The 123,047-nt window shown below is 52.1% G+C and overlaps 8 protein-coding genes, 1 long non-coding RNA gene and 1 other non-coding gene across 10 annotated transcripts in view; 6 read left to right on the top strand and 4 right to left on the bottom strand.

Moving 5' to 3' along the window:
* Positions 1–842, bottom strand: part of MSRB1 (methionine sulfoxide reductase B1) — a 9,757-nt gene extending 8,915 nt beyond the window's left edge. Inside the window, exon 1 of the mRNA XM_044452535.1 lies at positions 743–842. Within this exon, the coding sequence (XP_044308470.1) occupies positions 743–842 (100 nt within the window). The remainder of the gene's footprint in view (positions 1–742) is intronic.
* Positions 843–12,299: 11,457 nt separating this feature from the next.
* LOC123034836 (testis-expressed protein 2-like) lies at positions 12,300–31,787 on the top strand. The gene is made up of 13 exons (XM_044452534.1): positions 12,300–13,628; positions 15,426–15,626; positions 16,390–16,678; positions 17,455–17,526; positions 18,962–19,063; positions 19,200–19,435; positions 19,577–19,723; positions 22,047–22,146; positions 24,036–24,168; positions 28,461–28,598; positions 29,352–29,564; positions 30,598–30,718; positions 31,662–31,787. Exons 1-13 carry the CDS (start codon positions 12,300–12,302, stop codon positions 31,785–31,787), a joined length of 3,207 nt encoding a protein of 1,068 aa, XP_044308469.1.
* A 2,574-nt stretch (positions 31,788–34,361) lies between these two features.
* Positions 34,362–43,928, bottom strand: RPL3L (ribosomal protein L3 like). The gene is made up of 10 exons (XM_044452518.1): positions 43,703–43,928; positions 41,031–41,223; positions 39,418–39,586; positions 38,519–38,654; positions 37,676–37,862; positions 37,167–37,327; positions 36,625–36,726; positions 36,191–36,286; positions 35,397–35,516; positions 34,362–34,518 (listed from the first exon to the last, which is right to left on the bottom strand). Exons 1-10 carry the CDS (start codon positions 43,703–43,705, stop codon positions 34,462–34,464), a joined length of 1,224 nt encoding a protein of 407 aa, XP_044308453.1. The 5' UTR covers positions 43,706–43,928; the 3' UTR covers positions 34,362–34,461.
* Positions 43,929–45,397: 1,469 nt separating this feature from the next.
* NDUFB10 (NADH:ubiquinone oxidoreductase subunit B10) lies at positions 45,398–50,507 on the top strand. The gene is made up of 4 exons (XM_044452520.1): positions 45,398–45,625; positions 46,430–46,568; positions 48,792–48,931; positions 50,234–50,507. The coding sequence occupies exons 1-4, from the start codon at positions 45,478–45,480 to the stop codon at positions 50,338–50,340; spliced, it is 534 nt and encodes a 177-aa protein (XP_044308455.1). The 5' UTR covers positions 45,398–45,477; the 3' UTR covers positions 50,341–50,507.
* Positions 50,508–51,269: 762 nt separating this feature from the next.
* On the bottom strand, positions 51,270–73,857 carry RPS2 (ribosomal protein S2). The gene is made up of 8 exons (XM_044452519.1): positions 73,853–73,857; positions 55,663–55,839; positions 54,547–54,636; positions 53,865–53,972; positions 53,328–53,501; positions 53,077–53,236; positions 51,725–51,816; positions 51,270–51,389 (listed from the first exon to the last, which is right to left on the bottom strand). The coding sequence occupies exons 2-8, from the start codon at positions 55,834–55,836 to the stop codon at positions 51,306–51,308; spliced, it is 882 nt and encodes a 293-aa protein (XP_044308454.1). The 5' UTR covers positions 55,837–55,839; positions 73,853–73,857; the 3' UTR covers positions 51,270–51,305.
* LOC123034825 lies at positions 56,666–58,556 on the top strand. The gene is made up of 2 exons (XR_006416850.1): positions 56,666–56,846; positions 58,255–58,556. It is a non-coding gene; the product is annotated as an uncharacterized LOC123034825 (long non-coding RNA).
* LOC123034894 lies at positions 58,016–58,145 on the top strand. Its single transcript, XR_006416859.1, has one exon. It is a non-coding gene; the product is annotated as a small nucleolar RNA ACA64 (small nucleolar RNA).
* Positions 59,875–88,554, top strand: TBL3 (transducin beta like 3). Its single transcript, XM_044452522.1, has 23 exons — positions 59,875–59,999; positions 61,030–61,081; positions 61,188–61,283; positions 61,792–61,839; positions 62,791–62,932; positions 63,142–63,226; positions 64,142–64,312; positions 65,100–65,175; positions 65,345–65,441; positions 66,405–66,616; positions 66,862–67,003; positions 68,079–68,137; positions 69,053–69,156; positions 71,946–72,040; positions 72,422–72,474; positions 77,689–77,919; positions 79,656–79,726; positions 80,861–81,017; positions 83,296–83,354; positions 84,360–84,463; positions 85,174–85,245; positions 86,859–87,017; positions 88,324–88,554. The coding sequence occupies exons 1-23, from the start codon at positions 59,962–59,964 to the stop codon at positions 88,437–88,439; spliced, it is 2,439 nt and encodes an 812-aa protein (XP_044308457.1). The 5' UTR covers positions 59,875–59,961; the 3' UTR covers positions 88,440–88,554.
* Positions 88,555–90,454: 1,900 nt separating this feature from the next.
* On the bottom strand, positions 90,455–99,233 carry NOXO1 (NADPH oxidase organizer 1). The gene is made up of 8 exons (XM_044452533.1): positions 99,168–99,233; positions 96,999–97,079; positions 96,817–96,892; positions 95,723–95,903; positions 94,058–94,254; positions 93,258–93,362; positions 91,938–92,055; positions 90,455–91,064 (listed from the first exon to the last, which is right to left on the bottom strand). The coding sequence occupies exons 1-8, from the start codon at positions 99,231–99,233 to the stop codon at positions 90,455–90,457; spliced, it is 1,434 nt and encodes a 477-aa protein (XP_044308468.1).
* A 9,899-nt stretch (positions 99,234–109,132) lies between these two features.
* Positions 109,133–116,142, top strand: GFER (growth factor, augmenter of liver regeneration). The gene is made up of 3 exons (XM_044452623.1): positions 109,133–109,340; positions 111,397–111,605; positions 113,653–116,142. The coding sequence occupies exons 1-3, from the start codon at positions 109,143–109,145 to the stop codon at positions 113,813–113,815; spliced, it is 570 nt and encodes a 189-aa protein (XP_044308558.1). The 5' UTR covers positions 109,133–109,142; the 3' UTR covers positions 113,816–116,142.
* Positions 116,143–123,047: the final 6,905 nt, after the last annotated feature.

Here is a 123,047-nt window from a genome sequence, read left to right as displayed (position 1 = left end):
GGGCGGCGCAGGGGGCGCTCCGAAGCCGCGTTCCGCGGGGCAGAGCGCTTTCCCGCGGCCGCACGGGGCGGCCGGGCGGGCCCTCCTGCCTTCCCCCGGGGCGTACCGCGCCCGGGCCTTGAGGCTTGTTCTCTTTTACTTCCCACGCAGCGCGGTTAATGTGGCACCTGGAAAGCCGTTCCCATCTTGGTATCTGCTAGAAAAGAGGCGGTTCCACTTTCGCAATTGCAGAGGGAAACGTTAAATACTTAACTGAGAAGGTTCGGAATTTTTTTTTCTGATTTATATCCTGCCTTTTCCTACAAAGGGCTCAAGGCAGCTTACATCATTCTCCTCCTGCATCTTATCCCCACAACAACAACCCTGTGAGGTAGGCTGGGCTGAGCGTCTGTGACTGGCCCAGAGTCAGCCAGCTGGCTCCGTGGCCCAGCGGGGACTCGAACCCAGGTCGCCACCCAGGTCACCTGAGTCCAGTCCCAGCTCTTCACCACTGCGCCACACTGGCTCTGAATTAATAGTTGTCACTAAATCTAGCCATCTTGAATTTCAAAAATCCTTTTATTTTGGCCATCATATGACTATGGGGTCTTGTGAAGGAAGGAAGGAAGAAAGGTGTATCTCCCTTTATTTATAACAAGGCTTCTCTCCCCTGTGGCATCACAACCTCCAGGGACTTGTTACGCTATAAACTGTTTGAATTGGGCTAACTCAAAGAAATGAATGTGTCTCGATCTGACCTCACGTTCCACTCTGAGTAGCTGAAGCAGCCTTGCAAAGCCAAAAGCCTTGTGATGAATAGATACGGGGAACTTCAGCTGGACTGAGGTTTGGATATGTTCCATTGTCATTTAAATTTTCTGATTCTTTTACGTTCTTGCTGTTTTCTTTCTTGACAGCTGCCTTGGATGCTCCATTTATTGGAACCATAGAGGTAACAAATCTGATCTCTTCTTCTACTGGTGGTTTAGTTACTGGGTGGGTTTGCACGTAACACCAACCCACCCTAGCAATAAGCCAAGGTGGGTTGGCTGTCGTGTGTGAACAATCCAGAGTGAGCCCAACAGGTGACCAGGCTCATGTTGGTTGCTGGCCCCCTCCCCACTGGTCTTCCCATGGAGGTCGCAGAAGACCCCCTGGGCGAGTCTTGTCCCACGCTCAGCCACCTTCACAAGCCATATCAGGTCATTGTGGCTTTCTTCTTGTAAACAGTTTACTCTGGAGGTTGACAAAGATGCCGTCTGGGGCCACCCACCACTTTTTAAAAAGCATACAATGTTGTGCATGAAATTTCTAATTTTCTGTGAGCATAATTGTGCTTTCAAATTAACAACACATTGCACAATTCCAATCTTTCGCAGCAGTACAACTGCAGGGATCTAACACCTCCACTTGGTCAATGCGCCAGGGGATGGGTCTGCTAAGGGGTACCCACCCCACACATTGTCTCAGCTGAGGCAGGTCCTAATCCATTCTCCATCCTTAGGTTCTTCCTAACAACTTGCAGAAGACAGCTGCCAAGAGAAGCGAGAGGCATGAGGGCTCCTTTGCTGAAAGGGCCAAGAAGACCATTGGGTCCAAGTCACACCGTTCCACTCAGAGGCTGTCCAGTCTCTTTTTGAATGCCTCCAGTGCGGGAGAGCCCCCCACCTCTCCAGGCAGCTGGTTCCACTGCCGTATTGCTCTGACAGGGAGGAAGCTCTTCCTGATGTCCAGCCTGAATCTGGGTTGTTGCAACTTGACTTGATTATTCCGTGTCCTGCACTCTGGCATCAGCAAGAAGAGACCTTGACCTTCCTCTTTGGGACAGCCTTGGAGGTACTTATAGAGAGGTACCATGCCCCCCTCACTCTTCTCTTCTCAAGGCTGAACATGCCCACTCCTCTCAGTCTCTCCTCACAGGGCAGTATTTCCAATCCCTGGATCATCCTTGTTGCCCTCCTCTGCACCCTTTCTAATTTTCCTGCATCTTTCTCAAATCTGGGTGCCCAGAACTGGACACAGGATTCCAGATGAGGTCTAATAGCATCAAAATGTGGATCACAAAAAGTGGTTTTTGCAATCTCCACCAAAGAAAATGCATTCATAAATGGGAAAAAGGCTCCAGAACAGTTTGTGCAGCTTGCACATTTTAGGGTAGCCCCATGGATCCTCCTGTTATGGGGCTGACTGATTCCCCCTGGGTAAAACAACCCCTAGAACAACCCATGGGCTGTTGGAGTAGCACAAACTGGCTTGGGAAAATTGGTGCAGGATTGCACAATAGAGCAACCTCCACGGAGATCAGTGCATTATGGCTGATCATGCCAGGCAGACCTGGTTTCTATATACTTAATGTAAATCCAGGCCCATAAAAACATCAGCAGGAAACAGGGTTCACATGTCAGCAACCCGAGATATTTCTCAGGACCAGCTAGTGCAAGAGCAAGAGATGCAGGTTACCCAAGAGCACTCCCCCTGAAAGAAAATTCAATATTTTAATTTAATTTAATAAATCATTTCTAACCCGTCCTTTACAACAGCGTCTCAGGATGGCTTAGAAACATAAAATCCACAACAATGATAAAACAATTCATAATATCCTAACAATAATAAATAATTAGCAATAATAAATTCAATCAATAAAATAAGAATACAGTAAAATATTTTTTTTTAAAGCGACTGTTAACTCTAAAATCCCTTATTCTTAAAATGATGTTCAAATAAAAAGGTTTTCACCTGGCGCCGAAAAGAGTACAGACTTGGCGCCAGGCGAACCTCTGTGGGGTGCGCATTCCACAATCCGGCCGCCACTGCAGAGAAGGCCCTACTCCAAGCAGACGTCCTCTTTCAGGAGTAAAATACTTTAAAAGAAGAAGAAGAAACATCGGAATGTGATGAATGACAGCAGGTTTTCTCTCCCTGGACCAAAATGGGATTGCAAAATACGGAAGAGAAGCCCAGAGAAATAATTCACTTTTTCTTTTTTTCCCATTCCTAGAAGAGCAGGGACACAAACTGAAGCCCTTGGAATGGATCTCGATCGATCGATCGATCGATCGTCGCTTGGGCCGCCTGTTTGTTTGTTTTCCTGCTTAACCTCAAGGTAATCTGTCCTGAGCTGACCCTCGCAGCCCGTGGAGGAATGGGAGGGGGGAGGGGAGACACGCCCCTCTGCTGTGATTGGCCAGCTCTGCCTTCTGGCATGCCGGTATGCATGCATGCATTGCGGGGGGGGGATGGGAGGCGTATGGGGGAGGGGTGGTTTGGAGATCGATGGGGTGGAAGAGAGTCTATTTTTATAGCCTTTGATATATTCTGTATGGATCTGTGGGTTAATACTTTGTTCTGCTCATGGAAACACGCAAAGAAGCCGTTAATTGTTATCCCCGCAGCACTGGTGTGTGTGCGTGCGTGCGCATGTGCGTGCGCATCACACCGTGCTTCCCCCTCTTGTCCTAGGGATTACAAGTCGCTTGGGCAGGAATGGCCCTATGTCAAGCGGATTTGTCACCCTTGCTCCCGTCCTGCTGGGCACAGCGTTCCGCCTAGGCCCCCCCCCCCCCCCCCCCCCCCCCCCCCCCCCCCCCCGCGATTGAGCCCGTGCTGCAGCATCAGCACCAGAATGAGCCAAGGATGCAGCTCTCGCAGCATCCCTGGCACTCCGCTCCGTACGCCTGGCCTGGGCTCTCTCCCCTGCATTTCGGAGCCTGCTTTGGCCAGGGTGGGAATGGCTGTAGCAATGGCAGCCGCCACCGCATTTCTGCTTAAATCTCCATCAGATCAGGTAGCGCTGCGAGCAGATGGCGACGCAAGCGGCAACGTTCCTGTCCGGACTGGCAGATAATCCTGCGGTCAGCAGCTGCTGGGCCCATGTGATGCCAGGGGGCAGCAGGAAGACCCAGTCCAGCACCTGAAGGAACACGGAGGGCGGAGGCAGAACGCTTGGTGAGCTGGGTGGAGCGGGTGGCAGTTTTTGTGTGTCTTTTTGTGTGTTTGATTTGTTTCTCCAGCACTACAAGCACAACTTGTGCGATAGGGCATGCATTTTGGGGGCTCAGGAAACAGAATACAGCAGGGGCTAACTTTTCCTGGACTGACTGCTGTGAAGGAAAGAATGGAGAAGGCTGCATAGCTGGAGATGTGAAATTAGACAGAGCTATTCAGTAGATAGGCAGATAGGTTAAGTAACCACATTTCTTTTATACAAAGGTATTTCTCTGAAATAAAGAAGAGGAGTCTGATTTAGATAGCTAAATAAGCAATGCTTTCTTTGTTAGGAAGGCTGACACCGTACTTGTTCCACAGAATGACAGGTGTGGACCATGAAAGACGGAGAGGCAGAACAAGTCTCACTTTCCTGTCAAGCAGCTTGAGGCAGAGATGCCCCCAGCACCCTTCCCCCCCAGCTCTCAGTTCTGCCTGGAAGAGCCACTCAGGGCTGCTCCTCTTCTGACTCGGGAGCAGGAGTGCGTCCCACCCTGGCTTTGGCTTGCGGTCATTGCTTTCCACCCTCATGAGGTTTTCTGCACTGCGTGCTGCAGAAGGGTCTTGACGCGTCAATTCCATCTGGAGCAGAGAAGTCAGGTGAGGCGAAGGGACACCTTTGTCTCTCTCGTGAGCCCAGCTGGGCTCTTCCGCACTGGTCCTGGAGTGCAGAAGCGGGACGGGCGTCCGTGGCGATGCCGTGCTTGGAGAGCCGTGCACCGAAGCCTCGGGAGATGCAGGACAGATACAGCACGGCTGTCGAACCGAGCCGTGGGGACAAAGTTGGGCAAAAGGCCTGAGGGGTCCTGCGGATCAGGCCTGACTGAAGGCTAAGCTCACCCTTGCTAAGCCTAGACCTGTTGCACACATGTACAGTAAGCCCCATGAGGTACTCTGAGCCCAGTTGGACAGAAGCCATCTTCTTCAGGAAGGAACGCTTTGTGACTGTTACTTATGAAGAGAGAGGGGTGTGGAGAGAGGGCTGGGGCATCGGAATGCAGTACCAAAATCTGAGACAAACATGACTTCCTTACTAGGAAGTGTTTTAGCACTTACAGTGAACTGCAGAATCATAGAATAGTAGCGCTGGAAGGAGCCAGAGGGTGCAACCCCCTGCTCAGGGCAGGATTCCCACTTAAGTCCATCCCTCTCAGAGGGCTGCCCAGCTGCATCCTGAATGCCTCCGGTGCAGGAGAGCCCACCGCCGCCCGAGGTCCTGGGCTCTGTTGTCACATGTCCCTAACAGGCAGGAGATTCCTGCTGGTGTTCAGCTGGAATAATTTCCTGTAACTTGAGCCCATTATTCCAAATCCTTTATTCTAGGATAATTGAGAAGAGGTCCTGCCAGTCCTCTGTGTATGAGCTTCAAAGAAGTTGAAGAGCACTATCGTATCTCCCCGCAGTCTTCTCTTCAAAATAGGCATGAGCATGTTTGCAGCATCTCACAGGGAAAAAGAGCATCTTTGCTGCCCTTCTCTAAGCCCTTTCTAGCATGTGTGCATCTTTCCCAAACTGTGGTGCCCAGACCTAGACACAATGCTCCAGATGAGGCCTGAGCAGTATGAGTATATGAGAAGAAGTACTTCATGGGATCTGGAAGTCATGCTGCCATTAATGCAGCCTAAAATGGCATTTGCCCTTCTTGCAGCCACATCACATGGCTGACTCATCTTCAGCTTGCGATCTCCAACAATGCCAAGATCCTTCTCATTCGCAGTCCTGCTGAGCCAAGTGTCCCCGTCTTGTAATGATTGCAGCATCCAGGTAGTTTGCAGTGAGAGAGGCTTTCCGTCAGGTATTGTGGGCCAATGCCATGCAGGAATTGATAAATCAAGCCAGCACCCTGAACTGGGCTCAGAGGCATAGAGGAAGCCAGTGCTGGGAGGTCAGAATCGGGCCACATATTCAGACCTTCTGGCCCATTACTAACCTGTCTGCCGCCTCTTGTGCAGGCTGCAGCTTCTCAAGGGCAGCCCCATGTACAGGGCACAGGATTGGTCCCCCACCGTTTTTCAGTTGTGGGCCCCCTGGCAGCCCATTCCGTAAGTCATATCCTTCACATTAGCAAAATGTTTGTAATTAACACTGCAAGCTGCACTTTATGCATTTGAAATTAACATGGGGTGGGAGAAGACGTGCTGGCACACCCTGTATTTTTAGCTTTGGCAAGCAGTGAACAGTTCAGCTCTCAGAGGCAAGAGACGTGTGACCAACACCTTCCAAAAATGTTGAGGGACCTGGCTCATTCTAATGCAAAGGAGGGAAGTTTGCGTCAGGCTAGGCATGCTGAGCTGCAGGTTGTTGTTGAAATGTGGGGTGGGTTCGGACTCGTGCTGCACAAAGCGCCACAGAATCCGCCTGGCATTTGTGGACTTCCTCTTGCGCTTGGCCCAGTCTCGGAAAGTGAGCTCAGGATTCCCTGCATTCCCTGGGGAGCGGAGGGGAAACTATGCCAGTTCTGGCCTGCATCAAAGGAGCAGTAAGAAGAGTTTTTCTATGGGAGAGTTAATAACAGCAGCAATTCATCTTCAGAAGGATACAAGTTGGAGGGAATTAGAGGAGGGAATTCCTGACCGTTTCAGCTGTGATTCCATTCCTAAGCCACTTTAAAGCAAAAGAAAACCCCGTGTCTGCTGCAGCCAAGGAGGCCAAAAAGCAGGAAGAAGCCCAGGAGACACCAAATGGCCAGTTTTTGATGAGGCATCTCATTTAAAAAAGCAAATAGCAGAAGAATTTCCAGTGACCTACTGAGGAATAAAGGTCTGTTGTAAGAAACACAATCAGAAAGAGTCCGAAGCAGATTATTTGGCATCTTGCGCTGAATGTTCAGCCCGGGAACAGGTGTGGTAGCCAAAGCGCTTCCTTCTAAAAGCTGCCTTGGGTCACTGCCTAGCTGGGCAGCTACAAAGGGTCCCTCTCCACCATCTTGCTCTCCACCTTCGCAGCCTGCTTGGGCATCGGCTTCTCCTGCTCACCCAGACCACAGAGGTGGCAAGAAGGAGCAGAAGCAGGCTTCCTCCTCCCAGGAAAGCAAGTCGGAGCACCATGAAAAGGTGGAGGAGCAAGAGCAGCTGGCGACCGTGGCAACGAGGTCCCCTCACGGGGAAGGTGCCTTGGGGGTGTTGTGCCGGAAGGTCCTCAGGAACATGGAACTGACTCAGATGGCTGCTCCATGGAGGACTCGGGCCCTGGCACAACTGGGCCAGCTTCGCCAGGCGGTCAAAGGGCAGGATGGTTTCCTCCCACCTCCCCGTTACAGGCTCTCCAGTCGTGCTTCTCTCCGCCCCAGCGTCAGTCACTGCATTTGGTTCCCGGCACAAATGGACGGAGGTTGCCAGTAGCCCTTGCTCTGGTGCACTGCGGGCATGACCGCGAGCTGTGATGCTGGATGGGCAGAGAGCTTCCTGCCCATTTATGGTGGCGATGGGCCAGAAGTAATGAAAAGAGAGGACAGGAAGGCAGGAAAAATCTGTTGTTGAACAGGCGCTCAGCTATTGCATGCACCCCAAGCCTGCTGGCTCGCTGGGCATTTGCAGCTGTGAAGTGTGTTTGCTAATGATCCTAACTGCTGAACTTCAGCAATTACAGTGCTTTTTTATTTGTGCTGCTTGGGTATTTTGAGCATTCAGAATAAATTCAGGAACTGAGAATTGGTAATTCTTGGATCAAACTGCATCCTGCATTAATTAGGTATATTGTAAATTTTGTGTACTTGAAGTACAAGAAGCTCCAACCAGAGTAGGATGGATATGGAATGGAGAAAGGCTCAAGATTTTCAGGACTTAATGTGCTACCAACCAGGTTAAACTAAGGAAACTTTGAACAGCAAAATCATGGCCTGAGATCTACAAAACCATCAGTATGAGCAACCTACAGCAGCCTTCCCCAACTTTGTGCCTTCTGGACACATTTGGACTGCAACACCCAGAATTCCCAGCCAATGGCCCTGCTGGGTGGGAATTCTGGGAGTTGTGGTCCAAAAGCCTCTGAAGGCCTCCAGAAGATTGGTGGGTGGGTCAGGTGACCTCCACTTACTGGTTTCTCTCTCCTGTCACCATAATACCAGATGGTTATTGACATTGCTCTGCTGGAGTGTTTCTCAGCGGTTCCTGCAAATTGCTATGCAAGCACCTGGGCAGGAGGAGTGTTCAGACTCTGGACCATCTTTTTGGATTGACTGGACTTTCGGTGAGCTAATCACCGCTCAGGAGGTGGAGGCGGCTCTTTGCGTACTTGGAAACCACACCATGCAGTTCAACAGTGATTGACAGGCGAAAGAAGTGCTGTGTGCAGAAACAGTGTAGTCTGGAGAGAGTCTTGTGCTTCTTTTCTTTTCTTTTTGAAGAGAGCTGAGAGGTGATAGGGTAGCTGTCTGAAAACTGAGAGATAGGAGACCTTACCAGACCATGTTCAGAACCCCTGCCATCTTTGATCTGGGGGAAAGAGAAAGCCTTTCCAAATATTCCTCCCCAAGGAATTTTATAGAGCATCCATCTTCAAGCTGGTGCCTCTGAGGCACATTAGAACATTGCTCCCATCATTTCCAGCCTCAGGACCATACCAGCGGTAATTATGGGAGCTGGCATTCAATACTTATTTATTTATTTAGAACATTTTTATGCCGCCCCATTTGCAAAAAGCCTCGGGGCGGCTTACAGAAGAAACACTCATACAATTACCTAAAAAATCCAGAGACATCTAGGCACAGATATAAAATCAATAAATACAATTAACAATTAAAATAACGTTTAAATAAAAAGGTCTTGGCCTGGCACCGAAAAACAAATGACGGCAGCGCCAGGCGGACCTCTCTGGGGAGCACATTCCATAGGTGGGGCGCCACCGCAGAGAAGGCCCTCCTCCGGGTACTCGCCCTCCTAATATCTTTCACGGGGGGTTCCCGGAGAAGGGCCTCTGCCACCCATCTCAAGGGGCAGGAGGGCATATACTTCAAAGAGGTGGACCCCAGGTGGGGAGTGGCTGATAGCAGTGTCCTTCAGGCCGCAGGGAGCCAATCCTTGCTCTCATCTCAGACCTATCTGCATGGTCCACATCATGGGTGAGTACTGTATCTGATTGAACTTGGTGGGGTTCACATTGTGAATAGGACTGCACCACTGGAATATTTTTGTTATTGTTGCTAGTCGCGAAGTCGTGTCCGACCCATTGCGAAGGCATGGACAACATTCCTCCAGGCCTTCCTGTCCTCCACCATCTCCTGGAGTCCACCTACGCTCACGCCGACTGCTTCCTGCTTCAGTGACCCCATCCAGCCACCTCATTCTCTGCCGTCCCCTTCCTCTTTCGCCCTCAATTGTTCCCAGCATCAGGCTCTTCTCCAGGGAGTCCTTCCTTCTCATTAGGTGGCCAAAGTATTTGAGTTCCATCTTCAGTATTTTTAGAAGGACTTAAAAGGCTTAATAGGGCAGGCACATGATCATGAAAAAGAAATATGGACACAGGGCTTCTCTCCATTAGGGTTTTAAACCTGTATTAACCTGGCAGTTTACTGAGGCTTTTGCTTTCAGATACTTTGCGGGATTAAGATGGGTGCCTGTATGTTTTTTCCCCAGGGTTTTCTTTCTCTGCCTTATCAGATGTTCCATTACATGACCATAAGGTGGTCTGTCAATATAGTAGAGCTGCAAAAATATATGGCAATCCTGTAGTTTTTTCTGGTGTGATGCTCTTTAAATGGCTTGTTCTCATTGTTCTTTGAAAACTGATGTGCTGTGGAAAGGCTTAGAAGGAGGTTCTGGAGAAGGGCATGCAGAGAACCTTCCAATTATGCGGGGGGGGGGGGGTAGGAATCCGGGAGCTGGGGGAACACCCCCTGGGCAACAGCAGTCACCACACCTCCGTCCCCAGTACCCACCAGCTGGTGGCATCTTCTTACTTGTGCAGTGATTGCTTATTCTTGCCCCTTATTCTAGTATATTTCTTCTGAAAGCAATAGAAGACTTAACAAAGCGACTTCAAAGGAAGCCAAAAGCAAAGTGCACTTCATCGGGGGCCTCACCCTGAAGCCCCAAACAGGCCGGGGTCGCGGGTTTCCTCGGGGACCATTTTGCTCAGGAAGACGTGAGGAATGTGGCTGCCATGAAGCACGCAGGCCCAGCAGCGCCACAGCCCCGATGCAGGCCTGCCCGTGAGGTGCCTGGCCGAGGGAGCCGGGAAAAGGGGGGCGCGGTGTCCCCGTTCCCACAGCTGCCCAAAGCCGCGGCTGCACCCGGGCGCCGAGGAGTCTCCCGCCGCTTGCTAGGGCCGGACTGGGGCCCTGGCCTGCGGCGGGGCAGGCGGAGCACTGAGCCTCGGGCCGGCGGCCTGCCCACCCCGGCAGTGCTGCTCGCGGGGGAGCGTTCCCACTGGCGCTGCCAGCCTCGCTGCAAAAGGCCTTGGCGCGCGCGGGCCGGCGGCTTTGGCGTTTGTTGCTCCGGTCCCGGGAACGGGGTCGGGCTGTGCGGGGCCCCGGAGCCCCCCGGGCCGGAGCGGCCCGCTTGCTTGAAGTCGCAGGAGGCGGCGCTTCCAGGGGGGCTGCCTGCTCCAACCGGAGCCTCCTTCCGTGCCGTGTTCGGGAGCCACGCGCCCGCAGGAACGCGCGATGCAGCGTTTTAAAATTAGCAGCAGACGCATGGCAGAGCGTGCCTCCGGCCTGCGCCACGACCATTTTTAGCTCGTTGCATTTCTAAACACCTCCAGGGATCTAAAATTAATGTGCCAATACCCGCGTCATGCTTGCTTAAAGCGGAAGGCCATTAAAAACACAAGTCTGCCAAGCAAACAAAAGGTGCAATGAACGGGAACTCAAAAAGCTGAGCTCTAGAAATGAATTTGTATTCAAGAAACCTAGAAGTTTGTGATCTAAAATGTTGTTGTGAAGATTAATGAAATATTCCGTGTTTTATTTTTAGCATTGATGATTTGGAGGTGGTGGGATTAAGTACAGTGTTGATGCAGATGTAAACAGGAAGGAAAAAATGGAGGGGTGGTTGAGCTGGGTGCTTCCAGACAGAGGCACTACAAATAATCAAAAAGCAATGTGTGATGAGCCCATCATTTCAGCTGCAAAGATAGAAAAAAGATATAAGCATTCAGAAAATGTGGGAGGGCTACAGATTGAACACAGTCTTATTCCCCCCTCCCATCCCTTTGCAAAATTTTATGACAGCACACCAAAAACTGGGTCCCAAAGCACTCACAGCGAATGTTATTGATTTCTAGAATGCAGTGTTTGGGTTCAGCATTTCAAAGAGCGAAGAGTATCATGGGACTGTCTGCACCAGCGCTTTAAACTGGTCTGGCCACTGGTTTCGGCATGGAGCCCTGGATACAGGTGCTGGGTGATGAAGCAAGGGAAGTCCTCAGCATCCTTCCCATACTGCGATTCCTGTTTCTGGGCTGGGACGAGAGTGACCATAAATGGTATAAAACAGGTATAAGTGTGTAGAATTGTGGAGCTGGAATCTCGAAGGTCCTGCTGTTGAGGTCCCTGCTAGCCAGGTGACTTACAGACCCACTAAACCAAGTGCCAATGAGGTTCAGTCAGGCGGAGATTCGTTCAGTTTTCTTTATTCAGCTGAGCAAAGCAACCGAGTGTCCGCTCCCCACATGCAGGCAGGAAGCGACACACACACACACATTCCTCCAACTGACTCTTCTAACACTTTTTACCGTCTTTCACTCAATCCCGCCCCATTGCTCCTTCACCCAACCCCCTCTCAGGGTCTGCCTGACCCTCCACCCAACCCCCTTGCGGGGTCTGCATGCCCACTGCATGCCTGGCCTCGTGCCGGCGCTTATCTAGGTCCCATCCCCTCACAGGGGGAGCGTGATCACTGGGTGCCAGACCTTGCGTGGGGGTCTTCTCTCACCCACCGCCTCTTTGTCTCACCTTATCAACATTCTTGTGCCTTCCCTTTTTCCTCTCCAAAGCAAGAAGTTTTACAAGAAGCAAATGGCGTTTGTTAGGCTAATCAGGCTCCTTCCCTGCAGCCCAAGCGGGTCTCTTTGCTGGCAAAGGAGGCCCCGTGTGGTTCCGTGGTTAGAGTGGGGAACGGGGGACCTGGGAGAGCAGGGTCGAGCCGCCACTCAGCCATGAGACTCCCTGGGTGACTCTGCATCACTCATTCTCAGCCTAGCCAACCTCGCAAGGCTGTTGTTGTGAGGATAAAAACGGAGCTGTGTGTGTAGGTGAGATTTTCAGGGCTTTTGGAGTCCTGTGAGTTCTTCTGTGAGGTTTGTTCAGGGCAGAGGCATCTTCGGTGTGGAGGTCCGTGCCATTCCGAGTCACCATCTTTCTCTTTCTTCCATAGACTCAGCAACACAGGATGTGAAAGATGGCGGATCACTCTCGAATTGCTTCAGGTCCTTCTCTGCCAAGGTCTTCTCCACAACTTTACTCTCGTCAGGGAAACTCATCTTCTTGTTCCCAGACATTAGCCAGTTACTTAGCTGATTCTGGAAAAGAAGAGGACTGGGAAGGTGTCCATGGGAATGAACTGATCTTTGCCTTAGATGATGAAGAAGCGGCAACTCCTGATGCAGAAAATCCATTTTCTCTGTGTGGAGATACTGGGAAACATGAAGTCCCCCAAGCAGAGCCCATCTTCCACGTGCCACCTCCTTTCCCAGTATCACCTGAAACGGATTTCTTGCCTCCTCTTCCCGTTTCTAGCTCACCCAACTTCTCACCTCAAAAATCTGCTGGCCTTGTAAACACTCAAGGTGCCAAACCGCTGATCAACCTAGTGAAGTCCCTCTCAACCGAAATTGAGTTGCGTGAAGCCTCTCCCCTCACGCCCCAGCCTTTGTTAAGCTTGGTCAAATCCATTTCCACCGAGATCTCCCGCCTGGAACCTGAGGTGACGCAGTCGAAATCCGATTCGAAACTCAATGTCCACCGGTGGCGGCAGATCACCCACCCGAAATGCAAAAATGGGGACTCCAGGACCGCTCCCTCCTCTCCCAACATTTCTCCTTCCGAGAGCAAGGGCAGCTTCTTCAAGGCGCAAGAAGCCAAGTTTGAGGACACCAAGAGGCGGTTTTCCGAAGCCATGCAGGAACCCCTGAGCAGGCTCAGCAAAATCATGGGGGACGAGAACAGCGCCGCACCAAAGCCCAAAGCCCCGCTGCCTGGCAGCCACGCCTGCGATGTCCTTGCCGGCCACAGCGGGGAGTCCACCCTCCTGGAGGCCAGGGATGGATGCCCCGGTCGGGGGACTGACCGGCCCGGCCCGCCATCCGGGAGGGAGCCTGGGGAGCTGTGCTTTTCCGCGGAGCAGAAGTGGGCGCCCTGCATGAGCTGCCGGTATGAGATTTGCTCCGAGGGCGACGTCATCCGGGTGGTGGAGGTGGCTCAGGACAAGGCCGGCGGCACGGGCGGAGGAAGGGCCCTTGGGCCCCTGGGTGTCCCCCGCCCCACCAAGCCTTGCGGCAGAGTGCCCTGCAAAGCCCTCGCCTGCATCGCCATCCTGGCCTACAACTACTTCGTGCTGCCTTTGCCTCCTTACGTCTCGGGCCTTTTCCTCGGCGCGCTATGCGGGTTCATGCTGGGCTTCCTGGGTATTCTGCTCCTGGTGCCCAAGCACCCGCTGTCTCCACGGAGGATGCGGCCCCCTCGGGGCAAGCTGCCGTCGGGGCAGCTGCAAGAGCTCCACGTGCTTAAGGTAGGAGGTGCGACGGGTTTCCCACGGGAGCCCTCTTTAGCGAAGTGCTGAAATAAAGGTTCCGGAGTCCTAAATGCTTTGCAAATACCTGCATTTAAACTATCCCAGATGAAATCGAGCTGTGGTAGTTCTAATTATACGTGTGGCCAGATTTAGGTAGAGCAGAGAAGCAGGAGCTGTTTCCAGGTGGAGGCACCGAGTGCTGGCAGGCAGGAGGCGGGCGCATCTGGACCAGCGTCTTTCTCTCTGCCAGGTCTGCCGTGCCAGCGAGGAAGAGACTGAGAGCACTGGCTCCCTTGTGGGGCACAGAGCTGTCTCTGCATGCCCAGGGTGTGGGTCTCTGCCTCTGAAGAGAAGAGGGGGCTTCTACATATATTTAACTGTCAGGACCCTCTAGCGATCTGCAAGCAGAAAAAAACCAAACAGGAAACAAGATTAGGGTCGCTGCTTTAAAACAAACCCGATATTGGTGGGGCAAGAGGGGAGGACAGCTGGCGGCAGATCCTGCGGAAGCAGCACCAGCGGCCACAGCTGCCTAGCGCTGCCACACACTGGGCAGTGAAGCCGTGCTTGGGTTGGAGGAGGAGTGCGACTCGGAGGAGCTGCCCGCGCCCGTGTGTGCGTGTCCCGCCTGCACAGGAGCTGCGGCAAGGAAGGCTCTGTCGCCGCGTCTCCCTTTTCTGCCTTCTCCAGCTGTGCAGGGCCTCCGTGAGCACATGGTGCCATTTCACACGCTGTTGTATGTTGAGGGCTCAGTTTGGCACACAAAGCGAAACTGCTGGTGCCGACATGTTGGGAGAGGGCCGCGCATCTGGCTTTGCTTGGAACATGCTGGCAGCCAGAAACATTTCTGGCTTTCACAAATACAATTCCAGTCACTGACCCAGCACCCAAAAAGGCGACTGGTAAACCCGTTCTGATCAATTGGCAACCTCGGGTCGCTGGTGAGGTTGGCTGGGGCAGGGGTGTAGCTTGTCCTTTGCAGAGCCTTTTCAGAGCTGGGCCTCATCCCTTGAAGGTGCAGTGAACGTCGGGACACGGTGGGTGAGTGGAAGCCTTGTTGTTCTCAGAGCCAGACACACACCTGCCATATGTGTAACCTACAAATCAGTAAGCACAGTGTGCGTGCACTTTGCATAAGCACAAGGATGCCAAAAAGCGCCTGCTTTTGGTGCTCAGAAGCTCTGAAACAGCATCTAGAGCAGTAAGAAGAATGCAGGGACCTGATCCCACTGGGGGCTACCACGTGCATTTTCTTGGATGTCCAGCATTTGATGGTGCACACAAAGTGTCACAGAGCCCGCCTCCCTACCCGAAAAGGGATCAGAAAGACCCTTCCCGGTGGTGTGGGTCCTAAACCCTAATCCCACTGAAGGATTACAAAAAGTACCCCTCTGAAAAAGGGCTTTTATCTTTAAGTAGATCGGAAGTGGCACCCCGTTCAGCCCATTCAGTTTTTTGAGAAACCCTTGGGAGATGTCAGGCTATTGGTCCCACAGGCCCGAGTACACCACCCTCTCCGTGTGAAGCAGGGTTTATCGCTGGAGCAGGTTCATTTCCTGTGCACCACCGGAAAATACCGCCTTCTCTCCGACATTCTGACCTTAGTGCTCCGCAGATGCGAGCAGCGGCAAGCAAAAAATGGCAGCTGCAGGAAAAATACGTAGGCTTGCGTCCCCTGTGAAGCCTGCGCAGAGCAGGTTCTGGGAAGAAAGAAGATTTGGGTTGGGCTGGCGTGGCCCTTGGCTGCGCTTTCATACCACACAGGCACAAGAGAACGGAGTTGTTTCCTCCCAGGGGTGGATGAATGAGATGTACTTCTACGACCCTGAGCTCTACCACCCGTCGCTCACCCATTCGGTGTTCGTGACCCTGGAAGGCTCCAACGTGACGCTCTCCTATCCCAAGAGCAACATTCCCCGGCGGGCCACCTTTGAGGAGGAGGTCTTCGACGTGGCTTTTGTGAATCACCGTCATTACGACATGAGTGGCGCGAAGGTAGGGTTGGTTCGTTCGGGCCAGCTAGCGAGTTGCAGCCACACCCGCGGGGGGAAAGGACGGGCGAGGGGTTGCAGGCCATGTGCATGGGACCCCCACGAAGAAGCAGAGAGTCAGCCACAAATCTGAATTCTACCTGCAAATACGAAGCGCTTGAGAAAACCTTGATGCATAGATGTAAAAGGCATTCTAGCCAAACTATTTTGCTTTGCTTGTTTAGAATTGTAACTGTGCCTGTTTATAATTGCTGTATGTGTTTTGTTCAAATTCCTTACCATTTTTGCCATTGCAAAATGATATGGCTTTTCCAGACCATTGTGCCATTTTCGCCCTAACCCTCGTTAATTCTTGATATGATACCCCAAGCAAAATAGCCCAACCAACGTTTTTCAATACGGGAGCCGAGCTGGGCCCCCCTCTGGCCAGGGTCCCGCTGGGGTTCAGCCCAGGGCCAGTTAACACAAGAAAACCATCCACTGCCTGCCTGCCACCCCTTTCGTTTTCCAGCCCTGGGGGCCCTCCTGCTGCAGCCCCTCGGTTGCTGGAAAGGAGGGAAGCCCAGCTGGAATCCTCCAGCCCAGCAAGTTCAGAGCGGGGAGCCGGTGCAAATTCTTCTTTGAACGGGGAGAACAGCTCTGACTCACACGACACAGGCAGCGGAGGGCGCGATCGAAGTCGCCATGCCCGCCCCTTCTGCCTCCACTCCCTCCCGCTCTTCTGTCACTCGCTCCCTGGTGACTTCCATCATCTCCCGCTGTTCCAGGTCTTCCTCTTCCCTCCTGGGCTGGCCCGGAAGAGGATGTGGAACAAGAAGTACCCCGTCTGCATTCTCTTCCCCAACCAAGTGGACCCGAGTGGCAAAGGGCCCTTGGCCTCTCCAGGAGAGAAGCGGCAGGACCCAAGCCCGGAGAGCCCCCCTGCGCATCCCTCCGAGCCCCAGGAAAGAACGCTTTACCTCTTTGGCAGAACGGGGAGGGATAAGGAGGAATGGTTCCAGCATCTCGCGATGGCTTCCCGGGCGGGACGTTGCACAGCACCCAGTACTATCGCAGGTGAGCTCCCCGGAGCATGAGGCCGTTTCCCCTGGGAGCGTTTCACCTTGCACGGCTTCAGGCCTCTCGCATCCCCGCCCATCATGGACCAGCTCTGAAACGGTAGAGGATGGGTGGGAGCCCTGTCTCAACCGGCACCCGGATGGCAGGGCCCTTTGCCCTCTCGGCGGTCCCTGCCCACACTGGGGGCCACACCTGGTGCTTGCATTGGAAGGAGAGCTTCCATTGGCGTGAATGGGAGATGCTCTTCAATTGCTAAAAGCTGGGGCCCCTAACTGAAGCAGATGCAAAGCAGGAGGCAAAGGGCTGAAGCCTTTGTCATCGCCCCACTGGGCCCTCAGTTCGTGCTGGGTCTCCGGCACGCCATTTATATAATTGCCAAGTGAGCAAGCACCGCCGCCTCTAGTGGTCCTGTTTCTGTTTTCGAAATGCCCAGTCCTGGGAGCTCAGCCGCGGTGCAGGAGGTTAGTCTGAATCTGTTCTGCAGCTCATTCCTGGGATCCTTGTGTTAAAATAAATATTCTGCACCAGTACGACCAGGTTTTTGCATCCATGACGCCTTCTTTCCAGTTCAGATAGAAGTTCCGTCCAAACCTCTGTAGAGATTGGCCTTTTTACCTTCTTAGTTCTCACTTGAAAATTTGACAGAGCAGCTGCTATCAGTAAGAGAGAACAGAAACCTGCTCAGTTTTTTTCCTCTTTTGAACCCAATGGCAGTGGGGAGATTGTTACTGTCGCACGCTGGCAAGTTGTCTCCAATTATTGTGACCCTACAGGTGAGAGCCCCCCAAAAAGTCCTGCCACGACAGCCCTGCTCAGCTCTTCCCAGTCCAAAGCTGCGGCTTCCTGTATGGAGTCCCTCCCTGTCATCGCTGGCCTTCCTCCTCTTCTGCCTGCAAGTTTCCCTGGTATTGCCTTCTCCAGTCAGTCTTGCCTTCTCATAATGTGCCCAAAGTTTTGTCATGTTTGCCCCCAGGGAAAGATCTGGCTTGATTTGTCCTAGGCCAGGGGTCGGCAACCTTAAACACTCAAAGAGCCATTTGGACCCATTTCCCACAGAAAAGAAAACACCGGGAGCCACAAAACCCTTTTGACATCTAAAATGAAGATAACACTGCATATATCATTTTTTATCTTTATGCCATGTATTAAAAAACTATAATGTGTTGCATTTATGAAATCAATGAAAGATTATTTTATATAAGCTCCATCTGTGAATGGCTTCCCATGCCTGACTATTTCCTGAGCAGCCACAAGACTAACATATGCAGTTGAATTTACAGGCTTAATCCACTTCTTGAAATGATTTTTGCTCACATCAACCTTCCACATCAGTTCTGAAATGGCTTTTTTTCTCTCATCATCAGCAAAGGCTGTGTGTGAATTCTAGAAATGTCTTGCAACATTCAACCTTTTGTTGTTTGCCAGTTTCTCACCACGTATTAAGCATACTGGTAAACCAGTCTCGTCAGCAGTGAAAGCAGTAAGATGAATCTGCCCACGTACTATTAAAGGTTCTGAAACTTTTCTTTTCTTGGGTTTATCCATGGTTGGCCTACTGGGGGTCGAAAAGCTCAATAAATTGCATGCCGGTGGGTGTCGCACATTGGCGGTTGTGACACATATTTTGAGTGACGGGGAGCCACAGCAGAGGGATGAAAGAGCCACATGCGGCTCCGGAGCCGCAGGTTGCTGACCCCTGATCTAGGAGAAGCCTCTTGTTCATCTTTCTGTCATCCAGGGCATGTGCAAAGCATTCCTCCAGCACCGTGTTTTGAGTGCACCAATTTCCGCCCATCAGCACTCTTCACTGCCCAGCTTCTTAGTGACCAGGATGGTCTTGGCCTTGGTTTCCAGTGAATGCCCTTCCACTCAGCTAACTTTTCTTTTCTATTTCACTGATGCCCTTTCTGGTCTCAGTCTTGCCTGCGGGGTGGGGGTGTTATGGTACAGCTGATTCCCCAGTTCACACGCCCCTCAGAGCTGCTGTGAGCCCCAGAAGGGTGTGGAAAGGCCTGTACAACAAGGAGTGGGCATCACTCCTCCACTCACGGCTGACAGACGCTTGAACTGACAGCACAATTTAATTCAGGGAAGAAAAGGGGTGCATCCTCCCCACTTCACACCACCCCCACAACCCGAGGAGCAACCATGCCCTGACCACTGCACTACACTGCCTGAAAGAAAAAGACATTGCGCGAACTGATTAAGAGTCTCCTCTGACCCGTCCCAATGCTCCTGTGGCCCAGAAATTCTCTGTCCTCTGCGATTGCTTCCTTTTAGGTCATACTGGGAAGGGGCGAGATGCTATGCACACCCCCAAGCTGCTTCGGTCCTCCGGAGACGCCCTGGGCATTTGCCCCTCAGAGCTCTGTCCAGAGTCAGGTGGCTGGGCGCTTGGCGTTTCAAAGGGCCATGCTTCCCAAGGCATCGCCCGCCCGCCCCACTGCTTTCTGCCCTTCCTGCTTCTTTGTACCAGGGAAGATTCCTCAGGCAGCAGCTACCTTTTTCTCTTGGCCAGGTTTAAACCAGCTCAGCCCCCCTGGGAAGGGGCCGTGCAGCAGTGGCAATAGCAGCCGAGAAAGCACGGAAGAGCTCCGCTCTGCCATCAAGCCCAAGGAACTTGCTGTCAACCTCAGAGAGAAGGTCCTGCTGGATTACCACACATACATGTCCCAAATAGTCCCTCCGGGCAATAGTGCCAGCCCGTCGGAGAGCCCATGCGCCAGCACGGCAGGAAGCCCCACACCAAGGAAGGTGAGACCCCCCTGAGCCCACCGTGGCGCTCTGGTGGGGCTGGCGGGGAGCACGGGGGCCAGGCACGCCTGGAGGCAGCACCCTGGCCACGCCTGAGGAGCGCTGGATGTGTGAGTGACCCTTCTTGTCTTTTCCTCTCAGTTCCTTGAGGAAGCAATGAACAGCCGTGAAATCCACATGGCCTGGGTCAACGCAGTGCTCGGCCGAATGTTTTGGGACTTCTTGAGGGAAAAATATTGGGCAGACCACGTTTCAAACAAGATTCAGAAGAAATTGGGCCGAATTAAGGTGAGAAATGGGTCCAACCATTTTCCTCTGTAGCTTTGCTTTTTATTGGCTGCAGCAGCACCAGCTGCCCTCAGGTGCCAGAAGCCGGTCTTGCCCTTTGGCCCCAAAAAGACCCTCATTTGCCCAGGCATCACTGGCACCCGGCTTCCGAAACAAAGCGAGAAAAACGGGTGCACTGCACAGTCCACACCAAACTCTCCCTGGGAGAAAAGACCCTGGAGCAAGCAGTGGAACATCTCTGTGACGCTCGACCCTGGACTGAATTATTGTATGGATGTGGGTAGCAATGTATGTCACTCCAGTTGTGACGCAAGCAAGTAATATTTCTTCCCCCTCCCCATGCTTTGCAACTGCATTTCTGGGACACAGCAACAAAAGCACCGAAAGTGCTTTCCGGCCCTGATACCATTTCCCCGAAAATAAGACCTAACCAGAAAATAAGCCCTAGCTTGGTTTTTCAGGATGCTCGTAATATAAGCCCTACCCCAAAATAAGCCCCAGTTAAGATCGTCAGCCAGATGGACACATTTAGTACATCCGTTGCAACACAATTTGGGGTTTGGATTGTTATGACGATGTTCCTGAAAAAGATGACATGACTGTATTTGAATAAATGTAGACCATTGTACATGAATAAATGGATAAATGTAGATTGTTGTACATGAAAAAATAAGACATCACCTGAAAATAAGCCCCAGTGCATCTTTTGGAGCAAAATTTAATATAAAACCCAGTCTTATTTTTGGGGAAATACGGTAAAAGAAAGACTGCCGTTTCACCTTTTCAGCTCACTGTATCAGAGCGGACCAGCACGTAATGTGCCCTTTGATAGCCATCTGCCCCCCTCGCCCCCGCATGGCTTGCTGCTCCCTGGGTGGCCATTGAGGCACTCCCAGGATAGTGAGGCCCTTGATTAGCAGTGGGAGAGAACATGTGAAAGGCATCTGGAGTGCCCACAAAAACGTTTTATTACAGGCCTGCAGGTTCCAGGAGGGCTGAATCCCTTCCTGGCGGCTGCAGAAAAAATGTAAGCGTACAACGTCCTGGTTACTTGATATAACTTCAAAATACCTTAACATATCTAAATGGAAGCATGAGTGGGTGACGCTCTGATTATTTTGCATTACTGCAAAGCATATGGAAGCAACTTGAAAGAAGGAAAATTATCTATATTTATATAACATATTGCTAATATTGCTTTGAAAACCCTTAAGGTTAACACATATATTAAACATCTGTTGAAATTAACATCTTAAGCATGCTTAAAATCAACATAGGCAAGAATGATGAAGAAAATAGAAATATTCATATTACAGTGGTACCTTGGCTCACAAACTTAATCCGGTCCAGGACTCTGGTTGTGACCCAAATTAGTCGTGAGCCAAGTTAAATTTCCCCATAAGGGTCAACGGAAATAAGGTTAATTTGTTCTGTAACCATTTTTTAAATCAGAAAAATGTGAAGCAGAGTGACAACAACAGAGATCGCGACCATCCCCCCCCCAAAAACAAGCGTGGCCGTCTCCCCCCCCCCCCCCCAGCACGACCGAGACCGCGCCTGTCATCCCTGCATGTGCCTGTCACCCCAGTGCGCTGGGGGTGGCAGGGAGAGACGGGCGTGATCGCGGGCGCACTGGGGGAGGGAGAGATGGGCGCAGACGCTGCGCTGGGGGTGGGGGGATGGCCGCGATCGCCATTCCAGTCGTGCGGGGCAGGCGTGCCTGGTCAGAGGCGGCTCCTGCAGGAAAGACAGGCAGGATCTCGCCGCCTCGCCTGCCCCGCGGCTCTGCGTTGCTGCCCCCGTCTCTCCTGCAGCAGCACGCCTCTGACCAGGCACGCCTGCCCCGCACAAATGGAACCGGGATCGTGGCCCTCTCCCCACCCGGGGGCAGAGGGAGAGGGCTGCGATCTTGGTCGGCACCCGGAGCGGTGTTCGCGACCCAAGTCAACGTTGTCAGCAATGTTTGTTCGTGGCCCAATTTGCTCACGAGCCGAGGTACCGCTGTAGATTTGTACAGGGAGAGAAACGGCGAAACGCCGCTCGCCCGACCCCGAGCCCTTCTGCCGCCAGTCTGTGTCGCCTGCTCTGAGCGGCAGCTGCAGCTCGTGGGCCTGGGGCAGGGCTCGCTCCAGCTTCCCCTGGAGGGCGTGCACAGGAGCGGCGAGGGAGGCTGGGCGGGGGGCGCCCGCCGGGTCTGGCACGCCAGCCCCACGGAATGGTGCCCGTGCCGCCCGTAGCGCTGTCCTGAGGACCAGCCGGCGGTGCTGACGTGCTTTGCCCGTCCTGACCGAGCTGCTTCCCTTTCCCCTCCTCGCTCTGCCAGTTGCCGTACTTCATGAACGAGCTCACGCTGACGGAGCTAGACATGGGCTCCTCCATCCCACGCGTCCTCAGTGCTTCCAGCCCGACCCTCGACAGCCGAGGTAAGCTAAGGCGACGCGCAGGGAGGGCCTGCAGGCCTGCCCTGTGCCGAGCGGTCCCAGTGGCCCTCCAAGCCAAGAGGGAGCCCCCCACGCTCAAAGGGAAGCGCTGCACGGGCGGCAGCCGTCTTCCGCTGCGGGTGCAGCGGTGCAAAGGCACGGAAGAGGGCCGCCGCTCACAGCCGTGCGGCTCTCTTCAGGAACAGCACCCCACGTGACCCGCCCCAGCACCCTCTTTCCACACCATGGGTGGCAGGGAAGCGGGGCGCCTCTTGTGCGGTGCACGGGGCTCGGTTCCTGGAGCACATCTGCAGACCCCGGGGCACCCACCGGGAACGCCGGTCCAGGGCTCTTGCGCCGCGGACTGAATTCTGGGAATCCGATGGACGGTCTCTGCAGAGCAGATTATCTTCATATCCCTCACTGAGCTCGCACTCCTGTGTTCCTGTGCAGAGGGTGCATCCTCAACATAGACTCTGAATCCACCCCCCTTCCTATTCCTTCTGTTCTTCTTGAACGAGGGATCCCTCCAACTGCTGCATTCCAGTCATGGAAGCCGCCCCACCAGGTTTCTGTTCCTGTATTCAGAGGTCAGGTTTGCTTCCCATGGTCCAGACAGTAGCTTTAAAAGGCTGGCTTTCTTCCTAGATTTTTTGGAAGAATATTATTGGGCGCTGTTAGAGCTGCTCTTTCTGCTGCAGTGCATAAACCTTTGTCCCTTGTTCCCCCACACCCACAAGTTTACTTCTCCCTCCCCTGCAGGATTAAATTTAGGCCCTCCTGATGGATTTCTTGATGCAGCCCCTTCCTTGCCAGCGGCCCCCGCCCACTGCCCAGGATGTACAGCCCGTGGCCCCAGAATACTTATTTCTCACCTTCACTTTGAATATTTTTCTTCCGTGGTCAATTCCTCTTGCAAAGGCAACCCTTCAGTCACATCTTGAACCCATCCTCCAGGGAGACAGAGCGCACCTGGCGAGTCCGTGCCCACCCCACGAGGCTGGGGGTCTCCCGCAAGGACCACTCTCCTCTCCGTGCTTCAGGCCGCGGTTTCCCTGCCTCTGCCCGGCTGACCTTCAGCCTCGTGTGTGCTGCAGCCCAGGGTGGTTGCAGCTCTTGCCCTGCTGCTGGAGTGGCCTTTGGGGCCACAGTCCCTCCCTGCGAGGGTTCTGCCGTACCGATGGAGTGGAATCTGCTCTTCCCTGCCCACTGCAACTCTGCTGCCAAGCTCCGGTCAGCTCTGCCTGTTTGTTCGCTCTCCGGGAGCTTGTTTGATCGCTTTTCAGTCCCTGGACCGGAGGGGCAGCTTCCACTGCTCTGCTGAGCTTGGAGTCAGGAGAGGGACTGGGAGTGGGCATGCCCTGCATGTGTGGAGGCAAAACACGGGACTTTCACACATGGTCTAAGAATGAGCCTTGGTTGGCCCTGAGTGTACACCCTACAGGGACTCGCGACCACTTCTGGCTCCCTGGAAGTGTGAGCTTCCGCACCCATGTCTGTGGCATTCGTGGGACTAACACGTCCCATTTATTGTAAGCCGTCCCAAGACGTTGGTAGAGGATGAGGCTGATGAGACCATCCCCTGCCCCATTCCCACTCTGCTGCTGAAGAGTATAAAGGCGCAATCCCAGGACCTTGCGGCTTCCAGTCCTTGCTTGCTTGGCCCTGTAAACTTGTGTCGGGTTGTGCCTGTCATGCATCCGGAGAAGTTTTGCCCGGAGAGGCCTAGCACTGCCCATGGCCGACTGGGCTCGCCGCTAGAGCGGATCTCACCCCTGCCTCCCTCCTCCCGATCTCCCCAGCACCGTCTCCCGGGCAGAGGCTCTCGGGGCCTCACTGGTCGTGCCCCCGTCTGCCAGGAGCCACCTCCTGATCTTGCTCCCACTTCACAGGGCTCTGGCTGGACATGGACATGACCTACAGTGGATCCCTACAGATGAGCCTGGAGACAAAACTGAACTTGTACAAACTGGGCAAAGAAACCCTGGGAGAGGAGACTACGAAAGCGGGCAGCAGCACGGACGGGTAACACCGGCGGGACCCCGTAGAGCAGCAGCCAGGAGCACCGCTCAGCACAGGCACTCCTGGCTGACCTGCTCCTCTTTACGAACGTTGCCACGGTGGCAGTTCAGCCCACCCCGGGAGAGTCCCTCAGCCCTGGGACTCGCCATCTGGAAATGGAATGCATGTTTCCTAGATCACCTTCCAACTGTTTAATTCCTTACCAGTGTATTGTGACTTGACCTGCAGGCTCTGGCAGAGTTCTACAGCTAAGAGTTGTCTGCTCAAAACACACTTTTAGTCATTCCCACTCCCTACTTGTAACATAACTAGAAATCTATATTGGGTGGTTTACATAAATATATGATATACATGTTGTTGTTGTTAGTCGCGAAGTCGCGTCCGACCCATCGCGACCCCATGGACAAATTCCTCCAGGCCTTCCTGTCCTCCACCATCCACTGGAGTCCACTCAAGCTCGCGCCGACTGCTTCAGTGACTCCATCCAGCCACCTCATCCTCTGCCGTCCCCTTCTTCTTTTGCCTTCCATTGTTCCCAGCATCAGGCTCTTCTCCAGGAAGTCCTTCCTTCTCATTAGGTGGCCAAAGTATTTGAGCTTCATCTTCAGTATCTGGCCTTCTAAAGAGCAGTCAGGGTTGATCTCCTCTAGGACTGACTGGTTGGATCGCCTTGCAGTCCAAGGGACTCGCAGGAGTCTCCTCCAGCACTGCAATTCAAAGGCCTCAGTTCTTCGGCGCTCAGCCTTCCTTATGGTCCAGCTTCCACAGCCAGACAATGCCACTGGGAAAACCATAGCCTTGACTACACACACTTTTGTTGGCAGGGTGATGTCTCTGCTTTTTAGTATGCTGTCTAGATTTGCCATAGCTTTCCACCCAAGGAGCAAGTGTCTTTTAATTTCTTGGCTGCAGTCCCTGTCTGCGGTGATCTTGGAGCCCAGGAAAATAAAATCTGTCACTACCTCCATTTCTTCCCCGTCTATTTGCCAGGAAGTGAGAGGACTGGATGCCATGATCTTAGTTTTCTTAATGTTGAGTTTCAGGCCAACTTTTGCACTCTCCTCCTTCACCTGCATCAAGAGGCTCTTTAGTTCCTCTTCACTTTCTGCCATGAGAGTGGTATCATCTGCATATCTGAGGTTGTCGATATTTCTCCCAGCAATCTTAATTCCAACTGGAGATTCATCTAGGCCCACCTTTCTCATGATGTGCTCTGCATATAAGTTAAATAGGCAGGGCAACAGTATAGCCTTGCTGAACTCCTTTCTCTGTTTTGAACCAATCAGTGGTTCTGTGTCCAGTTCTCACTATTGCTTCTTGACTCGCATATAGCTTTCTCAAGAGACAAATAAGATGGTCAGGTACTCCCATCTCTTTAAGAACTTGCAACAATTTGTTGTGATCCACACAATCAAAGGCTTTAGCATAGTCAATGAAGAAGAAGTAGATGTTTTCTGGAACTCCCTAGCTTTCTCCAGGACCCAGTGTATGTTGGCAATTTGATCTCTAGTTCCTCTGCCTCTTTGAAATCCTGCCTGTACTTCTGGTAGTTCTCAGTCCACATACTGCTGGAGCCTAGCTTGTAGGATTTTGAGCATCACTTTGCTAGCATGTGAAGTGAGTGCAATGGTGCGGTAGTTTGAACATTCTTTGGAATTGCCCTTCTTTGGAATTGGAATGTAGACTGACCTTTTCCAATCCTGTGGCCGCTGTTGAGTTTTCCAAATTTGCTGGCATATTGAGTGTAGCACTTTTACTGCATCGTCTTTTAGGATTTTGAATAGCTCAGCTGGAATACTGTCACCTCCACTAGCTTTGTTGTTGCTCAGACTTCCTAAGGCCCATTACATTCCAGGTTCCTATGGAGTACAGATCTTTCCAGCATTGGACTTTCCTTTCACCACCAGATACATCTGCAACTGAGTGTCCTTTCGGCTTTGACCCAGTCGCTTCATTCTTTCTGGCGCTACTAGTACTAGCCCTCCGCTCTTCCCCTTCCCCAGTAGCATATTGGACACCTTCCGACCTGAGGGACTCATCTTCCAGCGTCATATCTTTCTGCCTTTTGGTGCTGTCCATGGGGTTTTCATAGCAAGGATACTGGAGTGGGTTGCCATTTTCTTCTCCAGTGGATCACGTTTTGTCAGAGCTCTCTGCTATGGCCTGTCCGCCTTGGGTGGCCCTGCACGGCAGAGCTCATAGCTTCATTGAGCTACGCAAGCCCCTTTGCCATGACAAGGCAGTGATCCATGAATGAGATGATATATAAATATATTATAATAAATAAGTTGCTTATTTATTATATTTTATTCCCATTGTGGGATGCGAGGCGGCCCCATGTGGTTCCCGGGTGGTCTCCCCTCCAAGCTCAGGCCACCCCAGGCCCGCTTAGCTTCAACAGGGCAGATGCCTTTCCTGCCTTTGGGCCATTCTTTGCGCTAGGCTGCATAAGGCTGACCCGATGCTATGTGAGCTGGTGTATATGGCGAAAAAACTGGGGTATCGGTCTGGACGTTCCTGATTAAAATCTCACTCCTGCTGTAAACATACTGATGGTCACAGACAAGCAGCTTTCTCTCAGCCTCAGTTTCCCCAGCTTCAATATGGGTGGCTTTCTCTTAAGGGGTTACAACTAGACAAAGCAATGCGGGAAGCACCCGAGGGCTTACGAGGGCGGCTATCAGAGGCGCAGCTGTGCAGCTGTTGTTGTCAGTGGTGGGAGGCTCCTCAGCACTGGCGGGACTCAGACAGACGGATGGACGGACTTGCTTCTCCTGGATTTGCTCATTTGCTGCTTCCGGGCATTTGCATGCTGCGCCTCAGCCCAAGATGGCAGCAGAGCAGAGTGCCACCGATCATCAGGCGCAACACAAGGCAAGCGCTTGCCTCAGGCCGGCAATCTGAAGGGACGAGACACACCAGGAGGTCGGACAGGGAGCAGGACAGGGTCTTCCTCGCGGCAGCAGGAAGGAAGTGAGAGCGGTGGTGAGAGTGGGGAAGGAGACCCCATGGGGGTGGTCTCCCAGAGGCTGTGGGAGGACATGCTTCCCACCCAGATGACCGGGCCCCTCCGTGAGCCTCCACCCCACTCCACAGCCGCTGGGCCCATCCTGTGGCAAGGCAGCCATGGCATTGTCTCTGGTGGCTGAAACAGGAGAGCAGCTGCGGAGGCCCCTGATGGACGCCAAGCAGGCAAAGGCCGCTGGGAGCGTTCCTGCCCCAGGTGCTTCCCTGACGCATGGCTCCATCTATCTGCACATGAGGCGTAAAACCAGGAGTGCCTCCCAGTGTTGTAGGATGGGGCCATGGCTGGCCAAGCAGTGTGCCTCCCACATCTCCCCGCCGCAGGGGGAAGAAGCATGGCGGCTGTTCGATGGCGGCAGCAGCTTGCCCAGAGGAGGTAGTGGCAGAGGCGTGGGAGCCGTGGCCCCGCTCCTGCTTCGCCTCGGCCCGTCCACCCTGGGCTCAGCAAGGTGGCCATGGCTTGGCCCGCAGCCTGGGGACATGACTCACATAGTTAAAAATAGATCTTAAAAGTTATATTTTTCTTACCTTCTATCTTTTTTTAGTGTCTTCCTCTCTCTCTCTCTCTCTCCCCACCGCCCTCCTCTCTTCTGTATTCCCACTCCATATTCCCACTCTGTATTCAGAGCCAACGCATGCGTGCAATAGGGGGAAGAGCCAGCACACGCGCAGTTGAAGGGAACTGTTACAATTTGGCACGTGCGCTGGCTCTCTGCTAGTCTCCAAAACTGAAGGAGTTTCAGAGAACACTGGTGCTGGCTCAGAGCTTTCAGACTCGTTTGGCAATCGTTTTCTCTGAATGAGTACGAAAACTCTGAGGCGGGCTGGGCAAATGACCATGGCGGGCCGTATCCTGCCCATGGGCCGTAGTTTGAGGACCCATGTTTTATTTCAATGACCCGGTTTGTGCATAATGGCAATCCCTGGATTGTCTAATGTAGAAAGTGGTAGAAAGATGGGTGCTCTCTCAGTCAGATGCTGCAGCACAGGATGTTTTGGGGGCAGGGATGCCTAAGTCTTCATCCTGGAGCCTCGTGGCCTCAGCCTATGCCCTGTGGAGGCCTTGCTAGCTCTTTCCTCCCCACTGCTGGAAATCCACCTTGATTTTGTTGGAGACATAGGCCACAGCCACCAGGATGCGCCTTCCTAATCTTGGGGAAGAGACCTGAACAGCATGGAAAGTTCTTGGCACACACGGCCCAGTGCAAGCGCAGCTCCTCCGCCGTCCTTGCCTGGGGTCCCCACCCACCTCTCCCTCTCTCCCCTTGCAGCATGAAGCCCCACTGGGTCTTACTGGCCGACAGCGATGCCGAGTCCTCCAGTGCCGGTTCCTCGGATGAGGAAGACGTTCCCACCATGGAGCCCTCCAGGAGCGCAGGAGAGAGGAGCACGCCTCCTGGGGCTGAAGGGTGAAGCCAACGGGAGGCAGCGTGGCGGTTCTCCAAGCCAGCAGTGCTGGCCGGGGTGCAGTTGGTCCGGCGGAGGGACAGCAGGATCTGTGGGATGGTGTTCCCTGTAATGAGTGTCCCTGCCAATTTCCAGTTCACTCGCCAAGTCCTTTGCATTAGCAGCAGAATGATCAGCGCAGGGTCCAAGAGCAGTGCAGGAGGCAGTCTGGTGTCTTAGTCCAGCTGGGCTGGGCACTGACAGCTCGCAGGGCAAGGACGGGGAAGCCGACGGAGGTGGAAGTCAATTGATCTGGGAAGCCGGCTGCAGACTAGCCTCGCTACCATATTCGGGGTCCCCGGGCATCCCCAGGGGCAGCACAAAGTTAGCCTAAAACAGTCCAAGCTGAGCTCTTGGGCGGCCACGTGAAGGCGGAGGCTCGCCAGGGACGCAGCCCGCGAGTGGGGGGTTGGAGCTGGGCCTGCAGGTGCCCCGAGCAGGGAATGCTTTGCCGACGCGGACTCCTCGCCACCACGCGCCTGCTCCAGGATGGCCGGCAGGTGGCTCAGCCGCCCGTGAGCCCTGCCCACCCACCTCAGGCAGGCCGAGCGCCAGGAGACGGCTCTGCTCCAGGGCAGGGGCTGGCTCACAACACACGCCTCGGCCGAGCCGGGCGGAGGCCGCCTCGCTCCGGCATGGCTCTGCCTGGGCAGCTCGCCCCCCCGCACACGCTGCTGAGGGGGCGCGGGCTGACCCATCCTCCCCCCTTCTCTTAGCCACATCAGTGGCAACAGCACCGGCCGGAAGATCCTGCGCTTCGTGGACAAGATTGCCAAGTCCAAGTACTTCCAGAAGGCCACCGAGAACGAGTTCATCAAGAAGAAAATAGAGGAAGTGTCCAACACGCCGTTGCTGCTGACCGTGGAGGTCCAGGAGCTGACAGGAACGTTGGCTGTGAACATCCCCCCGCCCCCGACGGACCGCGTCTGGTGAGGAGGCGGCGCCAAACGGGTGGGCCTGTTCGGGGCGTTCGCAGGATGGCTGGCGGGCGCCGGGCAAGGGCGAAATTCAGCCAGGCCGCTGCTCAGCCACTGGGGTGCTCTTGCCCGCCCCCCCCCCCCCGCACGCCCCAGGGCAGTCCCCAGGCAGACCGGGGTCCAGCCGCGCCCTCCTGTGTGAATATCCAGATGAGGCTTTTTAAGTCTCACCCTCACTCTAGGATTTTATGGAGTGCTCAGGCATCCTCCATGGGATCTTCTGCTCATCATCCCCCGTGCTTTCCCACCACTTCTTTTTTTCCTTACTGTGGAAAACTCATGAAGGAGAAAAGACTGTTGCGGCGCCGTGTCTTCTGAGCACCTGTGCTAGGATCCCTCCCTCCCTGCGCTTGCGCCTCGCAAGCCTGCTGCTGGTCCTTCTGAAGGCCCTTCGGTGCTGACTGGCCTGCGGCGCAAGGGGCTCCGGCGGACGCTCCGCCTGCCACCGACGGTGCCCTCGCCTGCGTGCTCTGGGACGCGTCCTTTCCCCCGCCCCGCAGTGTTCCCGGCCCGAGAGTTATCTTGGGCCTGCGCTTCAGCGTCCTCTGGGGGAGCAGGATCTGGCCGCAGCAGGGCACCGTGTGAGGCAGCGTGACCCCGCGGGGCAGCTGAGAGCAACAACCCTTCCTTTCCCTGCAGGCTGCTGGAGGCTTTGCAGCAAGTGTGTGAAACCCCCACAGGAGGCTGCCGCACTGCTCTCTGCCGTTGTCTTCACATGTTGCGTGGGGGGGGGGGGGGGGGGAGAGTAAAAGGAGCCAGAGCGCAAGATCCCGCAGACTCCGATGCTGCTGCAGTCTGTTGTGCTGGGGAAGCCCTTCCAGATGCCCTCATGAGATCAGAAATGGGGGAAAGCTGGATATTCCCCAGCCGACCGGCGCTTCCCATACCCTGTAGGAAGCGAATCCCTAGAGGTGGGGCGTATCGCAGTGGTTCCTTAGGAAAGAGGAGCCAGAAATGATGCTTTCTCTCGCTTCCCTGGGGTTAGGTACAGCTTCCGGGTCCCACCACAGCTGGATCTGAAGGTCCGGCCAAAGCTAGGAGAACGAGAGGTAACCTTCATTCACATCACCGAATGGATCGAGAAGAAGCTGCAGCATGAATTCCAGGTACCCTCTGCCGGTAGCTGGATTATGGGGTATGAAGGGACAGAGAAGGGACCCAAAGCAGGTCAGGGGCTCAGAGCGGAAATGGCACTTTCCTGATACGATTGTGCACTGCTCCCGGAGGCAGCGCCCCGCTCGCTTCCGCAGCTTCTGAAGGATCGGCAGGGAGGGCTGCACAGCCCACAGCACTTCCAGTGCCCCCTGCAGACCTGCAAAGACCCTGCCCAGAGTTTCTCTTACTGGCATCTGTGCTGCTCAGGAAAACCTGGAGCTTTGCTCCTCTGCAATCAGTCCGAATGTGTGAGACTGGAGAAATCTGCCCCCCCCACAGGAAGTCTGGTCTGTGGTGGCAGAGAAGTACGTGCACCCACCTGTGGCAGTGGGACACGTGGGCTGGGGGCAACATGAGTGTATGTCCGAGTGTGTGAGAAGGGGTGTGCACAGGGGAGCTGCTGACATTCACGCTGCGGTCCTCCTTGCCACCACTCGCTTGCTTGGCGGGCAGGGAGAGCGGGCCAGCAGCAGCATCGGCCGCTCTGCTTCTCACCGCCTCAGGTTTTGGTCCCAAGCAGGAGGCCGCCGGGCCAGCAGACTGCAGAGGTGAAGACGGGGGGGCGCCGCCAAGGCCTCTGGCCGCTGGATCTGGCTGCAGCACGTGGCCGGCCTTGCCTGCCTGGAACCGGCCCCGCTCGTGATCTCACCAGGCCCCTTCCCCAGTGGCGCGGTCAAGGCAGGGCCCGGCCCCGTTCCGCGGCTTGCAAGGATGGGGGCAGCCCGATCCCCCCCTTGATCAGAGGGCAGAGCACCCTGGGGTGTGGCCCGGGACGTGCGGGGATGGGGGGCACTCCTAGAGTGAGCTGCCCCACCCTCGCCCCTGCTTTTCACCCTCACGCATTTTTTGGAATGCCACTTCTAAAATCTGCTTTCCTTTCCCTCCTCTCCCTAGAAAATCCTAGTGATGCCAAATATGGATGACCTCATCTTACCCCTCATGCATTCTGGCCTGGACTCCCAGCTGCCCGCGGAGGGGCCCCAGAAGGAATTCCCAGGAGAGCACGCAGAGCACTGTTAAGGAACGCCAAGGTGATTTGGCAGCGAGGGAACGGGTGCCTGAGAAGCTCACGTGACCCTGACCCCGACTTGCATCGTTGCTTTCCTGTCTACCGGCTCGCGTCTTCAGCTTGTTCATGCACTATTTCAACAGAGGAGTTTTCCCTTTGGATGTTTCACTGCGCAGCAAGGAGACGCTGGCGAGGAGGACATCTTCCTGGTAGTAGAACTCGCCTGTCACTGACAGGCACTCAGTTCCACTGGTGCAAACAAGCGCTGGTGTCAGGCTCTCCCTCGCTGCACACGGGGCAGGGGAAACCCAGGACCCACCGGCCATTTGGCGTTCTCTCCGGGCCCTGCCTTTCCAAAGAGCATCTCTGTTATGCATCACGGAGGTGGCAGAACCGTCAGTAAAACTCGCCACTTTCTGGATGAAGATGGGAAACAACACAGAAAAGTAGGTGTTCTTTCCAGGTAAAACGCAGCTGTTCCAACCTGTCTTGGACTGCGGGGTGGAGACCAGTCGAGAACTGGACCCCGAGTCTCCACGCGGCAGTTATGTGGCTCTCCCTGCAGGATGAATGTGATGCTGTGATCTCCATGAACTGCTGGAGCTCCTGAAGGGGAACAGCAGCTTCGAGCTTGAAAACTGAACCTTCAAATAGGGCTGGGAAACCTTGGGGCCAAGGGCTGGGGGTTCCTCAGATAGCCTCCCCCTTCCCTTGCCCCCAGCCTCTTCTAACCACTGTGTGGTGGGGTCCTTGCTTTTACACAGGTTTCCCCATTCAGAAAAGCCAGAATGCCTCTTCCAAGGCTTTGTGATGGGCAATAAGAGCTTTGAGCCATAACAAGCCGGGGTTTTCTCTGTTTGGGCCCTGCCCTCTCACCCCAGAATGCAGTGCCCAGGAGTCCCCCCAAAACTGAGTTCATTGATCTGCCTCTGATCAACCAGGGACTGTATATAGAAATGATGGGACTGATTTCTTTTAAACTGAGGGCAAATGGTGGCTTTGGGGTGTATCAGCTGCAGGATTGCTGACAGAGAAACAGCAATGGGGGAACAGTTAACCCCCCCAATCTTGTCCAGATTCCCCCCACCCCAAGTTTGAAAAGCAAGCAGCTGTTTGAAAAGGACAGCCAGCCTGAACAGCAGGATCTGAACGTGTGGGGCTTAAAATCAGGTCATGCTTGACCCTTAGGAAGTTTGGGGATGAGGTCCCACTCTCTGACCCTGCAGCCAGAGGCTCTGTCCAGTGGTGGGACCGTTCGGGGGGCTTCCATAAATCCCGCAACCTGCTCTGCATGGGGAGGACGGCCTAGGACTGCTCCATCTTCCACGCAATAAAACATGTTAGCAAAGCAATAGCTTCAGGCAAGCAAACGGCGCACGAACTGGTCGCTTCTCCGCAAAGGGCTCTGCGAACCTTTGCGAGTGAAAGCGAGCCAGGCGCAGTGGAGGGGCCGGGGGGGATGAAGGCCTGCACCCACCGCTGCGGAGCGCTGGCCTTTGCTATCGCTCCCGTCCCAAGGACAGTCTTGCACGTCTCCCCCCGTGTCAGGACAGAGTCAGGCCGCTTCGAAGCCAATTTTGCTGTCACACCTTCCTCCAAGACGAGTCTCCTTGTGCGGCTTCCATATCTGAGATCTCTACAGGGTTAGAGTTCCCAAAATTCTTTCACTGAGCGTCCGGACAGTTAACGTGGGCTTAGAACTAGTCCAAATTGATAGCACACATATTAAGAAGGGCAGTGTAAATGCCAGTTTATGCCTGTTGAAGCTTCCGCATAAACAGCCACCTCCTCTAATAGGCGGACAGCTCTGTCCATCTTCAGATGGGTGCTGCTCCCTGGCAGACAGCTTCTGGCACTTCCGGACAAAATACATTGTGCACTATCCTGTCCTTTCCTCCTTCGTGCGCTTTCTGCAATAAGTAAAAAAGCTCAGGAGACTTACAGGTCAAAGATGATGCTGTTTAGACACCCCTTTTGGCCCCTGTAAAATTCTGTGAATGAGGCAATAAAGCCTTGGCTGCAAGGACCCAGGGCTCATGGCTCAAAAAAGCATAATCAAACTAAAATTCAGGACAGCCTTTATAAAACCCAGTATTTCTGAAAACTCTAATTGTGACATGCTGCTCCCTTCCTGTAGATATTATCATACAGGGACTCCAGAAGATGTGCTGCAATCTGCATTCTCACTGTTTCCATTTTAAAAAAACTTGCGAAAGAGATCTCACTGTGGACATGGAAGATGTGTCCTAATTCCCAGTAATGTTACCTGAAACAACCTCAGAAGAAAACAACTGGATCAAAAGCAATCCATGGGTCTAACACAGCAGGTCGGGTGCAGGTTGGCTGGCTTGCCCTCTTCCTGGAAAGAGCTCATTTTAAATGGGGGAAGATACAGGCTGAAGTCACCATCCAAATTTAGATGGGCAAACTCCCCTCTCCTGTAAAGACCCGAGATTAAAATAGTCCCCTGAGGTTCCCCTGGCCAAATACTGGCCCACTTCCTTTATCAACTTGCTTTAAATGCAAATGCTGCAGAAGTTGAGAGGCTGTTGGCAGCAACTCCATTTCAAGTACAAATCACTGAATTGCAGGTTCATCTTGTTTATTGCTGTTCGCAGAGCAAACAAAGCAGGGACAATTCTGGGCTGAGCGAGAACTTGGAGATGCCCTCCCGGAAGAGGCCCTTTACAACTCCTCCTGGGGTTCCTGCTTGCCCTTCAGCAGATGCTTCTTCTGTGGGCCCTGAAATGGAAGGACAAAGAAGTGGCACAGAAACGGCAGTTCGTGTCGCGCATGCGCACAGGCGGCACAGAAAGGCATGCCTACGCTCTGGGTGTTTGCTCTGTCTCCGCGAGGAATGGGAGGGCTATGAGAGAGACACGGGGTGGCCTCAGACCAGGGGTTCAGGTTCCAGGCAACGTGGCTGCTTCGTGTGGAGAGTCGGCCTGGGAATCCGCAACCCAGAATGCGCAGGGTGCACCTCTTGCGCCGATGAAAGGGCTCGCAGTGCCACAAGCAGCGGGAGGAGAAGACAGAAGTGGAGTGCTGCTACACAGTGCTGAGGCCTTGTGTGCTCAGGCGGCCCTTCCATGGCCCCCCTTCGCCCCCCCTGGAGAAAAGGGCCACGTGATCAGCTCTCTCCCAAGGTGAGGGCAGTCACACCGGCTCTGTGCAGGTGCTGACGACTCGCCTTCTGCCTCATGGTGTACCTGTCCCCACTCCTGTCTCGGAAGAACTGAGGAGGACGGGAGGAGCCCGTGAAGAGCCCAGCCAGGCCGCACAGGCCCAGGAGGGCCCCTCGAGTCTGGCACTGGGAGGCCACGCAGGGGCACGGACATCGCCCTCCGTCCATCTTGCGCCGAGAGGCATCCAGCTCCAGACGCTCCCCCTTCACCACGCCTGAATCACCCGTAACAGGCGCTATCCCCAAGCACACCTGCGGCCATACAGTTCTGGGGAAAAGCGCAAAGTGTTACGTTGTGCGATAAAGGCCAGGGGGTGCGGATGTGGACATTTTGGCTGGGCCTGTTGCTGTACCCCACATGGCCTGCTATGGGTTGTTCCTTCCCAAAGGGATTTTGCCTGCATTGCACTTGACAGCCAATGTGGGGAAAACTCACCATGAACGCTCGCTTTTCTTGGGCAGTTTGGAAATGGCCATGGCCAAACTTGGAGGTCGTGTCAATGAATTTCAGCTCCACCGGCTCCAGGGCCTTCCGGCTCGTGTGCACCAGAAGAGACTGGAGGAGGGGAAAGGGCTGCGTGAGGGAACGAGCGCTGGCGAGATGGCGGTATGTGCAACGAGCCGTCTGCAGAGCACGGGGGCGCATCCGCGGGGCGGGCCGCAGAAGAGCCCTCGCTGCCACCCCTCCAGCTGGGAGTCGCAGCTCTGCAGTGCTCAGGCGGAGAGCAGCTGGGGAACGGCCACAGGCGCTTCTCAACATCCTCGCCAAATTACAGATCCCAGAATCCCCATGAGATGCAGGATGCTTTTCACAAGAAAGGGCAGAACCTCCGCTCCACTCAGCCGCCTTAGCTAGCTCACAGACCCCCGGCCAGGCCAGGAGGACCCAAATTTATCGCTGCCGTCGCCCTTAAAATAAGTGTTATGCCTGCCCTCTGGGCACTCGGGGCACCATGCCAGAGGCACCGGTGCAGCGGCCCGTGGAACCACCCGGTCTTGTTCGGGTCCTGCAAGGTCGGCCGGCACTATTCCTCCTCTGCGGCTCCGGCTGAGCGAGGGCGGCTCGGGCGGCTCGGGCCAGCGGAGGAGTTCATGACGGGAAATTGAGGGTGCGGCAGGCCTGAGCACCCACCGGCTCCCAGGTTCGAGGTGGGCAAGCGGCATCAAGCCAGCCCCTCAGACCAGCAGGCCCTTCCCCTGCATGGCCCCAGCCTCTGCTGAAGGCCTCACCTTCCGAAGGGTGAGCACCCGCCTCTTGGTGCCCACCACACAGCCCTTCACCATCACAAAGTCGTTGTTGACTTCTCCGTAGTGCGGGAATCCGCCCTGTGGGCAGAAAGGCAAGTGAAGGCCGAGAAAGGAGAGCAGGCAGAACGCGACGGTCCTCACCTCGGGGCCGCCACCTGCGCTGGAGTGCAATCCCCATCATCCCCAGCCAGGGACGCCAGTGGCATCCTGAGGGGCACAGCCTGGCACTGCAGCCCCGCTGCTCAGCCTCTGGCCCCCCGATTCCCCAAGCCAAGGCCAGCCGGGCTCCCCTGCAGTCCCTCTCGCAAGGAACGAAAGCCTTGCGGGTGGCGAGGGACAGAGCTCAGGGCAGGCAGCCATGGTGCCGGCGGGCAGCCAGGGGGCCCCACGCCTCCCTCCCGCTCTTGCTCTCTCACCAAGGGGGTGATGGTTTTCTCAGTCGTGTCGTACGTGGTGGATGCATTGTTCTTCACCACTTTGCCGTCCTCTACGTGGACCCCGTGGCCAATGCGGTAAATCTACAGGAAACAGATGAGAGCGAGCTGTGCCCGCAGCGCACTGAAGAGTGCGAGAGTCCCAGCATTAACTCGGGGGCCAAAGCCAGCCCGGGCCATGGCGAGCTCAACCCCGCTCTGGCTGCCAGGGAGCCGCTTCCCGGGAACTGCTCCTGCGTGGGCGCAAAGCCGAGAGAACCCCAACGACTGACAGCCAGCACGGAAGTGGGCACGACCCTGCGCAGAATGGGGGGGTGCCACATCTGGCCGTGGCGTGACCGATGAGCAAGTGCAGATGGGGGAGAGATGGGCCCCAAAGAGCTCGGCCGGCGGCCTCGTCGCGCCCCGCGCTGCTCTGGCGGGCCTGCCCAAGAGCCTCCCCCACCGGCACGCGGCCTCCTTGGGGCCGGGCCCCTTCTGGGGAACGGGGGGGCTCTGCAGAGGGAGAGCGGCAGGCGCCCTACTTTCTTGTTGAGCTCCGTGCGGTGGTGGTAGCCCTTCTGGCCAGCCCGGGCGATGGAGTAGCCCACCCGGGCAGGGTGCCAGGCCCCGATGCAGGCCACCTTGCGCAGCCCCTTGTGTGTTTTTCTCGGGAGCTTCTTGGCGTGCCACCGGCTGGTCACTCCTGCATAAGAAAGGCCCGTGGTAAGCGAGGGAGGGAGGGAGGCAGCCTGTTCTCCAAGCCGAGCCGAGCCGAGGCAGCCGGGATCAGCCTTCCCCGGCCTGGCGCCCTTTGGATGCATTGGCTGCTAGCCAGGAACGTCGGGAGCTGCAGTCCCGTGCGCCCAGCGGACGCCAGGCTGGGGAAGCAGCCTTTCCCAAGGGTGCTGGCCGGCCAGGCTCTCTGCGCCTGACGGTGCCCCTTGAGCCCCTTGGCTCCCATCTTTCCTCCACCCCCACCAGTGGCATGCCAGCTCCGCTCCCACGGCCACCAGCCCAGCGTCTATGCCGGGGGCCACCCTCGCCCTCCTACCTTTCATCCCATGCCCTTTGGTGACCCCGATGACATCGATCATCTCGTTCTGGCTGAAGACGCTGTGCACGGAGACCTGCTTCTCCAGCCGCTCGCGAGCCCAGTCGGCCTTCTCCGCCACGGTGCCGCCGTTCAGCTGGATCTCCATGAGGTGGGCTTTCTTCTGGCGCAGCGGAAGCAGCTTCATCTGCAGCCAAGGGGCGCAGCGTGACCCGGCGCCCAGCCGCTGCACGCTCGGGCCAGCACACGTGCCCCAGCCTGGCCCCAGCCGCTGTGAGAGTGGGGGCCTGGATGTGCCCAAAAGAGCCCCCGCCCTTCCCAGGGACCTCATCCTGCCGGGGGCTGCGGGGCCTGCCAGAAGTGCTGGAGACTCAGGTCAGCCTCTCGGAGACAAAGCGCTGATACAGGTGCGGCGGAGTCCGCCGCCCAGGTGGCACGCTGAGCGGGGGAGCCTGGGTCTAATTAGCCCAGACAAGAACCGGAAGGCCTCGGTGGGCTGTCTGCACCCACCCACGTGCACTGCCCTCCGGCTCCTTCCGCAGGCAGCCACATGTTGGGGCCTGCAGGCCCGCTTGGCAAAAGTGGCCCATTGCTGCGATGCCGGATGCTCCGGAGCTGGTCTTGTCCCCGCACCCTTTCCTCGCAGATCAAGGCAAGAAGCAACTCGCTAGCATCTTTTTACATCGAAACTGGCCAGCCAGGCCGGCTTTGTGAGACAAAACCAGGGCTGTATAGAGTGTAGGGTTTCTTTAACTCCTGCTATTAAGGAGATAAGCTCGCACCAAGATGCTGACCCGGCCGACCCCTTCCCTCCCAGCACGAAGACCGCTGGGCAGCGCTTACCTGGGTGTGCGCAATGACACGAATGATCTTGCAGTACTTCTTCATGGCTGCGAAGTCTTTCTCCAGCTGCTTCTTCCCGGCCTCATCCTGCCATTTCTTGCAGTACTTGGTGAACGCCTTCTTCTTGCTCTTGTGCCTGAAAGAAAGAGGCATTTTCCCTCACGGGCACATTTCCAACATCAGCTGCCCAGTGGGGAAGCAGGAGGCGGCAAAGAACGGAGTGGCCTGCCCCCTGCTGGCAGGAAATGAACGGGAAGCAGGGCTGCCCCACCAGGACCTCCTGGGGCGGATCTGCTTCCTTCCCCGTTCCTTCTTCCTTCTCAAGGGGGAGGGCTTGTCTTGTTTGCTCATTAATAAGCCAAGCAATAAGCTACTTCAGGAACGCTGTTTTATTTTTTGCTGAGGAGTGGCATAAAAATGCTCAAGAAAAATAAGCAAGGAATTAGCAAACAAGTTGCCAGTAAATTGAGGGAAAAAACACAAGTTTCCCCCTTGAAACTCAGCTTGGGACCAGGGACCTAAAGGGCCACGCCTCCCGCACGGGCCTGCCCAGCGGCTCAGGTCAGCTGCAGAAGGCCTTCCTGGCGTCCCCTCGCCATCCGAAGCTGCATCTGCATGGCGCCAACCTCAGACGGAGGGGCTGGCACCGTAACTAGGTCTCTTTGGGACAAATTGGGAAGGAGCCCCAAGCTTTGGGGAACCGTGTGTGCTTTGTGTTTACATAATCCACAGGACCCAATTATTTTATTCAGCTCTGCAAGGCACAAGAAAGCATCTGACGCAGCAAACCTCCAACCAGAGAAGATTTCTCCGATGGACCCTTGGGTGGCAGACTAGGCGTTTTTCCATGCAGGCCAAGCTCTGCTTCGCCCTCAGTCTCTCCCGCGGATCTCGCTCACCAGTTCTTGTAGAAGCGCCTCCTGCACTCGTCACTGATGTGCTCTGCAAAAATGGTCTTGAAGTTCCTCAGCCCCCGTGGTGTCTCAATGTACCCCACCACACCAACAAGCACCAGGGGCGGCGTCTCTATGACGGTGACTGCTTCTACCTCCTCTCTTTTAGAAACCTCTGAAAGTGAAAGGAACGCACCCAAGCACACTTGGCAACACGTTCATCAGCAAAATGGCCAGAGCTGCCCAGGGTTATACAGTGGGGAGCAGAGACGTGCTCCAGCTCCGGGGTCCAGCTGGATTTGGAAAGTTCTAACACTTTTAATAACTATTTGTATGGCTTACAGGAGAGCAGCAGAGACAGTTCAGTTCAGTTCAAGGAAATAACAAACACAAATATATCAGCCAGTTCCAATACAGCATGTGTTTTTGTTAAGAAGCCGTTTGATGTGTCACTACCAAAAGGGCCTTCACAGGTAGATTATTCCATTAGTTTGTTTTTTTGTATGGTAAGACCATGCCAGATCGGACCAAAGGCCCTTCCAGTCTGGCACACACGGTGGCAAGCCAGCTGCCCACGGCTCCCTCCAGCAGGAGGGGTGCAGCACCCCCGCCACGGGGGTCTGCAGGCGCGCCACCCGCCTCTGCTGCAGGAGGGAGCCCACGGCCAGCGAGGCGAGCAGCCCCGGCAGCCCCTCCCTCAAGAATCCGTCCGTCCGGACTGGCGGCCATCACCACTTCCCGCACCAGAGAAGTCCATCGTTTAACCATGTGTTGTGTGACGAAGGGATTCCTCCGTCTGTCCCAGGCCTCCCACCCCTCAGCTTCCTGGGTGACCCCTTTGGGTCCAGGCGTGATGGGAGAGGGAGAGGAATCTCTCCCTGCCCCTTTCTCCTCACCACACGTTATTTTCAGCACCTCCCTCACGCCTCACCTTCCTCGCCTTTTTGCTAAGCTGAACAGTCCCAGTTGATACGGTCCCCTGATCATTTCCATCGGACTTCTCTGCACTTTTCCAAACTCAACTGGATGGGATCCATTTCATATGAACAGAAGAACTTCCCAAGTCCATCTATCACAGAGACCAAATCAGCGCTCTGGGGTTCCCCAGAAAGCCCAGGCCCCATTTCCCTGGCCTCACCTCCTCTTCCCCAATTTGGAAGTTTCCTAGCTCTTGTGCATTTTGTTCCCTTCTCTAAAAAGTCGACAGGCCTCTTCTAAAGGCCCATTGCTGGCAGCTAGAGCTTTAAGCTAAAATTTGCTGGCATTCTGGGAGTTTGGGCCCTGTCCCTTATTCCTTTAGCTGCACCCCCCGCCCCACATATCTTCTCAGAGGTGGAATGCAGCCCCAGGCTGAAAGAGGATCCGCACTTCCATTGCCTAATCATTTCGGCAGCTGCTCTCTGGAATGCCAGGCAGACTTCTTCCACATTACCTTCTGCTGCCTGACCCTTTTAACTGTCAGGTAGCTAATGTGGGAACTTTGGCATGATGAAAAGCAGGCGTCCTTCCAATTCCCACAAACCGAGTATAGTCAAAAGATGGCAAGTTCTTCACTTCCTGCCTGCACCAAAAGGCTCCCCTCTCTTGGGGAAGCACACATCCAAACATTCGCGACGTACTTAGCCCTGGCCTGTGGATTTCCCGCAAGATGTGAGTCATGCCAGCTTTATAACCCAGGAAGGCAGTCAGGTGGACAGGCTTGCTAGGGTCGTCTTTGGGCCACGTCTTCACCTTCCCTCGGTGACGGCGGCTCCTCTTGTGCGGAAGGAAGCCCAGGTGGCCATGCCTGGGGGCAGAAAACTTGCGATGGGACTGGAAGGAGCACAAAAAGAGAGCGCAAGTTACTCCTATGTTCCACTCTCCCAGACTTATATTTACCAAGAGCCTCCTATGCCCCTTATGGGAAGGACATCTTGGTGCTAGAACTTCTTCAGAAGGTCTCAGAGATAAGAAGGATGTGTCTTTGCTTGGGATTTCGGCAAGCAATTGCCAACGCAAACTCCCGCGGCCTGGCTGGATCGGTGTGTTGACTCCACATCAAACTGCTGAATCCTGTCGGCTTACTGGTCCAGCTCAGGGGGAGCTGAGCTGTCGTGGGGATGGGCCACCTGGTTTGATGCCGGAGTGCCTTTTTCATGCAGAAGCTCCCACGTGCGGAGTACTGTGTCCTGCTCGGATCACACAGTGCCTTGCAGGCTTTGGAAGGGAGAAGAAAAGGGCAACAAAAATAATCAAGAGCCTGGAGAAACTCCCCTACAGGGGAATGGCCAGTGTCTGGGGAGGCCTAGCTTAGAAAAAAGGCAAGCAAAAGGCATGGTAGTTGTACAGAATGAAGACGCTGTGAAGAAAGTGGATAGGGAGAACAATCTGCTCTCATACTAGAACCGGCAACCATCCCATGATGTTGAATAGCGGGAGATTCAGGGCTGATTCATAAGGCGCAGACCTACAGTGCGCGGTGCAGGCCGTTGCCTGAGCAGGACTGTGGCGCTCGTGCGCTGCCTGTGGGCTTTGCCCAGGCAGCCGGGTGGCTCCGGCGTGGACAGAGTGCCAGAAATGAGGGACCCTCCTAGCATAGTGGCTGGAAGGGGCCAAGGCAGCCATGGGTCCAGCCCCCTGCTTTTGGGGGCCGCCGGCTCACACCACCCCATTCCAACTCGCACCCTGCACGGGGCCTGGGGCTTCCAGGGGCAGCCGGGAGAAGGAAGCAGGCTGCTCCCAGGCAAGGTTCGTCCTTATTTATTTATTTATTCTTTATTAAAACATTTCTATGCTGCCCCATTCGCCAAAGCCTCGGGGCGACTCAACATTAAGTTAAAATACAAAAAAATAACAATATAAAATAAGTCGCCCTGGCCAGATAAAATCAAATAATATTAACAATTAAAATGACACTTAAATAAAAAGGTCTTCACCTGGCGCCGAAAAACAAATAACGACGGCGCCAGGCGGACCTCTCTGGGGAGCGCATTCCATAACTTAGGCGCCACCACAGAGAAAGCCCTCCTCTGAGTACCCACCCTCCTAATTTCTTTCACGGAGGGTTCCCGGAGAAGGGCCTCTCCCGCAGATCTCAGGGGGCGGGTGGGCATATATGGATGCAAGCGCTCCTTCAGGTAACCAGGACTCTTCCATGGACTCGCTCTGCCCCGTCCCTGGAGTTTTCTGGGGACAGGGTGCCTCAGTGTCACCGCCTTCCTCTCAGGCCATCCCTGTGCTCTCCTACCGCTTCCTCTATCCTTTTTCATACTGCAGGGAATCTGTTACGGAACAAAAGGTGGAGTGGCTGCTCCTCCTCCCTGTCCTGGAGAGGGGAATACCTGGCTGGAGCACTTCCTCTCTGAGCACGTGGTGACAGTGCTGACTTTGTTAGTCTTTTAATGCCACATATCAAAAGCTGCCAGGCAAAGCACCACCTCGCTTTAGAAGCACTATTATGGCCCTGGGACGCTTACAGGCTCCCACTCCAGTATTGTTAGTGTTTACTGCGACATGGGTGATTGCGTGGTGTTTCTCCCCAGTGTATAACGATCCCATTTTTTGCGACAGGCGAGAATTTGGAGAAGCCTTTTAAAATGTTCATTAGTATACTGGAGTTGCCTTCCTTCAGGTTTCAGCTTCTCATGCTTGAGCTCTAGAAGTCTGAATGGACAAGGGAAAGAACGGGGAACCTGCCCCGGGGACCAAGAGGCCGGTGCAGCCAGGCAGGTCCGCTCGAACTGCTGGGGGAGACAAGCAAGCACTGGCATTTTCCGCGCAAGACCCCACCTTGGACAAAGTGATGCCCGCCTGCTGGAGCAACGGTGCATGGGGGTGTTTCTAAGCCCTTCTTCCCCACCAGCCCTGGCGAAAATCAAAAGCAAACGGGCAACGCACACACTGCCCTCGTCATCCCGGGGAAAAGGCTCTGAGCCGCTGGCGTCAGTTGTGATGGGGGAACGGGCCCGAGTGCAAGTCCTGCCTGGACGACGCCCAGCCCCTGTGCCCGGCCCCGGCCAGTCAGCGAAAAGTGCCCCCGAGGCCCACCGCCACTTGCCCCAGCTGCAGGGCCGGCACTCGCAGGGCAGACGGGCAGCGGAGAGGCGTGGCTGACGGCAGGCGGCCATCCTAGCGAGGGTGTTCCGGGCGCCTCTGAGAGCCCCCGTGAACGGCGTGTGGCTCAGCATGTGCTCCGCATGGTAAATTGCCCACACAGAAGTGCCAGGAGGTCGGTGCCCACCATGGATCCCCCGCCGCAAAGCAACCGAGTCGCCCGCCCGCCCGCCCAACCAGTCAGACAGCAAGTCGGTACCATAATCAGACGTCTTCAGCCCAGGCTGGCAGCGAGGAAAGAGGCTCCAGCAAGCACTTCAGTCCCCTAATGCCAAAGATGCTTCTCAGCCCAAGACATAAATTTAGCAGCTGCCTTCACTCTGATGCTATATTCATTTCATGCCCAGGCAAACTGACAGCAGTCGCAGAGCGACGAAAGGTCACTCTCGAGGCCGGAGTCTCAGTTTACTGCAAGCCCCGCCCCTCCCAAAGGCAAGAGTGTGTCCACGGGCGGTCACCATCTCCGCCTGGATCAAGGGAAGGGGCAAACTCTGCCCTCGCTGCCCCGCGGGACCCAGCCCTGTGCTGGGGAAGATCGCCTCCCCGCAGGAACCGCGTTTCCGCACGGGTGGCTCCGGCACCGTTCCACATCTGCGCACACAGGGCAGGACCAGGAGGTCTGGGCGCATCTTTGGGCTTGAGTGAACGCCCCATGGAAGGATTCATGTCTCGTGAAGAAGCCCCACATGTGAACATGCAGCTGTCCCTTCGTGGCATGCGTGGGCAGCCCACAGCAGCAAGAGAACCGGGTCCATGCGTGCCGCCACTCTCCCTCCGTGGGCCCCTCCCAGGCTCTCAGGCCTGCCAGGAGCAAGGGCCCCCCCGGCTGGCTCTCCCTTTCTTCCGCTGCCTCGCGGGCCAGGTGCGCAGTGTGGTGTCTCCCGCCCCACACCCACAACTCCGCTGTGGCTGCCCCCTGCCAGCGGGTGATCCTGCCGGCATGCCAGGCTGGAAGCACATCTGGCCCACAGCCACAGGGCAGCTCCCCTGCTGCACAGGCCGCCCCGTGCGCCTCTCTGCAGCCCTCGTCTGGCTCTCCTGCACCGCCGAACGCAGGAGAAGGCGATCGATCGGGGTGCAGACTGGTGCGCCCTGGGACTGGCATGCGGGCAGTTACAGGGCTTTCTTGTCTAAACCTAAGCGGGATTATGCCTTTACTTGACCTCTCCAGTTGCGCTCTGCCCACAGTGCTTCGCTGTGGTGTGGCACAGAAGCGGCATGGGAGCTTGCGAAATGTAATAAAACTCAAACCGGTCGTCTGATTTGCTCTCGCCGATCCGCATTTCCCTGGCACGCAGTGTCCCCTGCGCCTGTGCTGGGTTGCGCCAGGCACTTCTTCCATCCCAGGAAGCTGGGCACAGCTGAAGGGAGGCGAGCCGGGGAAGCCCAGCGGGCTTCACGCCCCGTGTTCTCGCTCGACGAAGGCGCATCACGCCCCGCACGTTTGCAAAACTGAATGAAGTCCACCCGAGGGAGCCCGGAGCGCGGAGAGCCACGAACAACGATAAACGGCTCGGTGGGGCATTTCTGCCCAGCGGTTTCCAACAGGTCTGGCTGCTGCTAAAACTGTTTTGACCGTCGACGTGCTAGAAAGTTCAGTACTGCACAACTGTACTGCTGTAACGGTGCCCCAGGGCCGCGTTTCCATGAATTGTGGCAAACCGCGCAGGGCGTGCCCTGGAGGAGGGCGCCTGCCACCTGAACTACATCCCCCAGCCTTCCCCGGGAATACATTGAAAAAAGGGAGAGAGAGAGAGAGAGAGAGAGAGAGCGAGAGCGCGCGCGAGCGAGCGAGCAGCACCGCGCGCTCCGCCCTGGAGGCCTTCGTAGCACCCTCGCCTCCCGTCATGCAGCGCGCGCTCCGCCACTTGCTGCGCATGCGCCCTCCATTTTTGTCCCGACCCGGTGCTCTGGTTGCGGGCTGCCATTTTGTCCTGCTGCGCGCTCGCACGGGCTGCTGCTACCCGCGCGGAGATGCCTGAAAAGCCAGACCGCGACGTGTACCGCGAGCCGCCGCAGCGCACGCCGGCGCCGAACCCCCAGACGAGCATCCCCAACCCGCTCGACCTTCTCGATAAGATCTTTTACTACACGGTGGACAAGCCGGTCACGGCCTGGAGGGGTGAGGCGGGGCGAAGCCGTAGGGGGCGGGGCCAAAGGGGCTAAGACGAGAGGCGAGGCTGCTGGCAAGGGCTTCTGGGAGTTGCTGCCCAGCATCTGTTGGACCACCTGTTCCTTTTCCAGCTGAGTGCTGAACGCTCACAGATTGAGTGGCCCCAGATCCTTTGGACTACAAGCTCTTGTCTCTGGCCGTTGCTTATTCTGGGTGAGGCGGATGGTCATTGGAGTGCGCAGTAGCGGCAGGCCACTCCAGACTGGAGTAGGGTTTGATAAATGGGGCAGCGGAGGTAGGTTGGGGAGAGAGGTTGGAAGGGCTGTAGTTCCCTTTTAGAACTCTCTTGCTTCTTATGCAAAGAACTGGTATATTGTGTTGTCTGCTGTTCCAGCAGTCAAAGCGATGGACATTCTTATTACTATACTGCATATCTCTCCTGCCTTTTCCCCTCTGGTGAAGAACCAAGGTGGCTTATGTAGTCCTGCTTTCCGTTTTTATCCTCACAGCAACCATCCTGTGAGGTGGGTCTAGGCTGAGAGCCTGGGGCAGGCCCAAAGCCACCCAAAGGACGACTCAATGGCTGAGTGGGCACTAAAACATAGATCTCTCATGATAGTATTGTTTTTAGGAGATTCGTTTACTTTTCCGGGTAAGTAAAGCAAGCTGTCTGAAGGCTGGAGGGACCATAATTGTCCTTTGCCAAGAATCTTGCATTTTCACATCCAGGTTGAATTTGCCATTTGTTCTTACTGCTTTAAAGTCCTCTCTGCGGTGTATCATAAAAAGTGTCTGAATGTTTCATTTCTGCAGAATGGATCGAACGGCAGCATGAAAAGAACAGAATTTATTATTATCACCAGAATTTCCGCCGTGTGCCAGACCTTACAGAATGCATGGAGGATGATATCTTGTGCATCTATGAGGCAGAGATGCAGTGGGAAAGAGATTAGTATGTCTGTCTTTCTGCACTTGTTTGCTTCCAGCTGATATTTTGTGGAAGGGGTGAGGGGTACTGCCTTGTCCTCCTGTTTAAATGGCTTAGCAGCAGTACACTCTCTCCAGAAGTGGGAATATTACAGCATCATACTGTAGCTACTACTTTACAGTTGCACGTACTCGGTTCTCTGCCCTGCTAAACATATCCAGTGAGACAGGTTGCAGAAAAGCAAGATTCCGTGGTTGCTTTCCCTAGTCATCTTGCTATCTAGTTTTATTTATTTATTACAGGCATTTGTATCCCGTCCTATCGCCAAGCGCTCAGGACGGCTTGCAAAATATAAAAGTACAATATATTGTTGATTCAGTGCTGGAATTGCTACCTGGGTTGGTTTTGCTTTTGTTGATTGTATTGGGTTTTCAGGATAGATCTGCTAGAAAGTTGTTACGACTTGCCAGCTGAAGAGGCAAACTTTGAAACTCCTGCAAGAGCTGCATAGAACAAAGTCCTGTTGGGAGCTTAGAGCTGTGACTTGCTCTTGAGCTGATTGCAGGACCATATTTTGAGCAAGGGAAAAGGAAGAATCCGAGCGGGAGATTCTAGGCTCCTCTCAGTGCTGTATTCGAGTTGTTGCTTTTCCAAAAGGAAGGCTAATGCTTGTGCTTAGAAACATGGAAAAAACATGCAGGCATTATTCTTCCCATCTGATCAGTCAGTCGCCCTGTTCCCATAGGCAAGGATTGACAGGAGGAATCTGAAAGCACTGCAAGGACAGATGCTCCTGTGCGGTTACGGGGGATTATGTGGGCAAGCGGATAGCTCCAGTGCCTTCATGGAAATGGTGAAGCAGAGGGCTACAAGTTCCGGGCATGAGAGAGGTTCTGGGATGCAGTTTCAGGCATTAGGGAAAAAGTGAGTTGGCCCAGGGAACCCGTGAGAAATGGAGATGGAGGAGCCAAGGCACCAGAGGGGATGGGTTAGGATGTAAGAATGGGTAAAGAGAAGCAAGGCTATGGAGGGTTTTAGAAGTAAGGACGAAAAACCTATGCGTGATCCAAGAACAGATGGGAAACCAATGCAGGGATTTGAAGAGGGGTATCAGTAGGGGTGATTGGGTAAAAATAATGACACAATTCTCTAGTTGCGGGTGCACCAGAGTCCTACAGAGTGGCAGTAATGCCTCCCTTGAACTGGGCCTTTTAAGGCTGGAGGAGATTCCGAGAGGATCTGTTGGCGACATACAGGAATGTGAGGGTGTCACACGGAGGTGGGTCAAGGCCTGTTTTCCCCTATGGAGGAGGGCAGGACACATTCCAGTGGAGCAAAGCTCAGGGAGCCAAGGTTCCATTTGGATGCCAGGAAGCACTTCCTGCCAGATAGTACCCCTGCGGCAGTGGTGGTGAACCTATGGCTCACGGGCCACAGCAGGCACGCGGAACCCTATCTGTCGGCACGTGAACCAAGTCGCCCCAGCAGCCGAGCCGAGAACAGTGCACATAGGGGCCGTGCGCATGCTTCAAGAGGAGTAGCGGCGCCAGGTAATGATGCCATGAGCAGCAGCTCATTAGCCACGACTCATGACTGGCTTTTGCGTGGCAGGTCAGTGCACTGCCACATACTTGCTTGGACTGGCTATGAGTTTTAATACACTCATTTTTATTAACACAAGATTTTAGCTTTGAGTTTTCTTATGAAAAAATTGAAATTTAATATCTAAGATTTAGCAAAGAGATGTTCTAATTAAGGGACTGAGATTCTTTTAATGTGCTGTCCCCCGGCATATTTGAATCTGTAGCATCTCAGTACGCAAGTTTTATTGCAGTGTTGGCACTTTGCGATAAATACGTGGGTTTTGGGTTGCAGTTTGGGCACTCAGTCTCTACAAGGTTTGCCATCACTGTTCTAGGGTATGGAATGGGCTTCCCCTGGAGGTGGTGGAGGCCCCATCGGTTGAGGGTGCTCAAGGACAGGCTGGACGTGCACATGGTATAGGCATGTCGTGAGCAGAGCCAGCTGGAGCCGGGGGTCAGACTGGATGGCCCGGGAGGCCCCTTCTGACTCACTGTGTTTCTGTGTTGCTTTGTTTCTAATGACAAACATTAGACTGTGTGCTGCCATGTCTTCCCTTTCTGCTAAACTTCCTCCAGTGCAACATTCCTGTTTGGGGGTGGGCCTAAATAAATATATTGTAGCATAAAGTTTGTGTGTGCCTTCCTCCCACTTTTGTTTCCACAGCAAAGTCGATCAACAAATTGTGAAAATAATCCAGGACAGATTAGAGGCTTGCAAGCAACGGGAAGGGCCTAGCTTCCTGCAGAACTGTGCCGCGGAGCTGCAGCAGTTCAAAGACGTGAGCCAGGCGTACGAGAGCAGATGTGAGTCCAGCTTTGCCCGCCCCCCCCCCGCCCCCCGTTTCTTTGGCTGCAGGGCTGGCCCTGTGGGGCCAACACTGCTCCAGAGTAATGAGGCCAGCTAGTCTCGGGAAGCCCTTCCTTCAGGGCTGGGTGGGTAGCCCTGGATCTCATCATCCCAGAGGAAGCAGGCCCTCCAGTAGAAGCTGCCCCAGTCAGTCTCGAAAGAAAGGCAAGGCAGCAGTTGACCAGTGGGGGTGAAGAGGAAGTTCTGAACGGACGGCAGGATTTCCCGTTTTCCAGTCCTGCAGAAGTAGGTGCATCAAAGGCTAGGTCACATCCCCTGGAGGAGGGAAGAGTGGCTGGTCGGCAAGCTTCCCCCCCAAGCGGGGACTCTCCCCAGAAGGCTCTGTCAGCACGCCCTGGCCTCTGCTTGTCCATGTTGTTGTTGTTGTTGTTGTTGTTGTTGTTGTTATTATTACATTTCTATGCCGCCCCTTGCCGAAACCTCGGGGCGGCTTACAACATGATAAAATACATTGAAATACAATAGTACATAATAAATTACCATTAAATATAAAAATACAAAAAATACATTGATTTACAAATACAAAATTAAAATTATCAGTATAAAATAAAAATATAGGATGAGAAAGAGAAGGAAGAAGTAGTTGCCCAGGCCAGATCATATGTTTTAACAATTGAAATGATGTTTAAATAAAAAGGTCTTTACCTGGCGCCGAAAAACCAGTAACGACGGTGCCAGGCGGACCTCTTTGGGGAGTGAATTCCATAGGTTGGGCCCCACCGCAGAGAAAGCCCTCCTCCGGGTACTTACTCTCCTAATTTCTTTCATGGAGGGTTCCCGGAGAAGGGACTCTCCCGCAGATCTCAAAGGGCGGTCGGGCATATACGGACGTAAGCGCTCGTTCAGGTAGCCCGGACCCAAGCCGTTTAGGGCTTTGTAGGTCATAATCAACACCTTGAATTGGGCCCGGGCTTCAATGGGAAGCCAGTGAAGCTGACGGAGGACTGGACCATATGGTCTCCCAAGTTTAGCACAGCATCAGGCAGCACCTAACCTCTCCCTTCTGGGCAAAAGAGGAATGACTTCCTTAATTTTGTGGAATGAAGTCTCCATAGTGGAATGGAACTGGGTAAAGGCTTAATGCTGCTGAGAGCATTTACTTTTGAGTCCCCAGAAAAAGTGCCAAGCAAAGCACTCCTTCCAGTGAGTTTACCTGCTTGGGCCTTGCAGCTGTTGCAGCAGGTCCCAGCCTTCCTGATGCCTTTGCCAAAGTTGACTCATGGCTTTTTCTGCCTTAGATAGCGAACTGGGTGCCTACAGATCAGCACGCAAGTGTCTCATGAAGCAGAAGCACCGGATGATTGCAGAACACAAGGCCCAGGCAGCAGCCAAAAGCCAGGACTGAGCAGAACTTGCTCATCACAACTTAGGACTGGATTTCAAACAGCTGATGCATGCTTACTGTTTGATAGCACACCCAGTGGCAACACCTATGCTTTTCTCTCAAAATTGTAAAATAACATGGCAAACTTCAGCACCAATGTTGAAAAATAAACTTAAGACTTAAATGTCTTTCATATAGATACATGTGGGAGAACCAGAACCTATAGTGCTTTGGAAGGACCAGTGTTTGGCTATTTGCATAGCAGGCGTTACCTGAAGCTGATTCCCCAGCTATATACCAGCTCGTGGCTATTTGTGTGACATTCAAGGCCGCCTACATCAGTCTGTTAACTGATGATCTGTGGGAAGGAGTTTTCTTTCAGGCAGGCACCCAATATGATAGAAATGGGGGAAGTAGGAATTGTGCACTTTGAGCCTCCGGTTTGTGAAGAGCCGGGGCAGAGCAGGCCACACGCAGGAGAGCCGTGTCATCGTGGCGGAGCTTTGCAAGACCTTAGTTGACCTTTTTTCTTGTAGTAAGTACTACATCCACAAGGACTCAAGTTCTGGAATTAGCAGCTGGTGTGGCTTTTAAAAAGAATTAGACATCACCGGCTGGGTCCAGCAGATACAACAGATATGACAGCAAGGTCTGCAAACTAGTTTTTAATAGACATGTGACCACAAAATGTAGGGACCCAAACATGTCAAGGTTATTGCAATGATCTAGCAGGCCATTATGAAGGAAGCCTACCCTTACTGGCCATTTTGTATGTTCCAACAACAAAAGTTAATTGTTGTATTGATTCTGACGGGCAATTCTAAAAATACTTAAGGCCAACACTCTAGTTTGGGATGAGAATGACTGCCTACTGAGTGAAGATTCGCTTCCTCTTGAGGGGCCAATGCTATTCCTTCTGTTCACTGAGCAAACAATGTTTACCAGGCCTGTGTAAGAATCAAACTTTATTTAGCATACAGAAACATTTAGGTAGTTGCCACAGCAGCTGCCTGAGTTCTCTGTACGGACACTCTGGAAGCATGGGTCTTGGCCAGATGATCGGTGAACTCCTGCAGAAGAAGAAATAACCACTGTAAAGCAGCACATGATTTGTGAGGGATTTCCTTAGCCCAGGTAGTAAGCCCTATAAAAATTTCAACTGTGGTGCTGCTTGCATTATTAAGTATACTCCCTCCTTCCCTCTTCAGAGGGAAAAGAATTGCAAGCTGGTAGAAAAGGGATGCAAAGGCAGGTTGAACTGGCACAGGGAATTGCATTAAGTCAAAATAAACAGCATGTCCCTCCTGCAGCTCTCGGCAGGGACAGACAGAACCCAACAATAAAGCCAGTTCCCAAAGATCATTGTACACACATGCCCCACCCCACAAAGCTACCCTTTCCTTACCTGGTAAGGAGACTTGGTGAACACTGTCTCTTTCCAGAGATCAGGGGTCAGATAACTATAAGTCTTGGAGATGGCATCAAAAGTGGCCTTAGCTGGGGGAAAAGGAAATTATCTCAGATCAAGACATTAAAGAGAAGGTACCAAACCCAACGGTTTCTACTGAGCATTACAGCAATTGGTCGCATTCCATACGCACATGCTCAAATAAACCTATTGGGTCCAATAGAGAACAGTAAGGCCATTTCACCAAGTCTCACCGCCGTGCAAGAATGAACCCATTTGCTGTCCCTCTCCAGTAACGACAGGTGCACCACTGTGGTCAGGTGCAACTGGGCAGAGTGGAGAGGGAACATCCTGAAGGGAGTACTTTAGATATGGCACAGGATACAACCCCAAGCTCAGGGCCATAGTTGACTCTCAGAGCAGGCCCCTTTCCCTGAAGGCACACAGCTTCATTTCCAATTTGAGAACACCACACAGATACCCTTCCTGGACTGCTCCACGATATGCCTATGTGGAATTCTGGATTGCTGAGGCAGAAACCACCCACTTTTAACCTAGCAACGAACTGTTAAAACTGTGGAGATCCAGGATCACACATTGTGTGCCGAGCTCTTTTCAAAACAAGAAAAAAAGCAAAAGCAGAGGCGGCACGCTCACTCCCATGGTTAGTCATTACATGTAAACTCATCTGCTTAGAGAATCCTTGGAATCAATTTAGTGCAGAATGTAAGTAGAATAAATAAACCAGGCCAGCAGTGGATGTGGCATGTGCTCAATCAATGCAGCAAAGGAACAAAGGCAGAATCGCAAGAAGTGAAGATCAGAACTGACTGGTGGTTTTCTGAGATGCCAAAAATGCTTGAGGGAAACCAGACATGGATTTCTGCGCAGGAACTAGGAGCAGGGCCTAATGACATTGCTGGGTGAGCCCCCCAGAGTGACTATTTTAGCGGCAGACCTCCTGTGAATGTAGATTCTGCAAGACTGGTCTCTAATCTTCTTGCCGGCTCCATGGCTTTCGCTCCAGAATGCAGGAGGGTATAACACAAGATTCCAACACCCCATTCATAAAAGCCCTCCTATAAGGCATGCCTCAAGCTCACCTGCCCTCCTCAAAGGACGGAGCTCTACTTTTCTAGTACTGAACAGCTGCCAGCGCTAAGGCGAGAAGGCAGCACAGAGCTCAGGGCTGCACCATAAAGGCCATATCCAGTACCCTGTGCCTTCAAGCATCTCCAGGAGCTTGGCTGGAGTAGGGGACATCACTGCAGGACTCTCATGAGGTCCATGGCACCATACTATCACTCCTCAAGTCAAGGCCAGGTAATCAGAGATGCACAGCAACGTACCAAAATTGCCCAAGGTGGCGGTGCAACCCCTCGCTGAGGTATAACAGTCGTCAATACCAGCCATCATCAGTAGTTTCTTGGGAACTGGGGCAGACACAATTCCAGTACCGCGTGGCGCAGGGATGAGACGCACCAGGACAGACCCACAACGGCCTGTTACCTGAAATAAACCCACAAGCCTGCTGAATAATCTGTACATATACAGTCTGAGTCAAAATCCAAGTACCAGTTCCAGAAAATGTGGCTATTACCTTGCACGGCACAGTGTGGGGCTTGCCAATCTTGTTGCCCCAGTAACCTCGCCTCACAGGGACAATGGACAGTTTTGCCAAGATGATGGCTCCACGAATTGCAGTGGCAACTTCTTTGGAGCATTTGACGCCCAGACCAACATGGCCATTGTAGTCACCAATAGCAACAAAGGCCTAAAAGGAAAACAAAAGTAATGGCCCCATTAACTGTGAAGTTGAATTTGAAAGCACCTCTTTGCCACTGTGCAAAAGCCTTGGCGGTATGTGTTCCTCATAACCATGCTGCTTAAACACATTCAGCGACAGTTCACTAGGTTAGAAGTTAGGCACATTTCTCTAAACATTGTGGCACTCAAAAGCTTCCCACGCATCCCCAGTACCAAACAAAGCTTATTCTGGGGCAGTGATTCCACCACTGGTCACAAAATTGTTCATTAGGTGTGAGAATGAAACTTTCAAGACTCTTGCAAGTCCAATAATCTCAGCTGCCAGAGAAGGCAATTTGTTTTTGGAAGAAACACAGTGACCAATGGTTACCTTGAATCTTGTGCGCTGGCCAGCACGAGTTTGTTTCTGAACAGGCATGATCTTCAGAACCTCATCCTTCAGAGAGGAGCCCAGGAAAAAGTCAATGATTTCAGATTCCTGCAAAGTGAATGTTTCCAAATCAGCCATCGAAGGTGTCAATAAGAAGGCACAAGTTAACATTGGAAGAGTCCTGCTGGACCACAGTATGGAGTCTCTCCAGTCCAGCATGTTGTTCCTTGGTACCAACCAGATGACTTAAGGATGCCCCAAGCAACAACCTTAGCCCACTCTTGCTCCTCAGCTACCACTCTTTAGTTGCATCTACTGCCTCTGAACATGAAGATTCCATGTCCAGAAGTAATAGTTTGGCATGTCCCCTCCTCCTCTTCCATGAAATTGTCCAAACTCCCTTCAATGCCTTCTGAACTCCAAACCACCATAAACCTATGACAAGGGTCTCCATATTTTATATACTGCATGAAGCCTTTCCTTTGGTTTGCCCCCAAATCCACCGCCAATCAGTTTCACTGGGTGTTCCCAGGTTGTCACATTTCAAGAGAAACTTCTATCAATTGCTACCATTTCCCCACTCCCTTAATTGTCTTCGTAATGCTCACTGTAACAACCACAGTAAACCCTAATGGAAAACAGTTCATTCTAAATAAACTCTCCATGCCACCTAGGGAGATACCTTGATTGGAAGAGAGAAAAGGTAGATCTCTTCCAGAGATTTAATTTTCATGTCCTTGACCAGACGACCAAGTTTAGTGACTGGAACCCACTGAAAAAAAAAGAAGCCAACTGTTTCAAGCCATCTAAATATTCTGCAGTACCTTATCTTACACATATGGTAGCAACACCAATTGACCTCTAAATCATAGCCCCCTCCCCTGGAAAACAGTAATAGTAACACAAGTTGCAAACAGTGCATGTTCTTCCATGCTGAAAAACACTGCTATAGGGAACTGCTCTAGTCTGTCTTCCTCTTGGCTGTGTTAGTTTTCTACCTGCAAGAAATTGCTGCCGCTTGTTTTCTAAATGTAGGTTATGTAAATACGGCATTCCCTCACCTGCTTTCTATGCCCCACTTATACAGTATTTCTGCAGAGGCGGATTTAGGTCTTACTTTGCCAGAGGTATTTCAAGTTCCACACCGCCATAAAAACAAGGGTAATGGATTTGTTAATGCAAAAAAAGGCTCTTTTCTGTTCTAGTGGAGCCTTTATTATCTTGTTGTTGTCTAAGGATTTTGGACTGGCTTGAAACCTATGGCTGCCACCCTGCTTCAGTATGTTGTCTGAACTTCACACTCGCCCAGCAAGGCAGCTTCTTTCTGGTTGTGAAGTTGAGCCCAATGTGCCATGGCTAATTGGAGCACTTTGTAGCCACTCCTGGGCACATGGTGTCATCCAAACCCAGGGCTCCTGAGCAGGAAGTCTTTGGGAGCTCCCTGAAGCACCCAAGGAGGAAAAGCTGTATCCTCTACAGAAACCAAGCAGCACACCTTCACTGCCTGCTGTGGTAGCCACCAAGAAGCCACTGTGGCCAGCCCCTGGGGAGGAAGCTCCCACCCGGTTCATACACTTGATGGGAGGTTGAACAAAACACGGGTCCCCTGCAGGGATCACCAGTGGGGAACCTCTGACAGCTATGCCCACCAAGCACCACTTGAACAGGGGTGAGAGTTGCCCAAAAGCATTCACCTCCTTTGTTCCTGCAGTGTTCCTTGGATACCAGCTTCAATAAAACTCTCAAACACCCTGCACTGAAGTCTTAAAGGGAGACAAATTGCAAGAATTCAACTCACTTCCTTGTCTTCAGCCTTGCCTCCACGAGCCCCGCGGCCCCGTCCACGGCCTCTACCACGGCCCCGTCCACGTCCACGTCCGCCACTGCCAAAGCCGCCTCGAAAACCCCCTCTTGCAGCTCCACTGCTGCTGCCACCTCCTGCCCCTCCCGCAGCACCGGCGTCGTCCGCCATTTGCTGGAAAATAAAAGCATTTGCAACAGTTTAGCATGCTGAATTCTCTGAACACATTAGGACAAGGACAGATTCATGCCACAGAAATCTATTAAAACAATGTAACTTTTAACACATGACTTTCCATTCTCAAATGTCAAGTGGCACCATACAATATTTGCATCCTAGATTAACTGAATCAGATTTGGGACCGTTGCCAAGTTATAAACACCAGTCCAGGTCAATGACAGAAAACCATTGGGGCGCCAATGCCAGTCCTCTGTGCACAAGAATTCTTTCAGTTCTTTTAGGATTGCCAAGTCCCGGCTCCTAAATTGCCAGCACTTAATAGTCTCGAGTGCCTACACTTTTGAATTTGAAAAACGGAGGGGTGGAGTGCCAGTCATCACCCTGCCCGGCATCACAAAAGCTAGCTGAGCGCGGCAGCTAACGCAAGCGACGCGCGGGAAGCGCTCGCTCGCCCGCCAGGCGGGCTCCGCTGCCCCGCGCGCGGCATCCCGCGGCCGCGCTCTTTGCGGCGGCGGAGAGAGCTGAGGCTTTCCGGCCGGACTTCGCCGCGCGGATGCAATGGGCCCGCGCCCGGCTTGCCAGGAACGCGGGAGGCAGAGCGGTGCCCCCCCGCCCGGAGAGAGAGCCCGGGCCCGCCCGCCCCAACCCCGATGGCGGCGGATGCCCCGCACCGGCCCGGCCCCACTTACGTGATCTCGACTAGAAGGCCCCGAGCGCGCGGCGGGAGCCTTTTATGCAGCCACGTCTCGCGAGAGCCGCGCGCCTCCCCGCCCCCTTCCGGCAGCGACGCGCAGGCGCGCGGCGTGCGGGAGCCGTTCCTGCGGCAGCCGCCGGCGAGCGGACGCGCAGCCTGCCGTGTCGGTGGCGAAGAGCGCGCCGAGGAGCGGCGTTTCCGGACGAGCGGGTGTTTTCTCAGCGTTGGTGCAGCCTTCGCTCACCCAGTCTCTTCCAGGTCTGAGAACTATAGATCCCATCATCCCCAGTCGACCTGCCTTTGGACGGTAGGAGCTGTAGATCAACACATCTGGAGAACGCCTAGTAGGAGGAAACCATTGCAGTGCATTCCCGAGCTGCCTGTTCCGGCGTGATGTGCTGTTCGGATCGGTCGGACTGGCAGGCAGGCAGGCAGGCAGGGGATGTGGGGGGTTTGGAGTCGCGCCCGTGGAGGTTTCTGTTGTAAGGGGTTTCCGTGTGCTTCCTTGCTGCCCTCTGCGGCTTTACTTTAATTAAACTCTGACGTTTGCTTTTAGGCAACAGTTCATCGGCGTGTATTTGGTGCAGCTTATTTCGTTCTAGATGGCTGTGTAGGGCAGAGGCGGATGTGTTGGCTCGCATCTCTTATCAGCCTGTGCTAATTGTGAGAAGAGAATCAAACACAATGGCACAGAGCTCTGAGGGTGCGTGGATGTGGGGGTTGCTTCAACTGGGGGGGGGGCACCCACGTTCTTGGCCTCATTTCAGAAGGCCTCTCTGGCATGCGCCAGCCTCTTCCTGCCGCACAGGAAAGAAGAGGAAGGGAGGGGAAAGAGCATCAGGAGGAGGAAAGCATGGCCTATTGCCCACTTTTGTTTCTGGTATTTCCGGGGCACGAATCTAGGCAGGCAGCTGGTCCTTAAGTTCTCAGTACGAGCAGCGCAGACTTGGGGTGTGCCTTGCTCTTATTATGTTGCCCCAGAAAATGCTCTCTATTCCTTCCCTGTGTATTTCAGCTTTTTGGTTCTGTTTGTCTAGTACATAAGAGTCATAGAAACAGAGTGAGTCAGAAGGGACCTCTTGGGCCATCTAGTCTGACCCGCTGCTCCAGCCGGCTCCGCTCACGATATGCCCACCACATGCATGTCTAGCCTATCTTTGAACACCCGCACCGATGGGGCCTCAACCACCTCCCGAGGAAGCCCATTCCACACCCTCGGGGTCCCAACGGTCAGGAGGTGCTTCCTGGCATCTAAACTGAACCACCGACATTCTGCTAGGGCCTGGGTCTCTTCATGCTGCCTGTATCATGGCCTCCATGTGAAAGAGTTGCTTGGAATTGGAGCTGTGATGGATCTGGGTAGTTAGTTTCCCATTTTATGAGCAGTTTGGCTCTCAGGTGCCAAAACCTGGGGGGTGGGGTGGTATTTCTGTCACAGGTCTCCCAATTCTGTGGTGTGGCCACACATTTTGGGGCACTGCCTGAAAATCATCACTGGCCTCCTCCATGGCCTTGGGTGAGATAACAGTGCCCACAGCAAAGGGAACACTAAGCTTATTGTCCGTAAGTACAAACTATGGGCAATAAAACCCCTGTTCCTACACGTCACGGAAAGGGAGAGAGTGTGCAGTTCAGTAAGCAGTGGGCTGTGCCACATGGAAAGAGCTGAGTCGGCCAGCCAGAGTTCCAGATACTAACACCTGTTCTTCTTCCAGGATTCTTGAAGAAAGGTACGTCTTGAAAAGTTCAACGCTACCGAATCTTAAAGGACAGTGTACCCATTGCTGTGATCATGAGAGCTAGAGAGAGTAACCCACAATAGCCAGCAGCAGATGCGTTGTGCTCAAGACAATACAGAAGACTGCATCATGCAAAGTACTCTTTGATTTAGCAATGTAGGAAAAAGTGCACTTTCTACATTTCTTCAATACGAAAGATGTAAATGTAACTTTCAGATTATAGCCTGTAGAGCTCTTTGTCACAAAAAATAAATATAATAAAAATGGCTTTCATGTTACGTATGTTTCAGATTTGCTGATCACTTGAAACAACTGAATAAGGATAAGTAGAGTATACTTTATAAATAAATTCTGACACACACAAAATAAATATATTGTAGGAATCTGAGCTGTTACATATAAATGTCCAGCTGTATATTTAAGGGTTTTTTCTTCCAGATTCTACTGGCTGATCTGACATATTAATGTTATGGAAGGTCCACTGATTTTAATGTGCCAGAAGGAGCTTTTTTTTCCTTAATGGTAGGAAGGGGGAATTCTCACTGGGTTGCAGCATGAAGTGAAGGAAGGTTCAGTCCCCAGCTGTGATCTTGACAATTTGCCCCACAACTCCAGTGCAGCTTTAAAAAGCTCTCGTGTCAAATTCTTTTTTTAGGGGTGGGGGTTTCAAGGAAACCCCAGGGGCAGGGAGGAGAGGTGTGCTAGCAGTGGCAGGTTTCCCAGCGGGGCTGCCCTGCCACTGCGGAAAGGGCCAGGCTGCCCCTAAAGAGCAGCAATGCCCATGCCTCCGAAGCAAGGCTCCAGCCTCCTTCGGCAGAGGCCGATGCCAAGCTGAAGCAGGCAGTTGCCCGTGTCACGCCAAGGCCGTTCTTCCCGGAGAAGTCCCACCCACCTCTCCTTTTCAGGGTCATTTTGCACTAGTGTGATCCCCCCACTCCCCGCCCCCGCAAACTGTGCATGTTCTGAAAGCCCTCTCGTAGAGAGCCCACCTTGGATCGCCGCATGGATTTCCCGCATGCCGGGAAAAACGGGAACTGCTCTTCGGAACTACTCCCTGGGCAGGCTCGCGAAGGGAGCGAATTTCCACTCCTGCCATCAGTGTCAGTACAACGGCGAATCAAGCCTCCCACCGTTCCCGACGAAGCCCCGCGCACGCCAGGGCGCCGGCTTCGACGAGCCGCTCCTGCACCTGGGCATCGCCTCGGTTTGCAAGGGTGCAGGCGGGCGCTTGCCTTTGCTCCGTGCAACAGCATCGCAAGGCTCCGACCGGGAACGGATCTTGCCTGCACATCCGTCGCGTGGTGCTGAGGAAACGCGTTGGGGAAATGCATGACGCCTCGTCTGAAGCATCCCATGCGTTGTTTTGAAAAATAGTTCCATAACCCTTCCCCGCAATTTTTCCAATGTTTCAAGAGGGAAAAGGGCTTCGTGAAAATAAAAACCTGAGGTTTTCCTTTTCGTTCCCAGGCCTCTTTTTTAAAAAATTATTCCGTGAGCGACTGGCATTCCCGTCGCGAGAAGGAGAAAGGGGAACCCGGAAGTGACTCTTCGGAGGACCGCTCTCCAGATTATCTCTATGTTCTCTCGCGCCACGATGACACACCGGAAGCAAACTTTCTGCTTGCCGGAAGCACGTGCGGGCGGCCGAAGCGGGGCGCCGAAGAGCTGCGTCGGGGCCGCGGCATGGCGATGTCGAGGTCCTCGACGAGCTTAAAGACCAGGTTAGGGAGGCCGAGGGGACGGGCCGTGCGGAGGGTGCGCGGATCGCTCCCCGTCTCGTAGCGACGGGTCCGGTAGGGGGCGGATTGCGCCGTCGCCATGACGACGGCGGCGCGCGCGAGGTGGGGGCACGGGCACGCCGCCCGCTTGCCCGCTTTTGTGGCGCGTCCGGTGCTTGTGCCGTCATAATCGGAGACGAGGGTGCCTCTGGGCATACAAGTGTCCTTTCGAGCTGCCATCGCTTAGGGCGGGTTGCCAGGGTGCCCCTGGAGAGGTCGCGTTTACTCCCAAAAAGTGACGAAGCTGCGTGGCAGACGATGCGGCTGCCACCTCTCCCTGGCGACGGGTAGTGTTGGGGCTCCCTTCAGCAGGAGTCCAGACTGCCCATCCAAGGCGGGGGAGACCCTGATTCGAATCCCCCACACAACCCGGAAGGTGGACGGGTGCAGCTGGACTGGTCATTTTCAGTGTATCTCGTGGAGTTGCTGTAAGAATAAAGTGGAAAGAAAGAAGAGCCGTGTAGACTACCTGAAGCCTGTAAGAAATACATGTATTAAGTGTGAATAACTAGACTAGATGGCCATCCGTCAGGGTTGCTGCAGCTGCACCTGATGTTGCAGAGCCTGTACTGAGTACAGGGTTGGACTAGATGATCTCCACAGGCCTTCCTGCTCTGTGGTTCTGTCATTAAAATGGTTTTCTGCTTCTCTTATTCACTGAATTCTTTGCCAGTATTTTGCCTAGAACAGTAGGGTAGACATGCTGAAATAAATACAACAAAGATGAGCCGGGCATCCTGACGTGCTACTCCTCAAATGGCCTTCACACATCTGGGGTGAATAATGGATGGGGCATTGTCCACATAGTTCTGAGCCCTGCATGTGCCCTTCCAGTGTTTAACCCTTGGAATCCGGGAGAAAACCTTTCACTGTACCTGTAGAATTGATTTGGAGGCATTACTTTGGCCAATCTGAGGTGAAGTATGTGCTCTGCTCAGTTTACTGTGTTGGTGTTTCTCTGATGCTCTTTCAGCTATTCCGTCTTCCGGACAATTGAGCCTTTCTACAAAGGAGGACCTATTCAGGTAACCCTAAAGAGTCTCTTTCCTTTTAGTGCGGCCTGAATTATCTCTTCATCTGTTGCTATGATGTGCCAAAAAACCTGTCTGCTTTCATGTATTTCTTTCCCAGATAAGCCAAGATGGGGAATATATGTTTTGTGGTTGTGGAAGCAAGGTCAGTATAGTGGACATAGAAAGTGGAGACGTTGTCTACAGTATTGAACAGGTAATGTGGCCAAAAATTCTCTCCCCCTCCCCCGAACATGTGTCCTTGACAAGAATTTCAAGTGACATGTCATCTTTAAGTGTTTTAAAACTTTCCTGTGCTGATCTCCCAAAGAGCTACTCCTGTCCCTGTGTACAGGATATGTGTAAATCAGGAGACCACTGCCTCCCCATTTCAAATTCTGCCTTGGTCATGAACATTGTAGGCTGTTGCCACGTTCTTCACATCACCCTTTTTCTGCAATATACTAAACATAATGCCGGCCTACCTTAAGAGGTTGTTGTAAGCAGTGTGTGTCACTCCTTTGCTTTGTGTTAAGACTGCTAACGTTTGTTCAGTTTCCGGTTTAGTCAGTATTATGGGGTGGGGGCAGATGTATCAGATGGCTTCTCTCTGTGCTGTTGCAGCACCAGTGAGACATTTTCATTAAGGAGTGTGCAAAGCAACCAATGTTATACAAATAATCTAATAACTGTTTCCCTGTCTCATTTTTCTCTTTTCTTCCTAGGATGATGAAGCAGAAATTACAGCATTTGCTCTCAGCAATGATGATGAAGTAGGTTATCGTGATGTTATAAAGGCTGTAGCTTTGCATCATAGGAATCCCAGTGCAAGAAATGGACCAGAAGGTCCTCTGGGGGCAAAATGTGTTGGTGGATGGAACCATGCAGTTTAAAAGCTGCAAATGACTGAACGTAGCATCTAGTTTCACTCGTACCTCCCCATTGAAATTAATGGGGCCCTTACAAAGCCTGTGTCTTTCCCAAGGGAAATTCCTGGTGTGTGAATTGTGCCTGTTTGGTAAGACACGTCGCCCATTTGGTCAGAGCCAGATCAACCTGAGCTCTTCTATCTCTTCCCTTCCATGGTCTCCTTCTCTTGTAATTTGTGGCAGTGCTGCTGAGCTGGTGGCTCAGGAAGAGCTTTAATGACCACCCTGCCCTCCCCCATAGGCCTGCGATTTTCATCAGGGCATGGTTAAATTGTCCACGGGTACGTCATAAAACAGTGTTTATTTTTTAGTAAGGAAAAGAAATGTTTCCCAGTCGAAAGAAATAGTCCTATTCCCTCAGGCAGGATCCTGTACACATTGCGATGGAAGAAGGCCCTGTAGTTCACAGCATGCTGTGAGCTGTAGAACATTTTCCTTTCTAAACATGAATAAGAGTGCAGCCTTAATATTACAAAAGTTATAAGAAATGTGCATGTAATTTGTATAGAATTTGTGCCTAATCCTAACATTCTGTAACTGTAAGATTTACTATTTATTACCTGGCATTAAGTTATTATCGAGCCCGATGGTGCAATTTATGGGGCAAAAGCCTCCAGTCTACTCTGTGAAGAGTAGGGTGACTCCTGTGTAATACAGTTAACTATTCCTGATTTTAGGTTATTTTGGTTTATATGTATTGGCCTGTTAACTTCTCTTACTTTCCTCAAAATCAGTGAGTGTTTTTTTTCTTTAACTGATATATTTATAACATTTTAAAAATAAATGTTTTGTTAGGTCCTTGTGACAGCAAGCCAAGCACTGCTACTTAAGCAGTGGGACTGGCCAGCGAATAAATGCACACGAACATGGAAGGCCTTGCATACGGCACCAGTGGCCAGCATGACCTTTGACTCCTCTTCTACTTTGTTGGCTACAGGTATGGCTTGTTTCTCTCTCTCCGAAATAGTTTGAATCAGAGCATCCTCTTGTCCTCTGGTGCAGGAGGCACTGGACTAAGGAGTGTACGAAGCAAAGAAAGACGTAAGCCCTCTCCGTTGGGTTTTCCTCTGCAGCTGGGGCTTCCCAGTACTTGACTGACTTTATCTGGACAGTTCACTTTTCTTTTCCTTTTCCCTTTCCTTGTAGGTGGCTGCGATAGCACCATAAAGGTCTGGGACATTCCCAGACAGTATTGTACGCACAACCTGAAAGGCTCGTCAGGAGTTGTCCAGTAAGAAAGCATTTCTTTCAGCCCAATTAGCTCTTTCAGTTTGTTGCAGATGACACACTGTAGAGCAGTGGAAAATATGGCTGTGATATACATTAACCTCCAGTTGCTAAAGGGATGCCCCTCCTGAGCTGCTCTTTAAATGAGGCATGTGTGTGTATTCTAGCTTTGCAGTATGAATGTATTTTTAATTTGGAAGTGGTTTTAACTGCTGAAAGGTGGATAAAACTTTTAATAAATGCCATGCACTCAGTATCCAGCCAGAAGTCGCTGGATGTGGGGCTTAATGTCCTTCTGGTTGCCCATGTGGAGCTCGCACACTGCCTAGAATTCATGTAAGCAGGAGAGCATTTAGCTGGCACTGGCAGGGGTGGGCAGGAGGAAGATCTGCAAAAGATTTGGACCGGCTTCCAGACGCCTCGGCCTCTGTGGCGAGTGTTCAGGGCAGGAGGTGCTGAGGAGTAAACCATCCGGAGGTCTGTTTTCTATCCACCCCAAGTTAAGTGAACTGGCATTGAACTCGTAGTTGAAAGGGAAGCTTCACATCTGGATTTAAGGTTGTGCTTTGGAAAGGGAATAGCCTGGCATGACCATTTGGCACTTATGGAGTTACTCAAGCACAAAGCCAAAACCCTTTTCTCCAGCATTCTGGGAGAAAATTCTGGGAGAAATTAGGGTCATGCAGGCTTGGCCCCACTTCCTGCCTTCACGTTCTGGCTACTAAAAGTAGAGCCCCTTCTGGTGGTGCGGATTATGTGAGGGGCATGAGCTGAGTCCTTGCACCTTTCCATGCATCAGGCCCTTTCAGACAGTCCACAGCAGGTACAAGGGTGTGGGGGCTGGCTGTCTGTGCCAGCAGTTCAGAAGAGTACGATGGCGATGCTTTAATCCTTCCGTGCTCCCGGTGTCTCTGCCTAGCCTCGTCCAGTTCCATCCCGACAGCAACCAGCAGCAGCTCTTCTCCTCCTCCATGGACAACAGCATCCGGGTCTGGGATCTGCAGTCCAGCCAGTGTGTTGCCCAGCTTGAAAACCACTTCAGCTCAGTTACATCTTTGGTGTTCTCGCCAGACAGTAAGACACTCATCAGGTGAGAACCTAGGAAAGGTTTCTTGCATGTCCTCTTTCCCTCCTGGAAGTCGGAGCAGGTTCCACTACTGTTGATCACTTCTGGAGCTCTACTTCTGAAAGCATTTCCCACTTTCCAGATGGTTTATGACCTTGTAAGAGCTCTGAAGAAGCTCACTGTTGTGATTTCCATTTTCCAAATGGGGACCAGACTGCATGCGTACACCTGAAAACAAAACAAACTAAATAAATGCTTTCATTTTCCATGTGTTTTAATGTAAAATGAAGATGAATGCTAGAAGTAAATGTGGGTGTTTTAAAAAGTGTCCTTTCCTCAATTCCATCAAATTGGCCTGAAATTTGGCAAGGATGAAGTCAAGTCTGCATTTATTTCATGCCATCAGAGACCCAGGAGCCCCACCAACATTGATGGAAAACTGGACACACATCCTGGCTGGACAGGGGCAATTAAAACAAAGGACAATGAAATGAGGACTCATAGGCAAGAACAGGCACAGCGTTTTTCCCTTTGTGCACTTCTGTGGGCGTGAAGCCAGCGCATGGCTTTGCGCAGCCTCGTGAAGTACGTGAATCCCATTCCCTTGGGCGATAGGCGACTTCACATCAGGGATTGGGCAGGCAGGGAGAAAAGCACCTGCTGTTCTCCAGCTTATTTCCTGTTTCACTGTAGGAGCTCCCAGCCCAAGGGCGATTGCTTTGAAGCTGCGGATAGAAAGGCAGATTGCACCAGAATTTGCGGGGGCGGGGGGTTGGCAGGATGCTCATGGTTCCCCTGTGTTTGATTGTAGCTCCGGCCGTGATAAGATCTGCACGGTGTGGGACCTGAAGAAGAGAGCCCTGAAGAGCACGATCTCTGTCCATGAGGTGAGGCTGCTTTCTGTGCCTTCTGAAGAGGACTGCTGTGAGGAGGAGGAGAGGAGAGGATGGGTTTCCCTCTTCTATCTCTCATAAGGTCCTCCTTTCTTGGAATGAGTCAAGATTCTGGGGACATGAATGGCTGTGTAACTTGCTTAATCCCTTTGCCCCATCTTAGAGTATCGAATCTGTGGTTCTCCTACCTGAAAAGGGGGACTTCTCAAATGTGGGTGTGAAGAAATCAGGCACTCATTTTCTCACTGCGGGCAGCAGAGGTGAGTGAAACGCTTTGTGGGTCCTTCCCAAGCAGGGAGCAGGGAGCAGAGACTTAGGCACGGGTCTCTTCCATCCCCTTGCTGGTAGGAGAGGCACCTGCATGTCTCTGTTGTGGAGTGGAGAGCAGAAGCCATGCATCGTCTTGGCCAAAGAACAGTGGACATGGCATTGAGGAAACGCGGTCTCGCAACCTTCTTACCCACCTGGGTTTGGTAAAGGACAGCCAGGATTCATTCATGGCATCCCAGATTACAGGCTGGCTGGGCTCCTCTGCCCTCGGGCTCATCTGGCCCATCGCGAAACCCCATGGAGGCCCCACACACTGCGCCACAGCTGGGGCTGGGACCCTTTTAAGAACAGCCTCATTGTCAGAGGCTGAGCAAGCAGTCCTGCCAGGACAGCTCCCCTCGCATGTGCGTGTAACAGCCAGTCCTGCCAAAACAGTTGACCTTGCTGTGCTTTGACGGAATGCACATGCACGAGGGTTCTATTCGCATTCCTCCTCCTTCCCTGTAAGAAACTTCGGTAGCTTACCATGTGCCCCCGCGCATCTCCATTTTATCTGCACAACAGTCCTGTGAGGTGGGTCAGGCTGAGAGTCAGCGACTGGCCCAAAGGCACCAGTGAGCTTCATGGCTAAGTGGGGATTAGAACCCAGATCCCAGTTCAGCACTCTCCGCGTCACAGCGCCCTGGCTGCCAGCATGTGATTTTTGCATGGGCATGATGCGCCCAGTAACTTGCTGCAGTGCTCTTCTTTTAGAAGTGAACTGGTTGAGGGCAGATGAGCTTCCTTTATTATGTGGGACTTTGATTCTTTGTTTAAGGGGACAACTTCTGCCAAACCCGCGAAAGAGGGGAGGCCACCAGGAATTTTCTGTTTGAGACGGGTGTGGGGGAGGCAGCCTGTGGTTGCAGCCCTGCACAGGCGCTCTGACGGGCGCCACGTGTGCCACGCTGCAGGGGTCCTCCGGGTGTGGGACGCCTCCTCGGCGCTGTGTGTGCACAGCCAGCTGCAGCCCAGTTTTCCAGTCGCACGGAAAGTGGAGGAGGAGCCTGGCCTTCACAGCCTTGTCCATTGTGCGCTGGTGCCGATGAAAAGCCAGATTGTCGTTGCGAATGCTGAGCGCAACATCTGCCTGTACGATGCACAGACACTGGAGCTCCGAAAGCAGGTATCTCATCTTGCCGTTGGCCCCAGAGGCAGGCAGGGCACGGGAGGAGGGCGCCACGCAGTTGTCCCAGGGTGACCAGTGCCCCCCTAACTCCGCCTGTGCCGGGAATTGTTCCCTGGTCTGCAGCAGTCACAAGGATCAGAGCAGGTCGCTCCCTTCCCACACCCGCCCTCTCTCCCAGAGCGGACTCAGAAAGGACTTTGGCCCATGGGTCCCTTCTCAGCACCCTCCCTCCCTCCACTCAGTTTTCAGGTTACAATGGAGAAGTTTTGGACGTCCGATTCCTGGGCCCAAAGGACTCCCACATTGTTGTGGCCACTAACAGCCCCCAGTTGAAAGTCTTTGAGTTGGCCTCCTCAAATTGCCAAGTCTTGTACGGCCATTCAGGTAAGTTTACCAAAATGGGTATTGTTTAGGGTCTGGGGAGGGATTAATTCACTTGCCATTATTTCTAATGGGGAAAATTGATTCAGACCTTGAATGATTCAGAGTTCAAACGTCCTCCCTAAATGAATTGAGTTCAATGTATGAGGCACCACGGTGCATAGAAACAGGAAATTTTAAAAGATGTATCTTGTGGTGAGATTTGCCTGTTAAGAGCAAACAAGCCTGTAAAATGCAGGATGTGGGGTGAGTTTTCACAGCAAGCTCATAATTGGATGGGCTCCTGAGCTGTAGTGGAAGGTCAGCCCAGGTCATCTGTCAGAGATCCCATGCCGACTGGCATATACAGTGCTGTTAACATGCTGGCAAGTCATCTCCAACTTATGGTGCAGGCTTGCCAGAATGCCCCGTCCACAGCAGCCCTGCTCAGCTCTTGCAATTTCAAGGCTTTGTGGAGTTAATCTGTCTCATAGCTGGCTGCCCGTTTCTTCTTCTCCCTTCAGCTTCCCCTGCCATGCTTGTCTTCTCCAGGGCATCTTGCCATCTCATGATGTGCTCAGAGTAGGACAGCCCCAGTTTTGCCACAAAGCTATGGACCAGTTCCCCTAACCCCAGCTAATGGGACCCACGGGCTTGGGCTCATGTGAATTGGCATGTCAAGGGCCCCCGCTCTTGTCTGAGAGCACCGGTGGAGAACCACCATCCTACCGCACCCCCACAGGAAGAGCAGTCATTTCAGCTCTGTTTGAATATGACTTTGGGGGCTCTCCTTGGCTCACTGACCTGGCTAAGGTGGCCAGTGGCATGCAGAGGAAACACCCCTTAAGGGTGCCGCTTCCCTGGCCAAGTCCTTTTCTCTGTGCAGAGAAAGGCACTGAGCTCTGTTCCCCTCGCTCCATGGGGAAGGTAAAACGGGAGGGGCTGGTTGTCTGCTGGTGGGGCTCAGCCCTGCGTTGCTCTCAGGCCCCCACTCCTGGGCCCAGTTTTCAGACCTGAACATGAAACTGTTGCCATATTCTTCAGCTGACCTTGGATCCGGTGTGGCGGTACTACATTGCCCGTGTCCTCTTTTTTGCAGACATTGTGCTTGCTTTGGATGTCTTCCGAAGAGGGAGGATGTTTGCTAGCAGTGCAAAGGTACTTCCCAGTCGGGATCCGTTTTGCTTTTTAATTCACTTGTAGGGTAAATGGAAGTATAGTCGAAGAATAAGCAAAGAGCCCTGGAAGATCAAATCAAGGGCCTGCTTGGTCCAGCGTTTTGTCCAATCAGTGGCTCGTGGAAACGCACGGACACGACACGAATGCAGTAGCACCTGCCCACCCGTGTTCCCCAGCAACTGGTGTACAGCGGCACCCTGCCTCTGGTACTGGAGGTGGCACATGAGCACCAGTCCTCTCTTAGAGTTGCTCGCCATCGCTCCGTCTTGTGATGATTCCATGGCTTAATGATGCACTGTGTGAAGAAAGGTTTCCTTTGATCTGTCCTAAGGGCAAATATGCTTTTCATATGGGAAGGCCTTCCGAACAGAGGCAAGGTCTTTTTAAGTCGACGTAGTCCTCCCTCAGTTCCCAGTGCTCCCCACCTGAGCCTCTGCCTGAGTGCATTTCCATTTGTATGACGTGAGGGTGGCCACGCGTGCCTGTCAGGGCTGTGTCTTCGGGAGGAGCCTTTTGGGAAGGGTGGTGTTGAGACGCGCTGGCGACTCGCTTCCGCAAGGCCCTGGCATGGAAAGGGGGGCAGCCAGCGGGAGGGGAGCTGGCAGGGGCCTTCAGGGGCTCTGTGGGAAAGGGCTTCTGGCTGGGGAAGGGGAGCACTGATTCTGTGGGGCAAGTGGAGAGGAGGGGGTGAGGCTGTGCTAAACGGCACTGGAGGATGCCGGAGGAGGCAGCCGCAGAGGCTGTTGGGGTCCCGGAGAAGGCTGTGGGGATTGCACCAAGGACTTGGGTTTCCTGTTCCATCTTTCAGGATGGGTTCTGACCCCACCGTGGGGTAACATGGGCCTCCCACGGTGTCCAAAACTCTTGAAAAACAGCTCTCTCCTCTGCCTCCAGGATAAAACCTTCCGTGTCTGGCTGATGGCGGCAGACGGCGACGTCTCCTGCATGGCCCGAGGCTTGGGTCATGTGCAGGCGGTGGGTGCGCTCTCCTGCTCCAGGTAAGGGGCAGCCTGCCTCTGGTAGCCCTTCTTTGCATTTCCTGATGGAAACTAGTCTCCTGGGAAGTAGGACCGGGTCTGTGCCGGGGCCCTTTCTCCAGTCACGGCAGATGCAGTGGGGTGGAGGCACTGGGTGCTCCTGCTTTGCCTCGGGGCATCCCTTGCCCTGCAGGATCTCCCAGCTCTCGTGCCGCCTCCGGGCCCTGAAGCACTCCGCGCGACGCTTATCTGCCCTGCAGACTTCCTCCATCCCTGCGCGCCTGGGCTGGAAGGGCAGCGGGCCTGTCCGGGGCATCCCACGTGCGTTGTGGTGTGCGCTAGCCACGCTGTGCAGGGGGCGGTCCTGGCCTTGCCCTGGCCGCCGCGGGTTCATGCATCCCTTGGCACAGGTTTGCTCCGGGTGGGAGGGAGTTGAGGTGGGAGGGCAGAATCACGGAAACTGAGGCCTTCTGTGAACTGTCCCTTTCACTATTGTGCTGACAGAGCTTTGTAAAAATAGGGTTATGTTTTAAAAATACAGTTTCCATGGGATAAATGTAGAGAAAACTTTCCTTAGAGCACCTCAACATGCCACCGTATGGGAAACGATGAAATATAGCCTAGCCAGTGTGTGAAGAGCTGTGTTTAAATTTAAAATGAGTTAAAGGTATGGGATAAATATAAAGGATTACTAAGTGCTAGCATATTTTCAGTGAAATAAGATCTAGAATTAAACATTAAAGCAGTATTCTTAAATGTGAAAAAGATAGCATTTTCATTAGAAGGACATTAATGGCTGCATTTGCACATCACAACAACCCGCCCTGAGAATAACCCACAACAGGATAGTTTTCATAGCAAAACCTGAGGTGAGCCTGACAGACAGTGAAAGATCATTACAGCAACACAGGGGACAACCTAAAGCGACCAGTTCCAAAATCACACTGTCACAACCTATAATAGCTTCTTAGTGTGACATCCGGATCTGCACCGTTTGGGTTGCTTATGGGTTAAACCAGGGGTCCTCAGGCTACGGCCCACGGGCCAGATACGGCCCGTCGGGATCATTTACCCGGCCCACCTCAGAGCTTTCGGACTCATTCAGAGAAAATGATCTCCGAACAAGTCCGAAAGCTCTGAGCTGGCTCAGGCACACTCTGAAACTCTTTCAGTTTTGGAGACTAGCAGAGAGCCAGCGCACGTGCCAAATTGTGACAGCTCCCTTCAACTGGTGAGCCAGCTTTCTCCGCTAGCTCTGGCTCGCTCCTGCTGCTGTGCTGGTCTTGCCAGCGTGAATTGCGCACACACCGGCTCTTCCCCCATTGCACGCATGCGTTGGCTCTGAATACGGAAGAGAGGAGCAAATATGGAACCAGACATTGACCATCTCATTAGCCAAAAGCAGGCCCACACTTCCCACTGAAATACTAATAAGTTTATGTTGATTAAAATTGTTCTTCATTTTAAATATTGTATTGTTTTTCCTGTTTTTTGCACTACAAATAAGATATGTGCAGTGTGCATAGGAATCCATTCATATTTTTTTCAAACTATAGTCCAGCCCCCCAACAGTCTGAGGGACAATGAACTGGCCCCCTGTTTTAAAAGATTGAGGACCCCTGGGTTAAACAATGCAGATCTGATCTGTGATTTCTTCATGGGTTACTTTTTGGCGATTTAACCTGCATATAACATGAACTGTCTGTGTGTCACTAGTTTTTTCATGCAAAATGTAAACATGTCACACCTGGCCCATAGTGGCACAAATTTGCCACTGAATGCTGCCCTTAGTTGCAAACAGCCCCAGTGTTTTCCCACATCTTTTGTGGGAGAGCTGCGTCTGCGCTGGGTGGTGCCTCCCTCCAGCACGCTGGCATGAGTGCCCTCTGTACCGCCTGCTGTGTCCCCTGCAGCGGACTCAGAAGTTCCTTGGAACTGCAGGGAAAGTGAGGTGCCAGGGCTACATTTGCTGACAGTGAGTGTTATTGGGGAGCTCGAAGAATGTACAACGCTAGCATGTTCTCAGTCAGAAATCCGCCTGCAAGGCTAAATCAGCCGGAACAGAGGCTCAGTGAAGTCTGCTGGGCTGAGCAAGGGGTCCAAACAAAGAGGGTCAGGCCATGCCCGCTTTGCTGCTTGTGCCAGGAAGCCTTGCAAACTCCCTCTAGCAAAATCAACACGAAAGCACCTCACTCCAGCAAGTGCAGCTGCAGGTTACAGGGAGGGCTGGCAAAGCCCGCGAGCGAGGCCCTGGAACGCTCGTTAACTGGTGTTGGTGCTCCGAGGCACACTTTGCGCATCTTCGCTGCTGAGCCAGACAAGGTGGAGGCCTTGCCCACAAATGTAGGACATTATATTCATGTGTGCAGACAGAATGCAGCAGTCATTCTACCGTCCCTTGATCCACTCTGGCCGGAGTTGGATGGGTCTTAAGATGAGGAGGGGCAGGAACTTGCGGTTGGGATAGCAAACATGACCTGTAGAAAACACCGCTCCATTTGCTCTTCCCTCCCTTCTCGGGGTGCCCACCCTTCCTCAGCAGAATGTGTTTTGTGTGGCCATTGATTTTACTCATTGGACTCAACCCTTAGGGTTCCTTCTGAGGTTTTTACCCTACTTCTGCAAAATTCCCTTGATCATGGTGAGTCCTTCTTCAGGGGTTCCACAATTTTGGTTACCTAGCTGAGTGTACCTGAGTTTGCTGTTAGTATAGGTGACGATGAGTTCAAAGTGCTTCATTCTGTACACAGGTGGAACAATAGGTTTTTGCTCTGTGCTTTCTGACCCTTCCTTTAATCTTTTCTGGCCAGAATGAAAGAGAACTTTGTGGTCACAGGCAGTCAAGACCTTACGATCAAAGTGTGGTATCTTCCAGAGACTCTGCTTTTCATGGAAAAGTCAGACGTGGAAAAGCTTGATGCCAGAAAACCAGCCAGTGAAAAGACAGATGCCGGGAAGCCGGACAAAGAAAAGACAGAGGCCGGGAAGCCGGACAAAGAAAAGACAGAGGCCGGGAAGCCGGACAAAGAAAAGACAGATGCCGGGAAGCCGGACAAAGAAAAGAAAGATGCCGGGAAGCCGGACAAAGAAAAGAAAGATGCCGGGAAGCCGGACAAAGAAAAGACAGATGCCGGGAAGCCGGACAAGGAAAAGACAGATGCCGTGAAGCCGGACAAGGAAAAGAAAGATGCCGTGAAGCCGGACAATAAAAAGCCTGATGCTGGAAAGCCAGATGCTCGGGCTGCAGGCACACAAAATCCAGCTGCTGGGCATCCAGGCAATGAAAACACAAAAACTGTAATTCTTCAACCTCATCTGACAGAGAAGGCTCATGACAAGGTAGAGCAGCAATGGAATTTGAGAAGATGTGTTTTGGATCTTGAACACAGGTGTTGTCCACCCAGCAGAGCTTTGGAAATGCACGTCCAGTAGGTCAGACCCACTGGCAAATCCCTGCAGTCCCTGAGCGACTGCTGTGTCTCCTGTGTCCTGGCTGTGGAATCTTCCCCCTCTCGTGTCCTGCCTGGGATCTCCACCTCTGTGGAAGCGGCCTTGTCCATTGAGTTTGCAGGGAGGGGGCAGTCACTGGCCTCCCTCAGCAGCCCAGAGCAGCCTCCCGTTGCTCCCCAGCCGTCCTGTGCAGGACCCCTTGGATGGGGCAAGCTTTGCTCCAGGTCATCTCTCTCTCTGTGTAAATGTGCGTGTGCTGCTCCTGGGCCCTCCGCCAGCACTGGGTGGGCACCACAGGGCCAGACAGACTGGGGACCCTTGAAGTCAATGAGAATTTCTTTAGAAGGGTGTAAATTTCTACTTCGTACAGAAATCTTTGCTAGGGTGGGTGTTCAGAAAAGCAAAGCCAAATATTGTGGTTTTAATTCCTATCTGGATTTATTTATTTTTATTTATTTATTTATCGATTTATATCCTGCCTTTTTCCTCAAAGGGCTCAAGGCAGCTTACATCATTCTCCTCCTCCATCTTATCCCCACAACAACAACCCTGTGAGGTAGGGTGGGCTGAGAGGCTGTGACTGGCCCAAAGTCACCCAGTTGGCTCCATGGCCGAGCGGGGACTCAAACCCGGGTCGCCTGAGTCCCAGTCCCACACTCTTAACCACTGCACCACACTGGCTCTCATCACTGGATGACACCCCACTTTTATCATGTGAATTGGAAGGGAGCAAAGGGCTGGCAGGTCCAGCCCCCTGCTCAGGACAGGACTCCCACTTAAAAAAATCTCAAATGGCTGTCCAGCCGCCTCTTGAATGCCTCTAGCATGGGCATCTCCTTCATGGATCGCTGCCTTGTCGTGGCCACGGGGCTTGCGTAGCTCAATGAAGCTGTGAGCTATGCCATGCAGGGTCATCCAAGACGGACAGGCCAAAGCAGAATGCTCTGGGAAAAGGTGCTCCCCTGGAGAAGGAAATGGCAACCCACTCCAGTATCCTTGCCATGAAAACCCCATGGACAGCACCAAAAGGCAGAAAGATATGATGCTGGAAGATGAGTCCCTCAGGTCGGAAGGTGTCCAATATGCTACTGGGGAAGAGCAGAGGGCTAGTACTAGTAGCGCCAGAAAGAATGAAGCGACTGGGTCAAAGCCGAAAGGACACTCAGTTGCAGATGTATCTGGTGGTGAAAGGAGAGTCCGATGCTGCAAAGATCTATACTCCACAGGAAACTGGAATGTAAGATGCATGAATCAAGGCAAGCTGGACGTGGTCAAACAAGAGGTGACAAGACTGAACATCGACATCTTAGGAATCAGTGAACTAAAATGGACAGGAATGGGTGAATTTAATTCAGATGACCATCAGGTATACTACTGCAGGCAAGAATCCCTCAGAAGAAATGGAGTAACCTTCATAGTCAATAAAAGAGTAGGAAAAGCAGTACTGGGATACAATCTCCAAAATGACAGAATGGTCTCCGTTCGAATCCAAGGCAAACCATTCAGTATCATAATAGTCCAAGTCTGTGCCCCAACCACTGGTGCTGAAGAGGCTGAAGTTGACCGGTTCTGTGAAGCCCTACAACACCTCCTAGCAATAACACCAAAAAATGATGTCCTTATCATCATTGGAATGCTAAAGTAGGAAGCCAAAAGATAACTGGAATAACAGGCAAGTTTGGCCTTGGAGTACAAAATGCAGCAGGGCACAGGCTGGTAGAATTCTGTCAAGAGAATACGATGGTCATAGCAAACACTCTTCCAACAACCCAAGAGACGACTCTACACATGGACATCACCAGGCGGTCAACACAGAAATCAGATTGACTATGTGCTCTGCAGCCAAAGATGGAGAAGCTCTAAACAGTCAGTAAAAACTAGATCAGGAGCTGACTGTGGCTCAGATCATGAGCTTCTTGTTGCAAAATTTAGGCTTAAATTGAAGAAAGTAGGGAAAAGCACTAGGCCACTCAGGTATGACCTAAATCATATTCCTGATGAATATACAATAGAGGTGTCAAATAGATTTAAGGAATTAGACTATGGACAGAGGTTCACAACATTGTACAAGAGGTAGCAACTAAAACCATCCCAAAGAAAAAGAAATGCAAGAAAGCAAAATGGCTGTCTGAGGAAGCTTTACAAATAGCTGAGGAAAGAAGGGAAGTGAAAGGCAAGGGAGAAAGAGAAAGATACACCCAATTGAATGCAGAATTTCAGAGAATAGCTAGAAGAGATAAGAAGGCCTTCTTCAATGAACAGTGCAAAGAAATAGAAGAAAACAATAGAACAGGGAGGACCGGAGATCACTTCAAGAAAATTGGAGATATGAAGGGAACGTTTCATGCAAAGATGGGCATGATAAAGGACCAAAATGGCAGAAGAGATTAAGAAGAGATGGCAAGATTACACAGGAACTATACAAGAAAGAGCTTAACATCCCTGATAACCACGATGGGGTGGTCACTGACCTCGAGCCAGACGTCCTGGAATGTGAAGTCAAATGGGCCTTAGGAAGTCTGAGCAACAACAAAGCTAGTGGAGGTGACAGTATTCCAGCTGAGCTATTCAAAATCTTGAAAGATGATGCAGTAAAAGTGCTATACTCAATATGCCAGCAAATTTGGAAAACTCAACAGTGGCCACAGGATTGGAAAATGTCAGTTTACATTCCCATCCAAAAGAAGGGCAATGCCAAAGAGTGTTCCAACTACTGCACCATTGCATTCATTTCACATGCTAGCAAAGTTATGCTCAAAATCCTACAAGCCAGGCTCCAGCAGTATGTGGACCGAGAACTACCAGAAGTTCAGGCAGGATTTCGAAGAGGCAGAGGAACTAGAGATCACATTGCCAACATACACTGGGTCATGGAGAAAGTTAGGGAGTTCCAGAAAAACATCTACTTCTGCTTCATTGACTATGCTAAAGCCTTTGATTGTGTGGATCACAACAAACTGTGGCAAGGTCTTAAAGAGATGGGAGTACCTGACCATCTTATTTGTCTCTTGAGAAAGCTATATGCGAGTCAAGAAGCAACAGTGAGAACTGGACATGGAACCATTGATTGGTTCAAAATTGAGAAAGGAGTTTGGCAAGGCTGTATACTGTCGGCCTGCCTATTTAACTTATATGCAGAGCACATCATGAGAAAAGTGGGCCTAGATGAATCACCAGTTGGAATTAAGATTGCTGGGAGAAATATCAACAACCTCAGATATGCAGATGATACCACTCTCATGGCAGAAAGTGAGGAGGAACTAAAGAGCCTCTTGATGCAAGTGAAGGAGGAGAGCACAAAAGTTGACTTGAAACTCAACATTAAGAAAACTAAGATCATGGCATCTGGTCCTCTCACTTCCTGGCAAATAGATGGGGAAGAAATGGAGGTAGTGACAGATTTTATTTTCCTGGGCTCCAAGATCACCTCAGACGGGGACTGCAGCCAAGAAATTAAAAGATGCTTGCTCCTTGGGAGGAAAGCTATGGCAAATCTAGACAGCATACTAAAAAGCAGAGACATCATCCTGCCAACAAAAGTGCATATAGTCAAGGCTATAGTTTTCTCAGTTGCAATGTATGGCTGTGAAAGCTGGACCATAAGGAAGGCTGAGCGCAAAAGGATTGAGGCCTTTGAATTGTGGTGCTGGAGGAGACTTCTGCAAGTCCCTTGGACCGCAAGGCGATCAAACCGGTCAGTCCTAGAGGAGATCACCCTGACTGCTCTTTAGAAGGCCAGATCCTGAAGATGAAGCTCAAATACTTTGGCCACCTAATGAGAAGGAAGGACTTCCTGGAGAAGAGCCTGATGCTGGGAACAATGGAAGGCAAAAGGAGAAGGGGACGGCAGAGAATGAGGCGGCTGGATGGAGTCACTGAAGCAGTCGGAGTGAGCTTGAGTGGACTCTGGGGGGTGGTGGAGGACAGGAAGGCCTGGAGGAATGTTGTCCATGGGGTCGTGATGGGTCGGACACGACTTTGCCACTAACAACAAGCATGGAAGAGCGCCCCCCCCATGGTCATGAGTTCCATTGTTGTACAGCTCTAACAGTCAGGAAGTTCTTCCTGATATCTAACTGGAATTTGGCTTCCTGCAAGTTGAGCCTGTTATTCCATATCCTGCACTCTGGGATGATTGAAAAGAGATCCTGTCCTTCCCCTTTGTGACAGCCTTTCAGGTGCTTGTGGAGTGCTATCGTATCCCCGCTCAGTCTTCTCTTCTCGAGGCTAAACAGGCCCACTTCTTTCCATCTCTCCTCATAGGCTTTGTTTCCCGTCCCCAGATCATCCTCGTTGCCCTCCTCTGAACCCTTTCCAGCTTGTCTGCATCTTTCTTCAACTGTGGTGCCCAGAACTGTTCACAGGACTCCCGATGAGGCCTGGTTAGTCCTGAGTGAAGGGAATTAGGACTTCACTTGCTTGGGATGTGATCCTTCTAGTAATGCAGCCAAAGGGAGCATTTGCCCTTTTTGCAGCCACATCAGTTAGATAGTAATAGGCAGCAGGGATTGCTGGTTGTGGAGCAGATGTGTCATTTCCAAACTGGTGGTGATGCTTAGGGGGTCAAGTGCATGGCAGAGACTCACCCCTTCACCTCCCTTCTGCAGCCATGTTAAACCCCTGCTATGGAGAGCTTTGAACCACAGTTTGCACGTTCAGGTCACGGGAGAAAGTTTAAATCTTTCGTAATTTTTAAAATATTTTCAGGTAAAATGTTTATGATGAAAAGAGTACCCTGCTAGAATTGACACGCAGCGTTCACCATGGTTAGCCTTAAAACTGGTATAGCCACGGTGTGCACTATATAGTTCATCAGACAACGACAGAGGTTTCCTCGGTGCAAACCGGTGGCTTTAAGCAGTCATAAGAGGTCTTTATCCCTGTATTACAAAATGTAAAACAGCCCTCCCTGACAGAGGCCCTCCAGTTGTTTGGGACAACAGTTCCAGAGTCCCTGACCATTGGTGGACTGAGGGCCAAAACCTCTGAAGCAGACCAGTTTGGAGAGCCTGGAGTAGACCGACGATTTCTTTCGCTGCTTTCCTCTGCGGTGGCATACAAGAAAATGAAGGCACGTGACCCTTCTTGCCTATCTTTGTTTAGGATATTAACAGCGTAGCCGTTTCTCCGAATGACAAGCTGATCGCAACCGGGTCCCAGGACAGGACAGCCAAGCTGTGGACCTCCAATGGTTGTGTGCTGCTGGGAGTTTTCCAGGGACACAGACGAGGAATTTGGTGTGTGCAGTTCTCACCTGTGGACCAGGTCCTCGCCACGTCTTCAGCAGATGGTACTGTGAAAATATGGGACCTGCAGGATTTCAGCTGCCTGAAGGTAACCTTTGAAGTGATGGTAATGCCCAGTGTTTCCTCCTCGTTGGCCAGAAATCACGTTTGTGCTTTCTGCCCCGTAGTTCGGTTAGTGAATGCTTTGGTTGTGCCTCGGCACTGTTGGAGAGGTAAAGCTTGGCAAATGTATTCCGGGTTAGAAAATTCAGGGGTGGCCTCTAAGAGCACTGGGAGGTGTGCAGAGCAAAAATAGCATGCCAGCCAGAAACACCAGCTCCTCATCTTCTGTTTTTGAGCTTTTATCCGGATCTGTCCACAGGAATTGTCTGTGTTTCCCAGATGTCCCGACTGCTATGTGGTTTATTGTGCTTTTTTAAAAAAGTTAGACTCTTCTATAAGTCTGCAGGATTACATCATTTTAAACTATAAGTATAGGAAGGGTGGTTTTTCTGTATTTTGAGATACTGGCAGTATCCTCTTATAGTGAACTTAGGTGGTTAAGTGGCTGTCGGTTTGGAAGCAAAATGTGTCCTGCCCAAAACAAGGTGGTTGACTGGGAATCCCCTAGATACGTAGCCATATATTTATCTGAGAATTAGAAGGAAGATGCATGTTTTAAAAAACTGCTTAGAATGGCTTGAGAAACATCTCCAGGATACATAAATAGTGAGAGAAAAGTTGAGCAGTGTGAACGGGGATTGAAAATCAATTGTGAGTCTAATAGGTGACAACTCTTAGTTGATGGAAGAAGTGAAGCAGGCAGCAAAGAGTTAACTTCTCTAACATGAAAGGCAGAGCCAAAGTGGGAAGAAATAGCATTTACTGGACATGCTTCTCAGCGTTGCTTGTGGGTAGAACTCTTCTTCAGTTTGCTCTTTGTTTTCCTGCCAACCATTATTTCCAAGGCGGGGACCCCGGGGAGCTTGATGTCTTCATCACCCCAGGGTGCTGGGTCATGACGAGTCCTCTCTAAGCCCCGCTAGCCCTGCAGTGTGCTCTGCCCCTTTCCTTGGTTGCATCCATTGCCTAAAAAAACATAGAAAATAAAAGAAGGGACATGGATGCAAAATGAGTATGTGTGTCTGTATGTATTTATTTAAAAATTTTCCATTCATTAAAAATCTCATGATGGTCAAAAACTCCTTAGTGCCAGTACTTGATACTAAAACAATCAAAATACCAATTAACAGTTTAAAAACAGAGTAAATAAAAAGGTTTTGGCCTGGCGCTGAAATGAGTCAAGTGTTGGCACCAGGCACATCTGTCTGGGGAGTACGTGCCATAATTGGAGCGCTGGAACAGAGAAGCCCCCTCCTCCCCCAACAGCACTCCTAACCTCATTTAAGGAGGTCTCTCAGAGAAGGACTGCTGAGATGAGCTTAAGGTCCACACGGGCTCATGTGGAAGGTGACGTTCCCTTAGATAACCAGGCCCTAAACTGTTCAGGACTTTATATGCCACCATGAGCACCTAAGTGCCTTGGGCTCCACTGCCTGCTGACGGCCACCCCGCCTGTGCAGCTCCTTGTTACCATGCCGGGAGTGGGCCTCCTCCAGTGCCGCTGCCTTTCTGCTGCTCCTGCCAAGCCGTTCTGCGGGGCCTAGGGCTTTGCCCGGACCGGCTGCATTGTCCAAGTTCAGACACCGTGGAAGGCCCAGAGGTGGCTGCAAAGCGTCTTTGTGAACCCGGTTACACATGATCACAGGAAAGCTCACTTTTGCAGTTAGCCACACATCCTTTCCGCCCGTTTATGCTGGCTCCGCCTCTTGCTTCCTTTCCTAGACTTTTGAAGGTCATGATTCCTCTGTGTTGAAGGTTATCTTCGTGAGCCAAGGAGGACAGGTGCTTAGCAGGTATGTCAGAGGTGCAGAGTGATTTTGAGCCTGAGGGCCGAATTCGCTTAAAGCAGTTTATTTACTTACTCAATTTTATTTAAAGCTTTTCTAACCCGCCAACCACCGTCTTCGGATGGCGTACGTCTCCCAGTGACGTCTCTTCCTGGCCATAATTTTGGCAGAGGGATTTGAGGAAAAGCAGCACAGAGGCCAGAGAGCTGCCCAAGGGCCACTGCCGGGGAGCAGGGGGGCCCATGTAAGGCCCCCCATGGCCATCAGCCCTCGGGGCCGTGTGCTGCCTGCCCCGCCGAGGCCTTGGTGTGCCTTGGTGCCCCAGCTGCTGGGAAACACGGGTGGCGGCCCCCCTCGTGGTCCTGCCCTGGCTGCAGGCGTCTCAGGCGATGCATGGGCTGCCGGGTGAGCAGAATGCGGAGAGGTGCCCGCGTCTGATCCAGCAGGGCTTCTCCTTCGAGCGGGGGAGCCATCTAAGGGCTTGGCCTGCAGGCCTGAGGCCAGCACCCCAGAGTATGGTACATTTTGGAGTGGCATTTCCTTGGTGGGCGGCCTAGACATTTATCTCCTGTTGAGAAAAGTGTTATTCGCTAGTCGAAATAGGTGGAGTCTTTCTTAACACCTTACGTAACTTGAAACAGCGGTTTACACTCACTTGGTCTTCTGTAAGGCACAAGGGTGGATTATTTCTGCCTACTGCACCGCCCGCCCAACCGCCTGCCCTGACCATAATGATGGAAAGCAAGTAGCACTTCTTAGACATGTACAGAGCAAATCCGTTTTCTGTGTAATGTGGTCAGGTTTTACTGCCAACGAGGCAAGCTGCTTGGCTCCTGGCAGAGGTCTGTTCTCGGTTGGAGTGTTTGCACTCTGCTGCCCGAGGCGGTGTGTCATCCCGGCTCCAGGAGGCTGCCATGCAGCATCTTTCTTGCGGTCTCCTTGTGCTTGCCAGCATTCCCCACGCTGATGAACTCCAGATGTGTCGGACTACAACTTCGGTTGCGCTGCTGGGGGGCCCCAGGCTGGGGAAGTCTGTTGTAGCCCATCTGGGCATCAGCCATGTATGTGTTCTAGTTATGAATCCAGTGAATTAAATCCCAGGTCATTCTTACCTTGCCTCTTGTTGGCCTTCCCCCACAGTGACTCTGATGGTCTCCTGAAACTCTGGACGATGAAGAACTGTGAATGTGTGAAGACTTTAGACGGCCACTGTGACAAAGTGTGGGGCTTGCACGCCAACAAGAAAGACAACATGCTGGTGACGGGCGCCAGCGATTCCCGTGTCATGCTGTGGAAGGTACAGGACTCACAATTCCCTCTCCTAAAGGTCACATTGATAGCCTGGGGTGCTTGTGTCGTCTTCTTCTTTTTCATTTTTATCCTCTTCATTCTTTTTATCATTGCAAAGTCCTAGCGTGCTTAACAGCAGCGCAGTGCCCTTTCTGAGGACACAAATGGGCTTGGCGTTCCTTTGTCGCGGTAACAATTCTAATCTAATAAAAGGGTGCCATTTCTGAGCAAAGCCAGTCGCTCTTACTTGTCCATTTCTTCAGCAAGCAAAGTCCGTCAGTGGGTCACTTGTACCATCTCAGGCCCCCTTTGACGGCCATGTCATCAGAGTAGGTGCGGGGCATGTTCCCACGTGGCCTTTTTCGGGCCGGGGGTGCTCGAGGGGCTCTCCTGCACGCCCTCGGGGACCTCCTCCCCAGTAATTTAGAGGCCGTGCCACAGAACCAGAATCCAGAAGCAGTGGCTTTGCGCCGTGTCCACCGGAGCAGCACTGCCCCTGCTGGTCAGGGTCTGCAGCAGAGGCAGTCGCTTCCCCGGCCTGATGCCACATGCTTGAACCGGGGGTTCAGCCTTGGGGCCTCCCTGGGCAGGGGCCCTCTGTGCGCCCCTCGCTTGTCACCTGACAGATGAGTCGAGTCCCCAGCCACTTTGGGAAGGACCATGGCAGAGCTGGAATTGTGCCGGGGAAAGTGGCCCTGCAGCCCAGGTGCTTTCCCGTTGATGCAGCCCTTTGCGCCCCGCTGTCGGGATCGCAGGCTTGCCTGCCTTGCATGCTGGCCGTGGCTCCCTGGGCTGCCCTCTCTGCGTTCCTCGGTCGGGAAGACACTGCGCACAGTCCAGCTTCTGGGCGCGGAGGGACTCATGATTGCTTCACGCTGGTCCTGACTCTGGGCCGGCAGAGCCTCGCGTTCCCGCTGGGGGATTGCTAGCTTGGCTCAAGCTGACTTCCCTGAGGCCAAGCCTCTGCTGGGTGGAGCGTGGCTCCACCACTAAGTCGGAGGGAGCAACTCTGCAGAGCCCACCCGCCTGCCACGCGAGCTGCGTCGTGAAGGTCATCAGCATTTAAGCCAGACACGCTGACCTGGAAGGAGTTCGGTCACAGGACACAGTGGGATGTTGCGGACATCCTCCGTTTCCTTCTGGAGGGTTTGGAGGAAGATCCGAGATCGGCCGCGCTCAAGAGGCAAGCAACCGCGTCAGGCACAGCGCTCGCCTAGGCACCCGGCGCCCGCCCCTCCTTTCCTGCGAGTCAGACAGTTCCTGCAGAGCGCGACCAGGGCAGGGCGGTCCGAGAGCAGTCCTGAGGTCACCACTTTGAAACCACTCTGCAGAATCCCTCTGAGCATTCTTACCTGGAAGGTGACCTTCCTCGTAGTCAGGTAGGGTTAGGGTTAGGGTATTCTCTGCACATTTCCTATGCACAGGGTGCTCTGCTCGTTCCTGCAGGCTGAGGGGCTTTTGAGGCCTGACCTAGGTTCATGCTGGCGGTGAGACTAGATTTCACGGTGGCTGTGCCGTCGCCCAGTTTCTGCCCAGATGCTTCTCGTGCAGAGGAAGGGCCTTGGCGCAAGCCAGCCACGCTCAGAGCGCATCGTGACGCACAGAGGCACCTTTTGCTGCTCGGCAGTGGGAGTGGGAAGGCCAAGCCCCGGCAGAGTCTCGGCAGTGTCCGCAGCCTCCAGCTTCTACTGCCAGGGGCTCTGCATCCGTAGCTGCACTGCAGAAAGAGGCACCCGGGGTCTCCACTTCGCTGGCTTTCTCCTTCTGCTATGAAACTGACCTGCTGGTTTCCCACAGGCTTCCTTTGGACGTTAGATCCCGCGACAGGCCTTGTGCTCATGGCCCTCGCTGCCTGCTCTTCTCCTTCATATCTGCCCTACTCCCTTGCCAGCTGGGAGCAGAATGCTGGGCGTGTCTGAAGGGATGCTGTGGGCAATGCGGTGTGTCGTGGGGCGCTGCAGTTCGCTTCGCACACACACATGGGGAAGCTTTTCTTGTAGACGTGGTGTTTGGTCAAATAATGATTCTTCACTCAGCATGAGCTGCAAGATGGGGTGCCAAACGGATGGTGGATTTGCACAGAGCAATATAAGTGCACATCAGTAGCTGTCGGGAGGGGTGGGTGGCACCAGAGGCACGACATGGTGTCCTGGGCCTGGCTGCTGATTGGCTCCACAGGAACAAGCTGGGTCCTAGACAGGCCTGGCGTGGTCCTGTTGCACAGCTGCAGCCCTGCCATGCGGCCGCCCTTCCCTTTGTGCCTCTGTGTTCTTGTACGTTAACAGGACGTCACCAGAACCGAGCTGGAAGAGCAGCAAGCAAAGCAGGAGGAGCAGCTCCTGAGGTGAGTGGCCTCCGTGCACGAACAGGAGAGCCGGTGCAGTGAGTGCCCTTGGTGCGGGATGCTGGCTGGGGCTGATGGGGGTTGCAGTTGAGCACAGCTGCAGGGTACCCACTTGTGGAAGGCTGGGCTTGAGGCCAGGGCTCAGCTCCTAACACAAGCGTGAGGCTCGGTGCGGGCAGCTGCTCAGCCAAGCCTCCTCGTTTCTAGCGATACGCTGCCGCCTTCTGCAAGGTGCCCACGGTGGCTGGCTGGTCCCTCTGCCGTGTCGTCATCACCACAGCCCTGGGCAGTGAGCCTTGTGAGACCAAGAGCCAGTGGCCGGACCAAAGCCGCCCGGTGAACCTTGCGGCAGAGTCTCTTCAGGCCAGTCCGCTGATCATGAGGCCACACTGGTCCCCTCACCTGTCTCCCACATGGGGCGGGGAGGCGGCCCCTTGCACCTTCATGTGCTCCTTGAAAGAAAGGCGGGATTGGCACAACACGTATTTAATATATTTGGATCAGCTGGTTACAGAAACTTTAGTCCATCTATGATACGAGATTAAATTAAAGTTAGATCAGTTTTCATATGGGTAAAATAGGTCTGAAGCAACAACCTTTTTAGATTTACTTGGTCTTGGAAGAGGCATCCATCCTATATATTTCATTTGTTAAACATACATTCCTATGTCTGTGTGCGAAGATTGGAGACGTCCTTACAACTCCTTAGGAGGCGTCCCCCCTCATTAAGTCAGCCGGGCAATCAGTTGGCCAGGCATAGTAGCCACCAGTAAGTGGGAGTGCTGTCAGTGTTGTGGGTGAGTTTCTTGCTGCATAGCTCCTTCCACTGTTTTGCCCACCTGTGACTGGGCCTTGGGCATTGCATCAGCCGGGAGCTCTTCGCCGATGCTCTGCAGCAAGTGACTACATTTGCTGGTTTCATGGTGGCCTGTTCTGCAGTCCCAAGAACCAGAAACTCCTGTTGAATGCCAGTGCCATCTGTTGATGCTCAGTTTGTGTTTTCAGAGAGCAGGAGCTGTCCAACTTGCTGCACGAGAAGCGCTATCTGGAAGCACTGGCCTCAGCCATTTCCTTAGACCGGCCTCACACGGTGCTGACCGTTGTGAAGGGTAAGATCTTGCTGAGAAAGGAGATTCCCTTTAGTCTTCGCTGAGTCTTGAAGAAATCCGTCCCGTCCTGCTCTGTGGCTTGCAACTTTACCCTGCAACAATTATTACACATGAATAAATTCAAAGCGAGCGCCAAGTATCCTTTTGGTGCTAGGCAAAGCTGTTTTATCCTCCCAGGTCTTTAATGTTGGATTTTTGGAAATGCCATTATTTTATTTTGCATTATCTTGTTTTTCTAAACCACCCTGAAAACTTTTCTGAAAAATGATATATAATTTTTTAAAAGAAAGTGATTGTGTGCCTAGAATTGTACCCTCTGTCACAATTAACCATTCGCTGAATGTGCCTGATTTAATTTGGTTGGGTAGAAAAATGGCATTTTTGCAAGTTGACTTGAGCACACGATGCTTCAGAATTCCCCCACCCAGCTCAGTGGTGAGCACCTCTTAGCAGTATTTCCTGCTTTTGGAGAGAAAGATGTAAGCATGTGAGGGAGCGGAAGGCCTGCTTGACCAATTGCAGAATGCTCATGCAGCGGTAACGGCTCCGTGTTCAGCTAGGCTTGCTCCTTCGGGAGCGTGCAGGAGCTCCGCTGCCTTTGGCCAGCCCTGCCCTTGCAGCACGTTTCCCCAAGACTCCAGCATCTTTGACTCCCCTTCATGTTTCCTCCATGAACTTCACATTGACTGGCTGTTTTGTATCTCTCTTAGGCATTCTTAAGGAGACCGGTGGAAAAGAGGACTTGGAAAAGAGCATTAAGAAGCTGAGGAAGGACCAGAAGGGTTAGCTGGCATCTTGAGCAGATAGCCTCTAAAAGTGTGCCAGGGGTTGCATCAGGGGCCCAAACTAGATATGATACCAGGGGCACACGTTGCAGTGGAAAACAGCAGCAGGGGAGCTGCCCATTTGGGCAAAAGGCAGATGAGAGCAGTGGCTTCCAACCCCATCCTGCTCCCATCATGCGGATCACTTCCCTGCCTGTGGGGAGGGGTGCGGGCCACTGGGGGCACCTCTCAGCCCAGCTTTGGGGGGATTATGGACGATTATGATGTGAGACATTTGGAAGCCCTGTTCCCAGGAGAATGCTGCCCTGCGGGTTGTAATCCTTGTTCGTTCCAGTAGCTCAAATACGATGCAAACTGCACCGGGCGCCTTGACAAAAAGGCAGTGTGTGAGTGCAACACACGATGGAATAACTGAGCTGGAAAGAGCCCGAGCGGAGAGTTCATGCCATCAACCCTCTGCTCACGTTGCTTCTGTGCGGATTCTTCCTAATTCTTCCTGGTGTTGCCCAAAGCTTTCCTGTTTCACTTGTGATGCTGGAACTGTGGTTTGTTTAAGGGTTTAGAGTGTTTCTTCCCCACATGGGCATTAGGATGGGATCATGGCAAGCTGCCATTATCCATCCGTATGAAAAAGACTTGTTCTGATTGCCAAGAGGAGTAATGTTGCATCTTGGCCCAGCATTCTGTCTTCCGAAAAGGCTAGCCAGTGCTGTGGAGATGTTTGGAGATGGCGTCCATGGCCTGTACTTTTCTTGTCTACATCTGGAGCTTTCCATAGAAATGTCATAGACCAACTAGATCGCTTACATTTCTGGGTTTTGGGGCCCAGTACTAACAACCTTTTGGCTGCTTTTATCTGTGATGAAAAGCATCCCAGGTTTGCTGGCTCACAAGAAAGGGTCTAATTGAAAAAAAATATTTTCAAAGTTCAGGGTTATACTGGGGTTTTGTAAACGTCTGGATCCTGTTGATCCCTAAAACAATTGGCAAACAAGTAAGAAACAACTCTTTTGGACAAACTGTTGTGTGTTTTCATACTGTATGTTTCTTCCTCAAAAGACATGGATTCAAACAGTTCTGATTTATCTAGAAACTTGAACAGTAACTGAAATATTGAATGGCATTTTGCAGGGTTGCTTTGACTTCCTGGCCTGTTAGGTGCATTTTGAAAGCCTTCTCAGTCATTCAGCTGAGGGCAGAGTTAACCTCGAAAGATGGAGAGTGTTCACAGTGATTTGGGGCTAAATTTGGCAGGTGGGAGAAGACTAGCATGAAAGGTTTAAGGGGTGGTTTGGGTTGTTTAGCACTTCCAGGAATAATGTGATCCTGAATGCCAGCTGAGGGGTTCAAGGGCCACCAGGCTTTTTGTGGGGGGCTGGGGGGGGCTGGCAGGCTGACACAGCTGCCCTAAGGGTTACCAGTGCACCCTGTCTAACCGTGCCGCCTTATCCGGGGCAGCCCAGTGGTTTCCCTTTTCCTTTCCTCGGATGACACAGGCAAGCTGTGTGCCCAAATCTGTCAGGCCTTCCTGGGTGACCATAAGCGCACAGAGAGTTGAGCACTGGCCTGTAACTTGCACTCGTTCACTCCTAGTGTGTCTTCTCCTCTAGAGGCCTTGCTGAGGTTTTCTGTGACTTGGAACACAAACTCACGGAACTGCCATGAGGCTCAGGCAGTTATTGGGACCCTCCTCAGGCATGAAACCCCCGAGTCGCTCTTGGAGTACGAGGGCATCAAAGCAGCTGTGGAGTCCCTCCTGCCTTACACAGGTAGGTGACCTTTTCTGCAACCTTCACAGGGTTCCCCAGCCTCATCCTGCTCATTTTGTGTTTTTTATACTCCATCTTTCTTGCAAGGAACTCCGGGCAGGATTCATGGTTCTTCCTTCCCTCCCTCCCCAATAAAAGCTTGAGAGGGATGGATCCGGGGCGCTCCACAGAGCTTCGCAGCTGAGGGCTCCGGTGTGGGCATGTACAGCCACCATGAGACAGAAATAGGCCGATGCTGCAGCACCCTCTCCTTGAAGGTGAAGATCTAAGGGCTTTCAGTGGACCCCTTTTTACCACTTGGCTGCTCAGGCCAGGGCCTCCTGCCTCCACTGAGGGCAGACTCGTTTGAAGGAAGGGGAATCCTTTCCCCTGGCAGCAGGTCAGGGCCTTTTTCTTGCTGTGCCAGAGGAAGGCGAATCCCCAGACATGGGCAGGAAGAGTAATTGCAAAACTCAGGTCCATGGAAGATCTGAAACTTCCCCCTGCATTGTAATCATTAGGGAATGGCAGTCACTTACTCTCTTGCCTTTGGAAACTAAAGGTTCTCCCCATTACTCCATGCACACCTCTTCATCTGTTTTCTCCCCCTTTACTGCAGCTGTGGTTTTTAACCTACTTGCTTTAGGGAATTACAGAATCATAGAATAGTAGAGCTGGAAGGAGCCATGAAGGTCATTGGGTCCAACCCCCTGCTGTGGCAGGACACCAATTTATACCATCCCACTCAGATGGCCATCCAGCCTCTTTTTGAATGCCTCCAGTATGGGAGAGCCACCACCTCTCTGGGCAGCCGGTTCCACTGCCGAATTGCTCTGACAGTGAGGCAGCTTTTCCTGATGTCCAGCCTGAATCTGGGTTGCCGCAACTTGACTTGATTATTCTGTGTCCTGCACTGTGGCATCAGCAAGAAGAGATCTTGACCTTCCTCTTTGTGACAGCCTTTGAGGTACTTACAGAGGGATCTCATGTCCCCCCTCCGTCTTCTCTTCTCAAGGCTGAACATGCCCAGTTCCCTCAGTCTCTCCTCACAGGGCAGTGTTTCCAAACCCTGGATCATTTTTGTTGCCCTCCTCTGGACTCTTCTATTTTTTCTGCATCTTTCTTAAATCTTGGTGCCCAGAACTGGACACATATTCTAGGTGAGGTCTGACTAGTGAGGAGTAGAGGGGAACTACTGGAGCCGGGGGTCAGACTGGATGCCCTGGAGGCTCCTCCTGACGTGCTCCATTTCTGTGTTTCTAAATAAATAACAAGGCATGCCTCCCTTGCCTGTGGGACTCTCGTTCCTGGGTTTTTCTCTTTGCAGAACGACACTTCCAGAGGCTGGGCCGGTTACTGCAGGCCTCCATGTTCCTTGATTTCATGTGGCAAAGCATGAGGCTTCCTGATGGGTCCAAATGGGAAGAAGAGATGGACACGTGACCGAAGCCAGAAGGCAGGGCTGGGCAAGGTGGAAGAGCACCCCTTTCCACATGAACGCAGGCTGGCGTTCTTGCTAGCAGCATACCTTTAAATAAATGTTTTGATTTTATAAAAATGCACGCTTCTTACCTCGTAGAGAGACGTCTAGCACATGTCCCCCCACTTTTAAGGAGTTGTGATTAGCACAGTTTTCAGGGGGAGCAAATGCCCTTCTGACCTCCAGGCTGGCCTGTGTAAGAGCAAGTGGAAGACATTTATGGCAGCCTTCCCCAACCCGGTACCCTCTGGATGGGTTGGGCTGCAACTTCCAGCATGTTGGCTAGGAATGATGGGATTTGCAGTCCATTTGAAGGGCCTCTGGCTGGGGAAGGCTATCCTGCTTTCTCATTGGGAAACCCGGACCATTTCCAGGGGTTTCCCAAGCAAGCTCTTCTCCAGAAGCTCAGCTCAGGAGGAAGCTCCCTCTGGAAGGATGGGGGAGACCTCTGCCCCGGCCACCACAGGCAGATGAGCAGAGCTCTGCAGCCCCACCGTGACACCCTGGGGGCGGGAGTGCCCAGCCGCGAGGTGGAGCAGGCAACTGACTCAGGAGGAGAGGGCTAGCTGTGACTGAGCTGGTGCTGGCCATGCGTGGGGAGGGGGACGCTCCAGGGAATCTGAAGAGCTGAGGCCATTGGCCTTGTTGAGAGCTGCGGGGGGCTGTGAATGAGGCACCCCCAGCTCTTTGCAAGTCAAGCCAAGCTAGAGGAAGGGTCACCAGGAAGCTCCTGCTCACTGGTGTCCCCTCCCCATTCCTGGGTGGGGAGAGGCAGGTTAGAGGTCTGCACCCCGGGCTTGCTGAACACTGGCAGCCTGTCGGTGCCTCTGGGGCTGACCACAAACTTGAATTTGAGTGAGTGCCCCCCCAAATCTTTTCAACTTCAAACAGTGAATAGAAGTATATTAACTTACATATTTGATATGTCTGTACCGTGGTAACGACAGCATATCTCATTAGGAGAAAAGAGGATCAATCCCAGGATATGGAGGATTTAAAAAATTATTCCATTTGCAAATTGCAAAACAAAAGGTACTGCACAATTCTGTGTACATTCACTTGGGAGGAAACCCTACAGTGCTTAGAAGGTCTTCGATGCAAGTGTTTAAGATTGCAACCTTAGCATAAGGGTAACAGGTGGGTTGGGGGAACGTGGTCTATGAACCTGCAATCCAGGGCAAGAGAATTAACAAATTAGCATGTGTGTGGGTAGCAGTACATGCCTGTGGAGTCTGAGAGATCCTAGAATCAGAACATCATATTGGCAACATGTAAAACTAACCAATAAAAATGAACTCAGTAAAGCCCAAGTAAGAACTTTTCCCTCTCCTCCACGCAAGTTAGTCTCAGCTACTCAAACGCTGAAGAATACCAGCACCCCTGAAGGCGGCGGCAGCTGCTTCAAGAGGAGCAGGAGCTGAGTCAGAAGGGACTGAGCAGCTGCCTTTTTTGGTTCTTACTGTTGTCTCAGCTCTGAGAAGCAGACCCCAGCAAAGGTACACTGCACTGGAGGCACCTGCAAAGCACGGATGTGGCAATTTTCGACACGTTCAGCTGCAGGTGACTAAGGAGTAAGTTCCAGTTGCTGGTGCTCTGATATGGAGGAAACAGTTTTGTCCCGTTTTTGTCCATCTGTTTACTCCACTTCCAAATGCAAGGAGCCCCGCTCCCGGGCTGTCCTGAGGGGGAAGCTGCCCCCTAAAGGAGGACTGTGCTTCCTGCATGAAGCGTCTTCCATATCAAAAACGGAAAGAATCCTCTTTAGAGAGTACCTCCCAGTCCGACCCCCAGAAGAGGCGCTTCTGTGTTGCCGCTGTGATCAGGTCTCCCACCTGGAGACACCTTCCCTCTTGCGTCTGGCTTGGCTCGGCATGTGCATGTGCAGGGGCAGTAAGGCATGTGGTGCTTGTTCCCTGCCAGCTGGAGTTTTCTCTAGCGCTTGGCCAAAGAAGCAGTCTTGCCTGCTTTAGAAGGGCACTTACTGGCAGGCTAGAGAACGAGCCGAGGGGCTGGCCCTTTGCATGGCCCTCCGAGTCATGGTGGTGCACCTCTGAAGGATTTCGCAGCGAGAGGGGCGTGGGGGAACCGCGGGGCGACCAGAGGAGCGGTGTGGACGGTCCAGGCCGCCCCAAGGCTCCTCGCTGAGGCCAGGGCTGCTCCGTTGCTGGGTCTTCGAGGGGAGGGAGGGGCTGTCCGTGCCCGTCCTCAAGGTATGCGCAGGGGCCTCTGTGTGAAGGATGGTTCCTGCCCCACGGTCCTCGGGGTTCTGGGGCCAGTCGGGTTCCTGGTCACTCACATTTGCCGAGCTGTCTGACAGGCGCTCCGTGTCGCTTGCTAGGCCGGGGCTTGCCATGGCCGCAGCAGCTCCCTGGACGAGGTCTGTCTCCTCTCTCGCCCGGGCCCAAGTGTTCTGCCCTTGGCAACCCTTCCGCTGGGCGGGGGGACTCTGGCTCAAGTCACCACGAGCGCCTGAGAGGTCTGTGGTGGAGAGGCGCGTGCTGCCATTGGCAAGGGCCAGGAATTTGCTGTGGGGGTTTTGGTAGGGCTGAAGAAACATGGAGGGGACGTAGCCGGCATTCCCGTTGTACCTGGAGCAGCAGAAACACGAGAGATGCTGCAGTAAAGGGCAACCCCAAATGACGGGAGAAGGCATGGCATGGCCGGGCAGGGCGGCCTGCAGCCATGGTCGCCCTGCTTTCTGGCCAGATCCAGGGCTGCTGCTTCCCACGTGACCCAGCTGTGCTCCCCTTTGTCCTGCTAACTGAATTCTGGAATCAAGCCCTCCCTCCGCATTGGATGGAGCAAAGTTCCAAGCTCCCTCCCAAGGAAAGGACCGCTGCAAACCGTGCAGTCCATAAAGAGGCATTTATCAGGGTGCTCTGGAAAGGGAGCAGTCTTAATGCGTCCCGCCAGGGAGCCTTCCAGGAGGCACGATGGCTCCCTCGAGCTTGAATCCCTCTGTGCTGGAGGTGGGCCGACTCCAGTCTTGCAAGGCTTGCTGAAGGCAGCCCCTGGGCTTCCCCGTGTCCTGAAGCCCAGCAGGACCTCCAGAGGCCTGTGCTGAGGGAGCCCGAGGCTGCAGCGACCGTCCTGCAGCATCAGCCCAAAGTTCGCCAAGTCCAGTGTTTTTGCGAGGCCCTCAGCTGCCAGGCGTGACGTTGCAGTTGTCAGAAATGGGGCATGGGCGAAGAAATTGCCTAAGAAAATGTGTATATTTTAAAAAATTCACACAAAAACTTTAATAAAAATGCTGGTATAAATGGCTGCATGTGAAAGTATGTACAAAAGTGCATATATTTCAAAAGAATGCGCAGAAATTGTATGCGTCTGTATGACCAAAAATACGCAACCCAGTGTGGAGATGGTGTAGAATTACCTTAAACATGCAAGAGTGAGAGCCTTGAGCTGCCAGATCTGCCCCTCCCTCCCCTCAGGCCGGCTCTTCTCCCTCGCTGACTTACCATACCAGCCACCAGCCATTGTCTGACTTCTCCAGCACTTCCACCACAACGCCAGCCTTCACGGAGAGCTCATCCGGCTCCCTGGCCTCATATGCCTGAGTGAGGAAAGACAGCATCCCTGGACAGGACGGGACGGGAAGGGAAGGAGAGGAAAGAGCTGCTCAGCCTAGCCCGACCTCAGGCGTCCTTTGCCAAGAGCACGGGAGGCTAGCGCTAGGTGCGTGGAGGAGGTGCGTGAGGCCGTGGGCTCAGCACTGCACGCTCGGGCTTTCAGAGCCCCTTCCTCTCAAGAGTTGTGCAGCCTGATCGCGGCGGCAGGCCTTGCCAGCGCCTCCTCCCAAGCCGGCCGCGTGCTTGGCTCATGCAGCATTCTGTGCTCCGACCAGCTTTCCTTGGCGTCTTGGACAGAGAGGCCCGTTACGGATCTCTCTTCCACTGGGGATGCCACCGCGCTTGGCCACCGAGCTGCAGCCACCGCCCACGATGGGGATTAGTCAGTTGACGGCGAACGTCCTATCTTGGGGCACTGCAGCCGGACTTTTGCTTCTCCAGTTGCGACATTCTTTCCATGCAATATGTCACTGAGCGTGGGCGTGACAGTCCAGCTCACCAGAAGGTGTGGGGCTTGGGCAGCAGGGGTTCGGGAGTGGGGTGGAGGCTTGCACGGGGTTCGAGGGCCAGAGGCAAGAGATGCGCCCTTGGACTGTCCGAGGTCAAGGCCAGCGAGAGCAGAAGGTGCAGGCAGAAACACAGCCACAGGTCCAGTACCGGACAGGCAGCCCATTCAGGAGTGAGGTGAGGTCAGGGAGGGTGGGCACGGCTGCCTGGCTTGCCAGGGCCAGGGAGGAGCTGGGCAGCAGTCCAGCAGGGAGGCAGAGAGGAACTCGGACTTGAAGAAGGGAACTGGCCCAAGACGAGGCTGACGGCTGCGCAGGAAGCCACTCGTGTGGCTGTGGCTGGGGAGCAATGCAGCGGAGCCTCGGCTAGGCTCCGGGGCCTCCTGCTCGGGATGGCCACACAGCGGCTCCCTGCAAGCACCTGCCGAACGTTCTTGATCCTGCAGGCATGTGCAGGGCCTCTCAGGCACCAGGGTGGGGGAGCCTGCCTCAGAGCAGGGCTGCCTGTCCAGCAGCAGTGGCCCCAACAGAGCCGTCAGGGGCTCCTTCACTCTGTGCCTGACAGCGGGGGTTCTGTTTGCTGAAAGAGCACCTGCCCGACTCGTATCTCTCCACTCTGTGGAGCTAGCGCTGGACAGAAGGGGAGGCAAGCATTGCCAAGAGGCAACCAGAGTCAAGCCAAGGCGGCCATGGCTTGAGGCACCTTCTCCACTGTGCTCCCTGGTGGTGGCGTCCTCCTCTGCCTGCTCCAGGTATGGAGCTGGGAACCAGGCAATTTGCTTCTTGCAGTTTTCCACGAGCCACCATCCTGCGGATAGGAGAACATGCAAAGACCGTGAGGCGGGAAGACAGAACCAAGGGTAGTATCCGTCCCTCGGCTCCAACTTGTGTGAGCGTAAAGGCACCCCCCTGACTGCCGGAACCTTGGCCATGCCTGCTTCGAAGGCGTGTCTGAACCTTCAACACAGGTGAAATTGGCTCTCCTTAAGCCCCACCCTACAGCCGCCACTAGGGCCTGCCTAAGGAGAGGTGGCAAGAGTAAGCAGAACGCCTGCAGGAGGGTGCGCTTGAAGGGCTGTGCATTCCCCGTCTCCCAGAAGCAGAGCTGCTGTTGCCACCATCTTGCGGCTTGCTTAGGGGCGTCCAACAAGCCCAGGCAGGGGGAGGTCTGAACCAGGGATGTCCCCCACTGCTGCCTCAGTGAAGCATCTGTTAGCCCTGCAACCAAGTCCTCTTGGATAAGCTCGGCAGCTAGAGTATTTGACGGATCCTGTCCTTCCAACAACCCCACGAGGTGGTGAGCATTTTTATTCCATGATGCAGATGGAAGACAGAGGCTGGAACAAGCTGGCTTATCTAAGGGTAGCCAGTGAGTCCACAGTGCAAGTTAGATTCTTGCCAAGGACGTCTCAGTTTCAAACTCAAATCCCCTCCTGCCTCTCCCAGCATTCTGCACCAGAAGGGAAGGATTGCTGATGGAAGCCACACGGCTGTGCTCCGTACCTGTTTTGTCCTTCATGAGTACTTCCAGCGTTTCCCCTTTGAGGGCTTTGAAGGGCCTGCCCTTGGTGTCATCTGTGTCGAAGGCTTCCAGGCATCTGTAAACCTGTGCAATGACTGGCTGCGTGATGCCTAGGCTGGCTGGCCTGGGCGGCGCTTCTGCCTTCCTGGCTCCCATTTCAGAAGGCAAAACAAGGATGCTGCAGCGTGGAGAGACACCAGGGTGGGATTTCGCTATAGAGATCATTCCCATCCATGCCAAAAGCCGCACTTCAATAAGGTATTCCTCTTGCTACCGCTTAAATCTAGTTAATTTGTCAGTCTCAGTCACCAAAAAACCTCTCCTGGCTAGCATGTCCTGGTTGCAATACATCATGTTTATTTTGAAGCAAGCCTGCATAGTCTAAAGAGGATTCAGTCTGAACTTATTCCTGTTTGTAATTAAAAGTAATGCTTAACATTTTGCCACCATCCCTGGTTCAAAGGGCACTTCTACACTCTGGAAGTGGAAGCGATGGGGCATCATCCATCTATTAACAGCTTTCAAACCAGTTAGTCCTGAGGGAAATCAACCGTGCACTCTTTGACTGATGGTGCACAGAGCTCTTGTCTGGAAGCACCCGCATGTTTGCGAGGCTTTGGGGAAATCTGACGGTGAAGGGGGTGGGGCAGGCTTGCAGGGGAAAGTGGCTGCCTCCTCTTCTGCACCGCTCAACGGGGCTCGGGTCGAAGAATCCCTTGTAAAAATGTTCTCGTGTGAGTTCCGGCTCTTTTAAAGCTTTTGAGTGTCCCAGAGGCTGGATCTTCACACAAGTCGCAGCCTTCCTCCCAGTGCATTCTATGTCAATGGCTGTACTGATGGGGATGATGGAAATTGTAATCCAACCCATGAGGGGCATCAGGATAGAAGTTAAAAGTGAATGGGGGTGGCTGCATCTCATCTGTCACACTCATCAAAGTCAATGCTCAACAAGCTTTTGAAAATGTGATGGGGCCACCGCCCTGTGACCCACCAGTCTTGCCCCCCCCCACCCCGATGCGGTGATGACTCAAAGGAAAGCTTTTCCTGCATAGTCTGAGGTTCACTATTCTTGCTATTGCACGTGATCTGAAATAGAGGCATGGCATTAAACAAAGGAGGCATGCAGCAGGTCGGAGCTCCTGATCAGCTGCTGCACAAAGGGCAGGAAACATCCTTCCTAAGGCCAAGGCAGTGTGTACATCCTACCTCTGCATCTGTCCCCACAAGACCCTGATGTCTGCAACCCAGCAAAGTAAATTCTGCAACAAAGAAGGCTCAGTTCAGGAGTCCCTCCCAAATAGGTTTAAGGCAGCTTAGCTAAAGCTTGGCATGAGAGCAGAGTAGACAAGCTGTGCTTTGTGTCTGACAGGCAAACCAGACTCAAACAAAGTTAATCTGCGAAGTGCGTTTGCAGACAGTGCCAACTAGCGTTTGGTCTGAGTTGACTAGCCGGACTTCTGGCTGCTGCTCTAATTCTGGATCACAGAACCAGGAGTGCTGAGCAGGTAGGAAAATGGAAACGGGTGAATCGAACTGAACCATGGATTCCAGTTTAAGCTGTAGTTGGGTGTGAGGCCTGAAATGAACCTCTTACACTGAGAGCTTATTCCTGACACTCTAAAATTCTGCTTTCACAATCACAGTACCTGTTTTCTGGAAATGCAGGATCCAGGTCTCTGCTCTGAGCTCCAAAAAACTGGACTACATCTTCCCCCTGGATGATTTTGGGCTGTGTCTTCAGGAGCTCCTGGCAGTAATCCTCGAGGAGTTTCAGACTGTGCATACCCTGGCTCAGTGCCTGCTTCTTCCGCAGCATCACATTCACATCTTTGAGGGAACAAACAGGCAAAAGCCTTCAACAGATGCCATTCCCCAGCGGTGCATGGCTTCAGGACCGCAACTCATGTGGGAGGCAGCTGCCAGGAGGGGCCTTTGGGCATGTTTGCTTCGGTTCAAGTATAGAGCGAGAAGGAAGGAGTCAGGCATGCTTTACCGAGCCTTGGAGTGTGTGGTGCAAGGACATTACAGGAGGCAAAATATGGGGCTGAGAGAAATCGCACTCAAGGATATTTATGCACAGAAATCTTTCCGAGCAGAGAGGTGGGGTGGGCAACGTTACCTGTGCCCCCAGGGCTGCAGCTGCAGGGGCTCCCCAAGAGCAAATGTGCCTCCTGAACTGGATTTGTGCTTGGGAAGCCTCTAATGCATTTGCTGGTGGTGCAGCAGGAAGTCATGTGCTTGGGGCGATTAGCTGCCAGATCACTGCATTTGCTCGACTTTTGCTCTGTGTGGGGGGTGGTCCAGGCAGGCGGGGAACCATGCTTGGTTGCACACTTTCTCCGCACCACAGATCAGAAGTGTTGGATCTCTTTGGGCTCACAGGTCACAGAAAGCTCATGAGAGGTTCCTGCTCCCAATGGCTCCTTTCCCCAACCACTGATCCTTTGGCGGCTTTCAGCTCCTGCACGTTTTCCTCTCCTAAGGTCTAGTTACTGGCAGCAAGCTCTCTAAGCTAAAATGTGCCACAAAATAGCACTGCTCTGTGGCCTGCTCACCACTGGAAGCCCCCCCCCCCCCCCCCCCCCTTTTTTAAAAACCCACTTTCCCCCCCCCCCCCCCCCGGACCGAAAGAAGTTCAGCAGCCCCACTCTCAGACCTTGCTAGGAGCAGGAGGGGCAGTGAACCATGATTCACCCATCCAGTTAAAACAGAAAGCACCTGTCCCCCGCTGCTCTTTTACCGTGAAACCTGGGGATGGTTCTTTCAGACTTCTTCAGCAGACCACTTTCAATGGGGAATTTCCTCTTCAGTTCTTTCTAAGAGAGGAGCAAAATGAGATCCATTAGTTATATTGCTCTTGCTTGTTGTGGGAAAGAGACTGCTAAAGTATTGTGTGCAATTTGCCTTGAAAATGAAGCTTACATGAAGTTTCTTAAACTCTTCAAATGTCCTGTAGATGAGAATGTTGTTTTGATCTGACCAGAGCACAGAAAGTATGCAGATCTAGAAAAGTTAAACAGAATGCATGAGTCAGACAGAGCTTGCTTTCTTTATTAAATTTATATCCCACCTTTCAACCCCAGACAGAGGTGGCCAGCAGCATGAAATGCAAAATTCTAATCAAAACGTAAAAGCATATTGGCTTCTCAGCCACGGTTTAGCCTGGGCATGCTCAGCTTCTGGGATGGCAGACGGTGAGAAGCAGGTTCCTGGTCAGCTGGAGGAGCAGCCAAACTTCCTCCCACTTTAGCTCCATTGCTAGGAATGGAGGTCAGGCCCAGAGGAAACAAATCTGCATACAATTAATAGGTGGTTTTAAATCATGTATTGTAACCTTTTAAGGATGCTTTAATATGTTTTATACAGTGTATCTTTTATTGTTTTTTTAATGTGCTCTGTGAACCATCCAGATAGTGTCGGCTATTGGGCAGTATAGAAATTAAATACATGCACGCACGCATACATACATACATACATACATACAGAGGCTAAGCACCATCTACATATGCACATTTAGGGGGAGAAAACTACCATTGATTTAAATTTCACAGGTAGAAAAGCCAGCCAACTTCTTATTTCAGATGAAATGCATCCTTCAATCAATTAGCATCCAAAACCAAGTGGAAGCAGTTTTTCTAAGTTTAACTGGCATGCAGGGGGATATCTGGGGCGATCCAGGGGCAACATGTCTGAAGGGGCATGTTAAACCTTCCGCCCCCTGTCGCAGTCCCCCTTTTGTATTGCCCCCTATATGACAGTGTTGCTAAGAACAGAGCATTTTCCACCATAGCTTGGCAAAAATAGGCACTACAGGAATTAGATGCAGGCAGGTCCAAGCCTAGCAACAGCTCGGTTGTGCAACAGACGGCCAATTCCAAGCACGTTGCTACCAGAGCAGTTTTCCTAGGCGTGACTGTTTCCATGGAACTAACTGCAGGGTCTTCAGACATCTGACTTCCATGCTTTCGCCCAAGTCTCCCCGACCTGATGTCTCCCAGACATGTCAGTCCAAATCATCTCTGGCCAGCACAGGTTGGGACAGGCTACCCTCACACACCTCAAGGCATTCAGGTCCCTGCAGTGGAAACTCCAGATAGTAAATACCCCTCCTCCTATTTCACTGGGGATCCTGCCTCTGGAAGTCATTCTGCACAACACCCTGCATCTGTCCAGCAGACTCAGCACCCTTAACAGCACCCCAAAATTATGAAAGAGCTACATGTCAGAAACTGTGAGAAAGACTGCTGCCAGAAATGCCGGACATGCTCATTCTGTCCCTGCAGAGAGGTCTGGTGAAAAAGCTTTCCCAGGAATGCTCCAAGTCATGATTGTGCCAGAGGAACAGATCGCGCCAGCAAGAAGAAAGAGAAAGACAGAAGGATGAAGGTCGAGCCCTGAACCCAGCCCAGGCTTTCTACTTGCGCTTTATTTTGGAACAGGTCCCTCTCTGTCAGTCAAGTATTAGCCAATTAACAATTAGGAATGGACAAACTCATTTCCAGCCCAAGTAACTTTTGCTTGTTCTTTCCCATTCTATCCTACTTTTGCATTTGTTTGCATTTTTTAAAAATATAATTTAATAATAAAAATAATAATTTCATTCCTATACCGCCCATAGCTGAAGCTCACTGGGTGCTATACAACAAAATATAAAAACACTCAAATACAATAGATGAAGCAGTAAGAATTAAAAATTAATTTAAAATAATGTAAAAGAACACTAAAGGGCAATTAAAAACACCCAGCCAAGAGTAAAAGGCACCTGGCTAATTGTATCAGGCCCCTGAATGACTTGGTCGGTCTTTAAAGACCACAAAGAAGGGCTGCCATAGCCTGGCACTGAAAAGATGGCAAATAAAATTATAATCTACAGCAACAGTAAGGTGCATAGGTCCAGAAAATTGTGCAGGACAAATGAAGAGAAAGGGCGTTTCAAACCGATTCGAAGTATCCTAACTGGTGACTTTCTGTTCGTGCTCTTACCTTGAAGTGTTTCACAGCGCTTGCCTATAAATGAGAAACTTTAGCTTATGGGGCGGCATAGAAACGAACTAAGAAATACACCGTTTAGGCGAGGGACGCGAGCAATACCTTCTGCCTGCCGTGCTTGAGCAGGCCCACGGCCCTCGCCTCCACCGGGAACCGGCTGCTGCTCATCCCGCCGCGCTGCGCTCGAGGTGCGTGCCGGGCGGCGGCGGCGGGGCCACTGCGGCGCCCGCTGCCCGCGGGGCGGGAGGCACCTGGGGGGGCGGGGGGCGGAGCCGGCCTTCCTGCGCCGCCCCGCCGCCCGGCGGCCTGCGAGGCCTGGCAGCGGGCGCCCTGCAGGCTTCCCGCTCTGGTTCTCGTCACGCGCGAAAGGCGAGCGGGGCCGAGTCTCCAGCCCGCCGCAGGCTCATTTCTGTGCCTCCTGCTGCAGGTGTGTTTCTGAGGCTTGCGGGCCAGAGACACCTGCTGGCCAGTGACGGCTTGCGACCACGGGGCGAGCGGCGGAGCTGCGGGGGGCTCGGCGCGCGGCGGAGCCGAACGCGGCATCCACGAACAGGCGGTCCAGCGAAGCGAAACCGTTCACTCCGAGCTCCAGAATGGGATGCACCACGGGGACAGGCACTTCTGACTGAAGTGTGTATCCGCGAAACACAGACATAAAGCAATGCCAGGAGGGCAAGAATGACTTGATGCTCGCCTGTGCCGAACATTTTCCCTTCAGCTTGCACACCAGTTACTGAGCAGGTTTTCGCAGAAGGCATGCTTTCTCCCCCTCAAAAAGATTTATCAGCATGTTTTTGGTGCTACCATAATCCCCCTGCAGTGGGATTATGCTGAAAGGGAGGCGGTGCAAGGGTGCAAGGGAGCAGCCGGAGGGTGGGGATGCAGAGGCAAGGGCAAGGTCAAGGTCAAAGGCAGGCAGGTGGGATCAGGAAATGGCAACAGGGGAGGATGTAGAGGCTTTAGGCTGCTGTCTGGACTTTGTGGCGGCCGATCCCTGCATGCTGACAGCGTTGGCTTGGCGAGTCAGCAGCGGTACTTCAGCTGGGAGGCCAGCAGAGTCTTTTCAGGGAGGGCCATGCCTTAAAGAGCGGCCATTCCCCCAAGGCCGAGCCGGCCCTGCTTCAAGAGCCCGTCTCCCCAGCCCTCGCTCGCAGGCCGCTCCTTTGCGCAGGCCGCTCCTTTGCTCCGCTCCCTCTGCCCCTGCCTCCCGGCTGCCATGTAACGCCCAGCCGATGGGCTTTGCGGCATCAGTAATCCCACATGGCAGCAGTGAAGCTGCTCTGCCCCACAGAGGAGCGGCTTCATATGCTGAGAAACACCCCAACATACCCTGCTGTGTAATGGTCACCTTCGGACTTAAGTGGGAAATGGTCAGAACATTATCAAAAAGGTTCGTGAGCCCCAGCATGGTGGATGTTTCCGGACAAGGCTTCCATGGCCCAATTGCCCTTCCTCATTCACAGAATGTGCGGTGGTATGTGGAGGTCGTGGTCCTCCACTTCAAGTCTCCTATGACTTCCCACTGCTCATGGCATCTTTTTCCACCAAAAATGTTTAAAGATGACCATCTAGGACAGGCCCAGAGTTTTTTGCTTGGTGGGACAAGCTCCCTCAGGCGGGAAGGATGCTGGGATTATAGGCACAGCTGTAGAAACCTCCTTGGTCAAAGGTCCACATCAGAAGCACAACAAAAATATTTACAATATTCTAGGTCATGGGTTTTCACATCCCAGTTTCCTCATATCTCAGTACACATTACTTTCCCCTTGCTTCCATTTTTGGCTGCAAAAGCTCCTTATCTCATTTCCTTGAGAAAGCACCTCTGTGACTCAGAAGCCCCAACCCTTGCTAGCTGCCATATCTCCTGGCAGGTTTGATAGGACTGGGCCATGAGCAAACCTGGTGGTTTTCTTCCAGTAATGCCTTCCTTGGAGAACCCAGTGAGACAGGTCTGGCTCCCTCCACAGCTGGTGTTTCTGAGGGCTAACTCAGAAACTGGTGCTTGCTGACCCCCCACCCCGAGGAGCGCGGGTTGCTCGCTGGGCTGCTGCACTGGGAAAGCAGAACCCGTGCGGAGATGCTTCCCACATTTTGCAGAGGAGAACGGGCGAACCCCACTTGTATGAGGATGGGGCGGGGGCTGCAAGCAGCCACTGGGATGGAAGGAAGAGCCCAGCAGCTTTCCATTTAGAGGAGCTGCAGGTACGCGCTCATCAGGCCTTGGTTTAAGAGAGCAGGTTCCCAGCTGTCAAGAACTCTGTCATGCTCTTCTGAGCATTATAACCCAACCCTGTAATTTGGGGAGCCAGTATCTGAGTCAGCAATGGCTGCCTCTTGCTTCTTCATACAGCACATAAACTATGGGCTTCCTTAGCCCGAGATGCAGCGACAGGCCCCAGAGTGGTTCACTTTAACGGGGAACTCAACACACCTGCACAGAAATGGCTGCTATGTCTAGACGCTTCCTCTTGCATGTTTGCCTGATGGTTCTGTGAGGCCCTAAAGTGCTTTGCTGATAACACTATTTTTAAAAAATACCTGCAACGCCTATTCCACATGATAACGAAATAGAACCTTCTCAAAGAGCCTTTTCAGGAGTGCCCCCTCTCCCGTTATGGAAAGAGCTTCCCATAACACTATTTTTAAAAAATACCTGCAACGCCTATTCCACATGATAACGAAATAGTGTGCTGTTGTATTGCTAACTTTTACAACATTTTGATATGCTTTGATGGTATGTTTAATATTGGTTTTTAAGTGTGCTGTTGTGAACTGCCCAGAGAGCTTCAGCTGATGGGCGGCATAAAAATCAAATAAATAAAGAACTGTTCCACGGAAGTACACCTCCTGATGTGGTTAGCTAACTCTTGCACTGATCTAGCTAGAACCTCATCTTGTGATCTTATGCAGGTGTGTCTTTGCCACACAGCTTTGCTTTGATGCTCGTTGAATGGACTGGCGGCACTTGGGCCACTGAGTAGATCCCGGTTCTTCTGCAATCACTGATAGATCTCTGTGATTCCTCAGCAGACAGGGTGCTGTGGATGCAGAATTCTCCATACACGGAAAGTTGGGAAAATAGTACAGTAGGAAATAACAACAGAGCTGTCCTGGTATTTGTAGGCTAACATTCCTACTGCTTTTGATATATTTGAGGCTAGCTGAAAGAGTTTTAAAATAGTCTAATTAAATAAATACATATCTGTTGGTGACATATAGGTATGTGAAGGGGTGTCACATGGAGGTGGGAGAGACCTGTTCTCCCCTGCAGAGGAGGGCAGGACGTGCTCCAATGGAGCCAAGCTCAGGTCCAATGTGGATGCCAGGAAGCATTCCTGACAGTTAGGACCCAGAGAGTACGGAATGGGCTTCCATGGGAGGTGGTCAGTTTCTCCCAAAGGGGCAGGTTCACAGGAGAGAAGGCAGTCTCTCAGGAGCATGGTCTCAAGCCAGGCAGCGCTTACAGACTTTGACCCACACTCTGGATCGTGCCTGGAAGCGAACTACTGGCCAATGCAGGTGCCACAGCAGGGGGGTCGCATGTTCCCGGTAACCATTCCCAGTCAGCTGCCTGGCCACAACATGCTGGCCCAAATCATGGTTTCTAGTGCTGTGGTTGGGTCATGCTGCACTGGCCTGGAATGTGGCAGGTGGATAGTGCTGGCTTATTTTACTTGAGGGCATGTCCTTCACGAGTTAGAGTCCCACTGCTGGATTGCAGTTGGGGCACATTCAGGTTTAACAACTGAGTTCTGCTGCTGTCATATCCAGGTTGGCTCTCATGCCGCAGCCTTGCTCTGCTCATTCAATTTCAACGAATCCCCGCCTTGCTCTGCTCATTCAATTTCAACGAATCCCCGCCTTAGTCAAACATCGAAACACCAGGAGGCAAAGTTCTAGCAACAGTCTGGGAGTTCCTGTAAAACTTCCCCAAAGTCAACACATGCCGTACTTACTGTAACTCTGGGTTTTCCAGCCCCCCAGGAAATTCCCTTCCTTCCAACAAGGGAAGTACATCACTTTTCCTTGTAGGCAGCAGCTGGAAAAACACATAAGCAGTGTTGGCAAGAAAAGCAGAAAAATGGACACAAGGAAACATGAGCAGCTGGCTGCATTCAGCTGGTTTGGATCAGAGCAGAGAAGAAACATTCGTCTAAATTTGTGCTGCCTACAACTCACCCAAGCCAAACCAGGTCTGACAGCCCATTAGGTGGACTCTGGGAAGGGCACCTCTCCCTCCTCTTCCTCCCTGCTTGGTCCTTCCAGGGGAAATGATAGGAACAACAAGGCTTCCCCTCTGGGTGCCACCACAAGCCATTTTCAGGCTGACTTTCATATGTAAAACCTTCTAAAAAAATTAAAACCGAGGGAGTTCTGGAAAACCTTGGTGAAAACAAAAATGTTTAGTAAAAAGGCAAAAAATGTGTCATGGCAGTAAGCAGGAACAGGAAGTTTCAGTCTTTTTGTGGTGCTCCCCCAGAGGGGAGGGCAATGCAGGGAGGAGGCCGGCAAGGATGTGCAGTGCATTGGATGGTCTGTTGAGCAATCAGCCCATACTGGTTGTGCTTGTTCTGTAGTTCAAGCCAGATCACTATGTTAAATGTGTAACATGTCGGAAATCCAAAGCTTTCTTTACTGTGGTGTAAGTGAAGGGCCTCAATTTGGATCCAGACCACAATACAGCTGATTTGGATCGAGGCTGCCAGCCCCTGTTCCATTTAAATGCATCTCTGCCACCGCTCAATTAATCATCTAGAAGGTAGTCCAAACATGGCACCTCGCAGGTACATACTTCTTGCTGGCATTCTGATGTCTTTGGATATTATTGTCAGTTAGAAGGTTCATTTTAGAAGAAACATAGAGACACAGACACTGAGTGAGTCAGAAGGGGCTCCTGGGCCATCTAGTCCGATCGGCTCACTCACGACAGAGTGGAATGCCTACTTGCTCTGTCTTAACTGTGTCATTCAATGCTTAGTCATTCCTCCTCTGCTCTTCCATGGAAATATCCAAACTGGCTTAGGGATGAATGAAGTAAAACCTAAGATAAATCAAAACCATTCCTGTGCCTATTTAATCAGTGGAAACTTACTTCTCAATGTCATTTTCCTGCCTGAGGCTTCCTGGTTGAGGACCAACTGATTAAGCCGCAAAGCCCTATTGTGACATAGCCCCCCAGCACGGGGGTGCCACAGGCTGCCACAGCAAATGGGCACAGTGGCACCAGCCGGTTACAAGGCTACGTCAAGATCTCACAGTCCAGGGAATTGCCTGCTTAGCAGAGTGTGATCGTTACTGGTACGATTAACACCCAGGACTTGAGTCAACATTTGCTTGGATTGGATGTCACTTACCAGGAGTTCCTTCCATTGTTGTGGGAGCAGATTTTTACTTCAACGCCATCTTGGTCACCAGGTCTTCAAAACCCTTCACCATGTCCCGTCCATACAAGAGTAAGAAGCTCTCAGCAGAAGACAAAAGCAAGAAGAAAAAGAAACACTTGATGTTGGTGTTCTATTGGGTGAAGAAGAAGGCCTTAGAAAAGAAGTTGGGCTCCGACCCTCCCGGTCCTTGCATGGCTACCTCCACTTGCAGGCTCCCTCATGATTCACCCTACTACACCAGAAGCAAAGCCAAACCCCGGAGGAGCTACCGACAAAGGGCATTGCCACCCACAGAAACAACTCGGCCAGCGTCTTCGCCCTATCCCATTGGTAGCCTATTGAAGAAGAAAACTTACAAGAGGTACAGAAAAAAGAAGCACCCAAAGAAAATAGAAAGGAAGGTAAGGAATGAGGAAAAACCAGGTTGGGTCGATCTCCAGAAGTTCTGAGCTTGACTTCTGTGAGCCCCTTCTGACATGGCCAATGGTCAGGAATGCAAGGAACTGAACTCCAAAGCAACATTATGTGCACCACCACTGAGCCAGGGCAACCTTCCCCAATCTGGCACCTCCAGAGATGTTGGACCACAACTCCCATAGTCCCAACCCATTGGTCATGCTGGGGCTCATTGGAATTGTTGCCCACCACAACTGAAGACCTCCACTGCACTTGAAGAAGCTGGACTGGAGGCAGGGCCAGCTCCAAATGATAATTTTGTGGGAAGGGACTTTGCAAACACTCCTGGGTATTCCTTTATTCCTCCCTTCCTTTCTTCCTTTCATGTTTAGGGCATGAACGTAGGCAAGGCAGGCCACTTGCCTTGCTGCCATCACCTTATTAATTAACAAGTGAAATTAATTGGTCATTCTGCTTTGCAAAAGGGGAACCCTAGAAGAATTTCCCTGCAGGCACTGAGGCGGATCTTCAGGATTCTTCAGTTCAGAGGTGGAGAGCTCAGTGGCTCCATCCTCTGCTTAGATGAGGACTGGATGTGCTGCAGTGCTGCCCAATAACTCCAAGGGAGGCTGCCAAGTTAAGCTGATGCAGCAAAAATAACAAAGACCCCTTGTTTCTACTGCCCAAAAAGGCTTTTGTTTGCTATGACACACAATTCCATTTTACGACAGCCAGCAAATAGATCAGAATAAGGCTACTCTTACTGTTGTTTTAATCAGATTAATATGAAACCACCCACAAATTACATACTCCAGAATAAGCCCACCCATCCCAACCCCATCCTTAACTGCCAGCAGAGAAGTTTGTGCGTGCAAGTAGAGTTCAATGATTTTGAGCAATCTCTTCCAGAATAAATCAGTTGCAGCCTGTGGCACTAAGAAAAAGACATTATTCTCAGTGTGAATTAGGCTTGCCATTAAAAGAAATTAAAATAATTACTGGCATTATAATTGTTCCAGCAAACAGTGCTGCGAGGCACAACAGGATACACAGAGAACGTTGACTACACACAGGAAAAAGCAACAGAACCCCTTGCCTATGTTGGGTGAGATTTGGTTATTGAAAAATGGCAGAAAAAATGTTTTAATAGTCATGTTCTTTTTAGTTGAGGAGAGAAGCTGCATATTTTTATACTTCGACCTTCAAATGATGAAGCGAAACATACACTGCTACTTTTGTATATGGTGAAATGTGAAAAATTAGTGAAGCAAGATCCCACTTTCCTGTCCATGTTGGCATTCCTTTAGCATGTTCATATGTTCTGTCTTACCCCAGGCAGCTCAGGATGACATAGACTATTGTTGGTTTACTACAGTTCTGGAAGCTAGGCCAGGCTGAATGATTTGTCTAAGACCAGCTAAGCAGCATTGTTTGGGAGGGTCCTTGAACTCAGGGTACGCTAGTTCAAGCCAATATTCTGACCAGTTCACCGTTCTATTTCCTTCACCATCTTTTTGTCAGTTTTCTTCAACCTTTTCTCCTAGTAGTTGATCTTTATTTAGCAATGTACCAGAAACAAATGTAAGAGTAGTGTGGAATGAGCAAAGGAGTAGAAAAGACCATTACTGAGCAGGCAAGGGCTTTATCTCTGTCATAGAAAACTTAACATGCTGCAACTGGACACTGGGGGACAAAAGGGGTAGGAGGAAATACTTGGGAGGAATGCCCACTACTCCTCGGAGGCAACTCAGGTTCAGGTGAGTCTGCTCTGACATTCTAGTAAAATGGAACATTCTGAGAGCCTTACTTATTTTCTATTTCATCCAATAGCCAAATCTCTCACAACCATTTCTCAAAGTACAATAGAAAGAGATAGAATAAAAATACATTATAAAGGACACTATATAAATCCTGTATATAAAGTTATAACACTTTAAAATTCCAAACTTACAATATTTAAAATAGGCTTAACAGGTTAAAAAAAGTTCTAATAAAACCAGTGATAAGAAACTAGTGATAAGGAAATCCAGGAAACAATAAATAAATTTGCAGGCAATACTGAACTTGGTGTAACAGCTAACACCCTGGGAGATAAAAAGAAAACTCAGGAGAACCTAGATAAGCTTGAACACTGGGCACAAAACAACAGAATGACAATATGGACAAATGCCAACTTCTCCACCTAGGCCAAAAAAATAAATTTAAAAAATCAGCTACATTGTAGATACAAGATGGGGAATACTTGGCTCAAAGGTACTGAGGGTGAAAGGAACCTTGGAGTTGTTGTAGACAACTAGCTTTGAGTCCGCAGTGTGATGCAGCCACCAAAAGGCCAAACACTATATTCAGATGCATAAATAAAGTTATCACTTCCAGAAAGGAGAAGTACTCATTCCCTTCTGCATTTGTCAGACCTCGTCTGGAATAGAGAAATCAGTTTTGGGCACCCAGGTTTTAAAAGGATGCTAATAATCTGGAGAAGGTTAAGAGGAGGGCAATGCAGATGATACAGGGCCTGGAAAATAACATAGAAACATAGAAGCAGGAGTGAGTCAGAAGAAGCCTCTTGGGCTATCCAGTCTGACCCCGGCTCCACTCAAGACATGCCTACCATGTGCATGTCCAGCCTGTCCTTAAACACCCTCACTGATGGGGCCTCAACGACCTCCCATGGAAGCCCATTCCATACCCTCAGGGTCCTAACCTCAGGAAGTACTTCCTGGCACCCACCCTGAATCTTGGTTTCCTGAGCTTTGCTCCACTGGAACATGTCCTGCCCTCCACTGCAGGGGGAAAGGGGTCATGGCCCACCTCTGTGTGGCACCCCCTCATGTACCTGTATGTTGCTAACAGGTCCCCTTTGAGTCTCCTCCTCTCGAGGCTGATGGCAAGAGGATGGGCCTTGAGAAAAGATGACTATGGGGTGACATGATAGCACTCCACGGGTACCTCAAAGGCTGTCACCAAGCAGCAGCAAAAGACCTCTCCTCACTCATCCCCAAGTGTAGGACACGGAACAAGGAGCTTCAAGTACCGTGTGCCAGGTGCAGGTTAGTCACAGGGAGGAGCTTCCTAACGGTCAGTTGACACAATCTCAGTTTTCAATTTGTGAGGAGGAAATAAAAACTCGGGTTCTTGGGAAAGATCAAACATTTGAACCTCCACTGCTTCTTTGTCCGGAGCCCCAGGATGCCTGCAGTCGACTAACGACAATCCACTGCTGGGCAGAGGGAAACTCAGCTGCGAGGTTTCAATACAAGTACAGCGCATTTTATACTCTCCCGGTCACGTACCCAGGTACAGAGCAATTAAAGACAGGACAGATATTACAATGGAAATCTGAGGTCATCATATACAGAACAAATAAGGACAATCAGCCAAACATACAAGTGACAACAAGATCACTGATATTTCCATTACAGTGTATTGACTGTTCAGCTGAGCTTGAACCCACCTCCGGGTCTGCTTAGACATGTGGATTCAAGCTATTGGGAAACCATTCACGGAATCATAAGTTCGTCTGTTACGTTCTGTTATTGGGAAGGTTCAGACCCTGAGTAATGGATCCGCACCTTTGGGCTAGCTACCTAAATAGAAACAGAGAAACAGAGCGAGTCAGAAGGGGTCTCCCAGGCCATCTAGTCTGACCCCCGGTAATCTGTGAATTCCTGCAGGGATCATGCAGCAAACTTGTAGTGGTGATTGTGTATTCGACTAATGGAAAACTAAATTCTCCCTGTCTGTTCTTGCTTTTAGCTACAGGGGAGAAGGAGAGAGGGGAGGGGAAGGAATACCATTTTCTTAAGGCAACAGCAATATTAAGCGGTGACCTGGCTTGGAAAGCTGTGTTTTGTGAGAAAGAGGTGCATGTGTGATTTTATAACACAAAGGCACATATAAGCAACGTTTTTCTGTCAGGATTTATCCAAATTTTCCCAACACAGTCAATATGGCAGTGGAACCAGTTGCCAAGAGAGGTTGTGTGCTCTTCCACACTAGGGAGATTCAAGAAGAGGACAGTTATCTGAGAGAGATGTTATACATGGTATCGTGCACCAACAGGGAGCTGGACTGAGCGGCCGCCTCCAACCCATCTGTTCTATGGTTCTATGAAAACAGCGGGCATGTTCCATCATATGCCATTAAGTGTCTGAACCCTCGCAGAGCAGAGTCGGAAGAGGCCCATGAGGCCGCTGTGGCCGCGCCCCTCCCTTGCGCACAAGCGCTGGGCCTCCGCGCCGCCGTCGCCGTGGCAACAAGCACGGCGCTCCCACCGTGCCCCGCGCGCCTCCCAAAGATGGCGGCGCCCGCGCCGAGCCGGCCAGGCTTCGGTTTCCCCTTCCCCGTCCCTTCGCCTGGGGATCCTGCGGAGGGGCGGCCTCCGCCGGCCGCCGACACGACGACGACGACGACGACGAAGAAGCAGAAGCCTCCTTGCCGGGCCTGCATGGATTTCCGGAGCTGGATGCGGGAGCAGAAGAAACAGGTGGCCTCGGTGAGGGCCGGGGCTGGAGCCTTGGGGGACACTGGGCCTGCGGTGGGGGGAGCGGCGTCCTGGGGGGCACTGGGCCAGGAGCAGTGTCCCACGGCCGGGAGGGGAGGCAAATATTTCTGCCTGTCACGGCTCGGCGGGTGGACATGGCTCTCGTCGGAGGAGGCATGGACAGGAAAGGGAGCGAGAGGAGGGCAGGATTTGTGAGGCCCTGTGAACTGCTGTGGAAGGAATGCTATGGCTGCGAACCACTGCGCCCCCCCCCCCCCCGGTAGGGTTCTAATAAGCCAAGTGAACCAGAAGAACTGGAGACTGAAACCAGATATTTTATGAGGGATAAATGCAAAAGGAAATTCTTGCTGCAGAAAGAAGAAGAAAGCTTAGAAAGGCCAAAGAAGCACAGTTGCTAAGTGAAAAGCAAAAGGGGAGAGAGAGGGTTAGAATCCTGAATGCAACTTTTCAGCAACTGTTGAAGGACTTATTACACAAAGGACTTATTACAGCGGCCAGCGCAAAGAAATAGAAGAACATAGCAACAGAAGAAAAACAAGCGACCTCTTCCAGAAGAAAGGGAAATTCAAACCTAGATTGGGAATGCAGGAAGATCAACAGGGGACTATAACCAGGGTAAAATAAGATGGAGATAATATATGGAAGAATTATGGAGAAGAGATTAAAAGATGACAGGCTCCTTCAAAGAGGAGTTCGATGAGGAAGAACTCCCAATATTAGAAAGTGACATGAAAGTGCTGCTGAAAGCACTTGGAAGGAATAAAGCACCTGGAATAGATAGGTTATTAAGAGAACTATTTCAAGCTGCAACAACTGAATCAGTCCAAGTTCTAACAAGCATATGCCTATCAATATGGAACTCAAAACTCCAAAAAATGCCCCACAGACGAAATGTGTATACTTGCCAATCCTCAAGAAAGGAGATGCTAAGGATAAAGCCCCTGTAAGACCACTAATTTCCAATGTGAGCAAAATGATGCTTGAGGTGTTACAACAAAGATTTTTACTATATATGGAGTAAAAACCACCTGACATTCAAAATGTGAAAAGGAAGAGGTGCTTGAAATCACTTCACAAAAATGTGTTGGCTGCTAGACTGTATCAGCCAATCTCAAAAGAAGATTAAAGTATGCTTAATGCAAAGCCTTTGACTCTGTGTATTACAAGAAGCTATGGATGACTTTGATAGAAATGAGGTGCCTCAGCAATCCTCTCTCTGTTCAACCTCAAGAGTCACCTCTGTGCCACTGAGTGATAGGGATGGGAGAGACACTCTTCTCTAGGCAACCTAGTTAAATTTAAAGATAGTGTCTCTTTTCTAAGGCATTTTGTGAAAGGACTTAGTAGACTTGGATTAAAGGAGTAATTCAGCAGTATTAGGTGGCACTGGAATTTTGATTAAGGTTTATTGATTAAGGGTCTCTTCAGCCTGGAGAAGAGGAGACTCAGAGGGGATCTGTTGGTGACATACAGGTATGTGAGGGGGGTGTCACACAGAGGTGGGTAGAGACCTGTTCTCCCCTGCAGAGGAAGGCAGGACGTGTTCCAACGAAGCAAAGCTCAGGGAGCCAAGGTTCCGTTTGGATGCCAGGAAGCACTTCCTGACAGTTATTACCCCGAGGGTGTGGAATGGGCTTCCACGAGAGGTCGTTGAGGCCCCATCGGTACGGGTGTTCAAGGATAGGCTGGACGTCCACATGGTGGGCATGTCGTGAGAGGAGCCGGCTGGTGCCGGAGGTCAGACTAGATGGCCCGGGAGGCCCCTTCTGACTTGCTCTGTTTCTATGTTTCTATGTTTATGGATCGGGAGGAGGTGTGTGCATATACATGGGAAATTCTTTACTGTGATACTGCAGCATGTTTGTGTGTTATGTGGATCCATAGGAATCTATTGAACTGTACGGGCATGTAGGCATAAGGGCTCTCAAAATGTTAGTAGGCTGCATGTGTTTTGACCTGTAAGATACAATGGTACTGTCACAGATTGCAGAGTGTATGCGTGCTTTACTTCACTCCTTGTTCATGAATGCATGTTTTCCCAACCCAGGAAACTGAAGTCAAAGAGATCGAGATCCCGCCAGATTGTCCCCTAGACAGAGAACAACTGGGGAGATATTCATGGTCTTTTCTTCACACAATGGCAGCATATTACCCGGACCGGCCAAGTAAAATGGAGCAGCGAGACATGATACAGTTCATCCACTTATTTTCCAAGGTCTTCCCTTGTGATGAATGTGCAGAAGATCTGAGAGATAGGTGAGTCCTTTGTTGAATATATCCCTGACTATTTGTACTCTGCACCAAGAAGTTGAAATTCTGCAACAAAGTGATGCAAATTCAGCACCAAGCCCTTTTCAGTGAATTGTTTCATTATGCAAATTAAACAAACGTCCATGAGGTCTTCTATGTTACCTAATTCTGCCAAGTTTACTCTTCTGCATAATCTAGTCAATTTGCTTTTCAAAGGGAGACACAATGCAGGGTACTAAAGTGCTGTCCTCAGTCTTCTGGAAGGCTTGCTAACCCATTGCTCTGGTTACTGAAATATGATGCATTTGCCTGTGTGCTTTCAACTCTAACCTTACACAGGGCTAGAAATGTGCTGCTTTTGGAAATTATGAAACCCAAATATGCACCCAGAGGCGCATTCTTTTGTGTTTTCTACCTGCTCATAAGTCTATAAACAGGCATCTGTAAGTGAAATTATGCCAGCTTTTTGTTGTAACTGATAGCCAATTCTATTCAAAACTTATTTCTTTACCAACCTGAATTCTTCCTATAAAATAAACTGTATTACTTTTATCACCTGTCTTTTGGAACTACATAGAAATGACTTTCTATGAACTACACTGAAGACTGTAAACTTGCAATATTTCAGAATGATAGCTTATATTGGTTTTCCCTTTTATATCTGTTATGTAAGATATTTGTCCAAATGCTATATTTCTTATTTAGTTGTTCATCCTCTATAGCTTACTATAAGTTACAGTGATTTGATTCAAGAAAATCATAGAACTGTAAGGCCAGATACTGAGCCTGTTCCTCAAGACAGAGAAAGGACCAAGGATTTTCCATTTTAAATAACCTGGACTGGAAACTTGGCTGCTTGTGCTTTTAGGCAATATGCAGTATGGGCAGGATTCAGATTCAACTGCTTGCCTGTCATTGGCAGAGAAAGTCCAATGGACCAAAACTGGCTTTGTGTGGGTAGCTGCTTGCCTTCATTTAATCATTAGGTCCATTGTTTGTCCCGTCTTTTCATTAGCATTTTCATAAGGTAAGAAATAAATAAGAGTGATCCAATAGAAAATGGCCTGCACTGTCTGCTGCTGAATGGCCACAACAGAACGGACAAGTGGAAGGTGGGCTTGGCCCCTTTTGTTGTAGCAGTTCCTGCTCCAGAAGCATCAGGACGCCAGCATTTGGGAGGAAGTGCATGCATTTCACTAACCTGATGCACATCTTTAAAAACAAAAGGCACTATTTTCTCATAACCAGTAAAATGCAGAATTGCACTAGGGTATCAGCTGCTATATGAGCAGCAAAGGCATAGAAATGTTAATAATAATAATAATAATAATAATAATAATAATAGATTATTGCACAAAATGAAAAAGTCAGTCAGTTGATTTTAATTGCATATAAACATAGGTTTTTGTAATGTTACCAGAAAAGGGAGATGATCACAAACAATAAGAGGAAAAAGCCAAACAACAACCAGTACAAGTCACTATGTACCCAATGTATAGTTTTTAGGCCCTTTATTTTAGTATTTTTTTAGCTGCTGCAGTGAATAAAACTACTTGATTAGTTATAAGGATCCCTATTTACTTTGCTTAGCAAAAGAAAAAATGAATTAGCCAAATGTGTGTTTCCCCCCAAAGTATTTCTCACCTATAAGAGGCAGTGTTTCACAAGAATGTTTCTTTTAAGCATAATATTGGAAAGCTAAGCCCCAACCTTAAGTCTGGCTGTTGCCTCTAGTTTTTTGGCAATCCTCCCAGTAAATTTAAAGACTGCTCTTTTCATCGAATGTAACAGACTGCCAGACATTTCCCTACATCCTGGTAAAGTAAATTAATTTTACACTGTTCCAAAATCCATATTAATGTATGGATAATCCCTTATTCAGGCGAACCTAAAGGGCACCAACTCAGGCAAGAAGTTACAAAAAGCAGGTTGGTGGGAAGAACAACAAAAAAGTGAGATCTCTCTTGCCTTCCTAGCCTATGAAGCTTAGGAAAAATGTGGGCTGGAGATACAAAATGGCACCCAGCTTTGATTGGTTTTCCCTTATTCACAGAATACGAAGAAATCAACCTGATGCCAGCAACAGACGTAACCTGACACAGTGGTTTTGCCAGATTCACAATGAGGTGAATAAGAAGCTGGGAAAGCCAGAATTCGACTGTTCTCTTGTAGATGAGCGTTGGCGGGATGGTTGGAAGGATGGGTCCTGTGATTAGCGAGGTTGTCTAACTTGATTAAACCCCCCACCCCATCAGAATCAAACCAGGGACGGACCTTTGCCAGGATATGCAAATGTGCCTTTGTATGGGGTCTCACGTGATGGACGCAGGGAGCAGGAGTCACTGCGTGTGCACTGCATCGTTACCTCTGGTTTGGGGAAATGCAGCACTATCGTTCTTGCAATGTTGTGGGATACATTTCTGCCTCCTGGTTGTCTCTTCCTCCTCACAGTCCTAGGTCTCTTCCAGCTGCAAGCAAGCACTGCCTTTAAAATTTGGTCAGTTCTTGGAAGAGATTCCTCTAACCCCTGGTCATAGATTCTCAAAGTCCTGCATACCCTGTGAGCAGGTGCCCGTGCGCCCAGCCCCGCCCTCTTCTTGCTTTTGGTGTGGTTGCTTGTAAGTGTGTCCAGGCCTTGTTTCTATTTTCTTCTATTGCCCTTGTAATCTGGAACACTCTTAGCCATTTCAGAGTGGGAGTGACATAAACTCAACTACTTGGGAACCGTTCCGGCTGACATTTCTCAAGGGATGTCTTCTTCACCATGAAGCTCTCAAAGCACAGCAGCTGACATTATTAGTGTGCAAATTTTGGTCTTTCCTTTCGGTTATCAGCAATATGTGTTTGTCATTAGCATTTCCCTCTCTCTGGCCAGACCAGGGAAAAGAGGACAATCCAAATCAATGCATGAAATAAGCACAGGAGAACCATGATTAGGCAGCTTATGAAATGCGCTGAAATAACTCTTGGGAGTGAGAACTCACAAACCTTATATTAGTCCCACAGCATGGGGGGAAGTCTCTGACGTTTCTTTTCAACCAATTGGGTTTTTTTTAACCTGTCAGAACTTCATAAGCCAAAGGTCAATGATCAGGGAGAGAGTCTAAAGGAATGTGCTCTGAGCACACCAGATCAGAGGCGTCTGCTGAAAATCCATGTGGCACAATCAGCTCAGGCTGGCTGTGGCCAGTCAGCAGCAGGAACTTTTGTGGGGGCCAGAAGTTTATGACCTAGCATTTGGGTATTTTCAAGAGATTTTAGGCCATGCACACAGTACAAATGGGCTGGAATCTTTCCCCTGCTGCTAAAGAGAATTCTGAGTAGTAGATGGTGCTGGATCAGTATAAATGTAAAGTTAACTTTGGCCACAAGTAGAATTCAGAAACATTTTTCTCTTAAGAGATATTTCTGGATCAGGCCAATCTCTTTATACAATTAACAATGGTTCCTTGATTGCTCATTCAAGCTATGGAGAATGTTGGAAGCTCTCATTTGAAGTTTGTAACAAGCAGTTTCCATCTTGTCCATATACAGCAAACAGGTTTGAAAGATTAATTTACGAGCAGCTGGGTTGTTGGCTATCAAACTATGGTTTGATACTCTAGATTGTTACTTGATTCATTCATCTCCCATTTTCATTATGAGCCTCACATCAAATAAAGTTGTTTTATTGGATTGGAAACAAACAGATAGCTCATTGGGCAACTTCCTGAGTATATGTGTGTATGTTCATTGCATTTATTTTTACTGAGAGTCCTAACAGTTTTCTAAGAGCCAACCTGTTCATCTGAGTAGCAGTCTGCAATTAAAGCTGCTTTGCCATTTACTAATGCAGGCCAAATGCAAATCATGGAAAATTGCCCTGCCACTAGGCTTCCCTCATACCTGATGCGTGTGGGGCTGTTTTGTTTTGGGCAGAAAAGGGGCATTAGGCAGTTTATATGTCTGTATGATCCCCTTGTGAATTAACTCCTCAGTAAATCTGTTTGTGACCAGAAAACTTAGGAACCAGGGACTAAGACTTGATTGCCCCCTCTGTAATTCACTGTGTTTAGTCCTTTCTTTCCAAGCTTAGATTGTATCATGTTCAATGGGAACCAAAAGCTTTACTGGCTTAGGATTGCCAAGTCATGGACAGACCCTGAAAGGCTCCAAGAGAAAATGTAGCTGTTCAGCAGGCTGACTGGGAGTCAAGTTATAATACCACTAGTTCAAACAGGTGGGTAAATGGCCAGCAGGAAAATGAGGTGTGAAGCTCAGCGGCCGTAGCCTTGCTTGGTGATGCCAATGTGCCCTCTTAGCTGCTGGGCAAGGAGCTGACCACCCTGTAGACCTGCATGGCTAAAACCAAATGGATTTTTGATGAAGGAGGAACATAATGTTTTTCACCATGAATTTCAAGAAGTCAAGCTGCCCTGTATTTTTGTTAAGCATTTCATTATCATTTGAATGATCTTGAAGGCAATTGTGAAGTGTGTCTCAAAATGTATTTATTTCCTGTGTGGTGAGCAAATAATAAAAGTAAATACTTAGTATTTCCTTCCTCCATTTTCAAAACATATTTTTTTGCTGATGTTACTGGCCTCGCTAGACTTGGAGAGAGTTATGGAACCTATCTGTAATCTCACTTCACTAACATTGTATGACTTTTCTAGCAAATTAAGTATCAGATTAGAATATACATGTTTGTAGGGAGATGGCAACTTTGCCAGTTCAGCGCCCCGCCTAACTCCCAGGACTGATCAACTTGCCGAAATACTTGAGCATGAGCTCAACACAGGGTGCACCCGTTGGGGTTGGGTGCAAGAATTCTGGGTTTGTTGTGCTGAGAGAAGACCTCCCTGTCCATGTCAGCTGGGGCTGATGGACATTGCTGCATTGACGCATACTTCAGTTACACGGAATTGTTTAACCTAATCAGCACTGGGTTTGGGGAGGGTGGGGCTGGGAAGGGATGGAGCGAGCACGCAAGGCAGCACGGTTGTAGTGGTGGCCCCGTGCAGGCCGGCCGGGCGGCCCTTCCCGTGCTGCTCTGACGCTGGCAGCTGCTACGCTGGTGCTTGCTTAGGGCCCGGCAGTCCTCAGCAGTGCCTTCCAAGCAGCAGAGTGGAAGACAGCCATCCTGCAAAAAGCCCTACCCAAGCCCAGGGCTAGCTAGTAAAAGCCTCCTCACTGCCAGAGCAACACGGCCGAGGAACCGGCTGCCTCGAGAGGTGGTGGCTCTCCCACACCGGGGACACTCGGAAAGAACCTGGGCAGCCACCTGAGTGCGGTGGTGTCCTTCAGCAGCAGGGGGTTGGGCTCGATGGACTTCGTGGCCCCTTCGAGCTCTTCTCTGATCCTATGATCTTCCTTTTTAGTCACAAAAAACAACCCCCGGGCCATGGTGGATCATAATTCGTCTCCCCCCTCCCTCTCAGATGAATTAGGTATTTTCTCAGCTAACTAGGAGCTCACCCGTGGAAGCTTGGCCAAGACATCTTCCTTAATCCAAACTCCAGATTTGTCCAGACAAACTGTCGTGCGTGCATGCTTATCAGGATGCATCTTGGGAGCTGCAGTTTGGAAAGCTATAGTTTGCCATGACATGCATCGCTCTCTTACACACACGCCCTGTCACTCTTGCTGAAACTGGTAATGACCATTGAGGATCCAAATCCAGTCGAACGAGAGGTGCAGCAGGATTGTAATTTCCTGGAAGCAAGAAGGGGCTTAAAGCAACTCAGTGGGCGGTTCTCACATCATAACAAGCCATGATGGTTTCTGCCCCAGGGTGTTCCTTCATGCCAGCTAAATCATGGCCTGCTGTTAATACGCAGTGCATTTGGTTTCTGGGGATGCACAGAGAGAGCAGTGGTGTCTTCTATGGTTTCTGCACTTTTCTGGCCATGTGAACCCAGGAACACGGCTTCCACATGCCTACCATAGTGTCCAGTGGAAAGAGCAGCTGCTGGAGGAGATGCCCCTGCCTTTGGCCTGCATCTTCCCAGTCTGCCTAGCAATATGTGCCACAGCTGTGCCTGGACTGACCGCTCCGCACAGTCCAGGCACAGCTGCCCTCTGCTGCGCTCTGGATGGCCACCCTAGTTTTGGATGCTCACCAGCAGAGAAGCGAGCCTCCCTGCAGCAGCAGCAGCCATGGAGGTGCTGCTGCCCGATAACTGAGGTTTGCAAAGCACCACCGTCCAGCTGCTCTGGCATTGCCTTTCTGGCAGAAGCAGCTCTCCTCTCGGCAAAGTTGCTTCTGTGCACGGGCAGCCCATGAGGCATTGCGGACGGACGAGCTGGGCCTCCCGCCCTGCCTCCCACCTCCTCCTCCTCTCCTGTCTTGTCGGGATGGGCAACAGCCCCTGCCACACGTTCCCAACTGCTGGCCCATGCCAGGAGCTCGGCCACAACCAGGAAGAGCCCGCCCCAGCCCTCCCACGTTCCTCCCTCGCAGGCTAGCCCCATGGGAGGGCGGTGAGGAGCGTTCTCCAGGGAAATGCCCCTGGGGTGGCTTTGATCTGAGAACGGCGGGGCAGTGGCCGGAGTGGCACTCCACCGCCCATCCAGACAGGGGAGGCCGCCCTTCGGGATCGACCACCTTCCCGAAGGAGGAGCCGGCGCAGGGCCCAGCAAGCCAGGCACACGGCCAGTGAGTGGGCAGCTGGATGCGGGCGTGCCGGGCCCACCGGCAGGCCAACTGGAGGAGGCCAGGAGGGGATGCCCCCGCCAGGGCAGCCCCTGCGCCCCGTGGCAGTACCTCTGTGTGTGCCTCCACAGCAAGCGCAAGGCAGGCAGTGTGCCGCTGGCTGGGGAACTTGTCACTTGCTGGGAACTGTCATAAGCTGTTCCAACCCCAGGGAAACCGGGGTGGGCCACTGACCGCCTTTGGGCTGGGTGGACAACAGCACCTCCGGCAGCACAGGCGGCTCTGGCGAGGTTATTGGGCAGGGCAGGGCAGCCTCCCAACACCATCTTCGAGCCCAGCATGGCGGCCTGCCTCCCGGGACTGGCTACCGCTGCAGCACCCACCCCCGGCCTCACCTCGCCCATGTCTTCCTTCGCCATGTCACACAGCCCCTGGGGTGCAGGAGCAGACCCAGCATCACACGGGGTGGACAACTGCCACCATCCTGGGTGTGCTTGCTGTCGCCCTCCAAGCCATTTGGGAGACCGTTTCTGCTCAGGAGGTGCCCATGCAGGTAAGGGGGGGCCCATGGTCCAGGTGCCCTGAACCGCTGCCCTTTTCATGCACAGACCATGTGGGAGGAGGGGAGCATTTTGTGGGCGGGACCTGCCTGATGAGGCCATGTGCTCCTGCAGGCCCTCACTGGGGGAGGAATGCTGGCGGGCAGGCACTCGCGTGGAGCCTCACTGGGCCTTTCCTCATGAGGAGGCGGGGTGGCTTTCCATGCTGGCCCTGGATGACTAGGATGGCGCTCACACCCTCGCCACCTTGGCCCTGCTCACAGCCGATGACCATCCAAGGTCCAAACACGGTGAGTGTTGGGAGCAAAAGAGATGGTGGGCTTGGACCACTGACCTCCCTGGAGACACTGACTCAGAATCGGAAAGAGAGCAGAGTTTCAGTGAGATTGGGGAGCACGGCTTAGCTCAAGGTTCTGGATGCAATGGGGAGCAGGAGGTGATTCTCTCAAGGCCAGAAGCTTTGCTGTACCAGGCAGTTCATGGGATGGCCAAGACGCACAGATAGTGGGAGGGGCCATGGGGATGAGGAATTCCCAGGCACAGACCAGTCCCCTCCATGGCAAGGTGTCAGCAGAGGTGAGCGGCCTAATTGCAGGCGCCGGGGGAGGGACACCCTAATTATGGGAGATTTCAGTCTCCCGGATATCAGTTGGGGGGCTCACTCAGTGGTGACAGCCAGGTCACGTCGCTCCCTAGAAGCTATAGAGGGAGGGTTTTTCACCCAGAGGGTCCGAGAGGCGACGAGGGCGGGAAACATCCTTGGCTTGGTCTTGACCAATAGGGAGGAGCTGATAGATGAAGTATAGATTAGGGGAGCTCTGGATGCAAGTGATCACTCCATCCTTTGCTTTGAGATCAGGGGACTGGGGACGTGCAGCAGGTCGAGCACTAGAAGCTGGGACTTCAAGAGGGCCAACTTTGTCCAACTGAAGGCCAGACTGGGGAAAGTCTCCTGGGACAGGTTACTGGAAGGAAAGCGAGTTGAGGAGGGGTGGGTGGCACTCAAAAGGGAGGTTTTGGAGGTGCAAGCCTTGACGATACCTCTAGTCAGTAAGGTGGGGAGGCGGAGGAGAGCCCCGCCATGGATGCGAAAGGAGGTGGTTAGAGGGATTAGACGCAAGAGGAGCCTCCGTAGGAAATGGGTACTGGGGCAAATAGACAAAAGGGTATACCGGAAGGAGGAGGCCCGTTGCAGAAGGATTCTTTGTAAGGCTGACTACATGCTGAGATTTGCCAAGAATATCAAGAGCAATAAAAAGGGCTTCTTTCAGCATGTAAATAGGAAGAGGAAGGGGAGACAAGTAGTGGGCCTGCTAAATAAGGAGGAAGGAGATCCAGTGACTGATACGAGGGAACAGGCACAGATGCTAAATGACTATTTTGCCTCTGAGTTTTCCCCAAAGCCAGACGGGGGAGATCTGCATAGGAGATTAAATGAGGCTGGGGGCACAGATTAGAGTCACCCCCCTTGAAGTCGAGGGGCTCCTCAGGGCATTGGACATTACAAAGGTGCCAGGCCCTGATGGGTTACACCTGAGAGTACTTAGAGAGTTGGCAGGGGTTCTCTCACGCCCGCTGGCCTCCATTTTTGGGGCCTCATGGAGAACGGGTGAAGTTCCAGAGGACTGGAAGGTGGCATCAGTGGTCCCAATTTCAAAAAGGGTAGTAGAAGGGACATGGGGAATTACAGACCAGTTAGTCTTATGTCCATTGTAGGAAAAACAATGGAAAGGCTCATAATAGCGAGAGTTCCAGTGATGCTGGATAGGGAAGGGAGGCTGACAGCCACACAACACGATTTCCGCAATAACAGGTCCTGCCAGACAAACCTTGTGGAATTCTATGACAAGGTTTCGAGGTGGCTAGATGGAGGGAATGCGCTGGATGTGGTATACCTGGATTTCAGCAAGGCCTTTGACAAAGTGCCCCATGATAGCCTGGTTGAGAAAATTTTGGGATACACCAAAGCACTGTCCGGCGGATTAGGGCATGGCTGACTGACCGAAAGCAGAGGGTAACCATTAGTGGGGAATCATCAGGATGGTGGCCAGTGACAAGCGAGGTCCCCCAGGGCTCTGTCCTGGGGCCAATTCTGTTTGATCTTTTCATAAATGACATGGAAGAAGGGGTGAACAGTCTGCTGATCAAATTCGCAGACGACACTAAAACTGGGGCAGTGGCCACAACTGAGGAGAAGGTACTCCAGATCCAAAAGGATCTGGACAGACTATGGAAGTGGGCAGGAGACAACAGGATGGTGTTCAATGTGGATAAGTGCAAGGTCTTGCACTTGGGGCATAGGAATAGGTGTCATAAGTACAGGTTAGGGGACAAGTGGCTGGAGAGCAGCACTTGTGAAAGGGACCTCGGGGTGCTGGTTGACTGCAGGCTGAACATGAGCCAGCAGTGTGATGTGGTGGCCAAGAGGGCGAACGCCACCCTTGGTTGCATAGCCAGAAGTGTGGCTTCTAGTTCGAGAGAGGTATTACTACCGCTCTGTATGACTTTAGTGCATCCACAGCTGGAGTGTTGTGTTCAGTTGTGGGCCCCTCATTACAGGAAGGATATAGCCAGGTTGGAGTCAGTGCAGCGTAGGGCCACAAGGTTGGTGGCTGGTTTGCAGGGGATGCCATATGAGGCGTGACTGAGGGAACTGGGTCTCTGCAGCCTGGAGAAGAGGAGACTCCGAGGGGATCTGTTGGCGACCTGCAGGTATGTGAGGGGGTGTCACACGGAGGTGGGTAGAGACCTGTTCTCTCCTGCAGAGGAAGGCAGGACGCGCTGCAACGGAGCAAAGCTCAGGGAACCAAGGTTCCATTGGATGCCAGGAAGCACTTCCTGACAATTGGGACCCCGAGGGTGTGGAATGGGCTTCCACGGAAGGTGGTGTTCAAGGTGTGGGTGTTCAAGGATAGCCTGGACGTGCACATGGTGGGCATGTTCTGAGCAGAGCCAGCTGGGGCCAGGGGTCAGACTAGATGGCCCGGGAGGTCCATTCTGATTTGCTCTGTTTCCATGTTTCTAAGAGGAGGTGTGCTTGCCTTCAGTGAGCCCCCCCCCACCAAAGGGTTCAGGCCCAGGCCTGTTCATTAGGAGAGTTCCTGGAGGAAGCCACTAGACTGGGTTCAACAAACCACTCTGTGCATGCTCAGAGATTCATTCCAGGCAATTTGTACTTGGAAGTATTAAAAAAATGTTTCGCAAGGCCATTGGCTCATGGCTGCTGTTCGTCTGAAGAGTGGCCCACAGCTGCAAGGAAGCACCGCACTGGGCTCTGCGTGCTCCTCACAGGCACCCGGTGCAAGCTGCTTGCAGCATCGGCCCCTGCCCCCACCTGCTGCCTTTGCTCCGGGCAGGTCATCGCTTGCATGGTCTTCCGGGCAACAGCACATGTGATCAGAGCTCCACCTGGCAGATGTGATTGAGGGGGAGCATTTGAGAGTTTTGGGAGCTGGGGTACACCCAGGTGGGTTGCCGTGAAGGCAGAAGTCAGTATTTTCAAATCGGCTGATTGGGGGTGCTACAAGCACACTTTTAAGAGCCATTCTTGGCCTTCCTTTTTGGTTTAGAGGATCAGACCAGTCCAGTAATAAGTTATAAGCTGGCACAATTTTCTTAAAAATACACCCTGATTAAAATTTAGTAGGGACTATGATGGGGCGGGGAGGAGAACAGCAAATGAGCTTGCTTCAGATCTCAGGATCCCTTTGGGGGCTTGATGGTCAGCTGCCAGGGGAGCTGAAGGATGCCCCTGCCTGCCAGCCAAGTATTATCCTGGTGGATGTCAGGTAACTGAGGAAGGGAACTCTTAAGGTTAGAGAAATGAGGTGTCCTGCTAAGATTTTGATGGCTGGGATGTGTTTAGAATGGGCAGAAATGATGAGCTGTGCAGAAAGAGCTACTCAAAGAAGGCTTTTTCAAAATTGCCCTGTTTTCAATAGAATGTTAATCCTGTATTAGGGTTAGGGGTGTGCAGCAGGTTAGGGTTAGGGTCAGAAAAACGAGGTGACTGTTAAGATTTTGATGGTTGGAATGTGTTTAGAATGGGCAAAAATGATGAGTTAGGGCTTTCCTCATTAGAAATCAGAAATAGCTGCAGAGAGACTCTGACTAACCTGTAACTGAGAAAAGCAAAATGGCAGTGCTTTGTTACAAATTGTGAAAGTGACATTTTCCTGGCTCCCCCCACATGTGCCTCCCCTCAAACAGGAGAGGAACATAGGAGAATCCCGAGGGGCAGACTATATGCGGGGG

Source organism: Varanus komodoensis, unplaced genomic scaffold (assembly GCF_004798865.1).
Source record: "Varanus komodoensis strain SLA01 unplaced genomic scaffold, ASM479886v1 scaffold73, whole genome shotgun sequence".
NCBI lineage: Eukaryota > Metazoa > Chordata > Lepidosauria > Squamata > Varanidae > Varanus > Varanus komodoensis.
The sequence above is the reverse complement of the archived record's forward strand: the minus strand, read 5'-3'. Positions and strand labels throughout refer to the sequence as shown.

Excerpts from the sequence above, each read along its gene's own strand:
- NOXO1 (XM_044452533.1), bottom strand. The coding sequence starts at position 99,233 with ATGAGCAGCAGCCGGTTCCCGGTGGAGGCGAGGGCCGTGGGCCTGCTC. Across the intron at positions 93,363-94,057 it reads ACTCATGAAGGACAAAACAG|GATGGTGGCTCGTGGAAAAC; the intron begins GTACGGAGCACA and ends TCCTATCCGCAG. Across the intron at positions 91,065-91,937 it reads AATGGCTGGTGGCTGGTATG|GTACAACGGGAATGCCGGCT; the intron begins GTAAGTCAGCGA and ends CTGCTGCTCCAG.
- RPS2 (XM_044452519.1), bottom strand. The coding sequence starts at position 55,836 with ATGGCGGACGACGCCGGTGCTGCGGGAGGGGCAGGAGGTGGCAGCAGC. Across the intron at positions 53,973-54,546 it reads TTTTCTCTCTTCCAATCAAG|GAATCTGAAATCATTGACTT; the intron begins GTATCTCCCTAG and ends TTCACTTTGCAG. Across the intron at positions 51,390-51,724 it reads TCACCAAGTCTCCTTACCAG|GAGTTCACCGATCATCTGGC; the intron begins GTAAGGAAAGGG and ends CTTCTTCTGCAG.
- NDUFB10 (XM_044452520.1), top strand. The coding sequence starts at position 45,478 with ATGCCTGAAAAGCCAGACCGCGACGTGTACCGCGAGCCGCCGCAGCGC. Across the intron at positions 45,626-46,429 it reads GCCGGTCACGGCCTGGAGGG|AATGGATCGAACGGCAGCAT; the intron begins GTGAGGCGGGGC and ends TCATTTCTGCAG. Across the intron at positions 46,569-48,791 it reads ATGCAGTGGGAAAGAGATTA|CAAAGTCGATCAACAAATTG; the intron begins GTATGTCTGTCT and ends TTGTTTCCACAG.
- RPL3L (XM_044452518.1), bottom strand. Across the intron at positions 37,863-38,518 it reads GTGTCATTGCGCACACCCAG|ATGAAGCTGCTTCCGCTGCG; the intron begins GTAAGCGCTGCC and ends CCTTGGCTGCAG. Across the intron at positions 36,727-37,166 it reads GCACGGAGCTCAACAAGAAA|ATTTACCGCATTGGCCACGG; the intron begins GTAGGGCGCCTG and ends TGTTTCCTGTAG.
- TBL3 (XM_044452522.1), top strand. The coding sequence starts at position 59,962 with ATGGCGATGTCGAGGTCCTCGACGAGCTTAAAGACCAG. Across the intron at positions 63,227-64,141 it reads GGCTCGTCAGGAGTTGTCCA|CCTCGTCCAGTTCCATCCCG; the intron begins GTAAGAAAGCAT and ends GTCTCTGCCTAG. Across the intron at positions 72,475-77,688 it reads CAGAGAAGGCTCATGACAAG|GATATTAACAGCGTAGCCGT; the intron begins GTAGAGCAGCAA and ends ATCTTTGTTTAG.
- LOC123034836 (XM_044452534.1), top strand. The coding sequence starts at position 12,300 with ATGGCGGATCACTCTCGAATTGCTTCAGGTCCTTCTCTGCCAAGGTCT. Across the intron at positions 15,627-16,389 it reads ACGACATGAGTGGCGCGAAG|GTCTTCCTCTTCCCTCCTGG; the intron begins GTAGGGTTGGTT and ends CCGCTGTTCCAG. Across the intron at positions 22,147-24,035 it reads CCCGACCCTCGACAGCCGAG|GGCTCTGGCTGGACATGGAC; the intron begins GTAAGCTAAGGC and ends CCCACTTCACAG.
- GFER (XM_044452623.1), top strand. The coding sequence starts at position 109,143 with ATGGCGGCGCCCGCGCCGAGCCGGCCAGGCTTCGGTTTCCCCTTCCCC. Across the intron at positions 109,341-111,396 it reads AGAAGAAACAGGTGGCCTCG|GAAACTGAAGTCAAAGAGAT; the intron begins GTGAGGGCCGGG and ends TTCCCAACCCAG. Across the intron at positions 111,606-113,652 it reads GCAGAAGATCTGAGAGATAG|AATACGAAGAAATCAACCTG; the intron begins GTGAGTCCTTTG and ends CCTTATTCACAG.